Source organism: Ylistrum balloti, unplaced genomic scaffold (genome assembly GCF_031769215.1).
Source record: "Ylistrum balloti isolate Yb309-2 unplaced genomic scaffold, AGI_CSIRO_Ybal_v1 Utg370310, whole genome shotgun sequence".
Classification (NCBI taxonomy): domain Eukaryota; kingdom Metazoa; phylum Mollusca; class Bivalvia; order Pectinida; family Pectinidae; genus Ylistrum; species Ylistrum balloti.
In genome coordinates this window covers 12336-125374 of record NW_026782230.1, presented here as the reverse complement: position 1 = coordinate 125374, position 113039 = coordinate 12336, and the positions used below count along the sequence as shown (strand labels likewise).

The 113039-nt window shown below is 35.6% G+C and overlaps 1 protein-coding gene across 1 annotated transcript; it reads left to right on the top strand.

Moving 5' to 3' along the window:
• The first annotated feature begins 6508 nt into the window (after positions 1-6508).
• On the top strand, positions 6509-86682 carry LOC132553202 (protein crumbs-like). The gene is made up of 31 exons (XM_060217430.1): positions 6509-6572; positions 30055-30642; positions 49793-49921; positions 50653-50760; positions 50918-51034; positions 51781-51926; positions 53359-53572; positions 54578-54749; positions 55042-55177; positions 55780-55933; positions 56187-56525; positions 58333-58650; positions 59233-59370; positions 60165-60360; positions 63682-63796; positions 63980-64193; positions 64966-66015; positions 66453-67194; positions 67403-67515; positions 68416-69220; positions 74664-74790; positions 78143-78226; positions 78887-79043; positions 79725-79835; positions 80725-80853; positions 81784-82008; positions 84345-84464; positions 85006-85233; positions 85483-85625; positions 86168-86258; positions 86507-86682. The coding sequence occupies exons 1-31, from the start codon at positions 6509-6511 to the stop codon at positions 86644-86646; spliced, it is 7413 nt and encodes a 2470-aa protein (XP_060073413.1). The 3' UTR covers positions 86647-86682.
• Positions 86683-113039: the final 26357 nt, after the last annotated feature.

Sequence of the window (113039 nt, the reverse complement as noted above, 5' to 3'; positions counted from 1 at the left end):
CTGTTGTAATTGTACCCTACACAGGCCACAGATCTGTTGTAATTGTGCCCTACACAGGCTCCAGATCTGTTGTAATTGTACCCTACACAGGCCCCAGATCTGTTGTAATTGTACCCTACACAGGCCCCAGATCTGTTGTAATTGTACCCTACACAGGCCACGGATCTGTTGTAATTGTACCCTACACAGGCCCCAGATCTGTTGTAATTGTACCCTACACAGGCCCCAGATCTGTTGTAATTGTACCCTACACAGGCCACGGATCTGTTGTAATTGTACCCTACACAGGCCCCAGATCTGTTGTAATTGTACCCTACACTGGCCACAGATCTGTTGTAGTCATACCCTACACAGGCCACAGGTATGTTGTAGTCATGCCCTACACAGGCCACAGGTATGTTGTAATTGTACTTTACACATGCCACATATCTGTATTTTACAGTAACATTTGATCACAAAAGAATATTTCTCTAACATAATTTTTTTTAAACAATATTGAAGAAAAGACAAAACAAAACAAAGAAACAGATTTCAGCATTATTATATAGAAGATTTTCTATGCAATAAGAAGAGTTTTAGTAATTTTTTTCACAAGAGAATTATGTTATGAGAATTACCCTATTTGTTGAGTAACAAGTACCTTTGATAGCATTACCATTACTTGGTGCCTTGGTATGAATGAGGCTTGTTAATAAATTGTTCTCATCGAAGCTCAAATATCAGTCAGGTTCCACAATTTTCCAGACAATTGCTTCATCAACAGTATTTATTTCATATCAGTATGAATGTCAAAATATGAGCAGTTTTTAAAAATTTATTTAACAGTATTTTTATATGCTTTATATGTATACATTATTTATCACCTGACATTCTAACTATATACTTATGTTTTCCTGGTATAGTCATAGCAGTATTCTTTTAATACTCGTCTACAGTGCTGCCAAACATTTTGTAATATATTCAAAGTTTTCAAATTTCAAACAAGTAATTTATCATCCTTCCACTCATTTATGCGTGCCATTTAAAACATTGATTCGAGAAGTTGTGAGATGTTGATGTGATAATTTCAGTGATTATGGACAGAGTATAAACAATTTGATGTTACACTGTATAAAAAATGAAATTTGAAGAAATAGAATCTTTAATTGTTAATTGCCAAACCAAGGATGATTTCATATATTGTGTAAATATTCCTCGCCAAACATATGTCTGATATGTAATCATATTAACAGAGGGTAAAACACAATTCAGATTCAGGTTTATATCACCTATCTGTGGATTGCCAAATTCAGCTTTATGTCTCCTGCCTATGGATAGCTAGATTCAGACTCGTATCATCTGTCCATGGATTGCAGTGACCAGGTCTTTAAACCTTTCACTGACTTGGTAAGGTTAACATTGGTAATTACACATGGAATTACCTTAATTACCCAATTACCAGTTACATACATATAGAGTTAATCAAATTAAAACGTACATCCATCATATTCAACTTAGAATTACCTGTAATGTAATGTAATTACATGTAAAAGTGATACTTCAGTTTCTAGATTTACACCTGTGATAACTAGCATAACACACGTGATAACTAGTGTTACACCTGTGATAACTAGAGTTACACCTGTGATAAACACCTGTGATAACTAGTGTTACACCTGTGATAACTAGCATAACACATGTGATAACTAGAGTTACACCTGTGATAACTAGCATAACACATGTGATAACTAGTGTTACACCTGTGATAACTAGTGTTACACCTGTGATAACTAGCATTACACTTGTGATAACTAGTGTTACACCTTTGATAACTAGCATTACACCTGTGATAACTAGAGTTATACCAGTTGATAACTAGAGTTATATATGTTGATAACTAGAGTTAAACCTGTGATAACTTGAGTTACACCTGTGATAACTTGAGTTACATCTGTGATAACTAGAGTTACATAGGTTGATAACTAGAGTTACATATGTTGATAACATAATTTATATATGTCCCTTATAAGGTATATATAATATAGGTAGGCAAGCAAAATTCTGTGATGATTAAGACTTTATTTGTAATTCTTAGCTAAACATTAGGTCGATTTAAGTATTGGCTGTGCAAGAGGATTTAAGCATATATCTATATATGTGACTTCTTTGATGGAGATGTGGAATATTTAGACATACATGCAGGTCTCACACAACACCTGAGTGAACACTGTCATTGTGGTTAATATCACATAATACATTGTTTTTTTGTTTATGTTTATGTTGTTTGTTGTCTTTGGTGTCACATTGTTGACACAATATGTTATCAGAATATCTCTATTGTTCTGATAATCAATTTCTCTGTGACGATTACAATAAACACTAAATTTCAAAACTGCCTTGATGTATGTGTCTTATGTGTCACTTTTTCTGGAGTACTGATTCTCAATGTCATGCTTCAAAAGGATTTTTAAAAATACCTTGATCATGATAACATTTTCAGCATGCCTGCCTTAGTGTGGCATCTGAGTGGCATCCATTTTTCCCTTCCAATTACTTCTTCTTAATAACCAGAAGGTCCAGATTACTGATATTGGACCTATAGCATGCTTGCATGAATGACCTTGACTTACTTTCAAGATGCAAGGGGTCAAATAAAATTGAATCTTCAAACAACTTCTCAGTAATCAAAAGGCCTGGATTACTAATACTGAGTCTGTAGTATAATAGATGAAGGGCTAGAAACCTTACTTCAAATGAATGACCTTGACCCTCTTTCAAGGTCACAGTGGACAAATATGTTAAAATCTTTTCGTGACTTTATCTCGACAACCAAATGGCCAAGGGTGCTAATATTGGGTCTGTAGCATGCTGGGAGGAAAGGCTATAATGTTTGATCAATTTGACTTTCAAGGTCACAGGGGTCATATGTGTTGAAATCTTCAATCGCCTTCTTCTCAATAGCCAAAAGGCAAAGGGTGCTGATATAGTCATATAGCATGCTGGCATGAAGGGCTACCAAGTATGTTAAAAAATATAAGTTTGGCTAACTCTGAAGGTTACAGGGGGTCAAATATGTTAAAAACTTAACAATTTTTCTTCTCAAAAAGCAGAAGGTCCTGGGTCATAGTTGTGTAGTAGTATGCTTGAGGAATAGGCTTTACTGTTTGCAGCCTTCACGAACCAACTTCTTGTAAGCTGCAGAACAAGTTGGCAATTCAGGTCCATTGGACCTCATGTTACAGGTAGTTCAAGATGAGTATGGAAATTATTCAAGTTTTATATGATATGTGCTTGAGATGAACCCAAGATATATTTTAAACTTGGAGATGATTCCACTCAAAACTGTAACAGTAGCAGATGGACCTACCTTTAGTTGAACAGCATAATGATTTTTTAACAAGTAAATTTAATTGTACTAGGATAGGGTGATGAAAAATGCCGTTCCCATTGGGATTCGGACTAGCAGTCCTTGGTTCTTTAGCCAGATGCTCTATCACTTGATTCAAGGGAAAGTCCCACTAGCTTTGAGTAGTAAGACAATCTGTACTTTCAGCTACTGCACTATTCCTTGACCACAACCAATTAATAGGCCTTTGCTTGCTTTGCAATATATAAAAGTTACATAAGAATTTGTTCTAATAAATGACCTTGACCTGATATTAGGCCTATAGCGAGCTGGGAAGATGGGCAATCAACATTGTTTAGATCACTTTTATCAAAAGTGGTAAGATATTAAAAGTAACTTCTTCTCAATACCTAAGAGGTCCAGGGTCATGATACTAGGTCTGTAGTACCTAGTGTTGATGGCTACCAAGTTTGTTCAAATGAATGACCTTGGTCCATATTTAAAAATCACAGAGGGGGAAATACCATACGCTTCCTTATTTTACCTTCAGTATAAGTAAAGTTAAAAAGAGGTTTGAGTCAGACGTGCACAAACGAAGATCTGACTACAGACTGTTGGTAAAATCTTAATTTGCTGTATGTAAACAATAATTTCTTCCCATGCCACAGTAAACTGTCAGGCAGAGGTTTTTGTTATATATTTCAGCATAAAATAGCCAGCCTTTCATCACGAGCATCAAACTAAATTTGTGAAGGAATTTGTAATGTGGTAAATAAAAATTTAAACTTCACTGAAATATCCCTTTTAAAAACCTTTTCCACAATTATTTAGTGCTAGCACCTGTACACAATTCGTGTCCTATGACAAGAAGCTAGGACAGAAAGTCTGTGTCATTTACAATGTTACAGACGCTAATTTGTCAGAACATGGTGGTCTCTCAAAAGCAACTAATGCCAAACAAAATGTCACATGTGTTGCTTATCTTGTTATATGTACATATATTAGGGGAAAATTTTGCTGTACTTCATAAAGAAACCATTCCTTTATCGTCATGAGTGAAGTGTTTGTGAGTTAATTGGATATGAAAATACGAATTGCATTTTACAACAGTTTAAAGTAATTAATTATCAAAAGTATAGGAATTTAAAACCCTTCATAATTATTCATGAACGGTTACGTAAACCTTAAGGATGAATGACGGCCATCTTCTTTTATACGAAAAACTATTCATCACAGTCTTGGGTTTAAAAGTAGTCTGTGTAGCCTTAATACTACTGAGTATAAAAAACAGATGTGTTTATGAAACAATATGCCTCCGGTTGCGACAAAAGTCTGAAGTGGAACATTAAAACTGTACTTGTATCAGGCATGTACGAATTGCATGAACACTTCGTGAAACGCTTATGTCTTAATTGTGATAATTTTTTTCACTTTCAAATGTAAGTCAAATATTAAGGTCAAGGTCACATGGTCAAAAATTTTGGTACCACCGGAAAGGTCTTATCACGAGGAACACACATGCCAATACGAAAGCCCTATTGGTTGGTGTGTTTCCTCTGAAAACTCATTTTATTGGCTCAATCTTTCTCAGTTTAACTCATTTTTCGGCATTGTTTAAATGGAAATTCTGTCTTAACGTCCGTTTAAAACCCGGCTTTTGCTCCAGTGCTAAATCATCATGACCGATATTTTCAGTAATTATCTTTGTTCCTATAAACCATACAAAATACTTCTGGCGGAAGCTGTAGTATATCAAATCGGTCTAGACTAATCTACTAGATAATCAAAGTCGACTGGAAGTGTAAAGTCTTAAACAGGTGTAGTCATGACTGTCATCCGTAAACGTTACCGAGTGTGGACCCTAGATTGGGCCAGTAAAACTCTGTATTGTGTCCACAACCTGGCGTTTAAACCAAATTGACAACACACATTAAAATTTTATATCGAATTGTCTATATATATTTTTCTGACTTTTTTTCTTCTTTTGTTTTGTTTGGTTTCTTTTGTTTGTTTGTTAAAAAAACCTTAATTTAACCTCAATGTTGACAGAAGAGCATTGAAGAAGTACACGGAAAATCACTCGGAAACAGTGGGCGTCTTCTGTTTCTTTGTTATCCATATAATGTCACGTTCTCAAAAGTAGAATAGTGCTGATAACGTATCCCAGAGACGTCCTTTCGAGAGTCAAACACATCTGCCTTCCTATCGCTCCGTGCATCTTCAAGAATCCCCAGATTACATAGGTGTAAATTAATATCCCGGAAGTGCCGTTCTTGTGTGGAAGTATTTGAGACATGGATTGTTCTGTTAAGACGCCTTTCAAATTCATCGCATATTTCAAATTGTTGAAATTTCAGATCACCACGCTTCGGAATCTTGACTCCATGCCAAACAATTAAACTAGCCTTTGGAATTTACGGTAATCTTCTATACGTATTTATAACATAGCAATTAATTTGTCACGAGAGACATTTTTTACACTGCCGCGGTACACTTTTGTGGATCACAAACAAAATATTTATTAGTATCTTGCCACAGTACGTTATTCGGTTCCGTAACGTAGTTGGAATGCAAACGAAGCACTATTTTCGTTTCCCGTTTTCATACGCGGGACACTTTTGGCCCGCAAACGAACTGGAACATACGAAATTAACACTTACGTGCATGTATATGGTAAGTGCCTTCGACTATGATCATATTTATTAGATCACGAGCAAAAGAAATTAAAAACATTTCAAAACGGAACACTAAGTTACACTACTTTTTCTTTGCACATTTATATCTTCTTCTGGATAATACGGGTCACGGTTTCCGAAATATTTACTAGTTAAATTCTTATTAGCGTGTTCTTTTTATGCGAGTTGTCTCCCTTGCATAATGCTGCAACACACCTGTTTCACAGGTAAACAAACTGAGAAAGCGTAAACTTGTGCATTGCGATGTGTCAGAATTAGAGGAAATCTTACAAAAATGAAATGGAAACATTAAAACCGAACTATTTAGAGAATGACGCCTTAGAAATCAGAGAAAACTTGCGTATCGTCAACCCGTAACTGAGGTCACGTGGTTTGTGACAAGGGCCATTCACACAGTACTGGTGTTAGTTTACATGTTTGCTGTAGTACATGTGTGGTGTTTTATTTGTAAATTCCATGATAACAATGGACATTAGCCGACTGTAAAATGAACGACAGACGTCCCGCACGGTCCAGGACGTCGCCCCTATTACCCTGGGGTACGTGCACAGGTAAGTAATCTCGGGGGACGGGACGGGCGTGTTCCGACTATTTTCGAGGCGTATAGCTAGGTAGTGACCCGTTTGTGGGCTTGACCAATTATGTATATATACATGGCGGCACCCAGAACGTACCTCTCTGTTTCATAAGTTTAAGCGACTAAATTGAATGGATATGTCATAATATATCTGTTAAAACTCGTTCCAGAAAGATCTCTCATACTTTGCCTTATTGACATATAAATATCGCAATAAAAATGATTACAATACAGGTGAAAACATACACAGGTGAGTTTGTTGACACTTTGTGTCAGTGGTATTTCTAGTATGCCCTGTATCACCTGTTTGAGGTTTGACAGTTTTCTCGTTATTACTAGCCCAATAAAATGTTGATGTGTAATGAGGAGAATACATCAATTTTTCATCCACATGTATATATGTGTATTTTGTTCCACACCTGTATATGATGTACCTGCCATATCACATTATTTACCTGTAGTGTAAGCCTGGGTGGATGTGTCATAGTTTTGTAACAAATTCTTTGGGTATGATCCACATGATGTCTGTTTATTTTACATAGAAATTTGTTTATGCCCACATGTTGGATATCTTAGATAAACAAATTGACAGTGAAATTGATTTTTGATACACATTTAATATTTTGATGTTGTACAACCAAGTAAATATTAATTTTGTATTTTTCAGTACAATTTGTCGAGGGGTGGGATTAAATACATCTAGATCTAGAGTGAAGTTTTAGTATGAAGTATTGAGAACAGTGTTTGTCAATATGAACAAGTACATTTTGTACCTTAACATCAAATATCACGTCAGTGATGGTATTTTGGCTCTGTAAGATATGGTATATGTTGTACATACTATGTAGCATGATTTTTTCAGATAAATATATAAAAACATGCTATAGATCTGTGATTTTTTTCTTGAAAAAATAATTATCAATCTGTTATGAATATCACATTTTGACAATAAACATATCATTTTTGTTTAAAAGTTTGAAAAAAATGTGTTTATACTAACAACGCTTGATTTATTGTCAGTTCCAAACAATGCAGTCAAATTCATTAAAAGTGTTGTCATTATGTGTGAGAGTACCAGTAAAAGTGGGCGTTGTCCATTTTCTGAGATTCCCAGTAAAAGTTGGCATTGTCCTTTGTCTGAGAGTACCAGTAAAAGTGGACATTTTCCATTGTATGAGAGTACCAGAAGAAGTGGGCATTGTCCATTGTCTAAGACTCCCATTAAAAGTGGGCGTTGTCCTTTGAGAGTACCAGTAAAAGTGGGCGTTGTCCTTGATGTCGGACAGGCTACAAGTTTAAGTTGGTATCGTCCATTTGTCTGAGAGTACTAGTATAAGTGAGAGCTGTTCATTTCTCGGAGAGACTTAAGAGGGTATTGTACTTATATTTTCGTCTACCATTATATCTGAGAGTACCAGTATAAGGGGGCATTGTCCTTAAATCTGAGAATACCTGTTTTAAGTGGTGTTGTACTGAAATCTGACGGTATATATTGCATGGGTAGTCTCTTATAATCATAAAAGAAGAAGAGCAGAGAGATATTACTTAAATGTGTTAACAAAAACTTTATCAGGAAAAAGATGATCATGAAAATTTTATCTTATGCATATAAGGAAATGCTTTTTGGTTTTATTAATATCCTAAGTAGGACCAGGTTGCAGAGGTGTTATCTTGTTACATTAGAGAAGTTATGGGCTGGCTTAGGTTTTTTATACAGTGTTCAGGGAAGTATTGTGAAGTACAAAAAAAATTACATCAAACAACGCTGCCAGCTGTACTTATTGATAACATTGAACCTGTTGATTGATGGACAATATTAGACTTGACAATAGATTATACAATTTAGGTGTATAAATAGGTTTGGCTTTATACAGGTAAATACTGATAGGATATAACAAATAATAGGAGTCATTTAAAAAAATTTAAAAAATAGTATAAAACAATGCCATTTTAAAATCATGTAATTCAAGAAATGACATGTGTGTCATAAAAATAGGCTGAATTAAAGTTATCAAAACTAAGAAACATTTACATTTAAAAGTAATTAATGATATCAAAACTAAGAATGTTTACCGTAAATAACAACATGAAATTTGAAAAGATTTCATATCTCAGTTTCCAAACAATGGCATGCTGGGGTGATATTGCCTATTGCTGTACTCATGATAAGCTATTGTGTTTCATATACACCGCCTGTATGTAGGATAAGCTATCTGATAGCATCTGTCCGTCAAATATTTATATTTATGGTAAATGTGCTAAGATTCCTGCCTGCTTCATTATTTCTGTAAATCTATGCGTATATTTGCTGGTCTCATTGTCTTAACAGCAGCCAGGGTCTCATCGAGGCAGGCCCCCTGGTAGTATTTGGTAGCTATGTCACTGAACCACATACAGGAGGCCCATCGTTTCCTGTCATGACCCCCAAGAATGCTGTATATGTCCACAAAATCTGTATAGACTTTATGATCACACGTGATACAAATAATTATGCTGGTTATATTTGATCTTGGCCCAAATGTTTTGTTTCAGCTCACCAGAAACTTAAATATAAATAATTTGACTGATATTGTTTCATAAAGCTCACACACAATGTAAACTTGATGGTGCTATATTTAGATAGGTTAACCATTCCTACTTAAATTATTGGCAGGTTCTATTCAAAACATGACAGATTACATTTGTATGTGTCATAACAGTTAAGAATGATACAACAGGAGTAAGAAATATGTCAGAATTTTCATGTCGATACGTCAAAGAATCAAAAGAAAATTTAAATCATCTAATAATTATCTTCGCTAAAATTTTAAATCAGAAAAACCAAAAATTGTTGATTTGTATGTTTGTCAAGTTTTGATATATATATAGGCCTGGCAATCTTGTTAATTACCATGATATTCATGTATCAGTTCCCCTGAGGATAATAATTAATTATCATTGTCATAATGAGGACTGTGTAATAATTATACATGGGTAAGATCTATTTATATAAAAAAGTTTTATCAGAATTGTGAAATAAAATTTGGAAAACAATTGAAGTCAAAATCATAACTCAAGTTCAATGTAGTTTATTCTTTAATATAAGTGATAGGTACCATAACCTTGGAAATTTTTTTTTTTGGGGGGTGGGGGGGGGTGGAGGGGTAAATGTTGTGATTTCTATGTGTAAACTATACATGTGGGGGCTATTTTCATGACCAATTTTCATTTCATTTTGTCTATAAAATTTAAGCACATCACAAAATAATTATATGTGCGGGTGAAATTTTCGAAATCTAACGACCTTTGCGTATAGGCGTGATATTTCCCCCTCGCATAAATTTCCATGTTTATTGTATGTTTTTATTATAAAAACATATGCAATAAGATCACATATAAGTCATTATTTCTTTATATAATCACATATTAGAGAACTACATGAAACACTGCTCTCAATAAACTAGAGGACTCTACTTCAAAGGAGCATGCTATTGACTGAATTTACATGAGGTCAAACAATCTTTAGAATCATATACAAAATCTGACTGAAAAGAAACAAAATGGCAACCTTACAACAAGCGGTCCTAATTTTGTACACTATTGAACATTTCTGCCTGATTTGATTTTGATTCAGTTTAAGTATGTTAAAGATATTCCAATTATGTCTTTCTTGTGATAGGTTGTCTATACATGTAGATAACACTTGGTGATTTGAGATATTCAACACAAGTCTCATATTGTGTCACTGGTATTGATATGTTTTATTCATGAAATGTTTGTACCTGTTCAAGGGTAGTTTAATTTAATTTACACTTTTAAATGCAAGTAAAGGCTTCAGGTGTTTGTCGCTGTTTATGCCTAAATCTGGATGTTTTAAGGCTATCGTGATCATCTGTAGAAAAACATGTATTGACATACATGTCAACTAGCAAAATCAGCCAGTAGTTTGATGATTACAAAGCAGTTTTCGCTGATATTTTTCATTATCATGACTCATCCCTGTCTGAATTCGATGAAAAATGGAAACTAAAAATAGATTTTTTTTTATAAATCTGTTAAGACATTGATAGTTTTCAATTCCTTGAAGAATATTGTCTTAAATTGTAGACCAGGAAGTCATAGTGAATGGTTTGTTGTCTTTATATATGTAGAAAAATATGCTATTAATCAAATAAGGAAAGATAAGACTATAAGGAATATTAGCTGTGGTAGACTGTATAATTTCCTGTACATTGTGTATTTCTATAATTTATTTATTGAAAGACAGTGAAAACAAAATTAAATTTATTTAAGGCATTAAATGATTGTTCCGTGATTAAGACATGAATGAATAAGAGATAAGACAAGAATGAAAAAGAGATAAGACATAACATATACATCTTGATATGTACAGGTGAACTGGTAAGGGATTTTTAGATTTAAAATGAAAATTGATTGACTTACATTGAAATAATCATATGATTATGTATGTGGGGGCCGTGATAGCTCATTTAGTGAGAGTGTTCGCTATGCAATTGCAAGTGCAAATCTAAGGCAGGTTTTTTGACAGACTCGAAAATTGTACAGATGACTCGGGTTCATCATACATTGTACAGGTGATCTCAGACTCATCATACATTGTACAGGTGATCTCAGACTCATCATACATTGTACAGGTGACCTCAGACTCATCATACATTGTACAGGTGACCTCAGACTCATCATACATTGTACAGGTGACCTCAGGCTCATCATACATTGTACAGGTGATCTCAGGCTCATCATACATTGTACAGGTGATCTCAGGCTCATCATACATTGTACAGGTGATCTCAGGCTCATCATACATTGTACAGGTGATCTCAGGCTCATCATACATTGTACAGGTGATCTCAGACTCATCATACATTGTACAGGTGATCTCTGGCTCATCGTACATTGTACAGGTGATCTCTGGCTCATCATACATTGTACAGGTGATCTCTGGCTCATCATACATTGTACAGGTGATCTCTGGCTCATCATACATTGTACAGGTGATCTCAGGCTCATCATACATTGTACAGGTGATCTCAGGCTCATCATACATTGTACAGATGACTCGGGCTCATCATACATTGTACAGGTGATCTCAGGCTCATCGTACATTGTACAGGTGATCTCAGGCTCATCATACATTGTACAGGTGATCTCAGGCTCATCGTACATTGTACAGGTGACCTCAGACTCATCATACATTGTACAGGTGACCTCAGACTCATCATACATTGTACAGGTGATCTCAGACTCATCATACATTGTACAGGTGATCTCAGACTCATCATACATTGTACAGGTGACCTCAGACTCATCATACATTGTACAGGTGACCTCAGACTCATCATACATTGTACAGGTGATCTCAGGCTCATCGTACATTGTACAGGTGATCTCAGACTCATCATACATTGTACAGATGACTCGGGCTCATCATACATTGTACAGGTGATCTCGGGCTCATCGTACATTGTACAGGTGATCTCTGGCTCATCGTACATTGTACAGGTGATCTCGGGCCCATCGTACATTGTACAGGTGATCTCGGGCCCATCGTACATTGTACAGGTGATCTCAGGCTCATCATACATTGTACAGGTGATCTCAGGCTCATCATACATTGTACAGGTGATCTCAGGCTCATCATACATTGTACAGGTGATCTCAGACTCATCGTACATTGTACAGGTGATCTCTGGCTCATCATACATTGTACAGGTGATCTCAGGCTCATCATACATTGTACAGGTGATCTCTGGCTCATCATACATTGTACAGGTGATCTCAGGCTCATCATACATTGTACAGGTGATCTCAGACTCATCGTACATTGTACAGGTGATCTCTGGCTCATCATACATTGTACAGGTGATCTCTGGCTCATCATACATTGTACAGGTGATCTCTGGCTCATCATACATTGTACAGGTGATCTCAGGCTCATCATACATTGTACAGGTGATCTCAGGCTCATCATACATTGTACAGGTGATCTCAGACTCATCATACATTGTACAGGTGATCTCAGGCTCATCGTACATTGTACAGGTGATCTCAGGCTCATCATACATTGTACAGGTGATCTCAGGCTCATCGTACATTGTACAGGTGATCTCTGGCTCATCATACATTGTACAGGTAATCTGAGGCTCATCAGCCAGCAGCCTTCAGATGGAATAGTGTGATAAGTAGAATCAAGCAAATAAGATAGAGAGTATTATATCCCACAAGTATCACTGTATACATAAAACACAGACATAATGAGATGAAACTTATCAATAAATAAACAAGGTACTTACATGTCTATAAATTCAGTTTCCCCACGATGATGATACAGTGACTTGATATTTACACGATAATATAGTGGTTCATCACATGCTAAGACCTACCAATATCATTATTATATGTTTTAGAATCAAGATATTTAGAACAACAATTTGACATAGGAAACTGCTTCAAATGTCAGAGGTCAAGGTTATAAGTCACTTCAGCCCTTCAAGTCTAAACATCTCACTGAATCAGAAGTCACTTCAGCCCTTCAAGTCTAAACATCTCACTGAATCAGAAGTCACTTCAGCCCTTCAAGTCTAAACATCTCACTGAATCAGAAGTCACTTCAGCCCTTCAAGTCTAAACATCTCACTGAATCAGAAGTCACTTCAGCCCTTCAAGTCTAAACATCTCACTGAATCAGAAGTCACTTCAGCCCTTCAAGTCTAAACATCTCACTGAATCAGAAGTCACTTCAGCCCTTCAAGTCTAAACATCTCACTGAATCAGAAGTCACTTCAGCCCTTCAAGTCTAAACATCTCACTGAATCAGAAGTCACTTCAGCCCTTCAAGTCTAAACATCTCTATGAATCAGAAGTCACTTCAACTCTTCAAGTCTAAACATCTCACTGAATCAGAAGTCACTTTAGCCCTTCAAGTCTAAACATCTCACTGAATCAGAAGTCACTTCAGCCCTTCAAGTCTAAACATCTCTATGAATCAGAAGTCACTTTAGCCCTTCAAGTCTAAACATCTCACTGAATCAGAAGTCACTTCAGCCCTTCAAGTCTAAACATCTCTATGAATCAGAAGTCACTTCAGCCCTTCAAGTCTAAACATCTCTATGAATCAGAAGTCACTTCAGCCCTTCAAGTCTAAACATCTCTATGAATCAGAAGTCACTTTAGCCTTTCAAGTCTAAACATCTCACTGAATCAGAAGTCACTTCAGCCCTTCAAGTCTAAACATCTCTATGAATCAGAAGTCACTTCAGCCCTTCAAGTCTAAACATCTCTATGAATCAGAAGACACTTTAGCCCTTCAAGTCTAAGCATCTCTATGAATCAGAAGTCACTTTAGCCCTTCAAGCCTAAACATCTCTATGAATCAGAAGTCACTTCAGCCCTTCAAGCCTAAACATCTCACTGAATCAGAAGTCACTTCAGCCCTTCAAGTCTAAACATCTCACTGAATCAGAAGTCACTTCAGCCCTTCAAGTCTAAACATCTCACTGAATCAGAAGTCACTTCAGCCCTTCAAGTCTAAACATCTCACTGAATCAGAAGTCACTTCAGCCCTTCAAGCCAAAACATCTCACTGAATCAGAAGTCACTTCAGCCCTTCAAGTCTAAACATCTCACGGAATCAGAAGTCACTTCAGCCCTTCAAGTCTAAACATCTCTATGAATCAGAAGTCACTTCAGCCCTTCAAGTCTAAACATCTCACTGAATCAGAAGTCACTTCAGCCCTTCAAGTCTAAACATCTCACTGAATCAGAAGTCACTTCAGCCCTTCAAGTCTAAACATCTCACTGAATCAGAAGTCACTTTAGCCCTTCAAGTCTAAACATCTCACTGAATCAGAAGTCACTTCAGCCCTTCAAGTCTAAACATCTCACTGAATCAGAAGTCACTTCAGCCCTTCAAGTCTAAACATCTCTATGAATCAGAAGTCACTTCAGCTCTTCAAGTCTAAACATCTCACTGAATCAGAAGTCACTTCAGCCCTTCAAGTCTAAACATCTCACTGAATCAGAAGTCACTTCAGCCCTTCAAGCCAAAACATCTCACTGAATCAGAAGTCACTTAAACTCTTTACACCTATACATCTCTTTGAATCAGAAGTCACTTCAACTCTTTACACCTATACATCTCTATAAGCTCTTCAAGTCTAAACCTCTCACTGAATCAGATTTAAGTACGTTAGCAAGGGTGGTACTTGTTGCATGATATGGATACATGTTACTTGATATTTATATATGTATATTAAATACTGTAACTATTAATCGGAAAGTAATGTTAAATTTATCATACTTATGAATGGCATACTATGAAACATGGTATGTCTTGTTTTGTCTGAAGTTTTGGTTTGGTCTAGTCTCGTTGGTCTGGTCCAGCATGTTGTTGGTGTTGTTTGGGACCATTTCTTGCTATGGGCTGATTTTGATCTTGTCTTATTTGGTCTGGTTGTTCTGGTCTTGTCTGATTTCAATAGTCTGGTCTGAAATTTTGACAGTTTTTTTTTCACAGCAGTGGGTATCTTCATAAGTTTGGGAAATGAAGTAGTTTTTTTGAGAAATGTGGAAGTTGGAAAAATAACACTTTTTGGCTAGGGGAAACAGTTTAAGTTTAGTTAGACAATTGCCTGGTCTTGTGTTTTCTCTCTTTACCTTTTGTTCTACATATTATGAAGGAGTAGTTTAATAGGATCTTTCCTTAGCTTGAGGATAGGAGAGTGATATCTCTGGCCATGGAGGAGATTCACAACTATCTAACCTAAAGTTTATACTGGTCGTCTACATTATACATTGTACAAAGACAATTGTAATGATAACTCATTGTAACTATGCATTTAAAGCTGATTTGAATAAACAATGATGATCAGATACTGTCTTACAATAATGTTAAACTTTATCTTTAACTTTAAAGTAAACTTTAACTGTCAACATTAATCAGTCACGCCTTTCACCTCTCAAATTTACAACTTCTGGTATAGTGTTTATGTTCTGTGTGTACATGCTGTCTTGCCCTGACATGATGGAGATCACTTACCCTCACCAGAAGTGTAGATATTTCTGTCGGATGGGGTAGAAAGAGATCCCCTACCCTCACCGGAAGTGTGGGTATTTCTTTCTGATGGGGTAGAAAGAGATCTCCTACCCTCACCGGAAGTGTGGGTATTTCTTTCTGATGGGGTAGAAAGAGATCTCCTACCCTCACCAGAAGTGTGGGTATTTCTGTCGGATGGGGTAGAAAGAGATGTCCTACCCTCACCAGAAGTGTAGATATTTCTGTCGGATGGGGTAGAAAGAGATCCCCTACCCTCACCGGAAGTGTAGATATTTCTGTCGGATGGGGTAGAAAGAGATGTCCTACCCTCACCAGAAGTGTGGGTATTTCTGTCGGATGGGGTGGAAAGAGATGTCCTACCCTCACCGGAAGTGTGGATATTTCTATCTGATGGGGTAGAAAGAGATGTCCTACCCTCACCGGAAGTGTGGGTATTTCTATCTGATGGGGTAGAAAGAGATCTCCTACCCTCACCAGAAGTGTGGGTATTTCTTTCTGATGGGGTAGAAAGAGATCTCCTACCGTCACCAGAAGTGTGGGTATTTCTTTCTGATGGGGTAGAAAGAGATCTCCTACCCTCACCAGAAGTGTGGGTATTTCTGTCGGATGGGGTAGAAAGAGATCCCCTACCCTCAACAGAAGTGTGGGTATTTCTATCTGATGGGGTAGAAAGAGATGTCCTACCGTCACCAGAAGTGTGGGTATTTCTATCTGATGGGGTAGAAAGAAATCTTTTACCCTCACCGGAAGTGTGAGTATTTCTATCTGATGGGGTAGAAAGAGATCTCCTACCCTCACCGGAAGATGTGTGCATTTCTATCTGATGGGGTAGAAAGAGATCTCCTACCCTCACCAGAAGTGTGGGCATTTCTATCTGATGGGGTAGAAAGAGATGTCCTACCCTCACCGGAAGTGTGGGTATTTCTATCTGATGGGGTAGAAAGAGATCTCCTACCCTCACCAGAAGTGTGGGCATTTCTATCTGATGGGGTAGAAAGAGATGTCCTACCCTTACCGGAAGTGTGGGTATTTCTATCTGATGGGGTAGAAAGAGATCTCCTACCCTCACCAGAAGTGTGGGCATTTCTATCTGATGGGGTAGAAAGAGATGTCCTACCCTCACCGGAAGTGTGGGTATTTCTATCTGATGGGGTAGAAAGAGATCTCCTACCCTCACCAGAAGTGTGGGTATTTCTGCCTGTTGGGGTAGAATGATTGATCTCATATAAAATACTTTGGTATTTTGATTGGAAAGTCAGATTCCGATGAATAGCGTATGTGTGTGTAGCCTCTTATAAATTGATATACATTACTGTGTTTCTTCATGCAGCCATGCAACATTCCTTCTAAGCCAGGCACATTCTGTACCTTAACCAACTAGACATTCTCATTTGCTGTGTTTGTTTTTAACTGTGTTTTCAGTAAAATAATTAACTTGCAGAACAAGTATTCATATATTGTGGTTGTTAGATGTTTTAATTATCAGCCCGCAAGCAGATAAACCTGGCTACAAAAGTAAAAGCCCCTATATATGCAACTTTTGCTAAAAGGCAATGAGAAATTACATGTAATGTTTTTTGTTACTTTCTTAATATTAGTTTGTATTTCAAGTTAGAACTACTTTTATTAATTTTGTTTTGATATCCCAACAAAGTATTTCTTAATTGAGTTTACTCAGGTTAAGATGTTTTTATCTTATCTATGTGTAATTACCATGTGAAAGTTTTCTCAGAAATTTTATGTATATTTCAAATTTTCCAACTACACAATTAGCATTGTATAATCTTGTGAAACATTAAATCTGACTGTTTGACTAAGATTTGATTCTAATCTTTATATGTTTGTGACTAAAGGCTTATTCATATTCATAACAATCATATCACTAAATGGACGTAGGCGTAATTAGAAAAGATTAAATTCACAGATGTTTCTTGTGTACACACCATATACACCAGCATATATCATCCCCGTCCTGATGTATATAATATTGATTGAAATAAACGTACAGTACATGAACAATTTGACAGCATTATCAAGCATTAGAATCAAGATTTTTTGAATAATTGAAAAATGAGAGTCATCATTTCTGTAGTTTGTTAAGTTTTTTTTATATGTTTTTTATATATTTATTTTTGTATTTTATATACATTTATAATAACTATCATTGTTATGGTGAAAAATATTTTTTAATATATACCACCTCACATTTCTAGTTATTGATCTTTGTGATGTCACATTTGGGTGAATAACACATGCATATTATCGGTAATAAATTCCAAAGGCATATAACTTAAGTTTGATATCAGCTTGAATTACTGGCGTTCTGATTGTACATGGATGGAGGGAAGCCAAGCCTATTCATTAAACAAAGATTAGTAGACAATGCATTTTTCTATTATTCCAGCTTTATGAATTTTGAAATAATCATAGGTAAAAATCGAGGTAGAAAAGATGGGAGAGGATTTTGTCTGACATATTTATATATCACATGCAATGTCCTGTTCTATCTCAAGGTCGAAAAGATCTGAGAGGATTTTGTCCGTCATATTTATGTATCACATGCAATGTCCTGTTCTACCTCAAGGTCGGAAAGATCTGAGAGGATTTTGTCCGACATATTTATATATCACATGCAATGTCCTGTTCTATCTCAAGGTCGAAAAGATTTGAGAGGATGCCGTCTTTGTTATTGTCACATGATTGATGAGCAGCTGAGAAGAAAGGTCTGAAATGTGTGTTCTCACCATCACTTCTGTACACCAGTAATTACTTCAGGTTTAAACCAGCGTCCTTTGATGTATCAATGTAGAACGATAATGACAGGAAATTTAAAGACAGCGTTTTAGATTTCTAATGATTGTGAATAGAAGATAATCCGATATTGTATGTAAGAATCAGTTCCAAGGCTACAGAATTCCTAATGAATTTATACAGAACTGTTCAATGTCAATCAGTTCTTTGGCCTTATGAAATGATCTCCGCAGATCTCCAGCAGTTCTTTAGCCTGATGAAATGATCTCGGCAGATCTTCAGCCTGATGAAGTGATCTCAGCAGGTGTAAATTGTTCTCACTGTTTTGTGATACCTTTCTTGTTGTTAACACATTTCTATGACCTTGAGTGACAGATCTTAATATTTTTTTTTCTGTACATCAGTCTAGTTACTGACATTTTGTCTTTCTCTTTCGTGTTATCATGCAGCTTGTACTTTATGTATACCACCCTTGTCTTCTGACATGCTGTGTAAGATTTCCTTTAACTTTGATTCCTTAATTTTCTTGCTACATATATACATAACTTAGCCAATGTGTTGGTCCTTTGGAATGACTTTTTTCCTTTACCAATGCAGAATATTTATCTTCTTCAAAACAGTATCGTAAATTGACTTTATCATATACTAGTCTTTTTATATCTTTTCTGTTTTGGCCTGTGATTGGTCAGTTTTTTTCTCCTGGAACCAATCAAATTACTTCACTTGTGCCTGCAATTTTGCCATGACTTGTTCCAGGGGTGCAGAGTGCGAAAATGATTGTAACCAATGGAGTATCAAGGATGTCTTAACCCTTAAAAAATACTTATTTTCTTTATGATTTCAAAAGAAAAGAAAATGATACACACATAAGCATTCCTTTCTCACCTACAATTTTCACAGTCATATTGCTTTTTGTCAAGAGCAAGTTATTCAACGTCACTGAAGTTTCTACTCATGATGTTATGTTACAGTGTTAAATAGAAAGTGTATGTGTCAGGGTTAACGGGTGTAGTGGTTTTTATCAACACTGATAATGGTTGTTGTTGCTTCTGTAACTCTCTCATAAATTGAGGTACCAGAATTTTAAAATTCTAACATTGACTGCATGGACTAACGCCTGAACTGATCTGTTTAGTACTCTAAGCGATAAATATCCAGTAATGAATTTGTAATTTAAACAAGACTTTATTGATATATACTGATATATGTATTATATCAGTTGCCGGGGAAAAAAATAAAGAAATTCAAATCACAACATGTGATACGAGACCTGGAGACTAATGAGATCGAATCAGGCGAGATTAGACCAAATTATACCGTGTTTTATTGTATGCTCTTTTTAGGCCAGTAGTGATGTGGTACGTACCAGGTGTTACAGTGTGTGATGTAGACATCATACTCAAATGTACCTATATCTATTGATTATTCTTATCAAAGACATGTGCTAACAATATCGTTTACAAACATCAATAATTAATGACAATTAAACTTTACCTACAGATTGAAATGTTAGTTATTCATTGTGCCAGTTTTTGTGACTGATAATAGGTTTAGATGTTATGAGTCATAATCATAACTTAAGGTAGAGATTGAAACCTGGATTGGAATTACTGGTAATGTGATCTCGGCACACACAGTTACATTCAAAGTATCTTTTACTAAAGTCTGCCTAGCTGTACAAAATGCATCCATTTCAAACACACACACACACAAAGATATATTCAAAGTATATTTCTACTAAAGTCTGCCTAGCTGTACAAAATGCATCCATTTCAAACACACACACAGATATATTCAAAGTATATTTCTACTAAAGTCTGCCTAGCTGTACAAAATGCATCTATTTCAAACACACACACAGATATATTCAAAGTATATTTCTACTAAAGTCTGCCTAGCTGTACAAAATGCATCCATTTCAAACACACACACAGATATATTCAAAGTATATTTCTACTAAAGTCTGCCTAGCTGTACAAAATGCATCTATTTCAAACACACACACAGATATATTCAAAGTATATATTCAAAGTATATTTCTACTAAAGTCTGCCTAGCTGTACAAAATGCATCCATTTCAAACACACACACAGATATATTCAAAGTATATTTCTACTAAAGTCTGCCTAGCTGTACAAAATGCATCTATTTCAAACACACACAGAGATATATTCAAAGTATATTTCTACTAAAGTCTGCCTAGCTGTACAAAATGCATCCATTTCAAACACACACAGAGATATATTCAAAGTATATTTCTACTAAAGTCTGCCTAGCTGTACAAAATGCATCCATTTCAAACACACACACAGATATATTCAAAGTATATTTCTACTAAAGTCTGCCTAGCTGTACAAAATGCATCCATTTGGAATTTAAATTTTAATTCATTTATTATGATATTCTTACTTTCTACCAAATGTCACAGAAAAATGACTTTTGAAAAAAAAAAAATGAATGGGGGTGGGCGTGGGTGGGGGTGGGTGGGGGTAGAGGGGGGATGAGGGGGGGATGGCTTACTGTAAAAGAATACATTATGTATCATCTATTTGAATGTGTGAGAACTTCTGATTTCTGTATGATACACATGTATGTTGTTGTTGCTCCCTGAAACTGAACACATTTACATAATGTAAAGTACACATTGCAACAAATGGCTTTCGTCAACAGGTTGGTGAAAGTCACATAATGATATCTCAAATTTCATTTTTGTCATTATGGTTTGGAATACAGATTTAGAAATGAATCAGACTTTCGCACAAATTCATATATGTTTTGTGTGTTTAATTTTAAACAACAGTCAAACAGTAAATAATGTGACTTTCTGTACAGAAGCACATCGACTCGTCTTTAAAGGATGCAGTTACGCTCTGTTTACGGGAGTTAGTATCCCAGGAGCAAACTTATGGATCACCTGGTTGTTGTCGTATACTTGGATTTAAAGTATCCATACAGCACCTCTTCGCCTTTTTGTAACAATTTTCTGAGGATTTCTGAAAACGGCTTTTTATGGGTTGCTACAGCCATTTATATAGACACATGTACGAATGACACAAAAGAGTTCCAGTCCTTTTGAGTAACATTAACAATTTTCAAAACTGTAGCCTTGTAGCCTATATGGAAGTGGGATCAATTGTGCTGTCAATCCACAGAATACATCTAACCATCTGAATTCCAGTGTCCAACCATGAATTAGCAAAATACTTCATTTTTATGCAGATGTTGTCATAACCTGGCTTCATCTCTTGGGTAAATTGTTCCTTTTTAATTGAATCATGAAAAAAAATTGGATGAACAATAGTTTTTGAGTGGTTCAAACAATACTCTTTATCTTTCAACTATATCAGTGTGTATAAGATTTGTAAAGGGTGGAAATTATGACATTAAGACTTTGAAGTAAAAGTGATATAGTATTAGAAGTAAAATACTGAAAAGTAACATTAACGGTGATGCAAACTATATGTAATGTAAAATTTGTGAACATTTGACTTTCAGAGGTATGAGAATTATAAAGTGTATACCCATGTAAGGTGTACAGTTGCTGACATGATACCTGTACAGGTGTGGTGTTTTTACCTGAGCTACAGATAAAGTATCACTCCATCCACAAGTAAAGGTGACATTGTGTGTAGGGTATCTCTGTAAATAGTACGGTCCTAACCTACAGGTCAGGACATAGTGAGCTCTCGGGATTGTTTGACAAAGTGACGTTCCTGTACAGGAACACCAGCTTCAGTCCTTACCTACAGGTCAGGACATAGTCAGCTCTCGGGATTGTTAGACAAAGTGACCTTTCCATATAGGAACACCAACTTCAGTCCTAACCAGGTCTATAAATGACTTTTTAAAGTATTGATCATCAGTTTTATATACCAACATAAATCATAAATACAAGAGGTCTCCCCAAGCCCATAATAAAACAGAGACAGGCATCTTATCATGGTCAGCCCAGGGTGTTTTTAGAGTATAACACACAGTTCAGGGATTAGTGTAAACACCATGGGTGATCAGGCATTGGGTGTGAATTGATTCATAAAAGTTAGGACATTATTGTTCTGTAATAAAAAAAAACATTTCAGATGTTTGATTTGAGAGACCACTGGAGAGATGAGATGTTGACCCTAGAATTGTGATGTTAACCATGTTGGTTTTGACAGTTAACATCTTAACATCTAAGTTCGAATGTTTACTGAATACATTTAAGTTGAAATATTGACCTTTGACCTGTGAGTTGATGTGTGCCATGTGAATGTGTGCGGGGATGTTGACTGGTGTATCTGTGAGTTGATGTGTGACATCTGAATGTGTGTTGGGATATTGACCTTTGACCTGTGAGTTGATGTGTGACATGTGAATGTGTGTGGGGACAACGTCCTGTGAGTTGAAATATTAACAATTGAGTTGACTTTTGAGTTCAGAGGTTGACCTGAGAGTTGGTGTTGACCTATGAGTTCAGAGGTTGACCTGTGAGTTCAGAGGTTGACCTGAGAGTTGGGATTTTGACCTTTGAGTTCAGAGGTTGACCTGTGAGTTGGGATATTAACCTGTGAGTTCAGAGGTTGACCTGAGGGTTGGAATTTTGACCTGTGAGTTCAGAGGTTGACCTGTGAGTTGGGATTTTGACCTGTGAGTTCAGAGATTGAATTGAGTTGTCAAGCTTAGATGAGATGTTGACCTGTGAGTTCAGAGGTTGACCTGAGAGTTGGGATGTTGACCTGTGAGTTCAGAGATTGAATTGAGTTGTCAAGCTTAGATGAGATGTTGACCAAGGTGAACTGTTACACAGTTATGATTGTAACTTCTTAAACATCCTTGTAAATTTACTGGAGAGGGAGGATATCACACTGGTGAAATCTTTTAAGTATTGACAGTAAGCCAGAGTTCTCAGATTTAGTTCTGTACACAGTAGTCTGACTGGAAATCCTTAACAGGATGATGATAAATCTCTCGATGGTTATTTTCAAATTCATCCTCAGGAGGAATCATGAATCAACCTTTGCATTATAGGCTATACAAAGATTTAATCTGCAAGGTGACAATACATTCAGCTTTTTGTATTGTTTAACTTTGTGGGTTTACACAGTTTCCTGTGCTTTATTGTGATGTTACTGTTACCAGCAGTAAAACTTACACAATATTAGAAACTCTTATGTATCTTTTTTCATGTGCTATCCTATATTACATGAAATGATTCTTTGATAAAAACGTCAGGAGACCACACTGTTAACAGTCACTGCCATCTTGTCTTCATCTCAACAACTTGTCAATAAAGGATTTAAATTTCTATTGTGAAAAAATAAAGTAAAAAAAGAAAACTGACACAAAACAAAAAGCAAAACAACATTTTATGTAACCTTAAAGGATATTTTGTTTCTATGATGTTATCTGCTCTTAAACAAATGAACTTTTTATTCACTACACATGTGTATAATATTCAAACAGCTGGAATACAGCTTTTCTGAAACTGCCTATACTACGATATTTACCTGTAAATGGTGGCCTTATACAATGACATACCAGACATTCCAGGTGAAAAGCCCATGACTATAGATTTATATAACATAGGATCGTACCTGGGATCATACAAGTCACAGATCGATAATACCAATATAGAGGTGAGGTCAGTCAATTAAACAGAGGCCATCCCAGGGGGAATCTAATGACTCTGGTAAATAAGTTTCCTAACAGGTGTAATGTAACATACTAGGGGATTACCGAACCATTCATATACATTATACTTGTGTTATTACTGTCCTTAGACCTTCTAATTACAATTCAATAGTAAGTTTTATGTTCCAATATATCACAACTGATCCAAAGATATCCAGATAATGTTTACTTCTTAATAGTAATCCTCATATCGCTTATAAATGGTCCAGTGTAATATCTAGTTACCTCCCCTGTCTCCCTCTCTATACTTCACCTAATGGTCCAGTGTATTATCTAGTTACCTCCCCTGTCTCCCTCTCTATACTACACCTAATGGTCCAGTGTATTATCTAGTTACTTCCCCTGTCTCCCTCTCTATACTATACCTAATGGTCCAGTGTATTATATAGTTACCTCCCCTGTCTCCCTCTCTATACTACACCTAATGGTCCAGTGTATTATCTAGTTAATTCCCCTGTCTCCCTCTCTATACTACACCTAATGGTCCAGTGTATTATCTAGTTATCTCCCCTGTCTCCCTCTCTATACTACACCTAATGGTCCAGTGTATTATCTAAATACTTCTGTTGTCTCCCTCTCTATACTACACCTAATGGTCCAGTGTATTATCTAGTTACTTCCCCTGTCTCCCTCTCTATACTTCACCTAATGGTCCAGTGTATTATCTAGTTACTTCCCCTGTCTCCCTCTCTATACTACACCTAATGGTCCAGTGTATTGTCTAGTTACCTCCCCTGCCTCCCTCCCTATACTGTACCTAATGGTCCAGTGTATTATATAGTTACCTCCCCTGTCTCCCTCTCTATACTTCACCTAATGGTCCAGTGTATTATCTAGTTACCTCCCCTGTCCCCTTTCTATACTACACCTAATGGTCCAGTGTATTATCTAGTTACTTCCCCTGTCTCCCTCTCTATACTACACCTAATGGTCCAGTGTATTTTATAGTTACCTCCCCTGTCTCCCTCACTTTACTACACCTAATGGTCCAGTGTATTATATAGTTACCTCCCCTGTCTCCCTCTCTATACTACACCTAATGGTCCAGTGTATTTTATAGTTACCTCCCCTGTCTCCCTCTCTATACTACACCTAATGGTCCAGTGTAATATCTAGTTACCTCCCTTGTCTCCCTCTCTATACTACTCTATCCTCCTCAGAACTATACCCTTGCCTTCTGTGTAATATACCCCTGCCTTCCTCCTTAGAACTATACCCCTGCCTTCTGTGTACTATACCTCTGCCTTCCTGTGTACTATACCCCTGCCTTCTGTGTACTATACCTCTGCCTTCCTGTGTACTATACCCCTGCCTTCTGTGTACTATACCCCTGCCTTCTTGTGTACTATACCTCTGCCTTCTTGTGTACTATACCCCTGCCTTCTGTGTACTATACCCCTGCCTTCTGTGTACTATACCTCTGCCTTCCTGTGTACTATAGTCCTGCCTTCTGTGTACTATACCCCTGCCTTCCTCCTCAGAACTATACCCTGCCTTCTGTGTACCATACCCCTGCCCTCCTGTGTACTATATACCATCTGTAATAAGACAATTAGTTGGTACATGACTATACATATCATTACAGATGTGTGACTTTATTGTACCTGGTCTCTGACCTGGGAAATTTACATCTGTCGGTAGTATTTTACATTTTAATGGCTTTTCTTCTTCGGCAATTATACTTCGACAAGATTCATTAATCCGTCTCCTTCACACTGAATAGACATGGTTAGAAAGTTTCAAGTAAAACAATATCTCTTGTATATAGGAAAAATTGTGCAAATACTATGAAGTATGTCAAATAAATTTACTATCGATGAAACACACTCTGTACAGAAGTTGATAAAACTTCCAAGGATGATCAGAACAAGTACTAGATGTTAATAATGCTTTACAACAGTAGTGTGACATTGCTGTTAACATAGGATGTCAAGGAATCTTATACTACTGGCCTTTCCACCTATGTTATATGAAAAGGTATGATTAGTAAACTACCATCAAAATGTGTCCGATCACATATTTCAAGAAAAAGATTTCACTTGTAATAAAAGCTCCACAAAGATGTTGATTAAAATCTCTTGAATTTTCAATAGCAGCCATTGATATTATTTATCAGCACCTGAAGCGAGAAATTGGGTGTTTCACAAAACTCATGTGGCCAGATAGATGTATGTGATGATCAGATCTGGTAAAATTATATTCCCTACCCCTGTTCACATTGCAGGAAATTACACGACCTACCACAACCATTATGCCATCCATTCAACATGGTATCACTACAGTGTTAAATTTGTTTAGAATACTGCTAAATTTTTTTCATAATAAAAAGAAATTTCATTATTTCATTAATAATTCAAACATGTTTTTATACTTGGAATAGTTAACTTTAAATAAATATTTTTCAACTGTGCGTTTCAAGCTGACAACACTTGTTTAAAGTTTTAAGGTAAATACTTGTGGCATACCCTCTCACCTATTATCCTGTATATTGACTTGTGTGTTTCGTTGAGGTTTAATTGAATATAAACAGTGTATCTCCGTATTTATGAACCACATCTATGAATTGCTACAGCAGAATTATAAACACATAAACCAACCTTTCTGATTTGTCATGTTTCAGTGTGTTTAGAAATTAATAAAGAAAACTTGTTTATCAGTGAAATTTACATACTGTAGAATATCAACATTCTTAAGTCGTAGCCACAATAGAAAACTGTGGTATACTTTCAGCAATAATGACCTGTGGCAGGTAATCTGGTCTGGGCAACAGGAACAAAGTAACCTGTTACTGTATATGATCTATTTTTTTTTTGTAAATTTCAATCATTCTGAAAAGATACTCAGTCAAGGTTGTTTAAGTATTTTTCTTATACATCAGCCATATCTCAGATGTCATGAATATTAAGTTCTCAATGCTGAAATGTAATTGAATTGATGAAAAAGAAAAAAAAAAAAAAAAAGACAAGTTTATGGAAATCTGGTAAAAGATAGAAATCACTGGTATACATTTGCAAATATATGTGAAAAGACAGACACAAAATTTAAATGCTGATTATCTCACTTGATAGGAAGTAGTAAATCATTTTTTGATTTTGTCATTTTGACATTTCAATACATATTGGTGCCATGAAATTGTGATGTCATTATGGAACCATTGTGAGCCTTCAGCCAATCAAAGTTCAGGGAAGTCATATTACACAAGTGTCTTGACAATAATTTATGTAATAGGTGTTACAATGCTGATAATAGCTAGGGTATGTTATAAAAGCTGTTACCAATTATTAAACCTTTAAACAACTTCTTCTTATGAACTAAAAGGCCTAGAGGCATGATATTTTGCTGCTATATTCCTGTGATGAAGCCCAACAAAGTTGGAAAAAGAAATGACCTTGACTGATGTCCAAGGTCATGGGGGTCAAATTTTAAAAACATTTAAATGACCTCTTCTCGTGATATTTGGCTGGTATATATATATACCAGGTGAGCACTGTAGGTCCATTGGACCTCTTGTTTATATATGTTGATAAAAGTGTATGTATTTATCTTTATAAAACAATTGTTGATGATAATCCCTTAACTACAAATAATGGCTTATAGTGTGCATGCTTGTTTATGTATAATTCACATGATACAGGTTGTAAGGTCAGTAACCTTAATGCTTAAATCATGGTATTATCAGGTGACTCGCATAACTGCTATGGGTAATGTAAATATAGGCTCTCTTCTTCCCTATCAACATTCTATATAATTACATTGTTACATAACATTCTTCACACACAGTATCAAATTCTAGATAAACAAAAATGGCGGTTTGCTAAACCGTTAATCATTTCATAGTTACTTTGTACATGTATGATATTACCAAGTCAGGCATTTGTAATTGATGTAATTAATTAACGTAATTTAACATTTTCAAAACTTATCCTGTAAATAAACAATTGCGTATGTAGCTGTACTGAAATAGTGTGTTTATAGAATGATAGGATAAACATTGTTGTACCCTGTACTGAAATAGTGTGTTTATAGAATGATATGATGTATACTGTTGTACCCTGTACTGAAATAGTGTGTTTATAGAATGATATGATGTATACTGTTGTACCCTGTACTGAAATAGTGTGTTTATAGAATGATAGAATGAACATTGTTGTACCCTGTACTGAAATAGTGTGTTTATAGAATATGAACATTGTTGTACCCTGTACTGAAATAGTGTGTTTATAGAATGATAGAATGAACATTGTTGTACCCTGTACTGAAATAGTGTGTTTATAGAATGATAGAATGAACATTGTTGTACCCTATACTGAAATAGTGTGTTTATAGAATGATAGAATGAACATTGTTGTACCCTATACTGAAATAGTGTGTTTATAGACTGATAGGATGAACATTGTTGTACCCTGTACTGAAAGAGTGTGTTTATAGAATGATAGAATGAACATTGTTGTACCCTGTACTGAAATAGTGTGTTTATAGAATGATAGGATGAACATTGTTGTACCCTCTACTGAAATAGTGTGTTTATATAATATGAACATTGTTGTACCCTGTACTGAAATAGTGTGTTTATAGAATGATAGAATGAACATTGTTGTACCCTGTACTGAAATAGTGTGTTTATAGAATGATAGGATGAACATTGTTGTACCCTCTACTGAAATAGTGTGTTTATAGAATATGAACATTGTTGTACCCTGTACTGAAATAGTGTGTTTATAGAATGATAGAATGAACATTGTTGTACCCTATACTGAAATAGTGTGTTTATAGACTGATATGATGAACATTGTTGTACCCTGTACTGAAAGAGTGTGTTTATAGAATGATAGAATGAACATTGTTGTACCCTGTACTGAAATAGTGTGTTTATAGAATGATAGAATGAACATTGTTGTACCCTGTACTGAAATAGTGTGTTTATAGAATGATAGGATGAACATTGTTGTACCCTCTACTGAAATAGTGTGTTTATATAATATGAACATTGTTGTACCCTGTACTGAAATAGTGTGTTTATAGAATGATAGAATGAACATTGTTGTACCCTGTACTGAAATAGTGTGTTTATAGAATGATAGAATGAACATTGTTGTACCCTGTACTGAAATAGTGTGTTTATAGAATGATATGATGAACATTGTTGTACCCTGTACTGAAAGAGTGTGTTTATAGAATGATAGGATGAACATTGTTGTACCCTGTACTGAAATAGTGTGTTTATAGAATGATATGAACATTGTTGTACCCTGTACTGAAATAGTGTGTTTATAGAATGATAGGATGAACATTGTTGTACCCTCTACTGAAATAGTGTGTTTATATAATATGAACATTGTTGTACCCTGTACTGAAATAGTGTGTTTATAGAATGATAGAATGAACATTGTTGTACCCTGTACTGAAATAGTGTGTTTATAGAATGATAGGATGAACATTGTTGTACCCTCTACTGAAATAGTGTGTTTATATAATATGAACATTGTTGTACCCTGTACTGAAATAGTGTGTTTATAGAATGATAGAATGAACATTGTTGTACCCTGTACTGAAATAGTGTGTTTATAGAATGATATGAACATTGTTGTACCCTGTACTGAAATAGTGTGTTTATAGAATGATATGATGAACATTGTTGTACCCTGTACTGAAAGAGTGTGTTTATAGAATGATAGGATGAACATTGTTGTACCCTGTACTGAAATAGTGTGTTTATAGAATGATATGAACATTGTTGTACCCTGTACTGAAATAGTGTGTTTATAGAATGGTATGATGTATACTGTTGTACCCTGTACTGAAATAGTGTGTTTATAGAATGATATGAACATTGTTGTACCCTGTACTGAAATAGTGTGTTTATAGACTGATAGGATGAACATTGTTGTACCCTGTACTGAAATAGTGTGTTTATAGAATGATATGATGTGTACTGTTGTACCCTGTATCCTGTATTTTCACTCTGTTTTCCTGTTTTCAGTGCTCGGTTTCTTTCTGCTCCTACTTGACATGCCACAAGAAGCTTCAACCAATGGCAGTGTGGCATTCTTTAACGTGTCCATGAATTCCAGCTTACAAATTCAAGGGAAAAACTTTGCATGGAACCATATTGGTGCCCAGTTAGCGTTCGGCTACAGGACATGTTCCGGTGGACAGCTCCTTTATCAGCACGGTTCCACTGGAGATTATTTATCACTAGACTTAAGTAGCAATGGAACCTTAGAATTTCGGTGGAAGGCTGGAAGTGAAGAATATTTTATTTCATATGGAAATTCTTTAATAGGAAAAGATTCTTATCGTGTTAAGATTTTACGTACAGTTTTAAATGTTTTAACTTTAGAAGTTCGTTTATTTGGAAACATTGTTTTAAGTTCAAATATAGCCAATGACACCTTTCGGGCAAGTATTTGGAATGTGAACCTAGAGGGCAGCACGGGTATTCAAGTGGGGCGTCACCTGACTGGATGTGTTATGGAAGGTCCTGGAATCTCATTTAGCAACAACAATCATGTACAGCCAATCAACGTGATATGGAATGACACCTGTCCAATCAACAGCTGTTCTACAGGTAAGACATTATTACCTCAGTAATATTCATCCTTAAAACAACAATATTATGTCTGATAAATCACATTTATGTCATCCCTAATGATCTCTAGGTATTGGTAGATCAGTACTGAGAAAAGCTTCCTTTTAATATCATCTCTAATGATATATAGGTATTGGTTGATCAGTACTGAGAAAAGTGACTAGTAAGCCATGTTACTGTCTGTGACTAGTAAGCCATGTTACTGCCTGTGACTACTACCCCCACCTTTCTGTCTGTGACTACTACCCCCACCTTACTGTCTGTGGCTACTACCCCCACCTTACTGTCTGTGACTACTACCCCCATCTTACTGTCTGTGACTACTACCCCCATCTTACTGTCTGTGACTACTACCCCCACCTTACTGTCTGTGACTACTACCCCCATCTTACTGTCTGTGACTACTACCCCCATCTTACTGTCTGTGACTACTACCCCCACCTTACTGTCTGTGACTACTACCCCCACCTTACTGTCTGTGACTACTACCCCCACCTTACTGTCTGTGACTACTACCCCACCTTACTGTCTTACTGTCTGTGACTTACTGTCTGTGACTACTACCCCCACCTTACTGTCTGTGACTACTACCCCCACCTTACTGTCTGTGACTACTACCCCCACCTTACTGTCTGTGACTACTACCCCCACCTTACTGTCTGTGACTACTACCCCCACCTTACTGTCTGTGACTACTACCCCCACCTTACTGTCTGTGACTACTACCCCCACCTTACTGTCTGTGACTACTACCCCCACCTTACTGTCTGTGACTACTACCCCCATCTTACTGTCTGTGGCTACTACCCCCACCTTACTGTCTGTGACTACTACCCCCACCTTACTGTCTGTGACTACTACCCCACCTTACTGTCTGTGACTACTACCCCATCTTACTATCTGTGACTACTACCCCCACCTGTGTGGACTACTATGGCCACTTTACTGTCTGTGACTACTACCCCCACCTTACTGTCTGTGACTACTACCCCCACCTTACTGTCTGTGACTACTACCCCCATCTTACTGTCTGTGACTACTACCCCCACCTTACTGTCTGTGACTACTACCCCCACCTTACTGTCTGTGACTACTACCCCCATCTTACTGTCTGTGGCTACCCCCCACCTTACTGTCTGTGACTACTACCCCCACCTTACTGTCTGTGACTACTACCCCCATCTTACTGTCTGTGGCTACTACCCCCACCTTACTGTCTGTGACTACTACCCCCATCTTACTGTCTGTGACTACTACCCCCATCTTACTGTCTGTGACTACTACCCCCACCTTACTGTCTGTGACTACTACCCCCACCTTACTATCTGTGACTACTACCCCCACCTGTGTGGACTACTATGGCCACTTTACTGTCTGTGACTACTACCCCTACCTTTCTGTCTGTGACTACTACCCCCACCTGTGTGGACTACTATGGCCACTTTACTGTCTGTGACTACCACCCCCACCTTACTGTCTGTGACTACTACCCCCACCTTACTGTCTGTGACTACTACCCCCACCTTACTGTCTGTGACTACCACACCCACCTTTCTGTCTGTGACTACTACCCCACCTTACTATCTGTGACTACTACCCCCACCTGTGTGGACTACTATGGCCACTTTACTGTCTGTGACTACCACCCCCACCTTACTGTCTGTGACTACTACCCCCACCTTACTGTCTGTGACTACTACCCCCACCTTTCTGTCTGTGACTACTACCCCCAACCTTTCTGTCTGATTACTACCCTACCTTACTGTCTATGACCACCACACCCACCTTACTGTCTATGATTACCACCCCCTATTACTGTCTGTTGGGTGCTCTGCTGTAACCATCATTAGTACATATCTAGATTTAATATGAGACACCTCACCATGAAGTATTCTTATCACCCTCAGTAAACCTGTATAAGTTTAACCCACCACTACACCATGTTCTCAACGGTGATAATATTATTGTTCATTGTATCTTTTATCATAAAGATCACTACAGTGGCCTTATCATAAAACACAAACGTAACTCGAGTAGTGTGTAGCTTCAGTAAGGAAAGTCTACCAAGCTAAATCAATTGGCCGGGCCTATACTGATTTATTTTACATTATCAAAATAATTGTTCAAAACTACACATACTTTTAATGGTTTATATTTTCCAAGATCATGTAATACAATACCTAGAGGTTTTCTGAAGGTCTTTACCAGTAATCCTTAGTAAAAATAAACTTTTGGTTGTATGTAAATGTCCTTAGGGTGATCTGTACACTTTAACAGTTAAAGGCCTTTGGCCAGTCAGTGTAATTGCAATAAAAACTGAGGTGGTTTGTTTACGCAAAGGTTTTAATAGTTATTTAAACTGATATAAGTATGTATTATGTAGGTACATAATCTTCAAGTTTAGAAAAAAAAATCTTGAGTTTTGTAAGTTTCAACACAGTGACACCTTCATGGGGTGTTCTGCTTCATATTTACACAAATAATCAAATTTTTGAAACAAAAAATAAAAAGAGACAAATTTGATTAATCTGAATATTCATGACATCATTTCATATACATATATATATGTATGTCAATGTTATGTGATGTGAAAGATATGTACTTTGTATACCACTTTGAAGAGGAAGGGAGGTAACCCTTGTTTGCTTGCTGAAATAATATTTGAAGAATGAAAATGGAGCAAGGGAGATAATTGTAAATGTATTTAGTGAAAAAAAAGAGAATTGAAAATTTGATACTTCTGCATATAACGCTGATTGAAAAAAATGACTCATCGATAACTTATATGGAATAACCTGAAGGTCACCAAGGAATCTATTCAAGGTCACATAACAATTTTCTGAAGATTTCTTTTTTGTCTGGATTAATTAATTTCTGTGCTTTTCCATAAGGCCACTCTTTGCTCCCCAGCTTATGAAAATATTTCATCCTATAGGTCCTAACATAAATATGAAGAATTCACTGATGTAAAGATTTTGGATAAAAGGAACAAATATGATGACTGATGCAAAAAAAACTTTTGCTTTTGGAAATAAATCTGGGCAGGAAGCATACAGAATTCCTTTCTTACATACAAGTGCATGTAGCTACTGAAATATTTTACAAAATAAAGAGTGTTTACCGTCCTCTGGAATACTTACCCTATTCTGTTGGATGTAATATAATAGCCAGCAATCATTTATAGTACTGATGTAGATTATAGTGATACAAGTAACAGTAATGTAGATTATAGTGATACAAGTAACAGTAATGTAGATTATAGTGATACAAGTTACAGTAATGTAGATTATAGTGATACAAGTAACAGTGATGTAGATTATAGTGATACAAGTAACAGTGACATAGATTATAGTGATACAAGTAACAGTGACGTAGATTATAGTGATACAAGTAACAGTGACGTAGATTATAGTGATACAAGTAACAGTGACGTAGATTATAGTGATACAAGTAACAGTACTGTAGATTATAGTGATACAAGTAACAAGTGATGTAGATTATAGTGATACAAGTAACAGCGATGTAGATTATAGTGATACAAGTAACAGTGATGTAGATTATAGTGATGTAGATTATAGTGATACAAGTAACAGCGATGTAGATTATAGTGATACAAGTAAATTAGATTATAGTGATACAAGTAACAGTGATGTAGATTATAGTGATACAAGTAACAGTGATGTAGATTATAGTGATACAAGTAACAGTGACGTAGATTATAGTGATGTAGATTATAGTGATACAAGTAACAGTAATGTAGATTATAGTGATGTAGATTATAGTGATACAAGTAACAGTGATGTAGATTATAGTGATACAAGTAACAGTGATGTAGATTATAGTGATATAAGTAACAGTGATGTAGATTATAGTGATACAAGTAACAGTGATGTAGATTATAGTAATATAGATTATAGTGATGTAGATTATAGTGATACAAATAACAGTGATGTAGATTATAGTGATACAAGTAACAGTGATGTAGATTATAGTGATGTAGATTATAGTGATACAAGTAACAGTGATGTAGATTATAGTGATACAAGTAACAGTGATGTAGATTATAGTGATACAAGTAACAGTGATGTAGATTATAGTGATGTAGATTATAGTGATACAAGTAACAGTGATGTAGATTATAGTGATACAAGTAACAGTGATGTAGATTATAGTGATACAAGTAACAGTGATGTAGATTATAGTGATACAAGTAACAGTGATGTAGATTATAGTGATGTAGATTATAGTGATACAAGTAACAGTGATGTAGATTATAGTGATGTAGATTATAGTGATACAAGTAACAGCGATGTAGATTATAGTGATACAAGTAACAGTGATGTAGATTATAGTGATGTAGATTATAGTGATACAAGTAACAGTGATGTAGATTATAGTGATACAAGTAACAGTGATGTAGATTATAGTGATGCAAGTTACAATGATGTAGATTATAGTGATACAAGTAACAGTAATGTAGATTATAGTGATACAAGTAACAGTGATGTAGATTATAGTGATACAAGTAACAGTGATGTAGATTATAGTGATACAAGTAACAGTGATGTAGATTATAGTGATACAGGTAACAGTGATGTAGATTATAGTGATGTAGATTATAGTGATGTAGATTATAGTGATACAAGTAACAGTGATGAAGATTATAGTGATACAAGTAACAGTGATGTAGATTATAGTGATGCAAGTTACAATGATGTAGATTATAGTGATACAAGTAACAGTGATGTAGATTATAGTGATACAAGTAACAAGTGATGTAGATTATAGTGATACAAGTAACAGTAATGTAGATTATAGTGATACAGGTAACAGTGATGTAGATTATAGTGATGTAGATTATAGTGATGTAGATTATAGTGATACAAGTAACAGTGATGTAGATTATAGTGATACAAGTAATAGTGATGTAGATTATAGTGATACAGGTAACAGTGATGTAGATTATAGTGATACAAGTAAAAGTAATGTAGATTATAGTGATGTAGATTATAGTGATGTAGATTATTGCACTGCAGATTTTATTGATGAAGGTTATTATGATGTATGCAGGAGGTTTTTTGAAGTTTGATTCCATGAAGATATGTTCAAAGGTTTGGGGTTACCAGCCGACCATGTTTGTTGCGGGCATTCAACTCTGGGCTGCCCAGGCCAGCCTGCAGATGGTTCTGGGTACCAACAGTGTCCCAGCAGTTACAGGCTGTACATGTCTTGGAGTGCACCTGGTGGGAGTGGTAGTCCATCCTTGTCTTTCAGACAGGGTGGCCAGCCCCAGACTCAGGCAGGCCATGTTGGCCAGTTGTGGGGTCACTCCCAGCCCATGGGATGTGTACTGTGGTTCCTTCCACAGTATAACCCCCCCCTCCCTCCCCCCGCTTTCCCCCCACTCCCCACACACTAACAACCTTCCTCCCACACCTTCCTGTGAACTTTCATCCAAAACAGTCCAATTATTATAAGCTGATACCTTGTTTTGCAATTGTTGTAAAATAAATAAAGTTTATATTTATTATTGTGATGTACAGGAGTGATTTCGTTTACATTGACGTAGATAACAGAGATGTAGACTCAACAACCCTTTACACATAGAAATGGCCCGTGTGTAACAGGAGTGATACGGTGAGATAGATGTGTCTATGTACTATTGAGGACTAGCTTACAGAGGTATCATTGTGTCACTTGACCAAGTAGGTGATTAATGACCCCAGGGTGAGACATTTACTTTGTATAATGGTTCTGTGGACTTGATAATTACCATCTCCTCTACCACAGAGTTATTCGGTCACTTCACCTGTCTATATTGGTTAGCCAGTGGACATTGGTCAAGAGGTGGTAGCCATGTATATCTTTATTGATAGCAAAGCAGCATCAAACATCAGTGCTAAATAGTCAGCACATTTTGTTTGGAAAAAGGTGTGTTTCTTGCATAATAGACGATAACTGCAGATAATTTTTTTTTTATATAATTCCTAAGGTGAATATTAAGCTTTTTATACTTTTGGCGTTTGTAAATATAAAAAAAACTAAGAGATTCTTAAGTGATAGTGTAACAGTTTGACCGCGGGGCAGCGGATGAAAAGATTACAACTTTATCAGTGTATAAGTTTCTACCGGTAGTGAAACCCCTTGATATTGGTATGGAGTAAGACAACTCCTGATACTGTTGATAACACTAATGGTGAAGTGTTGATGAGCCAACCACTAACAATCACCTTACTTTCTACCACATCAACAGAATGGACATCTCGGTGCAGCCTTAAACTTTTACAGTGAAATATCTGGTTATGACAAGCTAAAACAAGGGTTAAGGGGCTAAGACAAGGTATTTCTGGAATGGATGTGAAAAGGTATGGGGTCACCTGCCGGACCACGTGGGTTTTCCCTGAGTACTCCGGTTTCCTCCCATACTAAGACCCAAAAAAAGTACTCTGGTTTCCTCCCACACTAAGACCTCTCTCACACATCCAAGCCAACAAGAGTGATTAATATAAGTTGGAAAAACTTGCTTCGCAACTTTTGTAAAATAAATGAAGTTTATTATTATTATAAGACAAGGGTCGTGTGCTGTAATGACTTTTTTCTCATATCAAAATATCAAGCATGAAAAATTTAAACATACATGACAATGTGACTTTATATTCATGATTATGTAAAGTATGTTATGATCTGTTAACGGTACGGACTGCCATTTTCTCACAAGAACTAATTCATGGTGTTGTTACAATTCTATAAACTACATATTGATGCCCAACTTGATATATTTCTGTTTGTATATAATAAGGACGTTTACAGACTAGGTCTATAGTCATATTAGCCACAGAAGTTCTGATTTCTGAAATAGTTTTACACGCTTTTGAACATATCGGACTTTTGCTAGGTGCCCTGGTCTTCAGCAGGCTTTCTTAAATTACAACTGGAAATGTCGGATTATCTGAAAATTGAACCAAACTAAAAACAAGTCATTGATATAAATATATCTAAACTGAAAAAGTTGCATTGCCCCCTCATTTTGCAATGTCTTATATCAATCAAATGCTTGATCACAGTGGATTTTTGTGTACAAGCAAGAGTCTGATTGAGGGAGACTACTGTCTCGAGTTTCTTTCAATAGCATTAAACAGTAACTCTGGGGTGTTCCAAAGAAAAATGTCAGGATCTAAAAGAGATGTGGGTTATTTGAAAATCCACTTGATCAGATAGGTGATTACTCTGGTTAGTGTAAAGAAACAAGTTGATGAGGGGATATTGAGAGAATTGACAATACTCAGAGTCTATATGATTGTCCACTTTCAGGATTTTTGGTCATTCTAGACAAAGTCTTTAGACCTTTTAATCAATTTGCAAGAATCTTTGATTCCATAAATGAACACTAATGTAAAAATGATTGTAAATAATATGAGACTCCATTTGCAAATACCTGTTCATATTTCAATCAAATGTCACCCCTCTGTTCAAATGTCACTTGAAGTGTGGCTGTGCCTGCCTCCATAATGTATAATCTGACTGGGAGATTACTTAAAACAAGGGGAAACAAATGTTTGTTTCATGTTTGTTAGTCACCTGTCTCTTTAAGAATACAAAAAAATAATTGCGATGTCAGACATGCATGATGATACTGTTTTTCATTGCTGTAGGATAGAGAAAAAAAAAGCATCTATCTGCTTGTCTATCTTGAAGCAGAATGCTTTATCATTGTGTATCTCAGTGGAATTAGGTACAGACCCTCTTGCTCTCAGTGGAAATAAGTACATACCCAACAGTGGAATTAGGTACAGACCCTCATGCTCTCAGTCAATAGAAGTACAGACCCACCAGTGGAATTAGGTACAGACCCTCATGCTCTCAGTCAATAGAAGTACAGACCCACCAGTGGAATTAGGTACAGACCCTCATGCTCTCAGTCAATAGAAGTACAGACCCACCAGTGGAATTAGGTACAGACCCTCATGCTCTCAGTTAATATAAGTACAGACCCACCAGTGGAATCAGGTACAGACCCTTATACTTTTCAGTGGAATAAGGTAGAGACCATCATGCATTTAGTGGAATTAGGTAAAGACCCTTGTGCTCTCAGTGGGGTAAGGTACAGACCCTCGTGCTCTTAGTGGAATTAGGTACAGACCCTTGTGCTCTAAGATGGAGTTAGGTACAGACCCACGTGCTCTTTGTGAAATTAGGTTCAGATTCTATATATATATATCTAGAGTCATTTTATTTGCTGTTGTCCAGAAAATTACAACTATTTTATACTTTTTTATGGGAAGACTATTTGAAACATTGTAGACTTTATGTATTTTCTAGCATGCAACATTTTGATTTGGCTGTTTTTAAAGAGTTATTGCCCTTGGTTGTTAAATACTCAGTAGGATTTTATTGATATACTGAGATATTTTTGCTCATCAAGGAATTCTTTGTAACCATTTAATGACAAATAAGTATGAAGATTTTTTGCTTACACAAAACAAGAGTTTCATATTCAGCTCAATTATATAGTGCAATTACTTATAAAGTGCACTTCATATTCTTTTCTAAAATATTGAACAAAAATTTACAACTTAAAGTTTTAAAGACATCAATTTGAAAAATAATCCATCATCACAGTTACAGACCAGCTGTGACAGATGTTAGTTATGCTTGTTGATTGATCAGCTGATGACACACTCTTTGAACATATTCCCAATATTGATTTCTGTTGGTCAATATTTAAAATTAATATTATGGTTGTCTTTGATGGTATATTAGCTTAAATATTTAGGGGTCTTCAGGGTGGATATCATCTAAAATCAATATTTAGAGAGTCTTCAAGTAAGATATTTTATAAGACTGATAGGTTTGCTGTTCAATAAAAAGGTAAATATCCGATGAAACAAACATGAGAGTCTATCAATTAATTTCCAAGTAAAAAAGGACACATTTTTCTGTTTAAAAACATGAAGGTTAATTAATTAATTCCTCGTGCAAAAAGAAGATTAATTTCACATGAAGCTATACCATAAAAATGGTGTAGATGATTTTGCATACTCGCATTTGTTCACAAGTTTTACACCGAGGCATCAGCCGGAGCTACCTGGAAAAGAAAGATTGGTCCCTATAGCTGATGCTGGTAACTAAGTTACAAATTAATTATCTAACACCATTGGTTACCTGTCCCTGACAAGTAGGCATGGCACCTCTGCATGTAAGATATAGAGCTGTCAGTGTCATGAATCATTCCACCTACCTGTTCTCAGGTAACTACACTGCCCCAGGGGCACCTCAGCTATTTTGAGGCTCCAAATGGGGTAATCAGAAGTTGTATGCAATAATAATCTTTGTGGTCTTATTTGAATAATTTTTAGAAAAAAATATCCAAGACCAGTTATTATATTTATCAAAACTTGAAAAAATAAAAATATGTTCATTTTAATATTTATGTACTTTTATTAAACAAATACAGTCCAGCTTTAGATATGGTCACCTTTTACGGCCCCAAAGGGCACTTATTTCATTATTATGGATAGACAATAGATAGCCCTAAAGACAGATATTTATATACATACCAGTAAAAAAAGCATTGTTTGACATGCAGTATAGAAGATGGACATGTGGTGTTGTTGTAGGTCTGTAGCCTCATGTAATGTTAGATAGTAACATGTAGCTATTGTGGGTCAGTTATCACCTTATTGTGGTCCACAAAACAGCTAATCAGCTGTACCTGTTATCTGAAGGGATTAATTACCTGACAGGAAGGGTCTTTGTACCTCACTGGACCCTAGTGTTTACAAAGCAAGCTCATTAGAGGTCAGCTGGTCTGTCTCAGGGTAGAGGCCACCAAGCATTTTTATCTTAAAACATTCCAGTCATACAAGGTGTTGCATTTCATCTTAAAGAACATTAGGAGAGCCTCCTGGGGGAGCACCGCAAGTGAAAGTGAATTTCTGTCACCTCCATAACTGGTCACATACCCATGTATGGCAGTGTTAGTGCTGATTGCCTAATGTTACACCAGAGAAGCCTCAGATTGAAAGCCATGTTCCTTATTGACATTACAAATCCCAATTAACAACGCTGTGCTTGGAATGTTTGGATTAATTGTGGAGCTGTAGGTTCCTGGTTTATTGCCTGGATGTGTTACATTACTTACCTGGAACAAAATAGAAGTTGCACTTGGGAACTACCTGCACCAGCAATGCATTTGTAATCATTGTGTATAGGTAGACAAACCTGCTTTAGATCTGAGGTGTAAGAAGGAATTTGGGACACTTTGTATGGGATCCTTACAACTATGTGAATGTGCATGGGATTTACAATGCGTGCAACCTGCTTTAGAAAGTTTGAATATTAAAGGTCAGGGTTTTGTGTAGTGAGGTATCCACTATAGATACTGGGGTGTTCTCTGAACTGTGAAATTGAACTTAATCATGTGTGGGTCTATAGCGTCTGGATACCATTGTAGTAGTACTACCTGTAGTTGAGGTCAAGTTGGAGTAATTTGATCCAGAACCTGTTTCATTTGTGAGTGGACAGTGCAGGCTATAACAGACCACTGCACCAGTACAGGCTATTGTGTGAGCTAGAGTGGATGTTGACAGTACTACAGCTGCTCTGTACACATGTGTAGTACGTGTGAATAATTAATTACCCATATTTACCTGTGACAGAAACAGACCTTTGTTATAACAACAGTTTTACAGTACCTGTTTGGTTTGCTGCATATTTGCCTAAGACATTACCTATTTCAACTGAGGAGAGACAAGTGAGATTCTATAGGAGAAATTTCTAACGACAGCTCAAAGGGAGTCGAGATCTTGTCTCACTACCTGGGAATTTAAAATTTGAAAAGGATTGTAGCTCTCCTGTGTAGTAAGGTAGATTTTATAAAATTGAAGAGACAAACCTTTTTTTTCTTTTTTGGTATGACTCTTAGTTTCAAAATATCCAAAAGATGAGTCAACGAAAAGTGAGTGTACCTGGACTCTCACCTGGCTAGTCTGGTCATTGATTCAACATGGATTTTGTCTTTAGCAGTGTTATGCAGGTGTTTGGTTTGCACTAGTGATTTTCTGTATGGATTTAAAACTGAAGGCGTGACTGAATCAGAACCCTTACCTGTACAAAATTACAGGCATTAAACTACTTCCTGTAAGGACTAGTATGAAAATAACAGGTAGAGATGTGACGACCTAAAGTGACGGGACTAATTGTAAAAAATACGGACACTAAAATGCCACAAACTAACGGTTGAATTATAGGTTGTGTATGGTATTTACCTGTATGTCTAAGGTGTGTATATCAAATCAATTATATAAACGAACAACATGTGCTGACGTTTCTACTGTACTGCTCTATCCTTATGTAATGAAGTTCTTAAGGAGTCTTTGCATGTTGGCGTATCCCCAGAAACTGATCACCTTACAAACATTCTTGGACTGTGACAAATATCATGGTGTTAGATTTATGTAGTGAAAAAATTGTGATATTGTGGATATTCGCGATATTGTTTTGAAGGAAAATCATTATTCCGAGGAGTTTTTATAAGCAGCAGATCAACCAGGTGTTTCCAATGTTAAAACTAGTGGTTTTCATTCTCATCATACCCATTGGATCATCCCTTGGGCAAGGTTAGTATTTCATGATGGATATGGATTTATTAATGCTATACAGGTAAGGGAACCATAGGGTATAGGGAAGGGTAAACGGTAAATGATATTATTTAGGGGTGGGGACAGCTATAAATAGCTACTCATTATACCCTCTGAACCCCCACGACCCCAAACACCCATATACCACCTTGATATTATCATGGTTGTTTCTTTAGATTACAACTGTTTGATACAATTACCTGTCCCTACCCAATAAATTTACATATGATCCCCACTCCCTATGTGAAAAACATTAATTTTATATTCCCCATCCCCAAATAATATAATTACTTTTTTTATATTTTATAACATTAAATCCACCTCCTATCCTATTAGTCTTCCACGCCTTCATTTCCTCTCCCCCTTTACCTCCCAATTACCCCCTTCATTCCACCATTCCCTTTCATCCACCTACCCCCCCCTCCCAACCCCCACTCCCCATTACTGCCACATTTCCTTCACTTCTCCATCCCTTCCCAAGCCCCTCCCCCCACTACTTCACCACCCCCTTCGCTTCCCCACCCTCTTCACTCACCACCCCATTCACTCACTACCCCTTTCACTCCCCAGCCCCTTCACTTTCCCATCCTCTTCACTCCCCAACCCCTTCACTCACCACCCCCCTTCACTCACCACCCCATTCACTCACCACCCCATTTACTCACCACCCCATTCACTCCCCATCCCCTTCAATCCCCACCCCATTCACTCCCCATACCCCACCCCCTTCACTCTCCACCCCCTTCACTCCCCATCCCCTTCACTCCCCACCCCATCCACTACCCATCCCCATTCACTACCCACCCCATTCACTCCTCAACCCCTTCACTCCCCATCCCATTCACTCCCCATCCTCTTCACTCCCCACCCCATTCAATTCCCACCCCATTCACTGCCCATCCCCTTCACTCCCCACCCCATTCACTCCCCATCCCCATTTAATCCCCACCCCATACACTCACCACCCTCTTCACTCCCCATCCTCTTCACTCCCCACCCCATTCACTCCCCATTCCCATTCACTCCCCACCCCCTTCACTCCCCATACCCCACCCAATTCACTCCCCACCCCCTTCACTCCCCATCCCCTTCACTCTCCACTCCTTTACATTCCCATTCCTCTCAAGTCCCACTCCCTCTCTCTGCCACTATATAGTCTGAAACATATCGTATCCAGCTCCATGCATGTCCACCCTTCTCCTTCCCCACTCTCATCCTTCCCTCCACCAATATCTCCCTCCTCAGCTGCTGATTGGACACTAGTCGTAACCTGATGTCATAACAGTTTCCGGGTAAATAGACCCAGATCCTTGTATGAAAGACATTGGGGTTCATGTTTTATTGATTGATGTTGTATAAAATATTCAAAATGTTAACTTGCGATAAAAAATAAAATTATAGACATGATATAAAAAGTTTAGTATACAACACACCTATGAGTTGTCATGCATTAATAAACAGTAAGATATACTTATATACATATATTACTTCATAAAAAAAATTCCACCGAGATGATTCATTATATTGTTATTTAGTTTTATAGAACCAATCCTGTGTAATGTCTGTAAGTCTGTGGACGTCAACACGGAAAAAAAGGTGAAAATATAATTATAAGGTATTGTCTCCTGCATCCGTAAGTTATAACCGATCTGAGCTCTGTTTTGGATCGTCATTGGGAAAATGACTTGTAAAGACGAGGACAGACACAGATGATTTGTCAACATTGTGTATTGACATTTGTTCTACGTGTATATTGTAGTTAAATCCATTGTGTATAACTTACGTTTAATGCCTTGTATCAGTAGCGTGTATTATTCCTGAATCAAATCAGATCTGTGAGAATTATTTGAAGTTCAGGTAAATTAGGGAGTTTTTGTTTAGTGGAGCTTGAGGGACAGTTTACCGCAAGGATGCCCTGAAAAATGCTTGAGATTATTTATAAGGAATGTGACATATAGGAGATGGAGTGGTAATTAGAATCAGAGGGACAGGTATATGATGTCTTAATTTACGGGGATATTAGCTAATTGACTGTATTTTTTGTTATCCTGCCAAATACATTGGTACAATATAATTAATGATGGATTATTTAAATAGAGCAATTTTGATGATATCCAAAATATAAGTTTTTAAATGTTTAAAAAAAACCCAGATCTAGATATAATATCATGGGTACCAAGGATGGTTTGTGTTTCTCAAGTGATAAAAAAAATACCATACTGTGTATGTATTATTATGATTGTGTCTTTGGGTGAGATGCTTTACCAAAATTGATCTGGATAGTATATGATGGACCTCTTGTATGATGTTCAATGTGGTAAAAAAAAAACTGATGACTCTGGGGAGACACCAATTCACAATAACCTGGCTTTTCTCATGCATGGCAATGTAAACACAGCAAACATACCAACAATGTGTATGTTAATTCTCACAAAATTCATACAAAAAACAAAGTGTTCCACTATTCTTTTACAGTGTTTTTTCTGGTTTTCAAGGATATTTCACCTGTGTTTTAGAATTTGCTGCAAATTAAAAAAAAAACAAAGTAGGATGGTTTTCATTCTACTTCATAATTTAAGTTAACCATCCATATACACAATTAAAGAAATTTACATTTACCGTTGGGCTAAATATGTAAAATGTGTAAATGAGAAATTTGTAAATTTTCGTTATAGGTAATAGTGACACACATAATTTTCATGGACTAACCAATTGTCATGTTAGGTGTTGGACATCATTTGAGCTTCCCACCTATCCTTGTCCCTAGTTTTCGCATAATATTATGGTCATACCAGATACTATGTGTATATTTGTGCCTTGTACTCAAACTATTGGTAGCCAGTTTTAATTTTGAAATATATAAAGTATTCAAGAAAAAAAACCCATTAAGTATCCTCTATAAAGTAGGGAGAGATGACAAGATAGTAAGAGAGATGAGCAATGTTTCACATATGTATGACCTTTGCCAACATTTCACCTTGAAGGGATACCAGAAGGTGAGCACTTCTATTGGTGGGGATGTATAAACAGGTTATATAAACTACAGTACAGTACTGTGACACAAATAGACTCAAAGGTTTTTATTGCATCAGACTATACATACAGACCTATATATAGTACCAGGCTATACATACAGACCTATATATAGCACCAGACTATACATACAGACCTATATATAGTATTATACTATACATACAGACCTATATATAGCACCAGGCTATACATACAGACCTATATATAGCACCAGACTATACATACAGACCTATATATAGTATTATACTATACATACAGACCTATATATAGCATCATACTTTATATACAGACCTATATAGAGCACCAAACTGTACATACAGATCTATATATAGCACCAGACTACATACAGACCTATATATAGCACCAGACTATACATACAGACCTATATATAGCACCAGACTACATACAGACCTATATATAGCACCAGACTATATAAGGTATATATAGCACCAGACTATACATACATACCTATATATAGCACCAGACTATATAAGCAGACCTATTTATAACACCAGGCTATATATACAGACCTATATAGAGCACCAAACAGTACATACAGACCTATATATAGTACCAAATAATATATACAAACCTATATATAGCACCAGACTATACATACAGACCTATATATAGCACCAGGCTATACATACAGACCTATATATAGCACCAGACTATACATACAGACCTATATATAGCACCAGGCTATACATACAGACCTATATATAGCACCAGACTATACATACAGACCTATATATAGCACTAGACTATACACACAGACCTAGGTATATATAGCACCAGACTATACATACAGACCTATATATAGTACCAGACTATACATACAGACCTATATATAGCACTAGACTATACACACAGACCTATATATAGCACCAGACTATACATACAGACCTATATATAGCACCAGACTATACATACAGACCTATATATAGCACCAGACTATACATACAGACCTATATATAGCACCAGGCTATACATACAGACCTATATATAGCACCAGGCTATACATACAGACCTATATATATAGCACCAGGCTATACATATATATAGCACCAGGCTATACATACAGACCTATATATAGCACCAGGCTATACATACAGACCTATATATAGCACCGAACTATACATTCCCACCTAAATATATATATATCATTTTTCACCATCCGGTCTGAACTAACATTCCAGCAGAGCATTATTATTCACCAATGAGTCTGAACCTAACATTGCAGAAGACCAGTATCATTCAGTGTGGAGAATATTAAGGTACTGATAAAATTTGAGCTAAAGAGAATCATAATTTACTATTATATGTAGAACACGCCTCGACTAATCAATTTTTATCATCTTTAGTGTTGAGCTAACAGGGCGTCAAATTCCAGCCTATTTACAACCTTTTAGGTTTTTGGCGTAACCCTGCAAGCGTGCATGTAAATCTTCACATATGAATATTCATAAGTTTTAACACGCAAACACAAGTTATCTGGTCAGGAATTGAGATGTGATATTAATTATAACCCATGTCAATTTTTTGTGTCAGTAGGTCTGGCAAGACAGACAGATAAACTAGCCACACCCAGTTTGTCTACATGTCTAAGAGCTTATAAACACATATGTAATTGTTGTTATTTTTACAACAAATCATTCCTACAATGCAAAAGTCCATATAATGCAGATGCTTACACACCTCTTTTTGTACAGATGTATGGCTGTTGGACGCCTAAATCAAATATGTAGTCTTTGATCGGTACAAGTTTCGATGTTACGGCATGACCAAATTTTGTATGAAAGGAAAATGAAATTTAAACTTCATTTATTTTACACCGATTGCAAAGTAAGCTATTTTAACTTATACTAATCACGCTTGTTGGCCCGGATGTAAGCGTGTGAGGGGTCTATCATACTAATAATGCTTATTGGCCAGGATAATCGAACCCCAGATGGCTTGGTGAAAGACAAGCGAGTTCCCATTGCACTGCCCGACCATATGAAATGAATCAATATGACTGTTCAGGTATCAAATGTTGTAATACCCCCCATATGACTTAACTTTCCAATCAAACTCCCAGCTGTGAACCCATCAAGATATATATAGCAATAATCTAACTTAGTTTAAATGAAAAACATTCATTATTGATAATGGTTCGTACCATAAACGATGACTGAGTTTGTGTCAACACAGGCCGCAGGTCTTATAAGATGGATGTAGTAAGATAGAATCAATTCTACGTCTCTATCAGGTAGATGGTGTGATTGAGATGTGTGTATAGATGGTGGTTGGTAATTGTACATACAGATAATACAGCTGTATGTATAGATGGTGGTAGGTAATTGTACATACAGATATTACATCTGTATGTATAGATGGTGGTTGGTAATTGTACATACAGATATTACATCTGTATGTATAGATGGTGGTTGATAATTGTACATACAGATAATACAGCTGTATGTATAGATGGTGGTAGGTAATTGTACATACAGATATTGCACCTGTATGTATAGATGGTGGTAGGTAATTGTACATACAGATATTACAGCTGTATGTATAGATGGTGGTAGGTAATTGTACATACAGATATTGCACCTGTATGTATAGATGGTGGTAGGTAATTGTACATACAGATAATACAGCTGTATGTATAGATGGTGGTAGGTAATTGTACATACAGATACTACAGCTGTATTTATAGATGGTGGTAGGTAATTGTACATACAGATACTACAGCTGTATTTATAGATGGTGGTAGGTAATTGTACATACAGATACTACAGCTGTATTTATAGATGGTGGTAGGTAATTGTACATACAGATACTACAGCTGTATTTATAGATGGTGGTAGGTAATTGTACATACAGATACTACAGCTGTATTTATAGATGGTGGTAGGTAATTGTACATACAGATACTACAGCTGTATTTATAGATGGTGGTAGGTAATTGTACATACAGATACTACAGCTGTATTTATAGATGGTGGTAGGTAATTGTACATACAGATATTGCACCTGTATGTATAGATGGTGGTTGATAATTGTACATACAGATATTACACCTGTATGTATAGATGGTGGTAGGTAATTGTACATACAGATAATACAGCTGTATGTATAGATGGTGTGAAAGAATTTTATTTATTTGGGTTCAGACCCCCATTTAGAATAATGCTGGTCTGACGGAAATATTTGGTTCAAACTCTCATGTTGTAAAATGCTGATCTTTATGTGTTAAAAGTGCTTCAGACATATATATATACTTATTATAATATCCATGAATTTATTTCATAGAAAAATTACTTTAGTAGAGGTTTCTGCAGGAAAAATGTCTAGTATGGAGAAAGTGTTTTTAGTTAGATGTGTATCTGGTGTTCCTGTACTCATGGATAGTTAGTAATGTCCTCGTATTCATCATCGTAAACATTCTTAGAGGACAGCAGATGGTCACATCTGAGTGAACACGACTGTAAAATTACTCGTAAAACAATAAGCAGATTTGCAATCACCAGACCTGTGTATAGATGCTTAAGCATAGGAAGCATGTGATGGTTACTATGAGAGAAAATGATGTTTGATAAATTTTCTTTGATTTAAGAACTATAACATCTCCTTTAATAGTAGGCTCTCTATTGATAAAGTCACAGGTTTTCCTCAGCCAATGTTACATATAGGTTTCTTACATTCTAAAAACATAGATATTTCACAACCAGTGACACAGATATTTCACAACCAGTGACACAGATATTCCACAACCAGTGACACAGATATTCCACAACCAGTGACACAGATATTTCACAACCAGTGACACAGATATTTTACAACCTATTACACTTTTTATTAGATTAACATTGCCAGAGTGTGTGAATGTTTTGGCCTTTGAATATTTTAATTGAATTTCAATCAGATTAAATGCATTAGTTGCCATCTTTACCATAAGGTAGAACTGACCGTGGTACATGTGTATAAATTCCATTCTCTCTTAAAGCTAATGATTTAATTTTCATGAACAATTCCTCTCTAATCTTTATCTCCTCTCCTCTTGAAATCTCTCATCTTTATCTCCTCTCTTGAAATCTCTCATCTTTATCTCCTCTCCTCTTGAAATCTCTCATCTTTATCTCCTCTCTTGAAATCTCTCATCTTTATCTCCTCTCTTGAAATCTCTCAACTTTATCTCCTCTCCTCTTGAAATCTCTCATCTTTATCTCCTCTCCCCTTGAAATCTCTCATCTTTGTCTCCTCTCCTCTCGAAATCTCTCATCTTTATCTCCTCTCCTCTTGAAATCTCTCATCTTTATCTCTTCTCCTCTTGAATCTCTCATCTTTATCTCCTCTCCTCTCGAAATGAAATATATATTAAATTATATACAGTGATAATGTGTTGCAGATAGGAATGATGATGAAATTCTGCTTTCTATTTATCATGTTTTTACTTGTTTATTTTTCAGTTGGGGAGGATGGGAACCAATGCTCTTCTGTGCCCTGTAAGAATGGGGGAACCTGTGTGGATGGTTTTCAGTCCTATACCTGTCAGTGTCCTCACCTATTCAATGGCACCAATTGTGAAAACAATCTCAGTAAGTTATCTCCCCTGAATCATAGCAATCTTTATACATTGTCACCATTATCATGACTGCCTCAGTGGGTTATCTCCCCTGAATTTTAGCAGCCTCAATTATCAGGTTTCCCTCTATGTTCTACCTAAGGAAAATGAAAATTATAAATCATAAAGTTTTGCCTTGGGTCTGATTGTGACTGTTTTGCCATTTTTAAGATTTACTTGCGGTAAACCTACAGTGAGCTGAAAAGTACCTTATGACCAGCATTTTAGAAAGATAAATTCATTTGAAAGTCAATACCCTTCAAAATTATGAAAGTGTAAAATTACTCAGTCAACAAATAAGCCTCATTATGTAGTGTGTCATTCCACACACAAAAACATGAAAATCATGCCTGAAAAATTATAATTATATAAATGATGTGAACATTTAGATATGTGCTGTTTTTGGGATTGATCAGGAAAACAAAATGAAATGACAGATGACCATTTTGGATTGGATACTGAAAAAAACATTCAATTTCATATATTATAATTAAGACAAAAAACAAAAAAAAGAAAGAAAAAAACAGAAAAAAATCTAACTTTTAAAGAACAAATAAATATTAAACAATGGTGTACATCAAGATCCCTCCCCTGTCCCTTGTTTCATGGATGTTTACATGTGTATATGTAAATAAAATTTCAGTCTATATTTATCTACAGGTATATATGGCTGTTCTCTCAGTCAATTTTTATCTACAATTACAGGTACATATGGCTGTTCTGTCAGTCCTTGTCTCAATGGAGGTAGCTGTGAAGATGTAGAACGCTCACAATCCACAAGTAATCGTAACTATAGGTGTAACTGTGCGCCAGGTATGTTATACTGTTGACAACTAGATGTAAAAGATGTGTAAGAATTTGATATAAGTCAGCTGAGATTTTTTTAACAATGGTACCTTGTGGAGAAATATAATGCTTAAAAAACAATAATACATCTTAAATTTAAGAAGAATGTTATTTGTTTTCACAGGTTTTACAGATGTCAATTGTCAGGTGAACATTAACGAATGTGATAATGAGGATGCCTGTCAGAATGGTGGTTTATGTGTGGATGGAATCAACTCCTTTACCTGTAACTGTACATCACGTAAGTACTAGGGGGGCAAATTATAGGTACTAATGTAAGTACAAGGTGGAGGTGGGGCAGATAGGTATACCATTTGTACCTTACATAAGTACATAAGTAACCACGAGGGGAGACAGATACTCCCTACATACCTCACATAACCACAAGGGGAGACAGATACTCCCTATATACCTCATATAACCACGAGAGGAGACATATTCTCCCTATATACCTCACATAACCACGAGGGGAGACAGATACTCCCTATATACCTCACATAACCACGAGGGGAGACAGATACTCCCTACATACCTCACATAACCACGAGGGGAGACAGATACTCCCTACATACCTCACATAACCACGAGGGGAGACAGATACTCCCTACATACCTCACATAACCACGAGGGGAGACAGATACTCCCTACATACCTCACATAACCACGAGGGGAGACAGATACTCCCTACATACCTCACATAACCACGAGGGGAGACAGATACTCCCTACATACCTCACATAACCACGAGGGGAGACAGATACTCCCTACATACCTCACATAACCATGAGGGGAGACAGATACTCCCTATATACCTCACATTACCACGAGGGGAGACAGATACTCCCTATTTACCTCACATCACCATGAGGGGAGACAGATACTTCCTATATACCTCACATAACCATGAGGGGAGACATATACTCCTCCTGTCCCTCAGTAATTGCTGTGTTGGATATAACAATACAAGTGTTAACATTGCTTTTGCAGGGTTTGAAGGTGATCGTTGTGAGACAGATATCAATGAATGCCGACGATATGCCGGAATCTGTGGTCCTGGAACATGCTTCAACTATGAAGGAGGCTATGACTGTCAGTGTCCAGTAGGATATGATAATTTACGGAACTGTTCTCAGGTACAATATTTACAACAGAAATGTTGTGTATAACTTTAAATATAATTTACTACGGTAAACTCCACTAAGACAAACCCCTTGTTGCCATGTCAATAGTTCGTTACCGTGTCAATAGGTCAAGTAATACAGGGTATTTGTGTAATTAGAGGTTGGCAACATTGTAGTTTAAAGAAAATTCTTGAATTTTACTGAGGAGAAAGTCATAAAATTTATCATTTACAGCAAAATGTAATGGTCTTATTTCAGCAACGTTATGTGTTGAGAGTGTTAGAGTGTACAGAGAGTGTTAGACACTGAGAGTGTTTGACACTTGGAGTGTTAGAGTGTGAGACACCAAGAGTGTTAGACACTTGGAGTGTTAGACACTGAGAGTGTTAGACACTTGGAGTGTTAGACACTGAGAGTGTTAGACACTTGGAGTGTTAGACACTGAGAGTGTTAGACACTTGGAGTGTTAGACACTTGAGTGTTAGTGTGCGAAGTGGGACACAGTCGTGTATGACACAGGTGACATCACCATGAGGGTTTTCTGACCAGACTTACTATATACCTCACAGTAACCTTGAGAGAGACATATATTCCTGTCCCTAGGAATTGCTGTGTTGGATATAACAATTTGTTTTAACATTTTAATTTTGACAATGTTTTCAAGGTGACATGTATTTTAGACAGTTTTTATTCAATGCTGTTGTATGCTGTTAACAGTGGTCCTGGAACATTGCTTCAAAGAAGTGTCAGATGGGGGTCAGTGTCCAGAGGTAACAATTTACAACTGCCAGTGTGTCAATATTTACAAAAGAAATGTTGTGTATAACTTTGACAACTGCAAGGATGTTGTTGCCATGTCACTGCCCAGACAACACCCATGAGTGTATCTGTAAACCAGGATATTTTGTGTAATTAGTTGGCAACATTGTAATTAATATTGCCTTGAATTTTACATGGAATGGCAAGTTATGTGTATAGTGTTAGAGTGTACAGAGAGTGTTAGACACTGAGAGTGTTTGACACTTGGAGTTTCTCTAAGTGTTGACACTCAGCATGGAGTGTTGATAAAATTTAGTCTGGATTACAATTAGACAAGAGTGTGAGACACCAGAGAGTTAGTTTGGAGACACTGAGAGTGTTAGACATAGTGTTAGTTGGAGTGTTAGACACTAAGTGAGACACTTGGTTGGTGTGAGTGTATTAGTGTTAGTGTGCGAAGTGGGACACAGTCGTGTATGACACAGGTGAAGTATGGTGACTGTGACACCTGTTTTCTGACCAGGCAATACTTACTTAACAGTCACCTTGGAGAGAAGCAATATTTTCATAGGAAAACTATGTCAGCTTAATAATTAGTTTTAACTTTTAATTTTGACAATGTTTTCAATCATGGTAACATGTATTTTAGATAGTTTTTATTCAATGCTGTTGTATCTGTTAACAGTCCCTGGATGATTGCCTGGCAAAGCCGTGTCAGAATGGGGGTACCTGTCAAGATGGTAACAATTCCTACACCTGCCAGTGTGTCCTTGGGTACACTGGTACCAATTGTGAAACAGACATTGACAACTGCAAGGATGTTGTTTGTACTGCCCAGAATTCTGTCTGCCGTGACCTAGTCAACACCCATGAGTGTATCTGTAAACCAGGATATTTTGGTAAGAATCTGTTATTGTAATTAATATTGCCTTGTCCATAGGAATGGCAAGATATGACTATAGTGTAGCATGTGTTGGTCCGTTTGTCAGACCTTTCTATAAAATACCACAGAAGTCAGCATGGATGTTGATAAAATTTAGTCTGGATTATCAATCGGCAAAGAGAAATAGAGAGTCTGACCCCCTGGACATAGTGGCAGTGTGATGTATTAAGTGATTGGTTGGTGTGATGTATTAAGTGATTGGTTGGTGTGATGTATTAAGTGATTGGTTGGTGTGATGTGTAAAGTGATTGGTTGGTGTGATGTATTAAGTGATTGGTTGGTGTGATATATTAAGTGATTGGTTGGTGTGATGTGTTATGTGATTGGTTGATGTGATATGTAAAGTGATTGGTTGGTGTGATGTATAAAGTGATTGGTTGATGTGATGTGTTATGTGATTGGTTGGTGTGATGTGTTATGTGATTGGTTGATGTGATATGTAAAGTGATTGGTTGGTGTGATGTATTAAGTGATTGGTTGATGTGATGTGTTATGTGATTCGTTGATGTGATGTGTTATGTGATTGGTTGATGTGATATGTAAAGTGATTGGTTGGTGTGATGTATTAAGTGATTGGTTGATGTGATGTGTTATGTGATTGGTTGGTGTGATGTATTAAGTGATTGGTTGGTGTGATGTATTAAGTGATTGGTTGGTGTGATGTATTAAGTGATTGGTTGGTGTGATGTATTAAGTGATTGGTTGGTGTGATGTGTTATGTGATTGGTTGGTGTGATGTATTAAGTGATTGGTTGATGTGATGTGTTATGTGATTGGTTGGTGTGATGTATTAAGTGATTGGTTGGTGTGATGTATTAAGTGATTGGTTGGTTTAGTGATTTCTTTGATAGCTAAGTGTAAAGGATTATTTGATGTGAATTATTTTTGATTTATTGGAACTGTTGATTGAATTGGTTGATTTGGTTTATAAGTTATATTACTGGACATTAACTGTTAACAGGTGTACCATGTGAGGATGTTGATGAGTGCGAGATGCAGCCCTGTAAGAACGGTGCCAACTGTACGAACCTGGAGAATGACTACAGTTGTGCTTGTTTACCTGGCTACACAAACAAGTCATGTGACGTCAACATAGACGACTGTGCCACAAACCCATGTAGAAACGGAGCAAGGTTTGTTCTATTGGTGCTAGCACAAAAATGTTTTGTAAACAGTTGAATAAGGAACATTTGAATAAAGCTGAACTTGTTTCACTTACAAAGCTGTGTGAATTTTAACAGTTCCTGTCAATCAAGAGTAATTAAGCTGTAAGATCGAAGTAGTTTGATGACCTAGTCAAATTTGATATATAGAGATTACGGCTGGTCAGCAATGGTGGATTGAAAAAGTACACAAACTTATATTTACTTACATAAACTATAACACTTTTGACTAGCAATTCTTTTTGTGACTTTGGTGTTGTAGCTGCGAGGATGGCGTGAACAGCTTTACCTGTAGTTGTTTACCTGGATACACAGACCCCACCTGTAACACTGATATTGATGAGTGCCAGACATTAAATGGTCAGCCCTGTCTGAATGGTGCCACATGTAGAAATGAGGTAAATTATCTTGTTTCATTTGTCACATGATCATCTGAAAAATCATCTTGATTGGATAATTCCTGAATGTCAGAATATTTTTCTATAGTCCTGGTGTTGATTGTCTGACTTTTATTATGCCCTTGTCAGGTTCTCTGTGGGGATACGGGTAAATGTTTTTTGTCCTGTGTTATCCTGTCTGAGTTGAATCTTAATGTTATCACATACCAGTTCTGTTTATAGTAAATTAGAAACAGATCTGCAAGGAGCAGTTGTATTAATATTTAGTCTGGTTTCATCAGATGCCTGTTATCTTCAAAGATCTAAAAATTAAAAGAAAAACAATTAAAATCTCTGTGTATCCTGTTTCCCCTTTCTCACAAGAGATCATTCTAAAATAATGATTTGACTTGAATCAGGGTCAGTTATATTCTTGTACTTAAGGTTCTTTTGGCAGTTGCTGCAAGAATGAAAATAATCACAGATGTTCTATCACATCACTTAAGCATGTCTAGCATGTGTTTGATTGGTTGCCATGGTTTCTTGTGTTACTCATGAAAAGGTGTTATTGCTTCATGTTTAAGAGAACTGGTATTTTATTTTGATATCTGTGTGTATAACAGGTCAACAGGTATGAATGTGACTGTGTAGCTGGCTGGACTGGTAGACATTGTGAAACTGACATCAATGAATGTGCATTACACCCATGTGAAAATGGTGGAACATGTCACAATTACCTCAACTTCTACAACTGCACCTGTGTTACAGGATATACAGGTAAATTATCTGTGTTACAAGGTATACAGATAATGCATCCGTGTTACAGGGTATATACGTAATATACCTGTGTGACGGTATTAAGTAATTATTGTACGTAAATAATTTTTATCGTTTCTTTGGGTTTTTACTGTTGAAACAGTTTGATTTTTATCATGAAACTTGTATACAGATCTGATATGTTTTGTATCATTGTCATCAACTGGTTCACTAAAGGTCAATTTTAATGTAATTATTGTACCTTATCTTACAGGTGTTAATTGCAGTGTAGACATTAATGACTGTTCCCCAAACCCCTGTCAGAACGGGGGAACGTGTAATGACAGGGTGAATGGGTACTGGTGTGACTGTCCACCCACGCGGATGGGTAAGACGTGTAATCTTACGTATGATGCATGCTCGTTTACGCCATGCAAGAACGGAGCCACATGCAACACCACGCCTCCCAGTCGAAATTACAGCTGTGCATGTGTTCCAGGATATACTGATAAAGACTGTGGCAGAGATATCAACGAATGCGCTTTCCATACTTGTCAAAGTCCCCAAATCTGCTTCGATCTTATTAACAACTACACCTGCGCATGTCCCACCGGTTTGTTTTTTCCGTGTTTTTATGCTTTATGTCCAACTTGTTGATTAAATGAGGGTTATCAATATCATTCACTTAAATCACAGGTATCATTGTAACATTTTACATCAGAACAAAAGAGTAGATAATTTAATACAAGTCCAACATAATATTAGAGCAAAATAGTGGATAACTTGTTACAAGTTGATCATTATATCAGAACAAAATAGTGGATAATTTGTTAGTGGTAAATCATAATATCAGAACAAAATAGTAGATAACTTGTTACAAGAAAAACATTTAACAGAACAAAATAGTATAATTTTGTACAAGTTTACTTTTAAATAAGAATAAAATAGTAGATATTTTTTGTAAAAGTAGTATATAATATCAGAATAATAGTAGATATTTTATCACTTGTAGCAAGGACGTCAGAACAAACTAGTAGATAAATTGTGGCTGGTAGCTTTTATTGCAATGGAGATTCTAAATGTGACAGCACATGTACTTCAGTGTGTGATAATTATTTATTTACATCAGTGTAAATTCAGGCAGAAAATATAGTTGTTGTAATAGGGACATCACTGACATAGTGGTAAGGATGAAGATTCTGTTGATGAAAAACAACATGTGTTTTATTGAGGATTGTCAAACATGTGAAATTTGTCACAACAAATTCACATTACATTACAACAATAGATGCATTTGGTAAGGTTGTGTTTGGTATAGTGCTGGGTAAATATATGTGTGTGATAATTTGCATGGGTGAAAGGTACATATTTATAGGTTGCATGAGGTAAAAATTTTCTGTTCATTGTTCCTGGTCCAGTCTGTTTAATCTGTATGACCCTTTTCCATCATCTACTGCTGACAGAGTTACTTCCCTTCCATATCTACAGATAGTGATACATCACAGCATTGTTTATCCAATACTCCTTAATCTAAACCCAGATTTTCAAATCCAGATACTATCCAGTCTTTGAATTATTGGAATCTATGTGTTTTTGATGACATATTTCCTAATTATCAAATCTCCAATCGTTTTGCCTAGTTGCACAATGCATTTAGATAAGTTCCTTTTGGGTGCATATATTTAATTTGTGCTATTTCTTAATAACTAAATAAAACCAAGATTAAATGATTTAATATCATTTTAGCACCTGAATGTATTTATATGATTATAGAGTTTTACCCTGGTGCAGGTTCCTGATAGTATTTCTGGGAAGAGGTCCAAAATTCCTTCTATTCTTTGAACAGGTTGTCACAAACACCCAAATTAATGATGAAGCATGTTTAGAGCACCATCAGATGGTAATATCATAAGACTTAAGAAAATGATCACAAACACTAGTACTGTCTACAGATAAATAATCATAACACATCGTCTACAGAAAATTTATTCTTAGCAGTACTGTCTACAGAAAAATAGTCCCAAACACTAGCACTCGGTCTACAGAAAATAACCCCAACACTAGTACTGTCTACAGAAAAATGATATCCAAACAATAGCACCCGGTCTACAGAAAATAACCCCAACACTAGTACTGTCTACAGAAAAATGATATCCAAACAATAGTATTGTCTACAGATTGAGTCTGTTACACAGCAGAATCAAGTTTTTGGCCATTTTTTTTTATGTCTAAACAATAACTCCAGATACAACAGGAGTTTAATACAAGGTATAAAATTAGGTTTGATCATTTTATGTAGTATTAACCTCTCTACTTTTGGTTCTGTGTTTTAATTTTTTTAGGGGAAATCATTCTATTAGGATAACAGTTTCAAATTTTGTTGAATTTTGTACTAATCTTGTGTATGTTTGTATGATTAGGCTATACAGGTGAAAACTGCTCAACGGAGATAAATGAATGTGACCCAAACCCCTGTCAGAATGGGGCCACTTGTGAGGACAAAGTTGGCTATTATATCTGTCACTGTCCTCAAGTTTTCTTAAACCTAACGCGGTTCGGAAATGGAACGAAACTCGAGTTTGACACTGGCTACAACGGTACGAACTGTGAGTACAGTATAAACGAATGTGACTACCACCCGGGGGTGTGTCTGAGCGATGGGACCTGCGAAGAGGAGGAAGGGTTGCCAGGATACCTGTGTAAATGTGGTCGTGACAAGGATGGAGTCTACAGAACAGGTATGCCACTATAAAAGTGGAAACAGGATATCTAGATATCCACACAAGTACATGCTTACCATTATCTTTAGGTCAGAATATATCTTTAATACACACACAAGTACAAATGTATATATACTGCTATCCTTAGGGTAGTCAGAATATTTAACCTTCCAAAGAAGTCCTCACATGGGCGTGACATTAACAAGGATTTGTTTGACTAGAGACTACATGGAGACAGTAATACTACTGTGACACTGGGATTACAAGGTTTAAATCTGGAGTTTGTATGGGTATATTAACTATCAATGTCCTTTAAGTTTAATTAGTCGATGAAGAGTCAGAAGGATTTCCCAAAACTCAAAGGACAAACATTCATTTCAAAATTTGATGTAGAATTTGGTCAAGATAACAAAAATGTCCATATTTTGGTAATACAAAAAAATGTAGTTTATAATTTTTTATTAGTTGGCGTTTAGGATGAACAGAGGTATATATATATATAAGGAAAAAAGTAGGTATATAAATAATTTGTAACTTAGGAGAATAAACGCTTTGAGATATTAAGTATCTTGATTTTTACTGTTTCCTTTTTTATACCAGGTCAAAACTGTGATTTAAGAACCTCCTATTGTGAAACATCAGATGAAGTAAAACGTGATCCTCCTGCATGTAAATATGGTGGCACCTGTATACCAGGGACCACTTCCTTCACCTGTAACTGTGTCGCAGGTTACACAGGTAAGTTAATTCTCAGGACCAGGCCACTTAACATGTAGTTAACATCACAGAACATTTATACAATATCTATTAGTGATGAAAACATTATTTATGAAGAGTTAAAAACTATAGATAGATTTAATCTTGGTGTGATCATTTATTATTTTCTTGGGGAAGGGGGGAGGCGGCTTTCAAATTTCAGGTGAGAAAATTGAGTTTTGAGGTCATTGTTTTCTAACAATTTGGGGAACATTTTTGTCTCTTTTAAGAGTGATTGTCAAATGATAAAGCATTGTCTGTGATGATCATATATTGGTAATTAAAATTGCATCTGTCAGCATTTATCCTATCGGTCTATCAGATGACATCATCCATGTGGAAATCTTGATAGCTAGTCCACATCAAAAAAATCCAAAAGCCCAGAAGTGTCTTAAGAAAATAAATTTCGAACACTAGCAATGTTTACCGAAAAATTATTCCAAACACTTGTAATGCATACAGAAAAATGATCCCAAACACTAGTATCTGATCAACAGAAAAATTATCCACAAACGCTAGTATCTGGTCTACAGAAAAATTATCCACAAACGCTAGTATCTGGTCTACAGAAAAATTATCCACAAACGCTAGTACTGTATACAGAAACATTCTGCTACACAGTTAAATCAAGGACACCTGCACTTAAAAATCTTTGTGGTCGATCAGTTAGTAAAACTTATCTACTCATTCACATTAAATGTAGATCGTAAACCTTAACCCGGCTGCTGATTTATAAATCTGTACAGATTATAATGTACTTTTTGTGTTACATGTAGATCGACGTTGCGAGACAGACATCGACGAATGTGCATCCAATCCCTGTCAGTATGGTGGTACATGTCATGATAGGGTGGCCGGCTACAATTGTACGTGTATCCCAGGAATCACTGGGCCCAACTGCGAAGTAGATATCAACGAATGTGAGTCCTCGCCGTGTCAACATGGAGGTCGCTGTAACCACTCCATCAACATGTAAGTTACAGTATTATATCATTTTTAGAGTGTGACAGTTTTCTTATTGTACACACGTACACGGAAACATTAAAGTGGGTTTTGGCAAGTTTGCACCATCTTTTCTTAGTTGGGGGATTTACAGTAAAAACCTTCAGTATCTTTCATAGTAAAAAGGTAACTAGAAAATCATAGATTATTTTATAGTGATGATTAAAAAATCAAATGGATGACAACAGTTATACAACATGTTTCTAATCATTTTACTTTCTCAGTTATTTATTTTCACATCATCTGAGCATCAGTGCTATTTAAAGCACTGAGCGAATAATTGCTGTATTTTTATTATCTATTTTTTTTTTTCAAATATTTAACAAAAGAAAATTTTGCAATGTTTTACAAGTACATTTTAAAAACCATGGGTGACACCAAAAACGAGGGGGAAAATGCAAATATCATAAGTTGTAGAATGACAGTTAGGATTTATTTTCTTCACATATTTTTCACCTTTTTATATTGTGAACTACAATATGTGCTTCTGTTTTCACGTTTTAATTGACAGTGCTTGTCTTTGTTGTAATTTTTTAAATCACAGGCGTAAAAGTCCAATTTAAAATTCTATTGTATTTGCATTAATTGCTTGTTACATACTTTTGATACCATTTTTGTTATTCTCTTTGCTTATCTCTTCGTTTTTCTCCCACCGTAGCCTCCATGAGATATATCACCGATACAGAGCAAACCTTAGTTATATAGGGTAGGATTTTGGTTCTTGTCTTGGTATTGTGATGCTGCTCCCAAAAAGCATGATTTCTTTGTATTTTTTCACTATTTGGTTGCAGTTATTTTCCTTTGAAATTTTTTTTTTTATTTATTTATTTTGATTTTTTTTTTTTTAGTAGAATGCTTAATTCTTCCTTTTTTTAAAATTTATTTTGCATGTGTACTACTCTCAGTCTCTTATTATATAATTATAAAATATAATTACAAATATTTCAAGTAATCAAAATATACATAAAAGTGAAAGTAGTTTGATATAGTGGCAGTCAGTTGTTGTTGTTGTTGTTGTGAATACAGGTGTCGTAATGTTGTTGTGATAAGAAATATTAATTTACCTGGAAATAATTTATTAAAAAAAAGTCATAAATATACAAATACATTGTATTTATTGTATGTAAGTGTTATTTGAAAAGGAAGCATTCAGCCTTTTGCACCTGTCTGACATAGTGCCATTGAGTTTGCTAGAAACATAGTACCAGTCTGGTTTTCTGTGCTGTAACAATATATAATAGACTTGATGAGGGTTGGAATGTGAAGTTCTGAGTCCCCGTAATCTCCTGACAAAACTGTCCTTTGAGGAAGAGAAGATTTCTGAAGACCTCATCAGTGCTTGGAAGTCCCTTCACCTACTTCAGTCATCCTTAAGATCCTTCATCTACCTCACCTGTCCTTTTCATGTCCTTCATATACCTATACTGTATTACTTTTCAGGTACTTTACCTGTCTCATCTGTCCTTGGGAGTCCCAGTCATTACCTACCTCGTCAGACATTTGGGGGTCCTTCTTCAGCCTCAACTGCGTTTCTGATTTCTCCAGCAGCTCTATATGACCTTGAAAGTCATCTTAACTCATCTCAACCTGGGGATCTTTTACCTACCTCATCTCAACTTGGGGGTCCTTTACCTACCTCATCTTAACTTGGGGATCCTTTACCTACTTCATCTCAACTTGGGGATCTTTTACCTACCTCATCTCAACTTGGGGGTCCTTTACCTACCTCATCTTAACTTGGGGTCCTTTACCTACCTCATCTTAACTTTGGGGTCCTTTACCTGCTGGACCTGACCTTGGGATCACTTAACAGCTTCACCTGGCTTCAGTGTGACCTGTATAACAGGTATTGTAGGGGAATGCCAATCAGAGAAGTGACTGCTTTTTGTTAGGTAGACTGTTTGCTATGCTGTGATCAGCTTAGAAAGATTTGATACACTATAACATCGAAGGAATGGTCACCTAAACAAACCGTTTGGAATGCTTTATAATTTACACTGGTCATGACAATGCCTGAATTACCTGCATGTTCTCCAGTCAGATCAAGTGTTCAATCCTTTACTACTCTGGAGGAGGCAGGTTCACTACACTACCATTACACAGTTGGGATCTTGTGTTCAATCCAGAATGGTTAATGTTTCTTACCTCAATATCAATACTCATCTTAAACAAGTTTTTTCTTTGGTCCACCCTCATCTACAAGTTCAAGGTCACAGTTGCCTTTAGGACAAACTCTTATGATTGATGATGAAATCATCTTCAAATGAAGTGCCACTATTAAGTGATTTGTATCTTGATATTCAAAGGTCAGAGGTCATATTAGCTCATCCAAGGTTGAGTAGATTGCCAGTCAAAATTTATGTTAATTTATGAAAAGGTTAAAATCTTATGAATGCTCAGCCAAGGCTTAGAGTTCATGTTGGCTCATCCAAAATCACGTTTGGTTTGAAAATTATTAGTAAGAATTGTTTGAATTTTTACTTGGGAATGCAGCCCTTTTGAAAGGCATTGCATGCAGACTTACCATAATTCCTTAAGATCTGCCTATATCACTAACCGGTTTTATTGTCCACTCTCTTAAAAATCTGCATAACAATCAGGGTATACTTGTATTAAAGATAATTTAATAATCAAATTTACAGGTATTTGGGGAGTAATGTGGGTAACTGGGAAATATTGTGGGCATAGTGTGCAATGCTTGCTGTGGCATATGTAGAGTATGCAAAATTTTTTCAGGCTTTAGCCTTAAACATTGCACAAGTTCCCACCCATAACTGTTAAATACATGACCTTGAAGATTAACCTTTCCTGTATGTATTTACAAGATATTTTCTTTGAAAATAGTGAAGAACCCATTGTGACTTTGAGTTTTGACTATTGTGTTCAGTAGTATATAAATTGAATAAGGGATGGATGTTAACTTACATTTCTGCTTTGATAAAAAACGTTAATACAGAAATGTTTACCATAATGACATTTTTTTACCTTTTAAGCTTAAAATAGGTGACCTTGTGTTAACTTTGTTGTTGTAACACAGGGATTTGTGTTTGTGTCCTGACTCAACCTAATTATTTCATTTTGAGTTACCACAAGTTATTTTAAATAAACTGATATAATTTTTGCCGATTAGTTTCAGAAACTGATTTCGTTTAATATTTTACCATAATCTTAGCTACAGTTGATATCAGTGATTCAATAATATTAAGTTTAAGTTGTGTTAATCTATTGTTGCAGTTTTTCTTATTAAGTCTAGAGGTATCAGATGTATAACACTGTGGTAAACATTAACAGGTATGAGTGTGACTGCTACGATACTGGATTCAATGGCACTAATTGTGAACTTAACATTGATGATTGTGCGTCCAACCCCTGTATGCATGGCTCCACCTGTCAAGATGGAATCAAGGTAGATAACTCCAGAATTGTTTTTTATATTACATTGTGAATTACCTTATTCTGTCAGTAACTTTCAGAAATAGACTTTTTTTTTATCTAATGATTTTTTTATCCTTTGTTGAAATGTTTATTTACTTATAAGCATTTGAATGTAATAGTTGTGTTTATAATGATGGAATGTGTTTTTTAACAGGACTACAATTGTTCCTGCTACGATGGCTACACCGGTAAAAACTGTGAAATTGACATCAACGAGTGTCTCAACAGTCCGTGTTATTACAACAGCACCTGTCTTCAGCGCTCTAATCAGACTCTATATGAGCCGAACTTTGACCTTCCAGGCTATTCCAACTTCTCCTATGCCTCGGCAGCTGGCTACACCTGTGTCTGCATCCCAGGTATCACAGGTGTGTAGAATTAAAATCACTCAAATACATTGTACTAAATCCACTTGCAGTGACAACTGAATAATACTTTCTTGCTAAGCTGATCTGGCCCCACACATTTTCTCAAGGAACAGGAGGAAGTCATCGGCTAGGATGTCCTGAAATTCCTTGAGGAATTTTCATACAAGATATTTTCAAGGAGATATTAGCTGAGGAAAATATCGACTTGAGGAAATCTCAAGTTGAGATGTTTTATACAAGTGGGGCCTGATGATCCTGCAAACTTGAGATGTAGTAAGGTATCTATCATCCATTGCTAGTTTGTCCAGAATAGATACATAAGTCTTGACCAAACTTGTTTTGGAGAATTGTGTCCCAATTTCGTTCAAGGTGTTAAAGTTCCCCTGGATGCAGAGGAGACCAGCTATATAGAGGAAAAAGAGACAAATATAACGTTCTCCAATTTCAAATATCTTTTAAATAGACAGGATTTAATACTGCAAATAATGTGCTTCCATTTAAAACCTCAAAGTAGTTGAATCTTAAATATTACTTTCATGATTACAATATTTCTCTGATTGCTTTACTATTCAGGTGAGTTGTCTAGTCAGAAGATAAGTCAAGATGAACTGTAAGTTCTGAAAAAAATTAAAAAAAAAAGATTTACATGTAGATTCCTGAAAAAGTACACACAGAATGAAATCTGTTATGATTAAATAGGACTGACATACCAATTGTATGGTAGATGTGACCATTGTGTTAATTTGAGTTGTCTTTCCTTGTTTTATGACAGGTGAGAACTGCTCTGTGAACATTGACGACTGCGTAGAGGATAACTGCACTAATGGTGCCACATGTTTAGATGGTATAAACAAGTATAGCTGTCAGTGTGCACCTGGTTACAAAGACATCTACTGCCAGACGGATATAGATGAATGTCTGGAGTATCAGCCCTGTCAACATGGCGCCACCTGTACTGACCGAATCGCTGACTATCACTGCACATGTGCAGAGCTTTATTTTGGGAAAAAATATGACGGAAAGAACTGCACGTTTGAATTAACAGCATGTAACCTCAATAACTGTCAGAATGGTGCTACCTGTGACCCGTTTCTACGTGATGAGGCCTCAGGTGACCAGGCCTACATGTGTGAATGTCCTAGTGGATACACTGGTACTTACTGTGAAAAGATCACAAGTGGAACCTTCAACAATTCACGATTTAAGGCTTCTCTAAGGTCCAATACGACAAACACTATCGAGTTTCAGTTTGCCACTACACTGCCCAATGGCATGCTGTTTGTGTGGGATGGCAGTTTTCCCTCCACTAGCACATTTGTTACAATTGAGTTGGTTGAAGGGCGGATAAATATGAGCTATATCCTAGGTAACGACCTATCATCAGCCAATATGAGGACGGTAGGATTTCCTTTCCTATTGAATAATGCTGATTGGCACACTGTAAATCTGTGGCAAAGAGCTGGAAAGTTAAATCTAACACTGACAAGCAGTGTGTGTTCATCAGAATCTGAATGTACTAAGGAGGTCAGTCATTCTCCCAACATAGCAGTAAATGAAGTTTTTTTTGGGAGAGGCAAAACTGAATTTATAAATGATAGTACCCTTTCTAAGACAAACTATATAGGATGTCTTCAGGATGTGACTCTAAATGGGGCCATTCAGATTATTTCGGAAGGGGAAGCCATTTCTGTAACTAAAGGATGCTCTCGGACCGACCAGTGTAACCCTGATCCTTGTAATGGCAATGGAGCTTGTACTGACCTCTGGATCTCATACAGGTGTGACTGTTATCGACCACACCTTGGGCTCACCTGTAATCAAGGTATGTAGTGTTACCTACTGCTAATTAAACTGATGACAGAGTTGTTTAGTCTTAAAGTTTTCTTAATAGTTTTTTTTTCTGCGCTGTCAAAATTCTGTAATGAAAGTAAAACAATTACAACAAACACAAGGAAGAACTTTATATTTTTATACACTAAGTTTGACATTCATTCTACTGGGCTTCTAGTTAAAAAACATATCCAAGCACACACATTGTACCTGGATTCTGTGCCTGAATCATCAAGAACAGTGCTTTCTTGGAGTTATCTCTCTTGGCCAGAAATCCTGGATCATTTTATGTATTATTAAAGTGATGACAATATTTAATAGTAATAGGAACAGTTCACATTTTAATTTCAATTTGAATATTTATGTTTTCGTTGTTATTATAGTATGTTTGAATGCAATGACATTTTAAAATCTTATTTTGTTTTTCAGAATATGTTGCAGCAACATTTTCATTTGAAAATACAGAGTCCAAAGCAAGTTTTCGAATTCCAGATAGTCTCAAGTCAACTCTGACCTCTGACATTGACCTTTCTGTTTTTATGAGGACTAGGGAGGCCAATGGCTTTGTAGTGTTTTTCGGTTTTTACGGCAGCGTTGCCTCGAATCGGACATTCCTCACTCTAGAGATGTATGGTGGAGCCCTTGTCAGTAGATTCGTGTTGTGCGACTTCCAGAAAGTTCTATTTGCTAATAATACACAGTACAACAGCGGTTATCAGCATTTTGTCAGTATGAAATTCCACAACAGTCAGTACTCTATTTCTGTGAATAATACAGCCTTAGGTAGTGTGTTTATCAATACGCAGACTTGTCAATTTAATGCAGATAAGTTGTACTTTGGGGGAGAAATTCCAAGAACAGGTTCTAACGTTATCGCAGAGACAGCCAGGGTGAGGAGGTCGTTGGACCCAATAGTGAATGAGATTATAAGTGATATTGGTAATTTTAACAATGTAACAAATTATAAGGGGACTCTCCAGGATGCACAGCTGAATGAGAAAAGCCTGCAGTTCATCCCTCCAAGTGATCCGTCCATCGTCAAAATCGACTCCATCATGGTAGAGGATAACTCTACCTTGATACAAGGGGAGCAATCCGATGACATTTGTAGCTTAAACATACCGTGTCGCCACAATTCTTCCTGCACCAATGTTTTCTTTAATGATTTTAGGTAAGTTTATTTTTTTGTAACAATTTTGGGTCAGTTTTGTGGTATCCCCATCTTGTTAAATTTCATACTTTAAGCAAATTTTAATAATTCTATCATTTTTTGTAAAAGCGATTTGATGGTTTGCAGCATGCCATCAATTTTCTGGTTTGGATAATTGATCTAAAACATATTTACAAGTAAATACAGCTGTTATTTTCCTCCACAACAGCTGTAAGTGTGAGAGAGGTTACCGAGGAAAGGACTGCGGAGAATTAGATTTCTGTCATCAAGATTCCTGTCCACAGGGAGCAACTTGCAAAAGTCTTACAGATGGATTTGAATGTAAGGACCAGTATAATTGTATCATCTGTGTACATTTTATTATCATCATTTACAGTTTTTGTTTTTGTTAATTACAACATAAAAATGAAATTAAAAGTCATTGATGTTGTGATGATTATAATATAACAGTATTCATTGATTTGACTGAAAAAATTCATACCAAACTTTTTGAAAGAAAATAAACTAGTTCATTACTAAGACTTTTTAAAGTCATACATACCTTACTGAATTATACATCTGACCCCTCCCCTGTATGGCAACTATTAGAGGTCTGTGGTATTGATCATACATCATTTTGACTAAGAGATGTTCTTTGGATCTTTATGCTCCTGGATCAAAAGATTGTGGGTATAATGTTTTTGTGCTGTCTGTTTGTTTGTTGTAATCTTTAACCTTGCCCTTTACTATTGCACTGGAAGAGGTAGGGCTTTCATATTTGGTATGCATGTCCCTTGTGGCAAGAAGTTTCCAGTTGTAACAAAATTTCTGACCCTGTGACCTTTACCATGACCTTTGACCTACATTTGGAAAACATTTTACATTGGCCATAAATTATTAAACTTAAAGTGTCAAATCATTGCCAAAATGAAGAAATAAGTGTTTCACAAAGTGTACATGCAATTAGCACGTGCCGAGCACAGTACACTTTTAATGTCCCACTTTAGAATTTTGTTGCAACTGGGGGCATAGTGTTTCATAAACACATCTTGTTTGACCTTATTTTCAACTTTTTTCCAGCAAAACTGACCTTGAAGTTTTTGAAAGCTCACAGCTCCGTAAATACACATACCACTTCTGTCTTCTTTTGTTTATAGTGATCTGAAATGTTTTTTGTAGGAGTGATATTTCAGCAAAAAATGAGTGCAGAAAAATTCATAGTCATGTTGTCTTTTCTTACAGGTCTGAGTACAACACTGTTCAACCCAAGTACAAGCTCCATTACATACAAGGCAGTGCTACAGCCAAACACACAGATCAATAAACTCTCACTTAAAATCAGAACAATGGTGAGAAATGGTGTTTTGCTGAAGGTTGGATCCGACAGCTATTATGTGCATCTTAGCATTGTTGGTGGGAAGGTTACAGTGACATGTAAGTTTGGAAATTCTGGTGAGGATCAGCTGTCTGCTGACTATTATGTAAGTGACAAGAAGTGGTACCTAGTGACCTTCATGGACACATTGGACAATGTCACATTGACTGTCCAGTCAGAGACAGGGGAGGTAACCCATGTTGGAATATCCCTTATTCCCCGACAGAAGTTACGCTCCTTGTCAGACCTGATTACAAGCACGGAAAGTCAGCCCATTAAGTTCGGTCAAGCCTTTGGCTCCGGAATTACCCAGTTCTACCGTGGCTGTGTTAAGGAAATACGACTAGGGGGTATTCTCCTTCCTTTCTTTGAACAGTCATCATTCACTAATTTCTCAACAGTAGAATATTTTGAAGTGATGTCTATGTCATCGATTCCTGTTGGTTGTGTGGAAGGAGATACATGTTTATACCAAAAATGTCAAAACAGTGCCCAATGTTTAGCTGGTTACCATGACTACCAGTGCTCCTGTCTTAGTGGCTACGAAGGTCGATGGTGCGAGACCAACAAACCAGATTGTAATCCCCAAAGCTGTAACTCCAACCATGCAGTGTGTGTGGACCTAGTAGACAACTATTTCTGTGACTGCTACCCAGGCTACACTGGCACCAGGTATGTACTCTACACAATTAAACTAAACATACAAATCAAAAGTAAATTAAAGTACTGGATTTGTTCCCAGTTCTGATAATCTGTAATGATAAAGTTATTTATTATCTGTATTTATAGAAATGCTTTTGTGACAACCCATGTCCCAACTGGGCTGTTGTACAGTGACTTTATGACAATCTGTGTCCCCACTGGGCTGTTGTACAGTGACTTTATGACAATATGAGTCCCCACTGGGCTGTTGTACAGTGACTTTATGACAATATGAGTCCCCACTGGGCTATTGTACAGTGACTTTATGACTATCTGTGTCCCCACTGGGCTATTGTATAGTGACTTTATGACAATCTTTGTCCCCACTGGGCTGTTGTACAGTGACTTTATGACTATTGTACAGTACAGTGACTTTATGACAATCTTTGTCCCTACTGGGCTGTTGTATAGTGACTTTAAGACAAGGTGAGTCCCCACTGGGCTATTGTACAGTGACTATATGACAATCTGTGTCCCCACTGGGCTATTGTACAGTGACTTTATGACAATCTGTGTCCCCACTGGGCTATTGTACTGTGACTAGGTGACATGGATTGACAGTAGCTCAGAACACTTGACATAACACTTAAACTGAGCAAGAAAGAAAAAAGGAAGATTTTATTTCTTCTAATAACAGAAAGATTCTTAACACTAATACCGGATATCAATAAAGTACAAAATCATTATCGGGTATATATGACATCGTTTTCATACAGTGTTAAAGTGAAGGTGTAACCAATACCCAGATGTCAGGTTCTGTTCCACTCTAATCATTGATTTTGCTGTATATTGATGACGGCTACAGGAACATGTTATCCTACCTTATTCTGAGGAACTTCAGTATGTTGATGGATGCATAACAACAAGATCTGCATGTTGTATAATTAAAAAAACAGACATGTATTGATTTTGTCTGTAAATTATACCTGATTTCTTGTTACGGCCTTAATATAAAGAACAGCAATTCAAGATGTCTCCCTAACTACCTGTTCAGCTTTTATGAAAGTTTTTTAGGTATTGTAAAATACGATAAACACATTTTTAGGAACATATTGAGTATTGTATTTGATGTCAGTCTTGCTTTTGATGCTAACTCAGACAATCTGTGTTAATTTTTTAATATAGTGAAAAAGTAGTCCTAATGTAACAGAATTTGGAAATCAGCTTCAGTCGACAACTTATTACTGGTTAAATGTTGATTACTGTAAAATATGTCACTATATAAGTCTCCTCAATACACATTATCACTTGTCATCCATTAAATATACCTATGTAGATATTTTTATGATAATGAAACAAACTCATATATTACATTATGACGTAGCACCAAAATGACTCCGAATGTGACATGCAAAATCTTGTCCCCCTGTGTAGCGTACAAAAATAACATGCCATGTCATGAAAAGAATTTTTAACAACATTGTTTCCTATCCATGTGTGATTTACAAAACTTATATTTTGTTTTATTTAAGTTGCTAGAGGCTAACTAAGAAAGTAGTCTTAGACTTGTTTCAGAGAACTCCTGTTATATGGAACTCATGTAAGAGCCTGTATGTATAGGTAGGTCACTATTAGAGGGGTTCCGAGTTGTGATTTGGAATCACACACAGATGTAAATGTAGCTTCAGGATACTGAACAATTTCATTCTTACTAGACGTTAGAAAGATGACCGTAATTGTCTTCTCAAACCTTGTTTCATTCTGACCCATTTATGTTTTTTTTTGTTTTTTTGGTCATTTGTTTTGGGTTTTTTTTTCCAAAAGTGTCCCAGAAAATTTGTTATATTTGAGAAAAAAAATCTAAATCTTTGATGTTGAAGGTGTAGAAATGGAAAGGCAGTTCCATTGGGGTCCTGTGAGGTATTTCCATATTTGGGAAAAACCCTTATGGCAATTAAAATATTGTTATGGCATCTTAGAGTGATATCATATTAATGTTTGATCTAACGTGAGTTAGGAGTACATTATGATAAAAATGTTTCCTACTGATACATTAGACATATGGAGATGTATGTAACACACTGTAGTCTCCATAATCAACCTACATGTCTGGGTTGACCGGGAGATAGATTTGTATACAGAGGTAGGTCTTAGGTTTGTACTGTTTGTCTACTAGCAAGATAGAGAGATTGTCTGCAAGTTTATTGTCTGTCCACTGCTTAAAGAGAAAGATAGCCCCTAGAATTTGTATTTGTCAACTGGTTAGATAGAGAGATGGGCCTGGGGATATTGTTTGTCCATTTATTAGATAGAGAGATGTTCCCGGGGACATTGTTTGTCCATTTATTAGATAGAGAGATGGGCCAAGGGATTATTGTTTGTCCACTAGAAATAAGATAGAGAGATGTTCTCTAGGATTACTGTTTGTCCATTGGTCAGTGCCGGAGGTTTAAACTTTATCATTAAATATCAGCCTTCAGGGGCTTGTCTATGTGCTTATATACAACAAGAGAACCTTATATATATATATATATATCTCAGAGCCAACAGTTAAATTTTAAACATTTGACATTTATCATTGAAAATATTTTATTTCAATTATGATTGTATCACAAATTATTTATCACTGATAATAATTACACTAAAACATATCAGATATTTCATTAAATTATTATCAAGCTATCTCTGAATTTCCATCATTTTAATTTTATTTCAATATTTTATCATCTGCAAAATGTTTGCTTTGAGATCTAGAGTACTAGACAGCTTAACCTTTGTACAGGCCCCTCCGAATTTGTTCTTGAGGTCATATACTCCTGCTGTCCCCATGAAGATGTCTAATTCCATCCCTGCCGAGTCCAGACAAAATGTCCAACTTTATATGACTTTCTCTACATTAATTTACATCACATACAGAAGGTCAGTCAGCACACAGGTTTTTTTTCTAAGTTGTGAGTAGTTACCTGTGTTTAAGCCCTAGGCAAATGTACCTGGAAGTTATCTCACACACTAAAGGTTTTTATCATCTGATGACTATCATTGTCTGTATGGCAGGTTGCTTCAACTGACCACCACTTCCTGTTAAGCTGGACAGTACTGCTGTTGACATGACTTTGTTGTGATATTTTTACCTGTATTTGATATGTGATGGCCTGGGAATCTAGATAGTGAAGTGGATGGTGTGATGGAAGCTGAATCACATGCTTGTTATTACTTATACTTTTTGGGATCTCCTCGTGATGTGTGATAAGTTGTGATACAGGTAGTAATACAAAATTGAGTAAACTTTTTGGGATTTCCTGCTACGGCTCGTGTGTGATGAGCTTTGCTTTATGGAGTGATACAGTGGGTGTTTGGATTACCAAGGAGACAAATCGGCCCTTTATTTATCACTTTATTGTACAAATAGTTGCCTGTTACCGAAGGAATTCAGAGATAAGCTAAAAATGTCTGTGCTTTATTTACACATTTAGTGTATATGTAGTAGTTACAGGCTTTAGAGACAGCAGTGCTAAAAGATTACTGTACTTTAGCATTTAATCAGCAATAGCATTTGTTAGCTATTTTATACCTTTTAATTACAAGGTCACAGAAAACATGTGGCTTAGTTCAGAACAAGTGTAAAGGCACATTCCAAACTACCTGATCATATATCTGAGCAGTTCACTTACCTGTGGTATTTTTACCTGTCTCTATACACCTGTAACTGTCATTGATCATGTGTGTTGAGCCAGTGTTTACCTCAATATTACCCAGTAAAAATAGGTAAAAACTACACCCAGACATCGACCACCGGTGGCCTGAATCCACGCTCAAGATCAGCATGGCTGCCCCTCTGGTGAGGAGAAAAATGCCAAACACTGTGAGTGGTGCTTTCATATTCAAACACGGAAGGAACTTCTCCTGTCAGTAAACTTGTGTTGGAGACAAGATTATGTTGAAATTAGGTACAGATATTTATGACCAGAGAAGGATCTACTGCCTGTGGTATAATTTCCTGTGTAAAAATCTATTGAAGATTCTGTTGTGGTTGTCTTTACCGGTCACTGTGAACTGTTAGTGCCAGGGATATTAGTGACAAATAGGAAACCTACCTGTTATTTTTACACCTGTTGATTACTGCATGTTTGAGTAGATATGTATTTAAGCTATGAGTATATAAACACTGGCCAGTCAGGAGACAGATTAAAGCTTCTACTAACTCTATTGTCTGACTAGCTCACACCTGATATTTTACCTGGAGATTACAATTGAAAACTGTGGCAGGTGAGATCTTTTATCTGGGACGAACTTGGACTTAAGATCTGAACTGGGCCTTAAGAACTTTGTCTGTAAATCAGTCATTGGTTAGCTTGGAGGTCAGTCATCTTAACAATGTGAACAATCTGTTTTTGAGGTGATATCCTCGTTAGGTGATGACCTTTGAATGTGCAATAGCTTCCTTGGTGATTGTTGAGTACTGGAGGGGCGGGGCCTATTGTGTGTCGATCCCAAAAGTTGTCCTAACTTATGACAAGTACGACAGGTGTCAACATTGTTCCTCAACAACTACCGGTTGAAGGGGCCAGAGTGACAACACCTAACTGGTTTTCTTTGCAAAGTAGCAAACCAGAAGTATAATCGCTTGTTATAAGATATTGTGATGGGAAAAAGCTACTTACCTGTGTGTGTATTACAGCTTTCCTTATTGTGGATTACGTAATTCCGGTATGTAATACAGAGAAGTTGTTACATTTTAGTATTAGACCCAGGTGATATTGGTCACACCTCTAACAGAGAAAGTACAGTCATATTTCTGGATCAATAACAAGCTGAAAAGAGGATTGAACATATGTTATTTATATGGTGACAGTACAAAATTTACCTCATCAGTCTCCACAGTGATTTGTTGGATACGACTTGGATATTTAAAAAAAAAAATTGTTTACCCCGAAATTTTCAAATGATTTATTTGAAAGCTGTGCCTGGTGTGTTTAAACATGTTATAGATTCAGTACCTGATATCTGAGGTAGCATCACTAAAAGGATTATTTGACAGCTGTGTGTGTGTGATACATTCAGCCTCCTGTCATACTGGATGTTTGTGTATATCTGTATGGTGTATTGGTGAAAGTACACCTTGTTTGCATTCCCTAAATTTAAACACTGACGTCAATAGGTTTGACATCTCTGTGTAATACGGCATCTTTACATATGAATCACACATAGAATATATTAGCGTATTGTACATGCAGCCATTTGTGTCTTACTGTTAAGGTACTCTATAATGGCTGTAAAACTTTCACAACGTCGTTGACTTAAAGACGACCTTGACGAACACAGAGGTCTGCTTTTAAAAGTGTGCTCTAATATAGTAGTGTACCACTCTGAGTATACAGGTGTCTTATAACAGCATGTCTGATATGACCTTGACCTTTGTTGGGACATGGGTAGTACTGATGGGCTTGGTCATAATGTTTGCCCCTCCCTCCAGGTGTGAAGCGGCCATCAACTACTGTCAGGATTCTCCGTGTCAGAACAATGGCTCTTGCGGAAATGGCACCGGGGATTACGAGTGTAACTGTACTGACCAGTATACAGGGAAGGATTGTAGTACACAGGTAAGTTTAACAGGTACCTCCAAATGTATGTGTCTTCATATTGTGTCTTTATGTCAGAATGTAATTGAGAATATGTTAGTATGTGATGTAGGTGTCTTCATGTCAATATGTGATGTAGGTGTCTTCATGTCAATATTTGATGTAGGTGTCTTCATGTCAAGATGTAATGTAGGTGTCTTCATGTCAATGTGGGATGTAGGTGTCTTCATGTCAATATGTGATGTAGGTGTCTTCATGTCAATATGTGATGTAGGTGTCTTCATGTCAGTGTGTGATGTAGGTGTCTTCATGTCAATATGTGATGTAGGTGTCTTCATGTCAATGTGTGATGTAGGTGTCTTCATGTCAGTGTGTGATGTAGGTGTCTTCATGTCAATATAAGATGTAGGTGTCTTCATGTCAATATGTAATGTAGTGTGTTCATGTCAATATGTGATGTAGGTGTGTTCATGTCAATATGTGATGTAGGTGTCTTCATGTCAATATGTGATGTAGGTGTCTTCATGTCAGTGTGTGATGTAGGTGTCTTCATGTCAATATGTGATGTAGGTGTCTTCATGTCAATATGTGATGTAGGTGTCTTCATGTCAGTGTGTGATGTAGGTGTCTTCATGTCATTATGTGATGTAGGTGTCTTCTTGTCTCTGTGTGATGTAGGTGTCTTCATGTCAATGTGTGATGTAGGTGTCTTCATGTCAGTGTGTGATGTAGGTGTCTTCATGTCAATATAAGATGTAGGTGTCTTCATGTCAATATGTAATGTAGTGTGTTCATGTCAATATGTGATGTAGGTGTCTTCAGGTCAATATGTAATGTAGGTGTCTTCATGTCAATATGTGATGTAGGTGTCTTCATGTCAATATGTGATGTAGGTGTCTTCATGTCAGTGTGTGATGTAGGTGTCTTCATGTCAATATTTGATGTAGGTGTCTTCATGTCAATATGTGATGTAGGTGTCATGTCAATATGTGATGTAGGTGTCTTCATGTCAATATGTGATGTAGGTGTCTTCATGTCAATATGTAATGTAGGTGTCTTCATGTCAGTGTGTGATGTAGGTGTCTTCATGTCAATATGTGATGTAGGTGTCTTCATGTCAATATGTGATGTAGGCATCTTCATGTCAATGTGTGATGTTGGTGTCTTCATGTCAATATGTGATGTAGGCGTCTTCATGTCAATATGTGATGTAGATGTCTTCATGTCAGTGTGTGATGTAGGTGTCTTCATGTCAATATGTGATGTAGGTGTCTTCATGTCAATAGGTGATGTAGGTGTCTTCATGTCAATAGGTGATGTAGGTGTCTTCATGTCAATATATGATGTAGGTGTCTTCATGTCAATATGTGATGTAGGTGTCTTATGTCAGTGTGTGATGTAGGTGTCTTCAATGTCAATATGTGATGTAGGTGTCTTCATGTCAATATGTGATGTAGGCGTCTTCATGTCAATATGTGATGTAGGTGTCTTCATGTCAATATGTGATGTAGATGTCTTGCTGTCAGTATTGAATGCAGGTGTGTTCATGCGTAGTGTCTTTATGCCACCATGATTCAGATTTCTTAATTTATATTTTTTTATTTACATGTCTGTTTATCATGCTTTAGCTGGCAAAGTTAACTACTTATGTGTATTTATAAAGTTTTAATTTTAATCTTTTATATGGCAATGAATTTATTGATAACACTGTAATAAAAACATTAAGTGTTGGTAATAAATTTCTGACAGGTAAACACCACTGTTGATAAGGTTACATCACACTGTTTAAAGCAGATTTTCCCAGTGTCAGAATGTCCCTACATCCGTGTACATTGTGCAGTCGTAAATATTTATGAAAAATGAAAAGAAACAATTCTCCCTAAGGCTGTTGACTTTTAAACCTATTATGCCTGTGGTGCCGCCATTATGTTTTACAAGTCCTTTGATAACATTGTGCTACCAATAGTGTACTTTACACATATTCATTACATACCAAGGGCGTTAACATAGAATACAGGAGAAACAAAATACACCTTATCATGTAGATCTGAATTATTGAAATTGACAATTTGAATCATGATGAAAATAGGAAATAGTACTCTCAAATTTATTAGTTTCGTTAGCGTTGGTGTGAGCAGGCAGATCAGAGTTAAAAACCATTTAAATTCCATCGTTATTTATGCTAACCGAATATTTTTTATGGCAGCATATAGTTGTCGCTGACTCCATCTGTCTTTCCCTCTATTCTTTTCTTGTCAGGAGCATAGCTTTGCCCACAATGAAGAAAAGATCAAAAGTACCTTTTCTGAAAACATTTTCGAAGCAAATAATTTTTTAACTCTTCATTATTTCTCACACAATTAAAAATACTAAAATATTTATAAACACACATTTGTAATTATCTCAGTGATTCTATCTGACATGTGTGTTAGATATCAGATTGAGTGAAATATGCCTCCACTTTCATTGCTCAAGCATAAGCAGACATAAAAAGATATATGTAACATGTTGAAACTTTATTGATTTATCTTCCAAACTCTCCAATTTAACATATTTTTACAGATATGTTCCGTTACAAAGACCAAATGTAAAATTTACAGATATTTCTTGAAAAATAAATTATTAATTTTTATTTTTTCGGGTGAGGGGTTTCAGAATGAAGGGGGCACTATTAATTTTTTATTTTTTGGGGTGGGGGGGTTTCAGAATGAGGGGGGCATTATTAATTTTTATTTTTTCGGGTGAGGGGTTTCAGAATGAAGGGGGCACTATTAATTTTTATTTTTTTGGGGTGGGGGGTTTCAGAATGAGGGGGGCATTATTAATTTTTATTTTTTTGGGTTGGGGGTTTCAGAATGAGGGGGCACTTATTAGTTTGGGGTGAGGGGTTTCAGAATGAGGGGGACACTCATTAGTTCTACTGATAATCTTGTTTCCTTGTTTTTTTCTTGTGTCTTTGAAGTTTTTTACTGTGTTTGGTTTTTGATATATCATAAACTGTTACAAATCCATCGCTTCTAACTGTATGCTTGAGATCGCTGGTTGTGTGGTGCGGTGGTAACGCCAATAAGATTCACTTAGCAAGAGGCTTATTCTGCGATTTTGTTAGAACATGCTTTCATACAGTTGATCACTGCCCTAATTCTATCCTAAACAACAGGTTTGTTGAAGACCAGCATAACCATGTTACCTATTACAACGTAGAAACCAGATTACCTGGAAAGCATATAGATAGTGGAACAGATGTCCCCATGCCTTTCTACACTGATTGGAAATGAGATCTGTGCTATCATTATAAAATTTGTCGATTTTACCACTGCTCCGGGGTGTTCAGCCATATATTACATATTTATTTCCATTTTTACTTGAACAGAAATATCAAGGCTGTAACACATCCAGTAGTCAATGTCAGAACAATGCCAGCTGTGCTACCATCAATGTGACAGATGCTTTCGGGGTAAGTCTTACACAACACATAGACAATCTGTGTGTCTATCAATGTGACTGACAATTTAGGGGTAAGTCTTACACAGACAATCTGTGTGTCTATCAAGTGTCTAATAATGTGACTGACAATTTAGGGGTAAGTCTTACACAGACAATCTGTGTGTCTATCAAGTGTCTAATAATGTGACTGACAATTTAGGGGTAAGTCTTACACAGACAATCTGTATGTCTATCAAGTGTCTGATAATGTGACTGACAATTTAGGGGTAAGTCTTACACAGACAATCTGTGTGTCTATCAAGTGTCTAATAATGTGACTGACAATTTAGGGGTAAGTCTTACACAGACAATCTGTGTGTCTATCAAGTGTCTAATAATGTGACTGACAATTTAGGGGTAAGTCTTACACAGACAATCTGTATGTCTATCAAGTGTCTGATAATGTGACTGACAATTTAGGGGTAATATTTAGTCTTTTCAGAATCTAAAGTCTTACACTATATAAACAATACATGCTCTGTACAGTTTGAAGAAGGAAACATTGCTGTGCAACTTAATATTTTCAATAGATATCAATATTATGGTCAGTACATTTGTACTAATATGACTGAATATTGACATTTTTATTGTTGTCAAAATTTTGATGAAACTATTGTTATGTGTTTTGAAGCAATCCCGAGTTAGCTTCAACTGCTCCTGTGAGACGGGCTTTGAGGGAGAATTGTGTGAGACAGAAATCGACTACTGTGCTGTCCCGGTCTGTCAGAACAATGGTACCTGTACCTCAGACACATCAGCTGGGCGTTACACATGCACCTGTCTACCAGGTAAGTGCTGTCGTGTGTAAACTTTACTGATATTGATAATGAAAATATTTGAATCTGAAAACTCTCTTAAGTTGTTTCTCTTTCGTGGAAAATCCCAGATCAATCCTCATCGATTGCTGATGTAATATAGGATACATGAGACAAGATGGTTTATGGTTAATTGTTGACAATGTAGGATACATGGGGAAAGGCCCTGACAGGTGGGTGTATGGTTAATTGTTTACATTGTAGGGTACATGGGGAAAGGCCCTGACAGGAGGGTGTATGGTTAATTGTGAACATTGTAGGGTACATGGGGAAAGGTCCTGACAGAAAGGTGTATGGTTAATTGTTAACATTGTAGGGTACATGGGGAAATTCCCTGACAGGAGGGTGTATGGTGAATTGTTAACATTGTAGGGTACATGGGGAAAGGCCCTGACAGGAGGGTGTATGGTGAATTGTTAACATTGTAGGGTACATGGGGAAAGGCCCTGACAGGAGGGTGTATGGTTAATTGTTAACATTGTAGGGTACATGGGGAAAGGCCCTGACAGGAGGGTGTATGGTTAATTGTTAACATTGTAGGGTACATGGGAGAAGGCCCTGACAGGGGGGTGTATGGTTGATTGTTAACATTGTAGGGTACATGTTGGGGGTCAGTGTACAAAGTGTTTTTAAGGTTTATTGTTAAATTTATAGGGTACACCGGAGATCAGTGTGAGACCGACATACAGGATTGTAACGGACAGTGTCAAAATGGAGGGACCTGCATCGACCTTGTCAATGACTATGCCTGTAACTGTACTGATGGTAAGTTTTCTACAATTACTTTATATTACATATGGTGTATGTGATGGTACAAGGGAGATAACTGTGTCGCCTACACCTTCGTGTTTGATTATACTAGAAATCTCATTAAGAAAAGTTGATTGGTTTCTTTTCAATACCCAGATATGGTAGAATCAAAGTTCTCTTCTCATATGGAAAGGTCATGTCTTGTGCTTAATCAAAATTATAAATTTGATGACCCTAGGGTCTCGTATTTCCCCCTAGAGAAGGGGCTAATTTTTCAATAGTTTATACAAATGTGTAGGAGAATTACATTTCTTGGCATAATTTTTTCATTTTTTTCAAACTTGATTAGAATTTTTTGTACAGGATGGCAGTTTAATTATATTCATATATTGACTCTAACTGACCCTCATGGGCTGATGGGCAGTGTTTAAAGGGGTCAAATTGGCTCCAATTTCAAAAATCCTCATGATAACCCTTGATGGGGTCCACTCTGAAATTACAAAAATAGGTCTGTTGATTTGTGCTAGAGATTTAATACATCTTTTTTATTTTTTTTTCAACTTCTTTGGTTTTAAATTAGGTTTTTATCATCAGTTACTAATCCTAGACGATCGAAACAGCTGTATGATGCAATTTAATTCATTATATTGCTCTACTCTATCTAATTCTAAATGAGAGGAAATGGATCTGATCCTGTTATCACTACCTGTAACCTTTGACCTCTCTAGCTGTCACCTTTGACCTCTAGCTGTCACCTGTGATCTCTTTAGCCGTTACCTTTGACCTCTCTAACTGTTACCTTTGATTAAGAATATACCAATGACCGACAGATCTTGTTTGAATGGTAGTCTCACTGCTACCCTTTCTATTTGGCTCAGTACTAACTGGTACCTTTTTGTTTCAGCATGGACGGGTGTGAACTGTACTACAGATATAAATGAGTGTATCCTAACACAGCCCTGCCAGAACAATGCCCAGTGTAAAAACCATAATGGTGGCTTTACCTGTAAATGTCATGGAACCGGTTACCAAGGTAACAAATCTTCTTTAATTCCTTTAATAAGTTTCCTACCTAACTGGATATTTATGATTTTGTCCTGTTTAACTTCTGCCAAAGTAACCATCATCAAGTCAACCAACATATACAGATAGAATAGAAATCTTTATAACACAACCGGTAGATGATTAAAGTGTGACATTTCGATGAATACACGGTCACCTTCTTCAGGCAAATGACCAGTGTGAAGTGTACTAGCACTTACATATGTAGTGTACTAGATGGTAAGGAATCAGCCAACTTTTTTGGCTGTACTCTTATCCTCTGAACATTAAGGTAGAAAATGGTGTGACGAGATGGTGAATAGATTATAGAAAAAAGTACACAAAATTAGTGTACTGTAGTGGAGTTGTCCATGTGTTGTTTAATACTTGATCATGGATGTGTGAGAGTCCATGACCCACTCATCCCTGATTAGTACTGGCCTGCTGGGGCATATCCAGATTGCCTCCTTGAATAATCAACTTTAAAAAATCACAAAAAAACTTTCCTAGCGCCCAGAAATACACATATTGGTATTGAAATCATTTCATATTTTTAAAAATTCCAAAAGGCATTTTACAAAAACTGTCCTTTGTCTAGAAGACCCCAGAGGAGGGGTGAACTTAACTATAGTCTGTATAGGAAAATATTTATATTTTGATATGTTCTGCTATAGTAACCTGCCCATCTAAATCATGTTTACTGCAAGCATTTTAGGGACAATTCATTGTAAAATTGTGAAATGAAGTATCAGATACAGGCAGCCTTGCTGTGAATTTGATGTGTGTTCAGTAATATTAATCTATATACATCCATAAGTAGGTTTATCATCGTAAAATACAGTTCTGTCCTTCACTTAAATACTGTATCCTTGTAGACTGTGTCATCGTCTATCCTTAAACATTAACTATGAATGTATTACAGGGACGTACTGTTCCGAGGATGTGGACGAGTGCCAGGTGGGAATGGATCCCTGTCAGCACAACTCCAACTGTACCAACACCGTCGGCGACTATAACTGTTCTTGTGCCTATGGTTACGAAGATAAAAACTGCAGCACCCCAGACTGTAGCCTGGTCACATGTGAGAATGGAGGAACTTGTGTAGCGACTGATGTATGGAGATGTGACTGTGCCCAGTACTATTATGGTAAGTCATTTGGACCCAACACTTAAAATAAGAGCATTAAAAAGGGACTGCACCACTGAGAAATGTTTCCTGAGAATCTCCTGTATCAGTCACAAGGCTGGTGAACCAGAAGCAAAAAAATTTAAATTTTGTAGGTAATGAACTTTTATCAAATTACACAACAGTTTGAGAGAAAAAAAATTCATGTTAAAAATGTACAGGAGTATGATGGACCAGAAATGGTTCAAGTAATGAGAGTTTCTGATATTTCTTTTAAAAAAAAGAATTTCAAAATGTTTCTTCGCTAACAGATACTCCCACATTGAAGGGAGATAACTCCTTTGTACTCCTACACTATTCAGATTAAAATTTTAGTTCTACAAAGAATTTATTACCAGTAAAGCTAACCAGTCTTAAGGAACTTGTTGTCAGGTAACTTACCTGTCCTGTTAGGAAGACTGACTGCAGATAAGTCGTATTGCCTGAGGTTAGGATGACTGTGCCTGTAACAAGCAGATTTCACCCTAGGGGTATAATGATAACTGCTGGCTTGCTCACTAGGTAGTGACAAGCTTGATACAAAGTGAAACAAAATTTCACACATCAAACCTGAGAGTCCCCTCAATAATCATAGAGTGGGTCAGTTTTGAAAATTAATTTCTAAAAGATTTCTTAAGATTTCAATTAATGTCACATTGATATTTTTCATTTATTAATTAAACATAAATTGCTCTAATTGATTTTGAAGTAAACATTAAGTAACCTTATTGAATATACTGTAGCAAGGACAAAGATATCAGATACAAGTTGAAGTCTGCTAAGTTCACATATTGTGTAATTTAAAACTCTGTAATATTAAGGTTTTTTTATTAGCTGCTATTCAAAATTATCTTGGGGAGTCTCCAGAAACTTTGAAATACAAAAGACGTGTTTAAAAATTACAAGAGCTTACCTTGACATGTACATGGCAAAATGAAGACAGCTGTGCCAAGTGATGGAATGTTTCTGTACCATTTAAACAGTAAAATATGGTACAGTGAGTTTCTCTCTTAATATGGAGTGGTGATTTAGTATGATATTACATGTAATATGGAGTGGTGATTCAGTATGATATTACATGTAATATGGAGTGGTGATTCAGTATGATATTACATGTAATATGGAGTGGTGATTCAGTATGATATTACATGTAATATGCAGTGGTGATTCAGTATGATATTACAAGTAATATGGAATGGTGATTCAGTATGATATTACATGTAATATGCAGTGGTGATTAAGTATGATTTTAATATGGAGTGGTGATTAAGTATGATACATAACATTCAGATGGATAAACAATAGAAGTAAACAAACAGTTGATGCCTGATCGTCCAAAGTCACTTGGTTTATACGATGTTACACTGAGACTTTGTACTGTAATATAGTCATCAAACTTATCAGTGGCCCAATGGTTTTGTCAGTTCCTTAACATCAGTTAAACAAAGTCTGAATAATTTACAGTAAATTTAATTTCGTGCACAATAAATTCGAGTACATTTTGAAGCTAGTAAACCTCTTACAAGCAAGTTCAGCTGTATAAATGTGTACTAAGATTGCCTGCAACAAGAAAATCCTACATGTGACTTGAGGGGTATATAGGGACAGGACCATCAGTTATCTGACTAAGTATGTGTTACAAAATATTTATAAGGCCAGACTCTATAAAATACTTGGTTATTCACCGACTAAACTTGTATACATCCTGGTGTAACATATCCCAGAAAAGTGTAGATTTTTGCTGTGGTCTTAGATGTGTAGATATGCTCCATCTGTCATGTGTTCGGTCAGGTGTGTCTCAGGTCTAACTGTGCACTAAGTGCACGACATGTATGGCTGTGAGTGTTACTGATAGCAGTTCTGTAAGTCTTCAGTGTCTTTACCCCTATTGATCCTAAATCATCTTCCTGTTGACTTGAAACTTGTCCACGCATTGTATAAAATGTACCAGTGTTTGTTGAGAGATATGATTTTACCTGTAGAAAGTTGTGTTCCATGCCATACAGATTAGCATGTCTTTATTTTACGTACCTGTGTTTATAACTAGGCTGAATAGGTACAAGTTTTATTGCTGGGCTACACATTGTAAAGTTATCCCCAGCGTTTACTTTGTTCTTCAACTTTTATTATCACAATATGACTTGATGACCTGACAGGGCAGGGCTCTTAAACCTTTGGATGAGTCTAATCAGATAATTGGTACCGAGTCTCCAAACGCTGGTCATTTGATGAATGTGATGACCAGTGTCCTTCATGATCAAACTGTGGTAGTCTGGGTTTGGTTCTATTGTATAGTACTAAATTTTTGTATTTTACAGGAAACCGATGCCAGAAGGAAGGCCCCTGTCTAAGAAATCCGTGTAACCAGGACAACATCATTGCATGTCACCAAAATGTCACTGGCCCCGAGACTTCATTTACTTGTGAATGTAAACCAGGTCAGTTTTTGTTTAAAAGAAGGGAAAAAATTGGGAAAAAGACTAAGAGTGTTACTTTTTCTATCAGATTTATCTAAAGTTTTTAGACCAATTCAATATCTTGTACACGCTGTCATAATTACTTATTGTGAGTTTGGTATCATAGAACATGGACTCCGAGTGTCTGTCAGTTTAAAGTAAATTTTCTTGAATAAAATTTAATGCAAATTCATCCTGTTACAAATAAATAAGATATTCTTGTTTGACTCACTTAGCGTGATCATCATTATAAATTTGTGAATTTTGGAAGGAAATTATATTGAAGCTAAATTTTCTGTTTTATTTTAAGTCATACAGGTTGTAGATGTCAATTTTTTGAGATTTTACTGTACATTATTATTGGTTATTTATAATTACCATGGAAACAAATAAAACTTACATCACTGATATGATGTGAGTGGTTCTTACCATAAAAAAAACAGTGAGGACATGTATCCCTCCTTAACTCAACAAAGTTTTGAGATTCACCAGAAACTGAACCAATACAATATTGAATTCACAGGATGGAACGGCACAAGATGCAATACTGACATCAACGAGTGTGAATTAGAACCATGTCAGAACGGAGCAACGTGTTACAACTCTAATGGAACTTACAATTGTACATGTCAGGATGGCTACAACGGTAGTAACTGTGAAAATAACATAGACGAATGTGCGCCTGGTCCTTGTCAAAATGGAGGCACCTGTTCTGACCTTGTCAACGGATTCCAGTGTACTTGTACAGAAGGTAAACACACCAGTTTTTCTCTCACATATCAAGGTATTCTTGAGGAGGAATTGGTTTGAATTCAAATTCCTAATTTAATTATCTTCACACATCTTTTCAGAGAAATACATACTGCATTTCATTATTGTCAATAGAAATTTACCACTTGGAATTGCCGCCGACATAATTATAGCAATGTTCGAAACTTGAGTTAGCTTCGGCAATCATTGATTTACATGCACATTTTTTTTATTCCAATGCTGTTTGTAGGCTACACAAACGTAACCTGTATGGAGGACGTAAACGAGTGTGTGAGCAGTCCTTGTACCAATGGGGGTTCCTGTACAAACTTGCCTGGTAACTTCCAGTGTGAATGTACCAGTGAATACATGGGAAAACTATGTGCACAAAGGGTAATTACAAATCTTCCATTCAAATATTTTTGAAAAATTATCAATCGTAAAAAGTTCAAATAAATATACAGTAGAAGTTCTGAGATCGGCTGAAGAACAAAATCAGTATTCCTTTGGAGAAAGGAAAGCAGAGCCCATTGAAAAACAATAAAGAATAAATGTTTGTGTTAATAGTTTGGATTTTCACTTTTTTCCTAAAAGCATGACACAAAATAGAAGTTATGAAAAGGCCAAATCAGTTTTCTTGTTTAAATTTGCTTTTTTTTTTTTAAATATGTATCTGTTTTTCATGCTTTCAATTGATCCTCAAAGAAAACACAAAATCAAACCCCAAGATGAGATATTAGACTTTGTTTCCATGGTCTAGGTTAGACCTGTTTTGTTTTGCTGTATCCTGGAATGAAATCATGATATGCCATATTTCAGAAAAGTATCCAAGATTTCTCACTGAGAAATTCAAGCAAATGTCATTTACGCTCTTTTTTGACATTGATATTCATTTGTTTTTGTTTTCATTTAAGTGATATATGTTTTTGCTGCAGAATCCAGAATACCAGAAAATTGATCCTGATGACAATCTAGCTATTATCATTGGACCGACAGTGGCCGCAGTGTTACTGCTCATTGTTATCGGTAAGTGTGGATTGTCTCCCTTGAAACACTCGGTTTCAGCACTTCCTGTATAACCTTGACTTCTGACATTGAAAACGGGTATTATGTATTTGAAATTTAATTTAAAGCAACAAAAATGTAACAAAACATATTTTTATTTTAGTTTGAATATAGAACACGATAATGTTTAAAGAGTTGATCAAGGCGTACTTAATGTGATATGGTGAAGATTAATCTTAACTTTAAGTGGGTTTTTTTCTGAATTTCAGGTGTCATCATATTTTTGGTACTTGCACGAAGTAAGCGTGCTACTAGGGGTCACTACAGTCCAAGTCGTCAAGAGGTCACAGGGTCAAGAGTAGAACTTGGAAACGTAATGAAGCCACCCCCAGAGGAACGTCTTATATGAAACACGTCTTAGATATTTATTTACGAATAATATTTATTATAACACGGCACTCTGCTTACAGTGGAATGCCGAGTAATAGGAAGGAGCACATTTCGCCTGTACCTAATTACATCAGCTGACATCCCTGGTGTTGTCAGTCCTGGTCATTCAGTACCAGGTGATTGTGTGTCTTTGTGGTGCTAAGCAGGGGATGTATTTGTTGAACAAAAACAAAACCCTTGGTAACTAGGAAATGGATATCTCCCAACAAAAAAAGGTCCAGATATCACCTACAAATCTAGGAAACGGATATCTACTTTGGGGATGGACATATCCAAGGAATTCAGTCTTGATATCCTGTAGAGACGTTCCAAGTGAGATTTGTCTAATAGGGACAGGTATATCCCTTACATATCAGAAAGGATTTACAGATATTTCCTTGGAATCAAGTGAGATTTGTCCGATAGGGACAAGTGTACCCCTCACATATCGGAAAGGATCTACAGATATATCTTTGGAATTGGATGGTACATGCTTGGCTGACAAAGTCACATCCTAGAAACATTAATGACAAAACAGTGTTACCTGGGAAACAATTTATTTTGAATAAACAAACATTATGCAGATCGTTGGAATATTATAAATGGCAGTTTTCCCTACTATAGATTGTTTATATATGTCAAATATTGCCAAATTTAGCTGCAATGTATCATGGTTTAGTCTACGCAGTTGTTGGGAACTTATGGAACACAGAAGACTGCCAGATCTGATGGCTGGTGCGGGAGGAAAAAGTCGATGCTAGACAGAGGATGACAAGAACAGTTAAATCAGGAGAAAACATAGTGCCTAAGTAGTATTAAATGATCTGAATCAAAGTGTCCATTTCAGTGAGAGCTGAGGTGATGTCGTATTCAGTCAGAGCTGATGTGTTGTCGTTTTCAGTGAGAGCTGAGGTGTCGTCATTTCCAGTGAAAGCTGATGTGTCATCGTATTCAGTAAGAGATGAGGTGTCGTCGTATTCAGTGAGAGCTGATGTGTCGTCCAATTAAGTGATAGCTGAGGTGTCACCCAATTCAGTGAGAGCTGTTGTGTTACCCAATTCAGTCAGAGCTGATGTGTCGTCCAATTCAGTCAGAGCTGAGGTGTTGATTACGTGTCTTCCAGCACACAAACAAACTGCTATATGATTAAAGGATGCCAGGAAATCAAATTTAATCAGTGTATTGATAAAGTTCAGTAGCTGTTTTGGTTTACTTTATTTTACATGTAGATAAATCATTTCATCATTTTTTTTTATTCAAAATTCAAAATAAGTTTAAATATTGCTTGGAAAATGTAGTTCCTTACATTTAGTGTCGCTCGGCGGTATAATGAAGACTGGAATACGCACAAAACAAAAAGGAATGGATTGTACCATAGTATCATGAATATGCAGATGATGAAACAACTTGTGGACAATAATCTTGACCGTGAGTCTGCATCTTAGAGTGATGGCTTGGTACGTGTTTTATACGATGGCCTTCTGACGGCTGGTTTTAACTTGTTCCTGTTTTCTAAATCTGAATTTTGTAGCGATCCATTCCATAATGGTGAGACTGTGTGCAAGCTTTTAAGTGCTATTTATCAGAAAACATTCCCTATAGATTTTTTATTTAGCAACGGTAATGATTATATTTGTTCTAGTGTAATGATGTACAGCTGTTTAAATCTGTAGATTGTTGCCATCCAACAGGTCACTGTTATAATACGTCTGTTGAAATATATGATTTGCCCTAATGACTAGTTGTTATATAAGATAATGATACTCTGCTGAAATTGTTTTAATCATGTCTTGTTTTAACGGAATAGTACATGCGGGAGATTTGTGTCTTCAAATCTGTACATCAACATTATAGTTGTATCTCAGGTCGTAGCAAGTCTGTGGACAGAAATATTTTTGGAGTGCTCTTTCTTAAATGTGTCCATTTTTATACTGTCCAATTTGTTTTACACGAGGAAAGAGGGATTTTTGAACTATTGAAAGAAAAGGCCATTTTTATATTGGTTAGTTAGTGATGGAATCGTGTTATGGCTATAGTTCAAGAATTTGTCAACTACAGAAATATTTTTGTTGCAGTGTCCTCATTTGATACCAGTCGTAATTCACGTATCTTCATCTCAGTTGCAACAACAGCAAAAATTGGATGGTAGACATATTTCTCATATCTTCATCATTATCATCAGCACAACAATTTTACTTGTCATACAGATGGTTTAGTGTAATTTTGGATTCTCTTAACAGAAGAGTTCGAAACTAATGAAATAACTTGTAAACTTGATCAGTTACACCTTGTAATGATCATATAAGGAAAGACTACAATTACAAACACAACAATATTTATTGGTTCATTTAATTATGACTCAAGGGAGGTAATTCAAACCTAAATCAAAGTATTTGTATGGCAGCATGCTTCCTTAAGGCAAGTTATAACACTTCTGTAGTCGACTTTCAAATTATTATACTTAAAGTGTTTCTTTCTTTTTTTTTTTTCTTATCATTTTTTTGTACTTTGGCTCTTTAGAACTTTACAAAACATATAAAAAAGAAATATTTGAAAGTAAAAACTTTGTGTATTATTTATAAATACCATCGTATTTCATTGTCTACAGATGTGCTTTATAAAAAGATGAAATATTTTTTTACGAAAGAAATGTATGATGTTCATACAAAATTACGTAAGTATGAAAGTGTGTACTTTTGTATATAGTATAGATGTAAATTTCATTGATGTCAGATTTCTGTATATAGATAATACAATCATCAATCGACATAGCTGTAAGATTTGATCATGTAAACAAGACTGTGATATATAATTTCAGATTGATATTTAATCCTTTTGCCTGGAATATTTTTATCATTCGCCATTGTGAAACAGAGTGTGATAAGACATGATTGTTGGTATATAGGACATATTGAAAGTTTTTATGCGAGAGCAGATATCGGTGTATCTGTTAATACCCTTTCCTTTGAATCATGTTTCCTAGCGTTGCCGATTTCTTATTGAATCTTCGCTCTATCTAAAGGCCAAGACAGTGGCAGCGTCCGTCTTTGTTACAAGTCCTCGAACTTGCCATGATGATACACAATCATTTTTATCGGTTGAATTGTTCTCAGACCGTAAAGCCACGGGGAGGAATAGCAGTGATACGTGTATATATCCTATTTCCTTGTCACGGTTCAATAACAGACTTTTTTTGTTAAAATAACAGATGTACCGGACAAAAATTATCTATACAAGTAATCGGTCAATGATATGTAAATTAGCGTTCTATTTCATTCCTGATGCAACAGTATATTTAATAATACACTGCTGGAAATGAAAGGATTATCCCTGAATTATTTACTCTTCAGATTTCAACTGGTGCTCAACTTCATGACAGGAGATACATAATTAAACTGCTAACACCTTTTTAACGCAATTTCTATCATCACTTGTAAAATTCAATTTTAAAACGAAATTTTGTTTAAAAGTTTTCTTATTGCTATATTGAATTATCTTGATCATGAATATGCTTTGGAAATAGAATAAATGTTGGAAGATTATAATTTTACCAAGCTGTTTAATTTAGTGTCAAACACGCAAAAATATTTTGTCAAATTAGACTAATTATTCAGAAAAATTTTCCCAGATCTGAAGATACGTAATATTTAAATATTTAGAGAAAATGTGATAATATTTACAGTGGTATAATGTTTATACCTCTGGTATGTGTTATTTAAGTTTGTGCTAGAAGAGTTCTGTAGTATATGGCCAGTGTTTGATATTTTAAATGTGAAGATAATGTAGAATACCAGGCTTGCCTTAGAACTGCTCTAGTGTAGCCATGTTTATATCATCCGAGACGGTTAAAAATGTTGGTGCTAACCTGTAGACACTGACATCTATTCATTGGTTGTGATCTCGAAAACATATCAGTCCATGTTCTTGGAAACGGATTTTACAAAATAAACTCTCATTGTATGTTGTATGTATTTATATACAAGAACCGTTCCATTCATTTACAAAATGGATTTCAAGGGAAACAACTCTTGACAACATGTACTCGTAGATCATACATTTACCTTGATTCTAACACATATACATATATATATATGAAATGTTATTAAGCAAACAGAATAAGTCAGAATTGATTTTGAATACTTAGATTTATCAACCAGATGTATCCATACAAATGGTTTTATCATTTTCATATCGTTTTCATTGATAGATTTATGGTTGTACAAAAATAGTTTCATTCGCTGTTGAAGTATTTCATTAATTAATTTTTGTTTTTATAGTCATTCCATTACAATTTTGCACTAACCTGCTACAAGTACTATTTCTCATTATAGTACATCTTAACACATAACATCTCATTTGTTATAAACACAGATATCAGGTAATATCTGTTTCTTTGTAATGATAGAGCTAATTACATCGTGGAGGTATTGGGACATGGATGGGATTTTTTTTTGTGTGGGGGAGGGGGGGGGGGGTGTCGAGGATTTCGGATAGGATAGTGTATAATATGAAGAGTAAAAAAGTACCATTGTGTACATTAAGTATCATATTTACTGAGTAATAATACATATGCCACTTGCCAATGTATAAAGTTTCTGTCATGTAAATATTTTAACTAATTTTAATCATGATAAAATGTTTATATGTCCAATTTCTGTTTTCTTAATTGTGTAACACTTTGAACTGGAATATTTTACCATGGAGTCATCACACACCATCACCTATGCAAATTTTACTTTGTGTAAGCTATAGAACCACCCCACAGAAACCTTGTGGCTGTGGGAGGCAGTCAGAGCCACCCCACAGGAACCTTGTGGCTGTGGGAGGCTGTCAGAGCCACCCCACAGGAACCTTGTGGCTGTGGGAGGCTGTCAGAACCACCCCACAGGAACCTTGTGGCTGTGGGAGGCTGTCAGAACCACCCCACAGGAACCTTGTGGCTGTGGGAGGCTGTCAGAGTCACCTCACAGGAACCTTGTGGCTGTGGGAGGCTGTCAGGGTCACCCCACAGGAGCCTTGTGGCTGTGGGAGGCTGTCAGAGTCACCCCACTGGAACCTTGTGGCTGTGGGAGGCTGTCAGAGCCACCCACAGAAATCTTGTGGCTGTTGGAGACTGTCAGAGCCCCCCACGGAAATCTTGTGGCTGTTGGAGGCTGTCAGAGCCACCCACGGAAATCTTGTGGCTGTTGGAGGCTGTCAGAGCCACCCACGGAAATCTTGTGGCTGTTGGAGGCTGTCAGAGCCACCCACGGAAATCTTGTGGCCGTTAGAGACTGTCAGAGCCACCCACGGAAATCTTGTGGCCGTTAGAGACTGTCAGAGCCACCCACGGAAATCTTGTGGCCGTTAGAGACTGTCAGAGCCACCCCACATGAACGTTTGGCTATCAATCAAAATCAGATACATGTAAATCCAAAGACAATTTCAGTATTAAACTGTATCATTGTTAGAGACATCTATAATCACTACCTGAATGCCAGGTGATTCACAGATACACGAAAATACATATATAATGACTACTTAACATAATCCAGTCCATTAGTTGTAAATACTAGATCCACATTGTGTACAAAGTTGTCACACACATTGGGGAGGATTTTTACCTGTAATTAATGAAACATATACTCGCCCTGTCATATATCATTAATTATAATCACCATTAGTTCCTTATATCTTGTCAATTAACATATTAGATTATAAGATATATATCTAATGTGATTGTCTTTTAGCCTCATTACAATAATTTTGATATTATATACAATGAAATGTTGTGCAATACTTTGCAGTACTACTGTAGAGGTGTGTATGGGGAGGTATTTAACCCCGGGTTAGATGCTTTGTTTATAAGTTCAGTATCGGCTGGCTACGCATGATCAAGTTTCCAAAGTAGTATCTTATTGTGCTGAGAAGGAGAAAAATAAAATATCCAATGATAACACGAATATTGTCTTCTGTTTATTTTTGATATTTACACAATACAAAGTCAAACTTTGGATTCATCACCTAAAAATACCTGCTTTTGGGTTTAAAATTGTTTTGGTACAAGGCTCATTTCAGACGCTTTTGAGAAACATGTTTAATTTTCACCAGGTGATATGTGAGCTATCAGAAAAGTGTAGGCAAAAAAGGTGAAAACAATCCAGCACACAATGTAAGGTCTGTCTAAATTTTAGACATTTATGTAATTAGTTTTATGTCCACTATTATGACCTTTCAGCCGTTAAGCGGACGACGCTCAGGATATGTATGGCAAGATGATATTAAACGACAAATTATCACTCAGTATATGACAAGATGATATTAAACGACAAATTATCACTCAGTATATGACAAGATGATATTAAACGACAAATTATCACTCAGTATATGACATGATGATATTAAACGACAAATCATCACTCGGTATATGACAAGATGATATTCAACGACAAATTATCACTCAGTATATGTCTGTTAAAATGATAAAAGACGACAAATCATCACTCAGTATATGACAAGATGATATTCAACGACAAATTATCACTCAGTATATGTCTGTTAAAATGATAAAAGACGACAAATCATCACTCAGTATATGACAAGATGATATTAAACGACAAATTATCACTCAGTATATGTCTGTTAAAATTTGTCCAACCGATTTGAACAAAGGACACGGTATGACTAATGCTTTTTCGTACTACCTCTATCCATATTGAAGTGAAGGACTCTTTGGTATTCAATCTCTGGTTTTATTAAAGTACTAATGTTCAGTTGCTCAAGCAAAACTCTGCACCAGTTTCTTTTGGACGGACAATTGTGTGGTTTTGATGTCAACTGTTTAGCCCGTGTATACATCCCTCCGAAACACATTGGGCCAGGGGTCGTGTTAAATCACGTGCAGAGTGATAATACATACGTTTTAACTCTCTGATGCGGTAACAAAGCTCGTTCATTTGTTACCTGCAGACGGTTTTTAATGGTTAATTAGGAAAGTGTATCAAAGAGGAAAAGTCGTGTCGACACTTGAACACGCCGACTACGCCATGTTGGTGAGTTCAGTCAGGTGCTAGAACACAAAAATGCTTGTTTTCATTTTACCTTGACTCGGGTTTTTTTCTGATTTCGTTACGAAATCAATCGACCATGTTATATCAAATACGATATGTCGATGGCACATAAATCCGACGAAGTCGACAGTCCCTGGCTTACTCAATATATTGATCAGGACTTACTCTTATCATCCAATTGCAGCTTACTGGAAACATTCAATTTGATCTTAAAGGCTTTATCCTATGTTCGCTTAATCCACAATCTAGTCTAAGAGGTTGTCATTTTTACAAAAGTTTGGCATTACCAATTCAAATGTCCCGAAAACTTTAATAACAGGGCTTTTTCCGTTTGCCACTGGTTGTGCCGAGATGGCTAACGGGTTGCTTGTATATATTCAACACGTGATGAAGTCTCGCATGGAAAAAAAACTCGATCAAAACTCTAGTTTTACGTTCATATCTAAAACACAGTAATCCTATCAATAAGGGGCGAAAGACAACATTTCTAGTACAAAACATTGCATATCTTCAAGGTGCAGAGAAAAAACAAAACTAACAAAAAACAATAAAATGCCAACATGTCAGATTAATCATGGTCTAGACTCGGCTTCAATAAAACTAGGGCAAATTATGAACAAAAGACAGATTTACACGGAGAACCCTGAAAAAGTACAAGGAGAAATAAGACCATGTGTTCCGGAATAGCAAGCGTGTTCTGCTTCATCGACGACACCCTCCATATAAACCTTGGTCAATCCAAGTTATATTATGTTCTTAAATGAGAAGTACATGTACATGTATTTCCAATTAATCATCCACGTAGTTACGGTTAATTGAATTGCATCGAAATTGCACGAAATGCTACGAAACATATTTTTACCATCTCAATAGCGCCCGCTAAATTATACGTTTGTCTTCTTTCTTCCTCGTAATTGTATGAGTATATGATATCTCATTGCTGTGAGGACATTGCTCTGATGTTCTCGCCCAACAGAGATAAAATGTGCCCACAAAGATTGTCTTTTAGAGTAAATGCATGTCCCCACGCGGTGAAACCTTAGCGAGAGAGAGAGAGAGAGAGAGAGAGAGAGAGAGAGAGAGAGAGAGAGAGAGAGAGAGAGAGAGAGAGGGTAGCTGTATGGGTGGTGGTGGTGTGTGTGTGTGAGTCACATTCAGTTAAACCGCCTATTCTGGCTTATGTTATTTTGAACTGATTTTTGCATCTAAGTTATTATAATTTTTTTCGGTAAATCTAACGACGACATTCTCACTGAATGGTTGTAACGTTCTAATTGATAAATATCGGTTCTGAGTGTGTTAGGCATAGGATCATAGATTGTCTTAACACGGGTTGCCGCATCTATATTTAGCTGTGTTACTGAAATTTGCTCTAAAGAGATTGTAATCAAGAGAGCTGGCACAGTTTCTCAATTGGAAATGAAGTATGTTCAATTTACGTAAACCTCATATCTATTATATATATATATATATATATATATTAGTCTGTCTTGTTTAAGAAGGTTGTTAACATCTGTGTCATTCCATATCATTGTAGTTGGTGAGAAAAGAATTTCGCATGCGTAGGAGATATACTGAATTTTTAGAGATTTGAGATTTCAAAGTATCAATGAAAATATTTGTTTCATATTCTAACGGTTCTAGCACGAATAAAATTGAAAAATAACATATGATCTCCCTTCAATAAAAAATTATATAAAACAAACACCCCCCCCCCCCCCAAAAAAAAAAAAAAAAAATGAAATAAACATGGAAAGGGGTTTCGATCCAGGGACCTTCGATGTCGAGAGCGAAAATCTATATGACTACGTGAAAAATTTTGAAATCTCATTTGTTTCCTCCAATTACAGAACACGTTCTGTTTTTGTATTTGTGTACATCAGAAAAAATCTAATATTACCATATCTTCAAATCCTGTAACTCACGTCCTAGACAATACACTCAAACACACACACACATGATAGTATTTTACCTTACACAAGTCTGATCTCTTATTGTGGAAACAAGGTATGTACTTTTTGTATTTTTCGTTAAGATATTTCGTATTTCAGTATAAAACGACATTTCAGTGTGTGTTTACATGTTCCATGAGTTATGTATAATCGTTACAAAAGCCCATACTGGGTTTAGTCATTTCTTACCGGCTGGTCACATATTATTAAATGAAATATAAACAAGTCCATTTTATCATTTTACTGTGTTTCAGTAATCATAATAAAAAGTTGAAAAGAAAATGGGTAGGTAATAAATAAATCTACAGTTCTTTATGTCCCGATCACGCAGAAAAAAAACTAATATTTCTAGTCATTGTTCAATACTTTATCTAATACGTAGTTTCTGATCAAGCTTGGACCGGAAATATCGGGAAAAATCCAATTTGCATATTAAAATAACTCATTTAAATATGTTGTCAAATTTGGACATAGTGACGTTTAAAAATCCTCTTTTGAGACAAAGACACGCCCACCTTCATCCCTTTGGTGTATTTCTCAAATTGGTTTCATGAAATCGTCTACGTGGGTGTAGAATCATTAGCTTACATGGTGCTGTTTTACTTAAAATTCAATGCAACGACTACAACCAACCTAACGAGTGGCATTCTTGTTTAAAATAACCAATTAAGTAGCAAAATTTTCGCGAAAAAGCTTTAAACATGGCGAGATTTTGAAGCTAATGTGTTCTGGTGTGCCGGATCTGTTTTACATACGTTCAATATACGTTATCTATCTCAAGATACACAATGATATCATTTAAAAATGATTAACCGCAATTAGTTATACGGATGAGAAAACAAATTTAATTTTCACAATTTACAAAATATAATACCCGATATTACTTTGCTGTCTGATTTCTTTGCTATCATTTTAGTAGTGTCTTTTGAAATGAATGGATTTGAAGCACCGCGTTTTAGATTTTTTCCTGTTGTATAAATAGAACACAAAGACTTGATTTCAACACGCCTTAAAAAAGAAGCCAAGTGTGATTTTCCTGATAAGCCTGAGTTGTCACATGAACAAAGTTGCCGAAAACAGAGAATACGGACGTGCTAAGTCCGTTACGGTTTGTTGATTTTCGATTCACTTTGGAGGTTTCTTGTTTAAGCATGCTGACCGTGTCTTTAGTCTGTGGTATTTATCAATTTATTTCCGTTATTTTCTGTGTATGGTGATAATCTGTATCAGTAATTCCAGCAGAGTGTCTTAAATAGTTTATTGAACTTTTAATTAATTTTTGTAAATTGCATCCTGTTAATAGGTTGTATGGTCTAGGGACACTAAGTATGAATGTCTGGCTTATGTCAGTCACATTGGTTTATATATTTAATATAACCACGAGAAATAGATGATCATGTTGGTCACTTTGTTTTTGCAAATAAATATTCACAGCACTTATCACAGAACCTTTCTTCAAAATACGCGAATGCAAGCAATACACCAATAAAACAATTTACGCAATTTATAGGAAATTATATCTTAGACAGACATACAGACAGACGGACAGACAGACAGACAGACAGACATATGATGGAAAGCATGCAAAAACTCTAGCTGCTCGAGCTCGCTCTAACCTCTCCGAGTCCTAATTACTGCAATTACCATACAATTCACATGCATATTCTGAAATTGGGAAAATAAAAAGTTCGGTTAATTGTCAAAAATTATTTCGTTTTAATAAAAATTTCATTTTTTCTCAGAGCATTCATTTTTTTCTGAATAACTGAGGTATAGACAGATTCTATACGATCCCTCTATTTTGGACTGGAGTTAAAGAGTAACACCTAGATATTTATCTCTAATTGCCTGGTAACTGTGTAACAGAATGGTGACTTCAATGTTTAACGCTTTATTATTCGACTGAAAAGATAGAATTAAAAAAAAATAATTTTAAAAAATGATAATGATAAATCAAAGAAAAATTGGAGTAAATAAATAAGTAAATAAATAAATAAATGAAATAAAATAATTATGATAAAACCCGAACAAACCAAATGCCGGGAAATTAAGCGCTTTAGTCAGTAATACACAACCCATTTAAATTGATATCTGTTTTACTTCCCGTGTGGATAAACTGAAGTTATAGTTGCGTCAAATGACATATCATCTTCAGGTACAAAGAAGGCGCGTCTGTTTGCCATAAATGACGCAGGTGTTTGTGTCTCTGTGATTAGCAACACACGAAAATGGCTGCTGATTGTCCTTTGTAGCATTAGAAGTTACTACAATATAATTTTCACAGAATCATGTATGTTGGTAATTACCGTTTACAGAAATGGGCAACTGCAATGCAGAGATTGTGTCCTTCGGCCGCAATTTAACGAATAAATATGTTTCCACGCAGAAGATGTATCCGTTTTGGCTATGCGTATGTTCTGTTATTACTAAAACAGGGGTTCTGAGATGTGCTGTGCTGTTATAACACCTCTTTGTTAGCTTCTAGATTATGTCAGCCATTATTCCTGTTTTGATCAATTGATAGTGTGTATAATCGCGCTGGTCCTAGACATTTTACAATAAGTAAGATTTCTTGTGCATGTCACTTTTATATGAAAATGTTAGGTTATGAGTGGCGATGTTGCGCAGTGCAATATCACATACTTACATATATATATAAATTTATATCGATGTATAATGAATGTCCTGTGATTTTGAAAGATTCTTCGTTCAGGTTTTTTGGTGAGATGCAAGACACATGATAAGTAATCTACGTCATGACTGGTAAGTGAGTAGCTAGACATATGATGTGCAATCTTCGCCATGATTGGTTAGTGAGTAGCAAGACACATGATGTGCATTCTACGTCATGATTGGTTAGTGAGTAGCAAGACACATGATGTGCATTCTACGTCATGATTGGTTAGTGAGTAGCAAGACACATGATGTGCATTCTACGTCATGATTGGTTAGTGAGTAGCAAGACACATGATGTGCATTCTACGTCATGATTGGTTAGTGAGAGGCAAGACACATGATGTGCATTCTACGTCATGATTGGTTAGTGAGAGGCAAGACACATGGTGTGTAATCTACGTCATGATTGGTTAGTGAGAAGCAAGACACATGATGTGCATTCTACGTCATGATTGGTTAGTGAGAAGCAAGACACATGATAAGTAATCTACGTCATGACTGGTAAGTGAGTAGCTAGACATATGATGTGCAATCTTCGCCATGATTGGTTAGTGAGTAGCAAGACACATGATGTGCATTCTACGTCATGATTGGTTAGTGAGTAGCAAGACACATGATGTGCATTCTACGTCATGATTGGTTAGTGAGTAGCAAGACACATGATGTGCATTCTACGTCATGATTGGTTAGTGAGTAGCAAGACACATGATGTGCATTCTACGTCATGATTGGTTAGTGAGAGGCAAGACACATGATGTGCATTCTACGTCATGATTGGTTAGTGAGAGGCAAGACACATGGTGTGTAATCTACGTCATGATTGGTTAGTGAGAAGCAAGACACATGATGTGCATTCTACGTCATGATTGGTTAGTGAGAAGCAAGACACATGATAAGTAATCTACGTCATGACTGGTAAGTGAGTAGCTAGACATATGATGTGTAATCTACGTCATGATTGGTTGGTGAGTAGCAAGACACATGATGTGTAATCTACGTCATGATTTGTTAGTGAGACACTAGACATAGTGGCATTTCTTTATCATATAAATTACGGTACCCCTCCATACTGGACCCGTTGTTGACGTGACTGTAGAGACTGTCATTGTAAGACGTTATAAAAGAAAAGTTATATGTTATAAGGATGCAATTTTGTCTGCTTTTGTGTAGTGAGGTCCTTCTGAAAATTGTTACAATTCATCTCTCTTTTAGTATCGGAAACTAGGTAAATTGATGCAGAATTTCAGCCATGTTTGGTTTGTGAGACAAGAAACACACTGACATAGAATTTCAGTCATGCTTGGTTTGTGTGACATGAAACAAACTGATATATAATTTCAGTCATGCTTGGTTTGTGAGACATGAAACAAACTGATATATAATTTCAGTCATGCTTGGTTTGTGAGACATGAAACAAACTGATATATAATTTCAGTCATGCTTGGTTTGTGAGACATGAAACAAATTGATATATAATTTTAGTCATGCTTGGTTTGTGAGACATGAAACAAACTGATATATAATTTCAGTCATGCTTGGTTTGTGAGACATGAAACAAACTGACATAGAATTTCAGTCATGCTTGGTTTGTGAGACATGAAACAAACTGATATATAATTTTAGTCATGCTTGGTTTGTGAGACATGAAACAAACTGATATATAATTTCAGTCATGCTTGGTTTGTGTATAAGCGTATCTCTTTGGATTCGGCATTAAATCAAACATTATTTTTCTCAACTTATTCAACATTGTTACACATACAAATTTTATATCTGGGATGGGATAACATTGAAAATGATTATCGCCAAACACTCATTTTCAAATGTTTTTCCTCCACAAACCACATATTTATGTAATTTAATCGTATTAATGTATAAAACTCCAAAGAGAAGGATTTAAACTGTCAATTCAATATTCAATTAAAAGAAAACGAACTACTTGTAATTACAACGTGCGAGATTTTATTCTATCTCATCATCGTTCTCAAAGGAATATGTGTTATTTTGCCATGAAAGGTAGTGTCATGGTACCAGCTATGAAAACTTTACAATTGACTCCAAAAACTGGTTAAGATGTATAAGGTAATTAAATACGCAAAAAAGATTTTACAATGAAAAAAAACGATATATGTGTTGGTACCAAAGAATCTCTCCTCCAGGAAACAAATATATTTAATAAACTACCTCTCTACATGCCTTCTGACTAAGTACTCCACTTCTCCACTTTGCGTGACTCGATAATTAACATACATTTGCTCTTAAAGTGACGTTCCTGTGGGTGTAGCCGGAAGAGGAGACAACACGTGTATGTTCATTAATGAATCTTCTTACCAAATTACTACAAAATAATATATGTATTTGTTCAAAGCATGATTATTTCAATCGCTACATTGAAAAACAAGGAAAGTCACTTTATGAGTATGATGCGTGAATGAGAAAAATATTGTGTTATAACTAAGAACGATGGTTGTTTTGTAAATAAATAGGAAATAATTCTGTCGATAGACATCTAATGACTTCACAAACAGCTTAAAGGTTGTAAATGGTCGCAAAATGATAGGTTCTGTCTGTATACACATTAATTAATTGTATAAGTAGAAGGGATATGACTATTTAGAGCTGTAATATTCGGTTACTAGTACTGTTAGCTGTCCTTAAAGTGCGGGATAGACCAAAATAGTAAAATATTTCAACTTGAGCCGTGATATCAAACGTATTACCTTAGTTTACTTAATTAGTTTAGCAAATAACTCTAGTAGAAAAACGTCAAGTGATGGGAAATCAAAAGATTATACAAAATACAAAGGTAATACCGCCTTATATAATTATAGAAATTTATAAAAAGTTAGAAACAGTAAAGCTGTATCATACAGCTATTTCGTCCTTCTAAGGTTCATTTAATGGTGATACTCAAGACTTACTAACTATTGTTAAAAAAAAAACATCATAAATTCCGGAAACCCAAAAAATGAGGGGAGGGGGGTTCATAATTTTCAACACTTGGCTATTTTCAAAAATACGTCATGTAATGTATATATAGGAATATTTAACACGTACCGCTTTTTGTATAATTCAGAAATGAGTAGTCATTGTTGAATGGAGTATTGTAACAACACAGCTAGCTAAAAGTTGATATTTGACGTTTCTCTGACCATAAAAGATCCTGGAAACAGCGAACTTGTAAGACCAAAGCTAAAAACTTAACACAGTTTAGGATTGAAAATGGTCGTTTTGATTTTATTCATTGAAAAATCGATTTACTGTCTGTTACATAATCAAACTTTGTATTTTGAATTATGAAAAACATATACATGTAACATTTGACCTGATGAATGTATGAAGATCTGACGGCCAACATTTCTGAAATTCAGGTTTTTAAAAAAAAATATTTGTAAAAGTTTGAAAACATGCGGAATAGCAAATTATTTTCGCTTATTTTTGAATTACAGGAAATCTTTCGAAGCAATCTCTTTTTTGCTGCAGATTTCAGTTTTCATTATTAACGTAAAATAGTATAAAGCTGTGGTGATGAAAAAAGTTAAATAAAAAAGATTGAAAGAAATAACAATTAATGAAAGCTTAAACTCTCTATTTGAAAATGTTCTGAATTTGAAAAGGACTTCATCCCCTTGACTGAATAAAGTATCTGATTCCTTTCATAATGAAGAAAAAACGAAGTCGCTGAGCTTGATTTTGACAATTTCCCCATTTTGTTATTTTTTTCCATGTTCAAGAAGCAAACTAAAATATCCATTTCCGGGTCGTAAGACTCAAGACTTCCAGAAATATAAGCAAACATTGTAGCTAGCAATGAAAAAAAAAACGTTGAATTTGTTGAAATTTAAAATCAAATAACGACGTCAGGTACGCCATCACAATATTTAAGCCACAAGCAAAATATCTACAAAACGTCATAACTGTTTGCTAAGGCACTTCTCTAGATTATTATTATTATTATTAAAATTCTATTAACAAGGCAAAATATGAACAAATGAAAGATTTGCATTGAAATTCCTGAAAAAGTACAAGGAGAATAAGACCAGGTGCTCCGGAATAGCAAACGTCTTCTGCTTCATCGGCGATCCCCACCATGTAAACCCTGGTCAATCCAAGTCAATAGTGCCCCGTTCTCAAATGAGAACAAGAGTTAGGAAATCATGAATATTCCTGTTCTGTAACAGAGGCGAATAATGACTCCGTAAAACTTCTCAAAAAAATCCATTGAAACGATTTGCACATATAACATAACTCATAGCGGTGAGAAAAACGTAATCCTTTTTTTCCGGTTCTAAAAGGGAGACGAATTTCGACTGCACCAATGAATCCAAACTATCAAAAGAGTCAAAGTGAAGCTAAACACCGTGTGGTTAAATAATGAAATGAAAAAACTGGCATATATTCAATATGAATTTGCGTTTTGTATTTTTACTTGTGTTGTTTGTATCAGGAGAGACCGCTCTACATGAAGTTATTTAAACTCTCTCTCTCTCTCTCTCTCGTTTTTTTTTTCTGTATATCATAATTGTATTTAAACATGTCGTCTTGTCTTGTTAATATGTATTTTGTAAAATTTTATAGGAAAGGGCTTAATATAAGTTAGAAAACTTGTGCCCAATCCTGCTTGTATACTTTGTACAAATAAAATATGTTTAAATCAAATGAATTTGTAAAAAATTATTTCAAGAATTTTCGTATTGGTCAATATATACTGATTTAGAAAAAGATAAATATTCTCTATGAACTGTTTCATCATCTCTAAATTAAGCTAGTTACAAGTTGAAAGTTAATATGTCTCACATCAATATAACAGACCACAGTATTCGTTGTATGTATCAAAACAAAAACAAACGGATTTAGTAAAATTATATTTTTGTTATTGTTCACAAATACAATAAAATAATTGTTATTTTTCCATAACAAGATAAGATTTATCCATAGAGTATGCCGTAAAAAAAATCAAAATTATTATATATGTTTGTGTTGTGTAAATAACATTTATCAAATGAGTTGACATGTAAATCATCCAGTCATCCAGTATTACATGAGATAAATTTATGAAAAAATTACTGCTTGGAATTAAAACCGATTATATTTTGACTAATGCAAATTTATTAATGAAATACTATTCATGTCTCACTCGAAAACGTTCACTGGTTTTGATCAACGGCATAATACGGTTTAATTAGAATTTTAAGATAGACATCAGAATACCATAAAACGGTATGGTCAATTAAAACATTACCTTTTGACTTATACAAAGAGTATTATCAACCACAGTATTGATCAACAAATTCACTGTAGATTGACGAATAATTAAATTTGAAAATATCCAATGAAAAAAGAAAAAGAGTAAACCATGTACTAATTTAAACAAATACAAAAGTTGGTAATGAAAAATACAGTGACTAAATAAAAACAATTTTGTTTTAGCAGCACATCTTAACCTTATAATCTTTAAAACATAGATAATTAGTGCCCAATATAAAAAATTGTCTAATTAAAACTTTGGTAGAAATATATATTTTTCAAGAGGGTGATTTGCGTTTGGTTATGAATTATTATATACGATGAAATTACCAGACTTGTACAATTCCCGGAAAACATGTTGCATACACGAACTTTAAAATATGAAACGGTATTTAACTGATGCGCGACTTTGACCCGACTAATTACAATTTTCACCGCCATGCCTATGTTGGTTTATTTTAATTTCGTCGGTCATGTTACGACACATTTATCTGCATAATGCGAAAATCAACGACTGATGCAGACGACTAATAGAATATCTTTGTTGTAACATGCAGACGTCTCATAGAATTTCTCTGTTGTAACGTGTCATTACTGCCGTAATCAGCCTTTTACGTGAATCATGTTACTTGGCGGACACGATGAAATGTCAATACCATTTTTTTCAGTGTCAACTTGAAATGCACGTGTACATAAATGCTTATATGATATAAACATATTGCACAGATCTGACAACGTGACTGTCCTAGAACGTGTCAACACAAGTGACCTTACAGGGTATTCTAAATGTCTGATACTGCATTTTTGTAAGATCTTGTTTAGAATGTCGACACAATCTAAGCGTTACTTGGATTAAACCGTGTGCATGAAGAGCAAAAAAAATATATATTTTTTTTTTTTAGTAAAATTTGCATATTAAATCAGATTTGGAAAAGGGACAGAACGGAGCGTTAAAGGAATGATAATGGGATAAAGTAGTCATAATCACGGAAACTAATGTTTAGCAAGGACCTAGTGTAGGTATATTTAAACATAAAAGAGCATGGTTTATTTTCATATAATTTTTATTTAGGAACCTTAACGAAAATAGAGTAATGAAATGTTACGGTATGTTTTGATTTTAGAAATTTGAAAAAGGAAAGGTTTTTGGTATTTGATATATAAATGTATTTTTTACTTTAATAAATCAATTCAAAATAATTACAATTTGTGTTCCTGAAGATGAAAGAAACATGGACACAGTGACAATAAATTCAGCGAATATGCTATTTTTTCTCGTTTCTTGAAAACAACCCCTCAAAATTATAATTTAATAAAGAAAAACAAGTCATTCGTTACAAAGTAATGTCCTTTTGTCTGTCTTATGTTCGTCCGTAAACAATATTATTTGGCACTTTTAAATTATTTTAAACATGTGTAGATAACTATTTAATACATAAAGATCATTAACACACATACTAAAGACATTCTTTTGACTTCTTACTCCAATGCAGAGCAAAGTTGATAAAGCAATATCAGTGAAACACAGATGTGATTTGTCGATGTTCTAATTATTTCAACAAATATATTTTTATCTCCCATTTAATATTTTTTTCTCTTTTTGTTTTTTCATAACAGGAATAATCTACAAATGATCTTTATTGAAACACTGTAATTCGTGAACATGTGTGATGGTTATTTTTCAATGGAACATTTTCTTTGCACGTGGAAGGGTCACTTTGTTCATTTATGATAATTCCCAAATTGTGTATATAATTTATTTCTTCAAGTTTTTCAAGTTGTAAATTAAATTTTTGTTATTTTAATGACATCGTGATTGTTTTCAAACTAAAACAGAGCTACTAAACTACTAAGAAATGGTGTTCAGAGGAGAGTTTTTCTTAGCAAATAATATATCATTTTGTCTTGCTTCTTCTGTCTTAGAACCCAGCTAAAAGCCAGATCATTCTTTCCTAAAAGTAGCTTTGAAATTTAAGGAATTTAAGAGAGGGCGAAAGGGATTCTGGAAGTTTAACAATTCTCTTCTTTTTGATACAGATTATGTTAAATTAGTTAACGATACTATTATTGATATAAAAATGAAATATAGTTTACCTTTTAATAATCATAATCGAATCAACGGAATGGATGATTTACGGTTTTGAATTGACGATCAATTATTTCTTGAAAATCTTGTAATGAGCATTAGAGGTGAAATAATATCTTTCTCTTTTTTAAAGAAAAAGCACAGCAATTTTAAAGAAAGTAAGTTGATAGAATCCATACAACATCTAGAAAATCACAATACTATTGATGTAAGAGAAAATGATGAGAGAAAGAACTAGAAACTATTCTTATTCATGAATTAAAGGGAGGAGGAGAGAAACCTATATCAGTAACGTTTTCGACCAAGAGTATAGAAATTTTCACTTCAATGAAAAAATTATGACGGAAAAATAACGAATAACGTGAAGACATTTTGGAAAATATCAAAGAGTTTTATGAAAACTTATATTAAGAAATAACAAGAAAATATCAACAGCCAACATGATCGTGATGCAAATTCAATAAATTATGGCAAAACATATAAACACAGGAATATTTGCACGGAGACTTCTTAAAATGTAAAAGGAGAATAAAGCAAGGTGTTCTGGAAGAGTAAGTGTCTTCTGTTTCATCAACGACGACACTCATCATGTAAATCTTGGTTAATTCTAGAAAGTAATGTCACGCTCTCAAATGAGAACAATGTATTTATCAACGGATCTAGCAGGCAAACTCACGAGCATCAAACACGTCCAGAATTAAATCGCACGAAGATTTGTTTTCATTTATTATAGACAGGAGTTTGAATGGTTGTGATCATAGTCATATTTGGTGATGAAAAGAATAATTATTACCTGCAAGTATTGACATAACATGAAAGTCATATCAGAAAACAAAATGTACTGAGATCGACGATAACCAACGGTTCAATGGCACGCTAGATATAAAAGATCTTTCCATGTGGAATGATTTCTTGTGAGAATTCGGAAACTTATGACATCTTTATTTGTGAAAAAACCCAGTATATATAAAACATGCTACTAAATTTAAATGAATGTGTAATACGCACCAAGATGATATAAAGAATTTGATGAAGAAAATTATACCAAGCATTTTTGAAAGAAACTTCAGGACGAAAATATAATATTGTCAATAGAGTGCTTGTGGTGAACAAGATTTTCTTTTTTCTCATTTTTTGTAATTTTTCATCTACTGACTCTAGTAAAAATGAAATAGTACCTGAGTTTAAGAGAAAATAACATGTCAGTGTAATAGATAATATATCACACGAGTGAAGAAGAAGTAGACTTACTGGTAAGCATGGCTAAAGCGTGTCGTCATGATTTGTTAATCAACGGGTATTTTATCAGAAATAAAGGATCATTATTTCCTTATCTTGTCAGAAAATGTTTTCAAATTTTGTAAAATATAGTTCTTTTTTGGTATATAGGTAATATTATACCTATTTACATAGGGATAGAATGATACTGATACTTTTACAGGATAAACTTTAGTAAGCTGTCGAGCCAAGATGTTTACACCAATTTTATATTAAAGACTGACGAAGTTCGATATGGCATATTTAAAAAATCAGTGATGTACAGTTTGGTTTTTCAAAAATTGTCAATTATAGACAATTTGTTTGTTTTAAAATGATTAATCAAAAGAACTTTGAAATATAAAAAGAAACTTTACAGTTGTTTTACAAGAAGGCGTTTGATTTTGTTATTAGACAGAAATAGTGGTTCAAATTTATTAAAGAAGGAATGGAAGATAAATTGTTATAGTTTTTTTTTTGTAAAATGTAGTATTAACGTCAAATAGTCTTTGATTTCTTTGAGGGCGATTTGTTTCAAGATGAAACTATGTCGCCAATTGTATTTTCGCTTTACATTAATGGTTATGATATGTCCTTTTTAAAACAGATGATTGTCCTTGTTTAGAATCCAAACTATTGATTTATCCCTATCAATGTATGCAGATGATGTGGTATTATTATCTGAATCAACAGAGAGATTGCATTAAATGTTAGATTGGTTTTTACGATACACTGATAAATGAAATTTAAATCAAAGTGTTCAAGAAAGTGTTGCAGAAATGGTGGTAAACTGAAGGAGGAAGTCAAATGGTCGGCTAGTGATCGTATTGAAATGTGAAAACTCAACTTTGCGTTTTTGACACTTTTTAGGAAGAATTTGGATTAGAAGCTGGGGCTATTTTTTTTTATAAAGTGCCAGATTTTTTTTTTTTTTTTTTTTGTCTTTGTTTTTGACTTTGTTTTGTTGTTGATTTTTTAAGAGAGAGAGAGAGAGAGAGAGAGAGAGAGAGAGAGAGAGAGAGAGAGAGAGAGAGAGAGAGAGAGAGAGAGAGTGAGAGAGAGAGAGACAGAGAGAGAGAGAGAGAGAGAGAGAGAGAGAGAGAGAGAGAGAGAGAGAGAGAGAGAGAGAGAGAGAGAGAGAGAGAGGGGGGGGGGGAGAGAGAGAGAGAGAGAGAGAGCTGGGGGAGGGGGCATGCCAAATTGTAAGAAGTTGTAAGGTTACCTTTAATATAGCTACTGGCTTAACCTTCAAACAATTATATTCTAATGACATATCACGCAATGATTGAAAGACAGATGGTATAAAAAAATAAATGACAACACAGAGATTAATTAAAAGTTCAAGTGTTCAATTCTTAAACAATATTTAACAAAATGTATTTGCTAACAAAATATCGAACAAATAACAAAAAAAAGTGGATAAAGAAACCGAAAAAATGAATAATGTTGAAAGAATAGATAGAATCTGTACATAATGCAAAAAATGTGATATTGGAGATAATTATTCAAATATACGAAAGCATTTTATCAAAATGCATTATTATGTAAAACCTAGTATAGAAATATTATTTGTCTCAATAACAAAATTAATTGATACTAATCAGGTAAATACACTAGCGATCTACTCTTGTATGAGCTGTCTGTGTGTGTTTGTGAGTTGTATCATTTACAATTGAATGTGAATTTGTATAAGTGAATTGAATCCGTCACACTGTTAAATCGTATTATCGAGTGACAGGTTGATCCGCCAATGAAATGATTATGCTATAGAATATCCACCACTGCTGTTGCTAACGACAGTCTGTGTGATTAATCATCAAAGAATATCTTTCACGAACTCAACCAAGTTTAATGTTACCGTTCAAGTCAAGAATAGATTTCACGTGCATACGCACGAGATCGACTGACATTTTGACTTTTACTGACACGTTGTGAAAAAATATGTACTTGTGTATGCTTTTTAACAGGATTTCCACGTGGACAAACACATGCATTTAGAAAGTACAAACTAAATTTAACACCTGCAGCAAAATGTCATACCAGCGTTACTTTTTGCTTGAGATGGACCACACGTCCGACCTAGAGACATTCGAATATCATATCAGCTGTGGCAGAGAAAACGCAAGGTCTTGACACAAGCTAACTCAAAGAAGCTTGCATAAACGCAAGTTTAAGATGACTTGAATTTGCCGATGCCCATAGGCACTCCTTCGGTTGCCCAGAATTCCGCCCAGAGTACCAGGCTGTTTTAGTCTCTGCGAGTTGTAAATTGTGGCGTTTTGTGTTAGGGGTTGAAGAGACATTATAACACAATAAATATCAGGTAAAAGGGGGCCATGATGGGGCGAAGTTCGAAATGCGAGTGAATTGGAAGCTTCAGGTTTCGTAAACAAAATTATATATATATATATAAACCATATGAAAACCAATCGCCCTGTAAGGAAATTAAAATATTGTCGTTACATGTAAATCTTTCTTTCTTTTTTTTTGACCCAGATTTATGGAAAATGAGTTTCGATTGTGTTTTTGTTAACATCTTGGCATCTTAATTGCTGTATTGGAAAAGGGCTAGAACTTTGAGAAAAACAGAAGAGAGAGAGAGAGAGAGAGAGAGAGAGAGAGAGAGAGAGAGAGAGAGAGAGAGAGAGAGAGAGAGAGAGAGAAAATGGAACTATCTTTGTTCTATGTATGTTCATTATTGGATAAATATAGGTTTTGTTTCCTTGTCGATATGTTTCACGGAATAATACATATTTATGTTAATTCTGTGATACCTGCCATGCTATTAAAATTCTAATTCAATGAAATAATTAAATCAAGATACTAAAAACATAGCAATACATGAACAAAGACGAATAACCCAAATCCCGTTAAACTATATGATAATGTTTTCTCTCTTTATAACTATATCTGTCCCACGAACAAGAAAAATATTTCTTTAGAAGAAATATTAGAATTTGTTTAATTACAATATTCAAAAGAAGTCGATTTCATCACTAATAAGTATAAAAAATACGAAATTTATCTAATTATGGGACTGCTGCACCTCACTGTCGAGATTTTGACTTTCCTTTTTATCACTTTGGATTTTCCTCAGTCGCCTCCGAGGCTTCAAAATTTAGGCCCTTTCCATCACTGACGAGTTCTAGAAGGACGAAACAACCGTTTGATGTAACATTACTGACGATTCCTAGAAGGACGAAACAGTTGTATGATGCAGTTTAATTCATTGTTTGTCTCTACTGTATCTAACTCTAAGTTATGAAATGGTGCTATTCACTGGTGTGTCTTTTGCACAATCTTCCAATAATTGAACACCACCAATTCTCACAGAAAATATTTATAAAGCATGAATTAAAATGTTATAGCATAGTTGTTTTATTTCTTCGCGAAGATTTCGCGGTTTTCTTGGTTGGAGTGGCTTCACAAGAATTTAATAGTAAACAGAATATCTATATAGTTTTTTGATAAATTGGTGTAGAAATATTTGCTGGGTACCTCGCGTCATCTGTATTTATCGCGCTAAAAGCGAATTTAATCTTTAGATAACCTGCACCTTTCGGATATATGTGATCCAACTGGCATATACACAAACATTTTTTTTTTATTTTAAATAATCATTATCTTCACATAAGAATTATATTTCACAAAAAAAAAAAAAAAAAAAAAAAAAAAATTATAGACAGATAAAATATATCCTAACTACCTAATATTGATATCGATACCCCACTTCAGACAATCCAAACAGCACCAATACATTTTATGGTGGCTGTCTTCCTTTAACGTTATGTCAGCATGATTGATATAGGGAATAAGGTCTGTATGTCCTCCTTCCCACTGAATGCTAACTCTGTGTTCTCTATTTTAGAATAATTACTTTTTTATAGTGTCTATCTATATTGCCCAAAGACAACAGCTCTCTTGTTCTCTTTCTAAGCTGCGTGTTGTAATTCTCTGAATTTACAAACATTTCTTTAAAGATGACAAAGAATTTGCATCAACATTTTCTATTCTGACTCTTTCATCACTAATACTATACGTTATAGTGAATATTATCCCTACGAATGCTTACTATCCTGTCGATATAACTGGGAAAAGTCCTAGGGTAGTCATTGGCCAGTTGTATTGACTGATGACCTAAACAGATGCCAGTTCATGTGACATTGTTTGAGTATTATTTGTAGCAACATTTTCCTGTTAAAAACAATTCAGTATATGATTTACTGTCAGTGAATGATACCTTCATAAAATAAAAAATAATGTCGATTCATTATTAAAATCGTATCCATTTTGTTTATTTTTTTAATGTTATGATATCTATTTGTTTATCGTTTCGCAATGTTCAGAAAAGGTTTCATGAAATAAGTTTGTTGTTAAGGGCCGTTTCTGTGGTCACATGAAATCACACTTGTCCCCCCAAATTTAACTCTGTTCACGATGACCGTTAAAAACAAGTAGTATCTTTCATGCCATTTTTTTATTATTGATCGCGTGATGTATAGTGTCACTGATCTGAGAAAGTGGTTCAAAAACACTCTTTTGTGAAGCAATCTAAAATACAGCCAGTGTACCATATATAGTTTCAATACTTCTAAATCATGCTTCAATCATTTACATCTGTTCGTTGGAACCTGTTCTGTCTTGGTACTTTTTCAAGTGTATCCGTGGTTTTTTTTTCGGTCTTATTTTGTTTTATCGAAATTGTGTTTGAAATAAGATTTTCTAAACATGTTGGTATTTTTTGTTTTTACTTTTATGTTCCTTTTTTGTATTTTGTTTTGATTTTCATTTACTACTAGATTAAGAAAAGTCCTTATCCAGGCTTATGTTTCAATCAAAAATCATTATATATATATATTGTTACATTGCTTTTTGTTAAAGTATTGGTGTATAAACTATGTAATGGAGAGGGCTTTATAAGTTGGTAAAACTTGTGTCTAATCCTATTGTACAAACTTTCTGCAATAAAATAATTATTAAATAAAATCAGGCTTATTTCAAACAAGGTAAACAATCTTAGTTATAGCCGAAACTTTTCGGATTTGTTTACTGTACATTTAATGTGGATTTGAAATTATACTCTTGCTATAAATCAACGTTTGTTTGTCTGTCAGTCTGTTTTTGTTGACACGTTGATATTTTCTTGTTGTTGTTTTTACAAGAGGATATTTTATCCGGCGTGAAAAATATATTCTTTACTCAATATTTTTTAAACAAGGTGTACATTATCAGTGTTTGTTATAAATTATTTATCCACTTCATAATATTTTTTTGTTTCTATCTTAATGATTTTGTACTGAGCAGTTTTCCGTCGGTTAACGATTGAGACTTTCTCCAAATAATCTGTTACAAACGATAAGATAGTCGAGATGTTTTCGTCTTGAAGAAATATTCACTGGAATACGGTTACGATATTTAAAAAAATCTTAACAGATAATTTTGATCCTAATATATCTCTTTAATCATTATGATTTTACTATTATTATTTTGTCTCATTTCAAGGAAAGAAGACGTGTTAAAATTTAAAAGAATTAAACGTTATTTATTTTACAACAATTGTAAAACAGGTTTTTCCAACTTATATTAATCATTTTAGCCCTAAAGGAGGAAATCAGACTACCCAAGAGAGGTCCCTTTTGTAGGGCAGGTGACCACATAACCCACAAGAGAAATTACCCCACAGTTCATCAGAATTTTCATTCGTCTGTACATTGCCTTATCAATGTATATCTTATGTGTTGTTCAGGTACAGATTTCTTCTATATCTCAGTTTTTTTTATTTTGAGAACTTTTTAATAGGAAACATATTTCCAAATCGCGAGAAATACATCTTTATGACTTCAGTTTGAAGAATAACAGTTGTGTTTCGGTAATAATATCCACAAACACACAGAATAGAACTTCATTAGAGGATAATAAATGTATTGTACATTTATTCTCTAGAACAAAATTCCTTGAGATATTTCCATTAATCCGTTAATTATTTTTATCATTTATAAGCGTTTTATCATGATGTAAATGTGAAAAATAATCGGTAATTAATCAATAGAAATATATATACAAGTGTAAAGATTTGTATATTAATTGTTGTCATTATCTTACCATG

Bases quoted from the DNA above. Each gene is read 5' to 3' on its own strand.
- LOC132553202 (XM_060217430.1), top strand. From the start codon at position 6,509: ATGAACGACAGACGTCCCGCACGGTCCAGGACGTCGCCCCTATTACCC. The intron at 53,573-54,577 runs GTAAGAATCTGT...AACTGTTAACAG, and splicing joins CTGTAAACCAGGATATTTTG to GTGTACCATGTGAGGATGTT. The intron at 79,836-80,724 runs GTAAGTTTTCTA...TTTTTGTTTCAG, and splicing joins TGCCTGTAACTGTACTGATG to CATGGACGGGTGTGAACTGT.